This window comes from Zeus faber (genome assembly GCF_960531495.2).
Source record: "Zeus faber genome assembly, chromosome: 6".
NCBI lineage: Eukaryota > Metazoa > Chordata > Actinopteri > Zeiformes > Zeidae > Zeus > Zeus faber.
The window spans coordinates 19752038-19874337 of NC_137201.1; the positions used below are offsets into that span (position 1 = coordinate 19752038).

General features: G+C 44.9%; 13 protein-coding genes across 15 annotated transcripts; 5 read left to right on the forward strand and 8 right to left on the reverse strand.

The window, feature by feature from the left end:
- Positions 1–4615: 4615 nt before the first annotated feature.
- fancf (FA complementation group F) lies at positions 4616–5635 on the reverse strand (the record flags this gene model as incomplete). The annotated part of the gene is made up of 1 exon (XM_080002853.1): positions 4616–5635. One exon carries the CDS (start codon positions 5633–5635, stop codon positions 4616–4618), a length of 1020 nt encoding a protein of 339 aa, XP_079858979.1.
- A 1686-nt stretch (positions 5636–7321) lies between these two features.
- Positions 7322–23404, forward strand: gas2a (growth arrest-specific 2a). The gene is made up of 8 exons (XM_080002636.1): positions 7322–7379; positions 11417–11576; positions 13795–13925; positions 16443–16584; positions 18279–18342; positions 18482–18680; positions 18879–18986; positions 22072–23404. Exons 2-8 carry the CDS (start codon positions 11432–11434, stop codon positions 22294–22296), a joined length of 1014 nt encoding a protein of 337 aa, XP_079858762.1. The 5' UTR covers positions 7322–7379; positions 11417–11431; the 3' UTR covers positions 22297–23404.
- A 528-nt stretch (positions 23405–23932) lies between these two features.
- svip (small VCP interacting protein) lies at positions 23933–27472 on the reverse strand. The gene is made up of 4 exons (XM_080002637.1): positions 26944–27472; positions 26571–26621; positions 25800–25913; positions 23933–25021 (listed from the first exon to the last, which is right to left on the reverse strand). Exons 1-4 carry the CDS (start codon positions 27007–27009, stop codon positions 25007–25009), a joined length of 246 nt encoding a protein of 81 aa, XP_079858763.1. The 5' UTR covers positions 27010–27472; the 3' UTR covers positions 23933–25006.
- An 8504-nt stretch (positions 27473–35976) lies between these two features.
- ano3 (anoctamin 3) lies at positions 35977–67166 on the forward strand (the record flags this gene model as incomplete). Its single annotated transcript, XM_080002478.1, has 25 exons — positions 35977–36022; positions 44431–44637; positions 47905–48035; positions 48145–48300; positions 48436–48536; positions 48625–48669; positions 49704–49838; positions 50516–50622; positions 55453–55508; positions 55607–55728; positions 57155–57289; positions 57393–57489; positions 57601–57661; positions 61239–61321; positions 61486–61626; positions 62234–62398; positions 62566–62602; positions 62698–62809; positions 63048–63105; positions 63351–63448; positions 63688–63860; positions 64441–64593; positions 65219–65366; positions 65840–66035; positions 66984–67166. The coding sequence occupies 25 exons, from the start codon at positions 35977–35979 to the stop codon at positions 67164–67166; spliced, it is 2946 nt and encodes a 981-aa protein (XP_079858604.1).
- Positions 67167–71360: 4194 nt separating this feature from the next.
- Positions 71361–76657, reverse strand: slc5a12 (solute carrier family 5 member 12; the record flags this gene model as incomplete). Its single annotated transcript, XM_080002854.1, has 13 exons — positions 71361–71571; positions 71909–72099; positions 72232–72318; positions 72406–72473; positions 72566–72678; positions 72782–72870; positions 72994–73123; positions 73217–73357; positions 74239–74393; positions 74821–74888; positions 75038–75089; positions 75880–75945; positions 76307–76657. 13 exons carry the CDS (start codon positions 76655–76657, stop codon positions 71361–71363), a joined length of 1722 nt encoding a protein of 573 aa, XP_079858980.1.
- Positions 76658–78201: 1544 nt separating this feature from the next.
- Positions 78202–80470, forward strand: fibina (fin bud initiation factor a). Its single transcript, XM_080003021.1, has one exon. It carries the CDS (start codon positions 78215–78217, stop codon positions 78842–78844), a length of 630 nt encoding a protein of 209 aa, XP_079859147.1. The 5' UTR covers positions 78202–78214; the 3' UTR covers positions 78845–80470.
- Positions 80471–82527: 2057 nt separating this feature from the next.
- tmem276a (transmembrane protein 276a) lies at positions 82528–85021 on the reverse strand. Its single transcript, XM_080003109.1, has 4 exons — positions 84346–85021; positions 83731–83844; positions 83507–83644; positions 82528–83340 (listed from the first exon to the last, which is right to left on the reverse strand). Exons 1-4 carry the CDS (start codon positions 84845–84847, stop codon positions 83093–83095), a joined length of 1002 nt encoding a protein of 333 aa, XP_079859235.1. The 5' UTR covers positions 84848–85021; the 3' UTR covers positions 82528–83092.
- Positions 85022–85992: 971 nt separating this feature from the next.
- On the forward strand, positions 85993–87407 carry spi1a (Spi-1 proto-oncogene a; the record flags this gene model as incomplete). The annotated part of the gene is made up of 4 exons (XM_080002855.1): positions 85993–85996; positions 86143–86327; positions 86883–86976; positions 87085–87407. 4 exons carry the CDS (start codon positions 85993–85995, stop codon positions 87405–87407), a joined length of 606 nt encoding a protein of 201 aa, XP_079858981.1.
- Positions 87408–88156: 749 nt separating this feature from the next.
- LOC307231150 (protein regulator of cytokinesis 1-like) lies at positions 88157–97106 on the forward strand. Of its 2 annotated transcripts, none has more exons than XM_080001737.1 (14): positions 88157–88298; positions 88470–88602; positions 89202–89324; positions 89621–89854; positions 90174–90344; positions 90903–91052; positions 92079–92226; positions 92316–92452; positions 94055–94150; positions 95412–95558; positions 95635–95739; positions 96082–96174; positions 96260–96415; positions 96841–97106. In XM_080001737.1, the coding sequence occupies exons 1-14, from the start codon at positions 88288–88290 to the stop codon at positions 96898–96900; spliced, it is 1764 nt and encodes a 587-aa protein (XP_079857863.1). In that variant the 5' UTR covers positions 88157–88287; the 3' UTR covers positions 96901–97106. The 2 variants fall into 2 exon arrangements, with proteins under 2 accessions (XP_079857863.1, XP_079857864.1); XM_080001738.1 differs by having other exon boundaries at positions 96275–96415.
- Positions 97107–98035: 929 nt separating this feature from the next.
- On the reverse strand, positions 98036–100116 carry LOC307231975 (uncharacterized protein; the record flags this gene model as incomplete). The annotated part of the gene is made up of 5 exons (XM_080002856.1): positions 98036–98170; positions 98273–98374; positions 98471–98632; positions 98709–99341; positions 100000–100116. 5 exons carry the CDS (start codon positions 100114–100116, stop codon positions 98036–98038), a joined length of 1149 nt encoding a protein of 382 aa, XP_079858982.1.
- A 683-nt stretch (positions 100117–100799) lies between these two features.
- On the reverse strand, positions 100800–113962 carry clpxb (caseinolytic mitochondrial matrix peptidase chaperone subunit Xb). Of its 2 annotated transcripts, XM_080002655.1 has the most exons (15): positions 113674–113962; positions 111683–111758; positions 110063–110235; positions 109254–109368; positions 108827–108981; positions 108562–108721; positions 107776–107817; positions 106461–106637; positions 105972–106136; positions 105174–105262; positions 104504–104668; positions 103324–103623; positions 103011–103103; positions 102135–102241; positions 100800–102043 (listed from the first exon to the last, which is right to left on the reverse strand). In XM_080002655.1, the coding sequence occupies exons 2-15, from the start codon at positions 111735–111737 to the stop codon at positions 101953–101955; spliced, it is 1887 nt and encodes a 628-aa protein (XP_079858781.1). In that variant the 5' UTR covers positions 111738–111758; positions 113674–113962; the 3' UTR covers positions 100800–101952. The 2 variants fall into 2 exon arrangements, with proteins under 2 accessions (XP_079858781.1, XP_079858782.1); XM_080002656.1 differs by lacking the exon at positions 107776–107817.
- Positions 113963–115381: 1419 nt separating this feature from the next.
- On the reverse strand, positions 115382–120396 carry LOC307231726 (gliomedin-like). The gene is made up of 10 exons (XM_080002515.1): positions 120299–120396; positions 120057–120119; positions 119746–119865; positions 119366–119452; positions 119174–119260; positions 118929–119027; positions 117898–117972; positions 117652–117777; positions 117375–117525; positions 115382–117245 (listed from the first exon to the last, which is right to left on the reverse strand). The coding sequence occupies exons 4-10, from the start codon at positions 119373–119375 to the stop codon at positions 116762–116764; spliced, it is 1032 nt and encodes a 343-aa protein (XP_079858641.1). The 5' UTR covers positions 119376–119452; positions 119746–119865; positions 120057–120119; positions 120299–120396; the 3' UTR covers positions 115382–116761.
- Positions 120397–120399: 3 nt separating this feature from the next.
- LOC307231728 (gliomedin-like) lies at positions 120400–121695 on the reverse strand. The gene is made up of 3 exons (XM_080002517.1): positions 121305–121695; positions 120591–120642; positions 120400–120493 (listed from the first exon to the last, which is right to left on the reverse strand). Exons 1-3 carry the CDS (start codon positions 121617–121619, stop codon positions 120459–120461), a joined length of 402 nt encoding a protein of 133 aa, XP_079858643.1. The 5' UTR covers positions 121620–121695; the 3' UTR covers positions 120400–120458.
- Positions 121696–122300: the final 605 nt, after the last annotated feature.

The following is a 122300-nucleotide window of genomic DNA, read 5'->3' on the forward strand; positions in this document are numbered from 1 at the left end:
GGTACAGGTATGGTTGTCCACACAGCACGTCTCGTGCACTGTGTCCTTATCTACAGAACATGCCTGAATATTACATTTCACTGCATATATGTATGAAAGTATGTATATGTATGTGACAAATAAAAATCTTGAATCTTGAATCTTGAAGATCAATAGTTTTCAGTGTAAGATGTTTAACTATTGATCGGGTCACAGCAGGCCAAATAACCCAATACCAAATCTATACCTTTTAAGAGATTTCAAGAGTGACTTGTTGTGTTAATGTTTAATGAACTTGATTTGAAATAGCTTAATTTCAGTAAAAATGAATTTCATTGATTTCAATAGCCTGACTGATAACCAAAGCCTATTCAAGCCCACTCACAGACAATGAGAACAAAATTAAAATACATCTCGGTTCCAGGATCCAACGTTCAGCACCCTTCACCACTTAATACACGTATGTGCACTGAAAATATCACTGTGTGTCTTGGATGGTCATGTAAAAAGGGGCAGAGGATAGAAATAAGATGGAATATAACTGTATTGTCTGGTAGTAGTGGGGTTTGCTTCATTTTTGAGTTTCATGGACGTTTTTTAGGCTCACATGAGGCTTTTTCCTGGCTGAAACAGCTCTGGCTGTAGGAACACTCTTATCTCCCCCGGAGCGTCAGTGATGCCAGCAATCAATCTCCATTCCCTCAGATAATATGCCTAACCGAGACAAGACATCATTCACGCCTGCACCGCCCGCTTCCCGCCGCACTTGTTAATTTGACAGCAAACACAATGGTGTCCGCAGCCACGTGGAACATGTTTCCTCATGCCTAACCAGCTGGAATGGTCATGGCTGTTGCCCCGGTGACACGCCTGTTAGGGGTGTAATTGGACAACGCGGCTCCAAGCGGCCCGGAAGTGAGATCCTGCACCGTTCACCTGGCTGTAAGTTGTATTTATAGTACGCTGCACTCTGTACTGTAGTAAGATTCTGCCTGTGCATTTCATTCGCTGTTAAATTGCCGTGTCTGTCACTGTCGGTGATGCTTCTGGGGAGGGGCGGGGTTGGCGGGGGGGGGGCAGGTGTGGCCGGGCGTCCTTGGGGAGCGTAATGGGATCAGGTCTAGCCAGAATGAGTGTTTGATGACAGGGGTTGCACTCGTCCCCCGGGACGCCGCCCGCATGCAATTATCCCTCTGATCCCGGTTTCCATCTCCACAATGGAGCTCGTGTTGTGGAGTGGACTGACACGCACGATGCTACTGAAAAGGCCATGAACCTGCAATTTCAAGACCTATTTCTAAAATATCGGGCCATAGTTGTAATTATGGCCCGGTGTTTGAGTGGAGCAATGGAATAATTACTGTTTGTGAAACCCTCTGGCAATCTGCCGTCCAGCCGCGGGATAATTAAATATACTCACGCCTCCTGTTCCTCCCTTCCTAACCGCTGCATTAATGGAGATCTTTTAGGAGACTCGTGGCATGCCGAGCTTCCATATTGATTTACATGGCAGCTGAGGCGCTTTGGCGACGCTGATGTGTCGCTCCTGGTGCGGCCCAGGCTGGGCCACAAACGCCGCGACGTCGATTTTCATGACTCAACGCGGAAACACGTGGAAACTGCACCAATGAATAGAAAATAAGCGCATGGCTCATTTTTATGGTGTGGAAAATATCTCTTTCATAAAAGGACCCACAATTTTAGAACCGCTCGCTAAATATTGCATCTTCCACGGTCAGCGGGGGAGGAGATGGGCGACGCCTCATTGTTTATCTTTTTGGATCTATGTTCTCGTGCCGTTTAACGTGAGGTGATTTATCAGAGCTTTCTCTCGCTCCCCCCTCCCCCATCTCACAGCTCGACACTCCTCTTCACACACACGTTCACTCTGATAAGATTTTATAGGATCATTTGCTCTCGAGGGTGAGCAGGATTTAACGTATCTTTTGCTACCCCTGTTTGGTGAATCTGATAACACAATCTTCAAGTAGCACAGATAACATGTTCATATGGGTGTGGCTCTTTCTATTGCTTCACAATTAACAAACAGGGACAATTATTTCCTTTTCTTTTTCGACCAAACACCCATTCCCTTATTTATCCATTGAAATTTAAATTATGCAACAACAGTGTTAAAATGTATTATATAATAATTTTTCAGATCATACATAACCATTTTTTATACCACTACTACTACTACTATTCCTTTCCAGCTTGATTTTAAATGCATGGGCACAATATCAGTGCTCATTCTTTTGTCTGAGAATCCTAGCGGTGACGATGAGGAGGCTCGGCCTTCATCTGGCTGAGCGAGGGGTCTCAGGTGTGAAGCAGGAAACCTCCAGGACCCTCCAGGACCCTGCCGCCTCCGTGATCCGTCACTGATCCCTGCAGCTTAGCCACGTGCCGAGGGAGGGCACCCCCCCCCCCCCTGTGCGGGCGCCCCATTCAGCCCACCAGATGGGGGCCGGCCCTGAGATTTAATGAATACTCCCCACCACCACCCACTGGAACGCCGCGAACAACAGGCTCCGTCAGCACGTCTCACACAAAACTGGTTCATGGCCGACGAGAAGCAGCCCTCGTATGAAAGACAAAAGCACGGAGCCATAATGCTTCGGGGAAGATATTGAGGGGATGACATTGTAAAATCAGGACATTCCAATATGCGCTGGCAGCAAACACCTCACAAAGCAAAATCACTGTTAAATATGGGCATACATTATTGCCAGAAGAATATATTTACATATTTTAGAACCAGCAGTATTGGTTTTCCCCTGTAAGGAGGGAGGGATCAACCATTTAGATGTGTGGATACTGAAGCAGTCTGACTCTTGTTCATATTTATGAATAATGATAAAGGATTGAAAGCTACTGTTTTAACAAACAGAGAACACAACCGTTACTGCATTTCCTCCACTCGTAAATTGGCCTCATTTTCGATTGTGACAGGAGTGAAAAGTGATTTCGGCAAATTCACCCAAGTTCCTGCCAAGATTTGAAACCCAACGTGTTGCCTCACCTAATAAGAGCCACAGAAGGGATCGGCTTCGGCCGCCACGTGTTCTAGCGTTCGTGTACACAGCGACATCGCGTTCTTTAAAACCCCAGGGATGAGGGATGATGGTGCAGGGTGGTCCGACTGTGATTCCACACTGGCAGAAAATTTCCTTTTGGTGGATGTGAAGTCAGACATGTGACTCATTCCCACAGTTCCTGCTCTGCCAGCAATGTGGAGTGGTGTGAAAGGAGGGTGTGAAGGAAAAATATCTGTCCACGTCCGTCAGGAAACACTTAAATTCAACATGTCAAGCAGTCAAGACTAACAGCACTGGGATCGTGTAGGTTACGCTTTAAATCAGTTATTTCAACGAATGTGCAATCTACAATAAATTGCATCATTCAAAAAAAAAATTTCGTAAAATGCCCGGTAGAAAAATAAATAATACAAAGAAATGTAATGAATCTGAATTGAATGGAGAATAGGTGATATTGGTGTTTCTATGCATATGTTCTTCATTGGTTGAAAATAAATTGCTTCTGTAAACGTCGCCCCGTACTCAGTGACCCGTGTCTGCCTGTGTATGTTTCTTTTGGGTGTGTGTGCGGGTGTGTGTGTGTGTGTTAAACGAGCCATGGCCACGTTATCCTGCTTCCCACAGTGTCTGGTGCTGTAGCCCTGCGACTGGCGGTGTGACGTCCTACGCTGGTCATTAAGCAGGGTTTGATTGGAGATGCCCGATCTGCCTAATTGATCCCTGAGCAGCAGAGGTGAAGCGGGGAGGGGGATGTGTGAATTGGAGCCAAGTCACATGACTGGCACGCGGCCGACCAAATGTTTGAATTTGAGGCCAGAGAAGAGGCGATGCTGACAGATGGCGCGAGAAAATCAAAAGTTGAATGGGACTCTCTGTACCTGAACCCCTTTGTTATCCTTCCTGGAAAATAGCCTGGATAGAAAACCTGTCCTACCACAAGCAGAATCAATTAAATACTTCCTGTGGTTTGAAAAAAAAGGAGGCTTAAATATGTTTACTAGGGGGCTTTGCCATTGTGTTAATACTTTAATGCCAAGCTGTTTAGAGATATTGGTATAATTTTAGTGGGTGTGAATAGGACAACACAAATCAGCAAATGCATGGAGATTTTTAAAATGTCTTTGTAACACGTATACTAATTTGATAGTAAGATGTATGATGTTGCGTGAGGCCCTCTGTCTCCAGGGACACGTTAGCAGGGTGTAAACTATTCAATGCATGACATTTAGTTTCAATTTAACCAAATGCAGGCACAGGCAACCAATGACTACAGGGAACATACAATGCTACCATCTGTGCAACCCTGCAAGCTGTATAAACAAATAAATGATGTAAGAGGGTTGTACTGCAGTCTAAATTGTGATATAACTCCTGTTGACCCATACAAAGTATGCGTTTATCACAGTTTGAAGCAAGTCTATTTTTAATTATATTCTATTTTCAAATATGAAGAGTTCATTGTAGGAAAATGACGTAAATTAGTGCATAACAGTCCCATGTTGGTGTCCTAGAGACATTCTAAAAACTCGTATGAGTGTAAAAAAAATAGTGTTTTTTTATTGCATGTCAAATATCCTTGGACCACAAGCTGAACAGAATTAGGAGCTGTCCTTTCTCAGCTCCAACAGCAGATCCCCCCAGACGCTCAGACCCCTCACATCGAAGTCTCCGTCCGACACCTTCAGGACATTTAACTCCTGTTCAACATCCTCTCTCAGTGACGGGCAGACCCCCAACAGCAACAGGAACCCGTCGCTCAGCGTCTTGAAGCTGACTCCCACGGCGGCCCCTGCCCGCACCCATTCCCCTCCGCCCACGTCGAACACCATCTGCGAAGCCCACCCCCTGAGCACCCCGCGGTACACGGTCCGGAACGCCACGTTGTCCCTGAGGAGGCCCGCCAGGTGCCCGCTGGGCAGCGTGGAGCACATCGTTTGCAGGAGGGTCTCGTTTATCTGCGACCAGTCGAGGAGAAGGTCCCGGGACCCACCTTCCGCGGGGCCGTGGTTCGGGCCTCTCCTCCTCAGAGCCGCTGCTATAACCGGGCAGACGGTGCTCGGTTCTTCGCAGCTTTGGAGCCAGGAGTCTAAAAACGTCCCCGTCGCCCCAGCCTCCCCGAGGGCTCCCAGCCTCTCCATCAGCATCTCTCCCTGGACCTCAGCTTCGGGACCAGGGGCCGAGTCGGGTCCCGTTGCCATGGCTGCGAGAACCTTGCACGCGGACTTGCGCGCTACGAGCTGGTTGCCGTGGCAACCGCCTCCGCCCGCGTCCGTGGGGCCGGAGCCGCAGAAGAGTCGCTTCAGGACGGGCCCGGGCACCGCGGGGTTCCCCAGCAACCCGGCGAGCAACAGCTGCTGACACCGGGACAGGTCGGCGAACCGGAGGTCGGTGTGGCCCGGAAACGCCGCCCGTAAAACCCCGTTCGTGGCCCGCAGCTGCTTTTCCATCGACTCACGTATCGCGGCGTTCGCCTGGAAGCGCGCGTGGAGGTGCTCGCAGTAGAGGGCCCACTGGAAGGCCCTGTCCACGGTGTGGGGGTCCCACCGGCCCACGGCCTCCGTCCGGACCACGGAGAGCAGCTCCGCCGTGCTCCGCAGGTTCTGCAGAACCGCCTCCATGGGGCGCCCTCCGCCCGGGCTAGGGAGCTACAGCGCGGCGTCCCCGGAGTGTGGCGAGACGTGCTTTAACGGGGGCGGGGGATCCCAACGCACCACGTGGGAAACACTGAAACAACAACAACAACAACAACAACAACAACAACAAAGTCCAAACCGCCGGACACAAACAGGAAGAGGCAAAGCGCGCGCCGCGCTCGCTCTCCGCCCTGCGCCTGCGCAGCAGGCCGCCTCAACTCTGCCGTTATTTCAAAGTAAAAGCCGCCGCAGAACAAGTGAAAGAACGGTGTTATTTATACTCAGAGGTGTAAGGAACGGAGTAAGAGTATTTCGTTACTGTACTGGAGTACATTTTTTTTCAGGTATCTGTATTTACTGAAGCATGTTCGGTTTGGGAGACTTTGGGCGTTTAATCCACCACATTCCACAGCTTGATTTCAGTACCTTTGGTGAATTCCACATAGAAACAGTATTATTTGCATTTAGTCCTTAATTTCCCGCACATGAAGATTTTATTTGGGTTGTTTTACCATTGTTCACCAATGAGTGCTTATTGTCCTTTTTTATTTTATTTGATTTTATTTTTTATGTTGTCCTTGCTTGTAACCTTGTGTATCTTGTTTTGTGCTGCCTTCTTGGCCAGGTCTCTCTTGCAAAATAGATTGTAATCTCAGTTCTCATCTAGTTAAATAAAGGTTGAATAAATCATAATAATAAAAACGTTAATGTCCGTTTCGTACTTTTTTATGCCTGGTAAACCAAATGCTAAGCCAATGTTTAAATCATTTTATATTGCTTAAAGCAAATGTATTTTACATAAATGTAAATATATAAACAAGAAACTCTTGAAACTCTCAAGAGATAGAGAAACACAATAAACTCGACCACTACTATATAATATGTATTTTGTGATCATATTTTGTCTTCAGTCCCACAAATACAATGTCTATGCGGTAAACAGTCCACAAATATAAATTCAATAACAAATATTAATATCAAATAACAAAATGAATGGAAGCTCACTGCTCGCCCCCCAGGCGTGCGCCTGCGCAGTAGCGAATACCCAATCTGCCAATCGATATATTTTACTTCAGAGTAAAAGTCGCCGAAAACAAACTGAAAACGGTTTATTTCCTGGGGCGCAGCTTCAAGAAACACGAAGTCAAACAGCGCAGCCAACACAAATAACACCTACTGTGAAAATACTATTTTGTTTTAATTCTTACTGTGTACATACATACACACCCTTTTGCATTCATCATAGTTCACGTTAATATTTTATGCTAATTTTTTTGCCTTCCTGTTTTATTTGTAAACATCTGTTTTACTAATTTGGAATTCTTTTACATTTTTCGCAGTTTGTTTTGCGCAGGTCTTGGACTTTTCCCTTTACGCTGCCGCGTACGCACATGGAAAATGCATCATCCCAAATCTACAAATACATGAGCTAAATGGGCTTGAATCTTGAATAAATCGTGCAAAAAATTCCAATTACCCCAAAACTGTGACTGGGGAATATAAATCCCCCACAGAAAGTTGAGAAAGTAGCGCGGAATAAAAACAAGTGACACTGGGGCGTGTGCGGGAGGAGGAGGCACGGCCCTCAGACCTCCATCCCTCCATCCCTCCATCCCTCCCATCTCCCTGGGTGTGTGCGCGCGGTATAAGCAGCCTCTCCCTCCGAGCCGCTCACAGGGCAGCATGCACGGAGGGTCCGCGGGACAGTCTGCAGCCTCCTGACCTGCAGGTGAGTTCCACGGTGCATTGCATTGCATCGCATTAACTCACCGCTTTCCCCTTTGAAATGTCTGGTCGGTGTTGATGTCCAAATGTTAAATCCCCACATTGTGTTTGAAGGAAGATATTTCATTATTATTATTATTATTATTATTATTATTATGGAGCTTATCGGAACTTTTGCTCGCTCCTAAAAGGGGTGTGTCGGTGTGTGAAGCAATGATTCTTTAGAACTCTTTATTCTGACTTTTTATTTCGGTTTTAAAGTCCCTCTGCCCCACTTTAATTAGAATCATGCTTCTGTTATTTGGGTTAAAGTCATTTTACGGGAGTTGAAGTGGGCGTTTAACTGGCTTTCAGAGAGTCGTGTATTTAAAAGTATTCTAGTATTTTAAAATTAGTGTTTTATGACTTTTTGTTAAATATAGTTCCAATAACATAGTTCAGATTAAGTTGCAGCTGCTACTGAAGATAAATCTACAATAACAACAGCCTTCAAACAAATTTCCAACAATAAAAGCCATAACGGGGAAGAATGTGAGGGCATTGTAATGTGTAATATGATATCTGCACAGTCATTTCTGCTTGTTATCACACTGGGTCCGTTTTTATTACCAATGCCAATGTGCAGCTCTTCAGTCCAAGGGATGAATAACAGGCTGTCATCGCTGTGTAATCTGATTAGACTGTAGTGAATTAGCACAGAATGACTTAGAGCTCCATGGCATTCCATCTGTTACACCAATAAACAACGTTCTAGTCTTATGAAAATAGGTATGGACCAGATGTGAGCTGCTGCCTAGATAAGAATAACAAAAAAAACAACCCTTTTTTCATTAAATTCAACTTTGTTTTATATTTTACTGGCACTGGACATTTCCTATCAGTCTGACACCTGAATATACAACTCACACAGTTGTTGTTTTTTTTTAAGTCATTGCCCAGATCGGTTTTCTGCTGGGAAGTCAGAGTGAACTGAGCTGTAGTGAAAGTTACGGACACAAAGTGGTGCGTGTGTTTGTTGATTTTTAATTGATGTGACTCAGCATTTGAGATTCCCATATTCTCCTCATCCGGAGCCAACTGCGGTGTGTTATGACGGCGCGGTGCAGGGTCACCAGCAGACCTTGGCGTGCTTTTACGCCAAATAAATGTGCGTCTGAAAAAAGCTTATCGCTGAGACTGGGTTAGTAAGAGAATAACAAATGGGAAGCCCGTAGAGGCATATAATAGCAGAGTGTTGAATATTTGTTTTTGGCCCCGAGCTGAAGAGGTCAACGCGCAGCACGGTGAGAGGATCCAGGTATGTTTGGTCACAGCTGGTTGCTTCTTTAGGACCATGTCATTGGGGAAATAAGGAAGATTCCACGAGGACAGGACGGAGGCTTATCCTTAGTTATATTGAGAAAGAATCAGTTGTGGAAATTCATGTTGAAATCAAGATGAAATTAACTGACCACATCAGAGGGATTGGGTTTTTACATTAACAAAGAACGGGATATAAAGGCCAATTAAACGTAATCTACGGTTGAAGATACAGCCATAATGTCCTATTTTAACAGATAGTGCATGGTGGGAATCTAACGCCTGCGTGCCAGTGCCGAGCTGCTGTGTGTAGGATGTGTAGACAAGGACACATAAGACCTGGTCTGGACGTCAAGGTCCTTGTGTGCGGCGTAGCACCGAGGTGCGACGGAAGCTCGGCTCCTCCCGCCAGATCGGAAAAGATCTCCTATTGTTCAGCGCCCTTGATGGGTTCTGAAGTTGTGGAGGTCAGATTCCTCGCATTTGTGTCACAGTCCCTCGGTTTCCAGGGTGAAAGAAAAACCTTGATTGTTTGCCATCCGTTGAGTCTAAATTGCTTTCCAGTGGAGGAAGGAAAATTGTTGGAATTTGTTTTATATTAGAGAGGGTTGGCTCCATAGCGGTGCCTCGTCGCTCCAGAGAGCTCTGTTGCGGGTCCTTCACCACACGTTTGCATGAAGCAAAGTCATGCAGATCGGGTTCATTGGAGAGCAAAGGATCCCCTAGGTGTGAATGTGCGTGACCTTGCGATGGACTGATGTCCCATTCAGGGTGTTAGGCCAGGTGTGTTTCGACTCCAAACCCTCTGACCACGAAATCAAGGTGGAGAAAATGGAAGGATAAGATTGCACAACTTGCACATCCTCAATACTCGCTAAATACCAACTAACTGTGTGTGAACTTGTTGGATTTGATTGGTTTTTGCTTGCACCAGTCACTGGTGTTGTGGCCCGTGTTTTCGATTGCATTGTATGTCAATGGGCCCTTAAGTTTGTTGGAAGATACAACATTAAACCAATCCTGCCAGATGTTTTCCATCCTCGTTTGAATTTGCATCCACTACCCTGTTGCCGTTTTGACTACGAGGAAAAAAAAAAAAATCAAGTACAGCTCAAAATACAGATGAGGAGGTTGGCGGGCGAGAGGCGAAATCTAGTGTTTATCAATATGAAAACCTAGTAGGTTGAACCGTGTCCCGTACTGCGTTGGTGCCATTTTGGATCTCCTCTCAGAAGAACTCTCCGCTGCCGCTTTCTGACACTGAAGTGGTCTACTGTTTAAACGGTATCCAAAGTCGATTTGGCCACCAGAGTAATCTGACCCGAGGGAGCCATCAGAAAACGTCCTGATGATGTCACCATCCCCTGCCTCCAGGCTGTCTCCAGCATGTCTGCCGAGCCGATTAGAGTCCGCTTCAATCCTAACCATGTTATGGTATACTTTGGGAGCCGAGCCCAACACCCCAGTTTTAACATAAAAATAAACCGTGCAGTTGTTGATGTTTTTTTCAGCCCGCTCGGGTCTCAGATCTAGTGCCCAGTCCTTTTTATAAGTCACTCACTCTTCCTAGCAGCACAGCTATTAATGTTATTCATCTGGAGTAAAAATCTTAAAGTTTAAAGTTTATAGCTCATACAAAGAATGTCACAAAGAAAGACTGGGCAACACCTCATTAATTGTATCCCTTCACTTTTTAAGCAGATAGCTTTGTATTGCATCCACTGATCCTTGAAGGGGAGGGGAAGGCAATAACACAGCTTAATAAAATATTATTTCAGGATACTTGATACTTGAGTCAGATTGCTATGAATAATAGACAGTGCAATCGTTTCTTGGACCGTGGAGTGGAGCGTTATCAATTTTTTTCGGCTGAGGGCCGTCAAAAGCCATCAAATATTCATTTAAAGACTGATAAAAATTGTCGTCTGGATGCCGTGTTCTGATGTGTAGATTAAACTCTACTGAGTGTTTTAGATTATTACATGTCATCGTAGCAGACCCGCCGTTCTGCACAAGGGAGCCACCTGAAAAAGAGACTGTGCAGTTCCGTCTGCTATGAATGAGCCTGTTGTCAGTGAGTGGTGGGATTAGAACTGAGGTCAGGGGCGGTTCTAGGCGTGGGCACAGGGGGGCAATGCCACACCAAATTCTCAGACTGCCCCCCTCCCGGGTGGATTAGAAAGCGCTCCGAGTTTGTAACGGATTGAGAGACGGGGGGAAGTGACGCTGCGTTCCACAGGAACTCGGAAAGCTAATTCATATCGGCAGTCCCCATGCTACTGTAACATAACCCTTGGCGTCAGGTTTGTTATCTTGGTAAATTTGGGCGCGAGCGATCAGCTCCAACTTAAATGGCAACTGAAATAGACCCCCCCCCCCCCACCGCCATCATGTGAATATGCCAATAAACATTTCTTACTGCCCCCAATCAAAGCAGTCGAGAACCGGGCCTGACCAAGGCTATTAGGCTTCCTGGGAATGTTCCATGTCATTAGGTGCACTGTAACCCACACCGAGGCAAGGCCAGGATTTTGCCAAAAGGATGACGGTACTCTCGGTGCTCTCCTCTCGTGGCGGCCCACCATCCCCTTCCCCGCTCGTATAGAATAAAGGATCCCGACGGCGGCAGTCCTTCTCGGATTAAATCCCTCTCTCCCTCCCTCTCTCTCTCTCTCTCTCTCTCTCTCTCTCTCTCTCTCTCTCTCTCTCTCTCTCTCTCTCTCTCTCTCTCTCTCCTCGCAGGCCTTGGACGGCACCATGTGCAGCTCCCTGAGCCCCAAGCAGCACAGCGGGCCCGGCCTCACCGACATGCAGCGCTACCAGCAGTGGCTGGAGAGTCGACACGAGGCCAGTCTGCTGCCCATGAAGGAGGACCTGGCGCTGTGGCTCACTAGCATGCTTGGTGAGACAGGCACGCACGGCATTTATCTCACTGCACATAGATACACACACACACACACACACACACACACACACACACACACACACACACACACACACACACACACACACACACACACACACACACACACACACACACACACACACACAGGTGCATACACACATGTGCATGAATACATGACACACAGTTAAGGTTTCACTCACTTGTAAGTGGGAGGAACTTGAGTGAACTCTAAAGGAACAACACATCTTATCAGATATTTTTACGAGTCATTATTCCAACCTATAGCAGTAAACCGAAAGTCAGACACACAGTTTTATAGAATTTTCTTTTTTTTTTTTTTTTTTTTTTTTTAACAGTTTTTGCTTTTCACTAACATGGCTAATAAAATCTGTTGGTGCTCATTATTGAATTATTTGAGAGAAGTTCAAAAGTCCTAAGAAGGAAGTGATTACAAATGACCACAATAGAAAGAACCATTCACATATTTTCACCCTTAGCTCAGCTGGTGTGGCTGATTTGGAGGCACCTTGGGGATGCTGGAATTGATCCGAAAGCTCATTCCAAACTGACCAGAATGCACGGAGCACCCTCCATCTCCGCGTGCACTCCAATATATTCATTGAATAATGGGTTTCATTAAATAGTGCAGCGTCCATGGAAGTGGAGCCACCATCAGCAGAGACTTCATTAAGCATTACACCGTGTAATGCATCATGCAGACTGGTAGATCCTTCCATGGAGCTGACCTGAACCTAGATCCAAAACCTCTCCGTTCCTCTCCGGTTCTTCTGTCTCTCTGTCTCTCTCTCTCTCCCTCCCCCCCCCCCCCCCCCCCCCCCCCCCCCTCTCTCTCTCTCTCTCTCTCTCTCTCTCTCTCTCTCTGTCTCTCTCTCTCTCTCTCTCTCTCTCTCTCTCTCTCTCTCTCTCTCTCTCTCTGTCTATCTGTTTGTCTTGGAGCCAGCTGAGGCACGAATCCCTGCGGTTTGCCAAGAGAGGTGGATAGGGATCCCTTAAGAAAATAGAAGCTGGTTACTATCCGTTTGTTTAAGCTGTTTGTCCTTCTGCCTTTGTTCAACGTCTTGGCTGATAAAAAAATAATCTACTTTTGAAAGCACTTAAGCACTGTTTTTTACAGAGGTGTGTTTGACTTGTTACGCCGGGAGATTAGAGTGTCATTAAGTGCAAACAGGTGAGGCGTGGTCGTGTTGTTGCAGTAGGATGCCGGTAATATTAACCATAGGTGTGTAGAAAACTCAGAAATCACACCCAAGCCAAAGAGCATCGTCACTTTAAACAGAGCTCAACTCAAGCATAAGCAAAAGTAGTTCTCCAATTATGAACTTATTGGATCAAAATTTTGGCCAAAGCGCCAGTTACTTCCAGTAAATTCAAGCCAAGTACCATCAAGTCTGAAAATGCGCTGCTTCAGTATGGAAGGATGCCGCCATTTACCAGGGGGACCCAATTTTTCTACAACATTCATATCAAGGGAATATATGAGTCGGATTTCGGACGGACGCTGGCGTTGTGCTGGTGAGCCAACAGGGAGCGGCCCACGTTTGAGGCTGATTATCGGAGGTTCGAATCCCCTCCCAGAGTTTCAGGAATAGGTTTCCTTCTCCAGCCAGGAGGACTGGAGGTTGCACGGGAATCAGACGGCAGCTTATTTCTCAAGCCTTCAATCTTCTCTTTTTTTTGCCTGAATTGCAAACATTTGGAACTCATTAAACCCCCGTGCCCCGAGCCCCCTCCTCCAATAAGACACAGGAAAAAAAAAAAAAAAAAAAAGCCTCCCCCCGTTTCTTTCCACAGACACCCCCTGCCACCACCTCCTATTTCAGCATGATCTAACGGAGCAGGAATGGTCGTCTGGAAGTCAGTCAACTGGACACCACATGTTGATCACCGATCTATCTGAGCGAGGGGGGGGGGGAGGGAGGGGGAGAGAGCGGGGGAGGGATAAGTCGCGCAAATTAAAACGTCCGCTCGGCTTCTGAATTTGTCACCGTGTCTCCGCGCTGCGTAATCGCATGATCCGCAGCGTTAGGCTCCGCAGCCCGAGCCAGGGGTTCCCCCGGAAAAGGGGGGCTTCCTGCGGGTCCAAGGTCAAACTGACAGAATTCAAATGATGTCATCGTTCAGGTTGGCCGTTCAGAGTCGTCACGTGTGTGTGTGTGTGTGTGTGTGTGTGTTTTTTCTTTACCCCCCCGCTCAGGTGAGGAAATCACGGCCGAGAGCTTCATGGACCGCCTGGACAACGGCTCCCTGCTGTGCCAGCTCGCGGAGACGCTGCAGGAGAAGTTCGGGCCGAGCCACGCCGAGCCGCCGTCCCCCGGAAACAACAAGGTGCTGGGGTCGGCTCCGGAACGCGGCGGTGTTACTGGTTCACAAACCGCACGCGGTTCCGTCCGGCGTCGCTCCCTAGTGTGTCATGGATGTGATTCTCGCCAAGCTGGATTGTCAGGAAATTGTCCGGAGACTCTATAGAGAAAGCACAGTTTGAAATATATTTGGACAGAATCCCTCCCTGGTTTTGGGAGTCTTCAGCTGAAAAATCGGATATACAGCTCCACTCCGCAATCCACGTAGCGAGATATTTTATTCTTTGAGGAATCTGGTGCACATCTTATCATCTCTTATTACATGTTTCCTGTAAAAATAACACATTAAACTGAGTTATGGTCCTCCACCCTCCTCCAAGCGTCAGAGTAATATCTGGTTATGTAGTACCGATGGTATCGTGTTTAGACTCAGCAGTATAGACTGAGCGTCTACAGCGTACGCATCCAGACTCCACCATTTGCATCCATAGGGAGACTCAAGTCACAATACATATAATAAATTAATGTAATAGTAGGCAAAATACAGTGTAAAATAGTTGACTTCCTAGATAACACAAGCCGCACAAAGCGACGTGATTGTGTTGATTTAAGCCGGAGCTCGACGTTTCATGAATCATTTCTTGATTCCCGAACGAGTAAAGGAAGCAACAGAAGGTTTCTGTTATCGATCCTTGTCCGCGTCGGAGCTGCGGCTCCGCCGATGACGTGGGACTCCTGATCCCAGTGCGAGCAAAGCAGCGCAGATGTGGGGAAGTGCTCGAGGTCAATGGCCGTGGGAGTTTAGAGTCATCCACCGAAATAGAGAATCCCATTGATTGAGGCGGAGAGGGGGGAGGAAGCAGGGGAAAGCGGGCGGAGGTCCGCTCAGAGGACGGATCACGGATCTCCTGTGACCTAAATGGGAGGAATCCTTCCAGGAGAGAGAGAGAGAGAGAGAGAGAGAGAGAGAGAGAGAGAGAGAGAGAGAGAGAGAGAGAGAGTACCGGAGATGCGAGTCTGTGTTTTGTTTGCGACAAACCTCCCATATCGAGGAAATGTGCCCGACGCCGTTTACCAAAGCACGGCATGTTTCACTTCTCTGTGGTGCGATCCCTTAAAGACGGCGTTCTCTTTATTCTGTGCCTAGTCCAGTGCAAATGTCTTCTTTTCTATTTAATGTCCATCAGCATTCATCCCACCATCTTACTGTTGGTATTTCACAAACCCAAACACATGGTCACATGGCGCGCCGGAGACAGAATCCAACTCGTTATCACTTTGCGGATGCTGTGTCTCACATGTCCGCCCACGTGTTCACATCAGTCACGCTTGAACTCACACTGTGTGTGTGTGTGTACGTTCCCCCATCACGTTTTCACCACATGCCGACCCAGTCGCACCCACTGCTCCCGATCCATTCGATTTTAAGTTATCGACAGAAGATAGGGCGCTAATGAGGCCCGTCCCCTCCTTTGAAGGAGGTAATGGATGCGGTGGGTGAGGTTAAAATGCCAAATCCCAAAGGGATCGGGAGGCTTACTGACCATCGTAGTGTTTTTCAAGCAAAATATTCCCATATGTTTTCATTTTATAGCTGCCATTGTTGGACCCGGTCCAGCTCATTCCAATCTCCCAAAGTCACGATCAACTTTCTGCTATTGTTAGACGCACTGAAGGTGGCAGTGATTAGCCTCAGCAGCAACTCTAACGTAATTAAGGTAAATGTTTCAGCGGAACGTGCACGGCCATGTGGGCATCATTATTTAATCAGTAATTCGACATAATACAAAAAAAAAAAAAAAAAAAAAGGTTCCAGAAAAAGTCTGGAAAGAAAGGAATAATCCTCACAAAAAAAGCTGCATATTTTCAGCATGACCTCATTATACCTTTCCCATAGCACACTCACATATCCTGCATAAAAAAAACCCACAATGCCATAAATCTCCCTCAGAGCAGACTGCGTGGAGGGGGGAGGAGGAGGGTGGGGGCTGGTACAACAGCCCTGGTTTTTGGAACCCGCCATCTTGCATATTGATCTGCGCGGAGACGAGGTTCTTCATCCAGGGCTGAAAGCAGAGACTGAGCAGATGGAGAAGAAATCTGCGTGCCTCCCCAGTTCTGATGGAAACTTGGGGGTTGGGGCGGGACGACCACATGGCGATGTTGTGGACGTTCGCTGGTCGCTGTCGTTATTTCAGAATCAGAATCGGTGTTATTCGCCAGGTGCATTCACATGTACGAGTAATGTTGTTTCTGATGAGGTTTGGTGCGTGACATGACCATTAGTATAAAAAAATAAAAAAGCTTGACAGTCTGAATTTTTTTTATATAAAAATAATAATAAAATAGAATAAAAAAAAAAAAAAAGGAAAAATAAAAGATTAAATAAATATTATATATATATAAATAGTCAAAACATACAAAAAAGAAACCAGATATTTAAGATATACAAATCTACAAAATGCAGTATTTTACATGTTAGCAGAATATACATTATATAGAGTATATATGACGTTAATCATTCCCTCTCTGTCTCCTGCAGACGACGCCCCGTCGCAGGATCCCGTGTCGTCGCAGCGCGCCTTCAGGATCCTTCTTCGCCCGCGACAACACGGCAAACTTTCTGGCCTGGTGCCGGGCAGTTGGGGTGGGGGACACCTGCCTGTTTGAGTCCGAGGGATTAGGTGAGTGAGGGGCAGTGCGACTGTTGATATGTTTGGGTCGGTACTTATTGTCGAATTTGCTGGATTTTCACCCGGGATCGATGACTTTTTATCGTGTGTTATCTTATTTTATCTGATCTTATTGTTAGATTAACATATTTGACATTGTGTTGGCTTCCTGGCGCTGAAGAGAAGTACCGAAATTTGGCTCCCTACGCCACGCATTCAATCCTCCATGTAATCTGGTCGTCATATACCATAATATACATCATAGTCATGATGTATATCCTGTTCCAGATGATCTGTGTGACTTTATTTCAATGAGAGAGAATCAGAATCAGGCCATGTGTCAGCGTTCTGGACGTGATCTGGTGTTTTTGTCGCCACTGCTTCGGATCCCCCATCTTCTCTGTGTGATCGGTCTGATTCTACGTGATCCCGCCTCTCCCCGTCCCCTCTCCAAGCTCTGAGCTCTGATCCGACCCCTGTGACATCGACACAAAACCCAGGGGGACCCACTCTGGGAATATAGATCTGATGCATATAAGCAAAGTAGCACTTTAGAATCAAAACAAACTTCCCCGCAACACCCTCTCACAAAGACCACATCGGATTTACCCCGTCTGCCGAAACCCCCATTTTATTGGCATCCGCGGCTTTACAAATGTTCTCTCTAATCTACTTGTTATTGCTGTCGGTGGTTAGTCGGAGAAAATGTTTTTTGGAAGGCTTTGGAGGTGCCTCGCGGAGGACTTTCAGAAACCAGGAACCCAGTCGGGTTATCGTGCAGGAAAATGGCTCCTGAGCGGCACCGCGATCGGAAAATAAACACGAGACCTGACGCCGTTCGGGGAAGCCTTCGCCCCGTCTTCACGGCGTTCTGCGGCAGTCGGCATCTCAACCCCGGCGTGCGAAGGAGGTGGAGTCGCGAGACCTTTTCAAACTGACGTGGTTCCTCCGAGGAACAAAGGCTGACGACCATCTTCTTCTCTTTCCCTGTTTCCCGTACCTGCTTGGGATGGATTTGTCCGTTGGGCGGCAGGTGTAACTCCAGCAGGTTTGCTATGAGTGGACGTGTTCGCTGTTGCATGGTGTGCACCATCATCTGTGTCCTCCACCCTCCACCCACTGCCTCACCGTCCACTCTGACGCCCGAGCAGGTCGGACGAAGCCCGACTTTGGTTTCGGTTAATGCGGCGCTGCGGTCGATGGCTCTTCGGACGCATGAACCTCATTCACTGTATTTGATCACGTGGTCGTTTCCACCTCATGTGTTCGTATCAGTGTTCGTGCATCAAAGAGGCTCATCGTCACCATAACCCTTCAGTTCAGCTGAGATCTACAACACCCGTGTGGGAAGCCATTTTTAAGACACCCCCCCCCCCACTCTCTCCCCCTCTCTCTCTCTGTCTCCCTCTCCCCCACCCTCTGTCTGTCTGTCCACCCCCCCTCTGTCTCCCACCTGTCTGTCTGTCTGTCTGACTGTCCATCTGCCCCCCCTCCCCTCCCCTCCCCCTCCCTTTCCCCCTCTCTCCCCTGTCTGTCTGTCCCCCCCCCCCCGTCTCTGTCTCTCCCCACCGCTCTCTCTCTCTCTCTCTCTCTCTCTCTCTCTCTCTCTTCTCCCCCCTCTGTATCTGTCTGTCCGCCCCCCGTCTCTCTCTCTCGCTCTCTCTCTCTGTCTCTCTCTCTAACACCCTCTCTCTCCCTCCCTCCAGTGCTTCACAAGCAACCTCGGGAAGTGTGCCTCTGTCTACTAGAATTGGGAAGAATAGCATTGCGGTAAGCTCTTATTCATATTTCATATTATTATTGCACAATGCTGTTTTGTTTTTTTGGGGTTTTTTTTAATAGCGACTGTGATTGTGTTTTTTTGTGCTGAGCCACTGGGAGCAGATCCTGTTTTATTTTCTCATTACAGGTACAAAGTGGAGCCTCCGGGTCTTATTAAACTAGAGAAGGAGATTGAGCTGGAAGAGAAAGCGCCTCCACCTCCTCCATCACCTGTATCCCCGGCTCCACCCCTCTCCTCATCTCCGCCCTCCTCTCCGTCCCCATCCCCCTCTCCCACCAAATTCACATCCAGCAAGAAGAGCACGGGGAAGCTGCTGGACGACGCTGTGAGTCGGCCGCTCCCAGATGGAGTTGTTTGCATTTCTATGCACTCCAATGGAAGATATAACAAGAGAATGTACATCTAGATCGATATACATATTATGAATTAAACAGGCCGGGCAGATGTTTTTTCTGCGTACGGTGTAACCAAGCATCTTTCCTCGAAATAAACTAAATATGCAGTGTGTCCGTGTGTGTTTCAGGTGAAACATATTTCGGAGGATCCTCCGTGCGGATGTCAAAATAAATTCTGCGTAGAGAGACAGTCCCAGGGCCGGTACCGTGTTGGGGAGAAGATGCTCTTCATTCGGGTGCGTACATAATGAAGATGGAGTAAGGAGTAACTCAACTGTTCAGTCATGAATTTGTTAGAATTGTGGTTGAACGTGAAGAATTTCGCAAACACTGTCGCTTTTTCACCCGTAAGTCCCATCGAAAAAAACTGAATCTGTGTTTTTTTTCAAGATTCAATAAGCACAATGTTTGTGCTCTCAGTGCAGACCCCTCCCTGCGTCTGGCAGTATGTTGGCATGTGGCTGCCCTATGAGATGAAAGTCGTCCATTGTTTCTGCAATGCAGGAAATAGCCCTGAGGTCTCATTCACCAGAAATGCTATTCCAGCGATGCCTATCTCCAAAGAGAGAATGCGGTCTCACTGTTACAAAGGCAAACAAAAGGTGTCTTCAGAAGGTTTGAAGACCAAGTCATTACACCGCGGAGAGAAAAGATCATTTTTCCATATGACACAGCACAAGGTGTGGCACGATTCCCAGCCCGGCATTGCACAGCGTCTATTAGTGGGGGAAATGTTTCCCTGAATGGAGGCAGAAAGAGGTACCAGGGGGGGTCTGGGGTAAATGGGGACTAATTCAGATTAGTGAAGTAGCATCGGTGCCCCTGGGATCCTGGTTACTTGGCAACCCACAACGATTCACACCTCTGGGAGTGAGAGTCATGTGTTCAGGATGTGAAGGCTTGGAACCAGAACACACTCTGTGGTGCCCTGCGGTGGCAGCAGACGGTATTACAGTTTTTGGGAGTGTGCCGTGTGGGGAAACAAGCCCCTTTTCACGGACCGTGCAGAGAAAAATTTGATGGGGCAGGGGCGACCATGGCAGAATTATCATTGCGAGGGGAATGTTGGCATGAGGTATTTTTTAATTTGGATAAAGAAATGGTTCTCATTCCTGAGTGCTTGTTAAAAGGTGGGTTTTTTTCAGTTGTCTGTTTGTTGCTGGGCAACCAAGGACAAATGATGGGAAATGAATGGTCCCGGTTTGCTGGTTTCTGCAGTGCATTCTACGCTCCTTAGTGTGTAGATTTAGTCTGCAACGAACACATGGAGGGATCTTTTAGACCCGTGTCTGCTCTCTGTGCCACTCAGTCATCGCTTTTCAGTGGAAACAAGACTTTCATTAACATTCCCCAAATGGTTGCACCTCCATCAGCTGGCTCCCCTGAAAAAAGAAAGTGTACAGGGAAGGGGGGGGTCACAGTCTTTCTGCCCTCCCTGGAACGCTGCAGACCGAGCGTAGCGGCTGACCCTGACTCTGCCGACAATAATGAGATATTTGTACTTGGACAGAGGGGGAGCGACCAACACGGCAGCGTTTGTGTGGAATCCCGGCCCAGCGCAGCCCCGGTGCCTCTCCGGGGTCCCCGCCGCCCGAGGCTCCTCTCTCAGGGCCCTTGTCCATGGCGGCATGATTGAAACCCTCTTCCACCACACAGTCCCATTATGTCCCAGTAACAGAGCCCGGGGGTCTGGCGCTGGTGATTGGAAACACTGCCCTGCCAACGCCCTCCGAATTGATTCATTTAAGAGGCTTATAAATGTTTGATGTCATGCTGCTGACGGCAAGAATGCTCCGTGCATTGTTTGGCCAGGGTTAGGGGAAATTCTGAGGAGTTAGTGTTCCCTGCTTCTTATCACAAATCATTTACTGTGAAGTGCAGGAGGACGACCTTCTTTCAACATCTCTCTCACTGAACTAGTGTCGCTTTCCACCATTTTCCCATAGCCTGTACAATGTAAAAACAAAATGTGTATGTCCTTGTTTTATTGCTGTGACCTCTAATTTGACGTTAAAATCAAGATTGTTTTGATTTAATTCCAGTAAGGTTTTGGTGAAGATGCTTCTCTGATCAGGCTCTGGCAGACTTGGCACGCGGAAGCTCCGAAACCCTGAAATTTTTGAATTAAATGTTTTCAAGGTTTTGTTAATAAATTAATGAAAGACCGAAAAATAGCATTACACCCTACTGCTCTCCACTCCACTCCACGGCCCAGTGCTGGGACGCAGACCAGTGTTCGCGCACTGCCGCTCTCAAGGATGAAAGCCAAGATTTGGCAGCATGGCTGCCAAATCCTGCAAATCTAATATCGCAATCGAATAACCTTAGAACATCTGATCCTTGAACTCCAAACAGGATATCAGCTTAATACTCAGGAGTCAGTAGCTAATTAAGCCTTTTCCATAAATAATAAAAAACCTTAAAGGACCAATTAAAAGATGTTTTGCGGTGGTGGTGTCAGTGGGTTTTATTCTGAAACATGTCTTGAGAAGCATGGATTAAGCTGTGACACGTATCAGTCTGTCGCCTGGCGGTAGGATTCATCTGCGAGGAGATGGGGAGGAGACTCTACAGGGACATCAGCCAGTCGCAGGTCTTCCACATCCATCAAGCAGCTTCGACGTGTGAGGGGAAAGTGCAGATGATCAACGCTTTGAATGATGTTTCATATGTTCTATATAAGACAAGAGCCATCTTTTTGTATGTTACGTAGCTTTTAAAGCAGAATGTCTTGGGTTTTAATGAGTCATTTAGAGCTCACATTGAAGATAATTTTTCAGCAACAATACTGTATAGTCACAAGACCAGGCCACATTCCATCTTCACTAAACATTGTTTGGAGATAAGGATAACCTCCAGGGGGATTGACAGAGCTTTGCGGTTTGTTTTATAGCATAGTAAGCTTGTATCTGTTACTGGAGTTTGACTGTTAAATCATTGTATGAGAGAAACCCCCGGGGATATGATTGGGGTGGGGGCATAATCTTGTGAATGACATCTGACCAATGTCACACATATCTCAGTGTAAAACCCTCTTCGGTAGGCGCAAGGGCAGACTGATCAGTTCACTGTTTTGAAGTGCATCTGTATCTTTCTCTTTATTCTGCAGACTAAATATCCATATTACTCAGTTTGTTTCCTATAGCGAACAGGTTAACTTCGTCGACCACGCAGTGAGAATTCTCCAACAGACAGAAAAGCCGACCTGAACTGCTCATCCATCGAGCTCCGCCTCAGATTCAAAGCCTCAATCAAGGTGTCAATCCGTGCAGCCCCATCAGAGCATCACCATTTTTTCCTCTGTCCCGGCTCCCTTTTCAGATGCTCCACAACAAGCACGTGATGGTGCGCGTGGGCGGAGGCTGGGAGACCTTCGAGAGCTACCTGCTGAAGCACGACCCGTGCCGCATGCTGCAGATCTCGCGGGTTGAGGGCAAGGTGTGGCCCGTCGGCGGCGGCGGCAGCAGCAAGATGCCCGACATCAAGGAGCTGACGCCGGACGGCTACCTGGTGGTGGCCGCCCACTGTGGCCGCGGCAAGAAGTGACCGCAGAGACCACACAAAAAGGCTGGCAAGGAAAGGAGGATTTCTGTGCCGTAGACCTCTCCGAGCGCGCTACGGAAGCAGCCGCGCCCACGCAGAGGTGTCCATGCGACACCAAGCGTGGGAAGGCGAGACCTTTTCCAGAGAGGCCATCCCAACAAAGTTCCTGCAAATGAATGTTTGTGATGGTGTTTGAACCTGAAATTCCAAAATCAAACGGGACTAGAAAAGAACATTGACTTCTGCTTCCCGTCATGGTCAATGGTATACTCTATTTTGTTTAAAACTACGCCTTTATGACCTGTAAGGTAGGAGCGGAGCGGCCAAGTGAGGTCGTACTTTTCTACAGATTGTTCTGTAATTAAAGCAATATGTGTCCTGTGTGCCGAGGGGGTAGAGTACTCCAAAATATACTCAATTAAAAATGCCATTACTCTGATATTAATTTAACCCAAGAATAAGTCAAAGTGATTCTCCAATGAACAACTTGAGGAGGTGGGAAGGTATAACTCAAATCAAAGCGTGTTTTCGTTCAAAGCGTGAAGTTTCAAGATCTGCAGCTTCACTAAAATGACTTTACTGATTTCTACATTCATGTTTCTATGTTTTGGAAGGTGGAATTGATCAGCTGTTATTAGTTAAAAGTTTTAATCTGCTGGAGGAAGGAGGGATGTGACCAAGCAAAATCAACATTTTTTAGATGTAACAACAGACTAAGCCAATGTAACTCAGTAAATGTACAAATATACGCTAAAATCCACAAAGTAGAGATTGTTGAAGTACGTGTATCTGAGTACATGTTACCACGACCCACCTCTGCTTGTGAGAAACAGTTCCACTTTTGGGAGAACAAACCTCAATAGGAGAATATGATTAACAGTTGTAGTTTAATATTCTTTAAGTAATGCCTTAGCCCTGTTGAGTGTGACCGGGTGTGAGTTAAAAAAAAAGACTTACAAAAAAATGTTTTTTATGCTTTTGGTGAGGTGTCAAACCCAGTGACTGCTGGACGTGTTCTGAGCCTTTGGACTTCACCTTGAAAAGTTGTTCTACTTATAATAACTTGATTATTGAACTGAGAAAAGGGACCAAATAAACATAGTATTACAGAGCTTTCGTCTTGCTTTTAGACTGTACTGAACTGAGCTGCAGACTTCTGATTTCTCTGTGAGATACCGCCTTTCAAGAGAAATGACTCATTGGAGAAAACATCCTTTTATTTAGATTGGTTAAAATATCTGCTTGTTGTCAGTTGTCACTTCAAATTAACTTCAGAGATTGGTGATTTGCTTTAATTACTAACCTCTACAGGTTGGAAAATGTCCTCATGTTGAATTAAGCCCATAAAGTCCCATTGTACGCTCACATGAACATTTACTTTTTTTGGGGGGGGGTTAATATAGTCATATTTTCAGGGGCATCATGGAGGCTTAACCAGATAAGCATGCAAACCAAATAGGCAAAATGCCTTCTGTTGAAACCAATGAACACAATACTGTACATAGTAAGACAGCAGACCTCTGGAAGATCAAATGTGATTCAGGGCTTTTGACAAAATAATTGACAAGACCGGGATTTTCAATCAACATAAAACACCCCCACTCATGTCACTGCAAATACACTCAGAAAAAAAAGCAGATGTAGTGGAAATGTAATTTAATGCAGCAAGTAACTACATTTCCTGTACCACAAAATGGCAAAGCACCTTTAAGGACCAAGGGAGGGTTGTGAGGAACCGCATGAAGCAAGGCCGCTAAGTCAACACAGACCAGAAACAATTCCTGCCTCCCTGTCCATTTTCATGCTTGCACTAAAGGAAACTCATCTCAGTCTCAAAACATCACCTTCCAAACAACATTACCTGCCTAATATTCTTAGACAAATGTTGATCGCAATTCAATAGCAACAAACTATATGTGCAACTTCTGCTCATAACTATTCTCTTGATAAATAAATTCACATACTACTTTTTTTCTTCTCAAATCAAGCAGGAATTACAAAGTCGTTTTGCAAATATTACAATCCAAACACGCATCAAGTGAAATTGCACAGTGGCCTTAAGTGGGTGAAAAAGTGAGCTCTTCAACACGAATTCCAAAATAAGCACAAAGATGCATTTGTAAACATAAATTGTGATTTACTTGAAATGTGAGATATGAATAATGAATGATGCCAGGCCTCTAATAGCAAACTAAAATATGTGTGTATGTGAACCAGGCGAGGGATTCCGAAATACCCCTTCAAAAATTGACACATTCCGTTGGAGTACAAAAGGACAACTCTCAATATAAAGTGAGCTGCCAGAATAACTGCATTACTTCAATATCAAAACACACACACACACACACACACACACACACACACACACACACACACACACACACACACACACACACACACACACACACACACACACACACACACACACACACACACACACCTTTTCTTATGTGTCTAGAAGTGACTGTGAGTTCTTCATTTTGTCCAAAGGGGTGTGTGTGCCTTGGCATCGACTACAGCTGCAACATCTGTGATCACTTCAAATTGTTCATGAAATGAATACTACCGCAGGCGCTTAGCCCCCCCCCACCTCACCACAAGAAGGGAACAAGCACGACAAATAAACAAAATAAATAAAAGGTTGGATAGCAGGTGGAGTATTGTTAAAGTCATCTTGCAGTCGTACGCGATGTGGGTTGTCGGCGTTGGATCTTCAACCCATCTGCCACTAGAAAAACAATACGGGGAAAATAACAAGAGAAGAGCTTTAAGGTGTCTAAACGCAAAGAAACAAATACAACCTCACTGTTGATGTAAAACACCCAAAGTCGAAATGTTATATTCAACTGCCCCCAATTCAGAATCTGAAACGTGGTTTTCCTTTGATCTAAAAATAGCCTCATCAGTAATTAACCAGGAACTGAATGAATAAAGCTTCGACCGACTTTGGAAAGAGGGTAAAGGTGATTGGTGTGTTTGAGTTTTATTATGCAAACACAGTGTTATTTATCCACAGGCTTGTCGGATGAGGGCTGGCTGATACAGCATTATAATAATAATAATAATAATATTGTGATATGCGACAAGATATTGTCTCGGATTGGGAAATGGATCAATGATCAGAAAAATGTGATGTAGTTCAATGTTGTCTTTAATGCTTAGTTACAGTTAAGTAGTGCAATGTTATGAACTTCAGACACTGTTCTAATCAATGGTCATAATATCCACACAACTAATGATTTGTTTCTCAAATATTGCTTGCGTGTAAATATTCTATGAAAGCACAAACAGTCATCCCCAAAATATCCTCAACCTACCGATAGAGGTGCCAAACAAATATTGTCCCATTTGATCTTGTCAATATCGCCCCAACGTACTATGATTATTGTTTCAGAAGATCCAGATTATTTCCTGCCATAACCGATTTGGCTTCCCAACACAATGTCAATAACAACGGGTTATTATAGCTGTTATATTATCATTTGTCGTTATTACAGGAGACTAACCTTCAGCCCACCGCCTCCAGAAGTCGAGGTGGTCATCGCCTGTTTCTCCATGTCCTCCTGTTTTTTTCTTTTCCTTTCCACTGCCTCTGGGTTTTTGACACCCCTGTACGCTGTCTGAGAAGTAGAGGGGCCAAGAAAGATGAATAAACGGGAAAACATTTGTACACGGCTTGGCTACAACGCCATGCAAATATTCAGTAAATGTGTGCGCATGCAAAAAAGCATTTAAAATACTGAGGCGCTTCCATACTAGCAAGGGAGCAGCCAACTGCCAACATACGGCAATCAGGGAAAAGACGGAGTATTTTTATTTTTATTTATTTTTTAATAGTGTGTTACGGAACGATGCATCAGCGTGGAACATCACGAGTGGGGAACGGTTTCACTTCCCGGTGTGCAAGTTGGAAGAGCGAGGGACAGTGTTGGCGGAAGGAAAAACAAAAACAGGTATAAACGGGTGACTCGATGCAAAGGGGTGCATTTGGAGGAAGCGGCCAAATCCCAAGTGTGTGATCGACAACCAAGAGGGAACCTCTAACTTGATCCGTGTTCAAGGGGACTTACCTCGCTGCAACTTTCGAATATTTCTTACGGGTTTTCAAAAGGACTTTCTGTGTAATGAAAGATTGCCCCCACCACCCGATGAGGTTCATCTGAGCTCCTCACGACATTTCAGCAGAAACAACAACAACAACAACAACAACAACAACAAAAACAACACACCACACCCACACGTCCCTTCCACCCCAGTGTGTAAACAAGCAGCTTTACCTCCTTTTGCCTCTTCTCGGCCGCCTCCGCCAGCTGCCGTCTCCTTGCGTCCTGCAACGGAGTCATATTTAAACGTTACGGAACTCGAGGCAGAGCGGGGACGGGGACTGGGACGCGGACGGGGAGCGGCGCGGGGCCTGCTCCGTCGGCCCCTACTTTACATTCCAGCATCGACAACAGACTTTCGAAATGGAGAAAGCGGCCCCGGCGCGAGGGTCCGCGGTCTCCCGGGATTCAAACCACACGGCCGGTCCGGTGGACTCGACGTGACAACGGGGTTTTGAAACTCGGGGTGAGTTCGGGGAAAGCTGGGCGGAGGTGGGGGGGGGGGGAGGTGGGGGGGGGGGGGGGGGGTGGGGGCAGGGCAACCTACCGGATCTGGAGTCGCCGGCACCACGTCATCCGCAGCTCCACCGAAGCACGGCAAGCACATCCCCATCCTGGATGAACCCAGCACAGAAAACAGCCCAGCGAGTGGTTTAACGGCGTCCGGACTCGGCTAGTCGGCCATCCCGGTCCGGGTTCGGGTATTTCAACGTACGTGGAGCGGGAGCGGCGCGTTCCGGCTCCGTCCGCTGGTCGCCGCCTTCACATGGCAGCGAGCTGACGGCAAACCGGAAGTCCGCTGTTTCGCAGGAAGGGTTGCCACTTCCGGTGTTGTGCCAAAAACCGATCGCCAGCGAGTGATTGCAGCGGTTATTGATACCTCAACATGACTTGGTTTCATCCGTGAGGGTTCAATTCGACGGATTATAGCCCACCGGTCCTTTTTTTTTTTTTTTTTTTTACCGGTTGAAATACATTTAAAAGGGGGCATAAAAAGTCATAAAATGCAGTTTTGCACTTGTCAAACCACAAGGTGCCGTTTTGCACTTACCAAACCGTGAAATGCAAAATTGAATGATCGCAGCTCCCACCTCGTGGCCGAAAGGTTGTCTGTGCCTCAAAATGACTTGGTTTCATTCCCGGGGGTTATATTTGAGATAATATAGCTCACCCTGCGGACGGCAGTTTTTGGCGGACGATCAATTCTTCGTACGACACCGGGGAATAACCCGCCCCCCCCCAAAAAAAAACAGGACAATTTGTGGGATTCAACGTGTTTAAAAAACAAAACAACCCAAATCTTCCACCTAAAACCACATGGATTTCCTCCCGCAAACGCGACGAGACTCCACAGGAGAAAGTTGACAAATTTCCGCCAATCGCGGAGAGACAAACTGGATGTTATTTTCAGGAAGCGATATTTGATTAAAGTTCCTTTTTCGTTTGTTTCTTTGTTTTAGAAAGACCCAGAGAAGCGCCGCGTTTTATCGCGTCGCGTGATAAACATAACGTCTTTAAGAGAGAGAGAGACAAAAGCAACGACGGGTCGAGAAGCTTTCCCGTCGAAGTTAATCTCCCGAACAGCTGACACGGCGAACAGCGGGGCAGCCCGTCCGGTCGCCATAGCAACGTTTACACGTCATTTATCGTCATTTTGAGTCGCTCGTCGATGCTGTTATTTCCCGAAAACACGAACGCAGCAGAAACCGTTTTTTTTTTGTTTTTTTTTACCGTGAAAACTTGAACGCATCATTCGACTTGGACGTCCTAGCGCCGGTAGCTAGCTAGCAAGCGTTCATCTACAACTACAGCAACTACAGAAAGCCCAATAGAGATACGCAGCGAGCTATTTTATGTCAAACCTGTTGTTGAATCGCTTCGGCATTTTTTAAACGTCCGCAAAAAAAACTGACGTTTCACATTTAAACCTGTTTCCGCTGTGGAGCGTTCAGGTGTCGCTCCAAATAGGGCTACGATCCCATTGAGTTGTGTTCAAGGTCCGTCAGACCCTGCTGATTTAACCGTTAACAAACTGTGCGTCGCACGTATTTTTATCATCGAACTTAACAACGGCTACAGCCGTCGAAACATTAATTCCCAAAACGAATGTCCTCCAAAAACGTACACATATCCATAGGGCTGTTGACAAACCCCACACTAAAAATCGGCTTTGAACGGTTCCAAAATGGTTAACAAAGGTAGGGCGGCGAACACGGCTCAACGTTCGCTAGCCTTTCTTTATCTGGTGGAACACCGCCCCCCTGTGGTGGGAAGGTATAGCGCGTGTTACCTGCTGTAGGAGGAGCCCCATCACTCCACAACAGGTGGTATTGCTCGGAATAAGATTTCACTATCATTTTGCATGTACATAACCAGTAGATAAACACAACAGCCTTGTAAATTTAAACATGTAGCACAAGTTACCCTCCAACCCCCCGCCCCAGTCTTTGTCCGGGACGGTAGACAGACCCCCGCGCGTCACCGTCCGACAGGTGGAACGTTTAAGAGAGGTGAACTAATTGAGCGGAAGGTGAAGCCCCACATCGCTCCCCGTCACCAGACTGTCATCGATAAGTCAGTGTTTAATGTTGTTCCTCGTCTCCATCGATAACAAACTCCACCTCCGTCCATCACCACCGCGGTGTGGGTCCAGTGAGTATGAGTCGTAGGAGGAGGAGAGCCTCTGTTTCCAGCAGCAGTTGAAGGCTTTGTAGTAGATTTGTCCTTCATTTATTCATTCTGATGGAAGTCAATGTCTCGCACCCTGACTGCTCATCAGGTAAGATGCAGGTTGTTACAGCTTCTAATGTCATATTACTAAAAACTAAATTTCTCATTGCAAGTGTCCATTGGTGACCTGGTGCTTGCATTAGCAGATGTTATTTATATTAAAAAAAGCGATGTTTATTATTATTATTATTATTATAATTATTATTATTATTATTATTACTATTATTACTATTATTATTATTATACTTGATTAATTACAATAAATTTTACATTATTATTGTTATTACATTTACATTTAATTAAAATATTAATGTGGTTTCATGTTCAGTTTGGACGTTAAGGCTCTTTTTATGGTTAAAAAGAAGATGAAAACTGTCGAGCTGTTTGCAATAGATCTCAGTATCTCATTTGTTTTCTCTTTTTTTTTTTTTGCACGTCTTACTCTAATATATGTGTCCTTAATGTGAAGGGTCACTCTCTAGCAGCTCTCCGCGTTTCCATGTTGCCATTCTGCAGAGATGGCAATTAAAAATTGATGGCATTTTAACAAAAGCATGTCCCCATCCGCTCATAATGGTCCAGGATGTAACAGAAGTAATTCAATATGATAACAGTCGTCTTCGTTCGGTGCTATAGCGGAAACTTCTTTTGTTGGGTAAAAACTTTTACTTAACTCCAAGGGATGCTTTTGGGAGAATTGATCTAATCAAAAATATTAAGATATATTAATCCAGGATATTCAGATGTTATTCTTCTACTTAAGTGAAAGCTGCTTTCTCTACCTCCTGAATCTGTCATTTCCTGGGTGTTGTTTTTTTAATAGATATGATATTATTGAATTTTTTTCTGTCAATATCGATAAGCTCGGGCTATATTAAAACTAGAGCACACAGATTATGAAAATAAATACGTTTTGCCAAAATGCCGTAGATCTTTTAGTGAAAATATAAATGAACATTTTCTTTGGTAAAAAAAAGATTTATTTGGGGTGTTATAGTTCACTGATTTCCCAGTAAAGTCCCAGTTTCCACATTGTCTCCGCACAATGTAAATGGCTCCTGACGTAAAGTAAAGGGATTTTTTTTTGTTTAAATGATTAGTCAACGTTCTGGGAAGACGCGTAAGGAAGCATCTGCTCATCAATCGATCTGGACTAATGTATCGTTTTGCTACTTCCAAAATGTTTGGAGTGCCACGACTCCATCGCTGCATTAGCCTTAAGGCTGAAAGGGGAGGACACATTTTGGAGAGAAAGTCGTGGAGGAGCGTTGTGTAGCTGAGTACAAAGTATAAAATAAGTTATTAGTGTGATCTACTGAGATAAATATCCACTTCATTGGAACGGTTGTGGTTTTTTTTACATCTAAATATAGAACAATGGTCTGTCATGTTTGTCTCTGAATCGTTGTGAGAATCACTTTGAGTCAGTTCAGAATTTTAAACAGCTGATATTTTCTGACACAATGCTCCACACGAACAGACATCAGTTTGTTTTGATTGTAGTTTATCGTCGTCATGCCATTTTGAGTCGCCAGTCCGTCTGGTATATGTGCATTTGTCCTTTTTGCTTCCGTCGGCCGTCATAAGGGGCGTTTCAGGGGTCGGTTTTATGCTCGGCCCTGGAGGGCGAACCTCTCAGGCCTTCACAGCGACAGGCTCCTTCTGAGGGGCCAATGTGCCTCATGGACCCGCGGACGAGAGAAAAAGATGATGAATGACCTTAGCCAATTTTATATCTAAGAGCATCGAAAACAAAACCATTTCAGGACTCCCCAGACGCCCTCGTCGTGGTCCCTGGACCTCTATTTGAGAAACGCCGCTGTGTACAAACAATAGCGCTGAACCGTGGTGAGTCATGTTGTTTGGCCCCCGGGGGCCGCTCCACGGTCTCTTAATGAGGCAGAGAGATGGAGGCACGATAGACACGTCAGCACACGCAGGATAACCTCATAAACTCTTCATTTGTACATTCCGAGTGTCCACTGTAAACAAATCACAGATGCATTATGGTCTGCGAGCACCACGAGCCTTGGGGGGGAGTTCTTGTTTAGGTTATCGGCGATCATCTTGATCTTATGTAATAAAGCAATTACTGCAACATAAGTGGCTGAATGCAAAGATAAAAAAAATATATATATGTAGATACTCTATATAGGAATTTGCGTGTTTAGAAATTATGTTTCTGTTCATAAATAGGACTTTCCATACAATAGTTATACTTTACTTACTGCCTGTTATATGAGGCAGTCCACTTGTTTTCCTTTCATTAGACAGTATATTCTGCTTTGTGTGAATTGTTTTTCACCTATTTTTATCCTTGAAAACACTTAATGGGGCGCAATGAGAAATATTTACATTTAATACATTACAACTTAAATATTGAACTTGCTGAAAAGTCACACTTCTATTCATTCCTAGTCGATTCAAAGGTATTGTTTTCTTTAAGGTGTGTTAAGTCAACCCCAGACTGTAAAACGACCAAAGTAAGACGTTGCTTTTGTAAATCCATTTCCATTCAGCGGGCCGTGAGTGTCAAATATCAGAGGCCAAAGGGAATTTCGAACTGCGGTTAAAAATGTATGAGCGCAGCAACATGAGAGGAGTGAGGAGGCCTCGCAGCGCTGTGATGTCCTGACGCCCTCAATCATCTGGAGGTGAAGCTCCGCGATGGAGCGGCAGGTGGAGATTAAAGCGAGCGCCCAGAGCCCTGACATTCGTAAGAGAACAGTGTCGTCGTGCAGTTTGGCAAGCGGCTGCTCTGATGTTCACACCGTTCCAGCTACGGAAGCAGAAAGTGTTCGCCTGTGTCGCATCCTCGCACGTTTTGGGTTTGCTCTCAGGTGGTCCTATATGTATTGCGTGTGTGTGTGTGTGTGTGTGTGCGTGTGCGTGTGCGTGTGCGCGCGCGCGCCTGTGTGTGTGTGTGTGTGTTTACAGGACGATGTGCATCCCAGCCCCTGTTGGAGCATCACCCGCTGGGCCTCTCCGGGGCAGGTGGGCACGCCGCCACCGGACCCTCCATCAGCCGCTCTGGGGAAGGTTTCAGATCCTCCATCAGTGGCTCTGCGTCCTACAGCTCCGCCCTCGCCTCCAGCTCTCAGTCTGGAGACCGAGAGACCGAGAGCGAACACATCTCCAGTAAGTTTACCCAGCGACTCCATACACTCACCATGCGAAATATCCGTGTCCAAATAAACCACCGCCCAATGATGTGAGTGGCAGTGGGATCGTCACTATAGACCTTTCGCTTGGCCTGCCGTGGTACACGGGGTCAACGCTCGCCGCTGACGCTCCCTGGCGCGCCCCGTCGTGCCCCTGAACCCCGTCGTGCACCACTCTGTAGCGTCAAAGATGGACCGGCACGGAGCTGGAGCGTCCCCTGGGCGCCCCGCGGCGGACGATCTCTGTTTCAAAACGGCTGCGTCGCTCATCTCACTCAACCTGGAAAGCAACACATCAGCAACTTCCAAAGCACTCCAGGAAGGGCATCGACTGCAATTGAGTTAGAAGCCTCGGTGGGCTCACTGGATCCACTCAGGAGGGAAATGTTGTGCCACACACTTACTGTAAGTACAGCACGAGTGAAACGCTGCGAGGAGTGATGTCCAGATAATGTTATGGGTAGAGCATGACCTCACTGTCTCAACATCTAATCAGCCAGGTACAGTATCATGGCGGTCTTCGGTACATACTGTTTGTCCTGCCTTTCAGGAGGATTTAGGGATGGCGGCACCGAAACTCTCGAACGGAATAAAAGGAGGTTACAGCAGGACGTTGACATGGGTTTCCCCCCAGGACACGACTAACCCTGTTTGTTCATCTGTATTTCACACGATTCCCATAAATGACATCCGCAAGCGTAACAGTCCTTTATCGGTCATCCCATAGCCCTCCCTGCCTTTTTTTTTTAATATTTCTGTTCTGAACGAGGGTTTTTAGTGGACATTTCATTGTTTTTATCGTCATAACAGCTGCAACGGCAGAGTTCTTAGTACATCTTCTCCCTGATATCTGGAAACCAGGAAGTTATTTAGTTCAGAACAAAAGAAAAAAAACAAACAAATCAAGGAATGGTTATATCAAGGGGGATGGAAAAGATTAATAAAAAAAACAAAGGACGGGCCAGTAAATCAACAAAACAAGCAGAAAAACTAGAAAGTATTCTTTCCCTTCTGTGAATTTACACTGAGAATCTGTTGATCCAGATGTCTCATCTGTTTGTGTCATGTTATGTCAACAATTTATTTTGGCCTTGGCGTGGCCTGTTCCAATACGAACAGCTGTTAAATATTAACATTTTACTGCTGAAAATTCTCACATTAGGCTTTAAGTGTGAATCTTTGGCCTGTTGAATGGTTGCATAATAATAAACCCCCCCCATGCATACCCTGGAATAGATGTGTTTGAATGGATTTTTGAATTAATTACATTTTTGCCCATAAAATACATGAAATTTAAATTGTATGATTAATATCTAAATGATGTTAAAGATATTATGGATTTTCATTTGTATTTGGGAGATGCAAACATTGTTTTCTTTTTCCATTCATTCTTTTTTTTTTTTTTGATTGAATAATTTTTTTATTTACCTGCCTTCAATCTACATTTTCTTATCGTTATTTATAAAGAACGTTTCTGTAAAATAATTTCTTGAAAGGATCTTTAAAATTGCACCATCCAAGAACACAGAATGACTGCAGTGTGACCCAGGGATGAGTAATTACAGTGTCGGCCACCAGGTGGAGGTGTTGAGCTTGATGAGAACTCTCTTGCTGCGCTGTCCACAATCTGACCTACATCTGCAAATTAACTGGCAGCAATGGAGCAAATCAAACATTTAAATGGAGCTTCTCTTTCAAGACACTGGTTATTCATTTATTTATCTCCAGCAGTGGAAATAGATCCGCCAATGGGTCACCAAGCTGCGTTCCTGCTCCAGAAATACCAAAGCAGTGGGAGTGGGGAGGCGTGCTGAGCTGCAGGGAAGCAGATGGCACAAAGCTCCTCATGGAGGCCAGAAAATTCCTCAATACATTTACACAGATAAGGATCGATACTCAAACACAGACAGAATCACGGACCAATCTCTGAAATTAATATTACTGTCGCTAATATTTTCTATTATCTGCTGGTACAGAGGCAGTGACTATACATAGTTTAGTATTGTATACTGTACATCCTTGACCAGCGGGAGGTATACACTTTTTAAGACACACACACACACACACACACACACACACACACACACACACACACACACACACACACACACGTATACACAAATATGCACACACACACACACACACGCCTAGCACGGCAAGTGTGTCTGTGTGTGTGTGTGTGTGTGTACATATGTGTGTGTGTTTTTATGTGCTGATGGGCCTGGGGGACAGTTCTGCGCAGTTGACACTGCGACAGAACCAATGACCTTGCAGGCCATTAGTTGATCAGATCCCTACTCTTAAACTGCGTATTTCATATGCTCAGACCTATGAAAGATGCTGAAACGCGGGTGACGAGATGACACAATAAACAGAGCATCAGCATTTTATTTTTTTATTTTACCAGCACCACTAAAATGTCAGCTCCCTGTCTTGTTAATCGTATACCTGTATTACTGTTTATTATTTATTATTATTATTAGGAGTCTGTGGATTTTTTTTAAATGATTGAGTAGATAGTCTGATTTGTTTTTTGCATATGTTTGTAGTTTAAAAAACTACATTTCAATCCATTTAATGATGCAACACATATAAGTATAAAGTCTAAACAATATTGAACATAAAATGAAGGATACAAATTAAATCAATATATTTTTTTCCATTAAGAAAAAAATGCTAGATGTTATTAAACTACAATGGAAAGGAATTCCATTGTAGTTTAATAACATCTAACATTTCTTTCTTGTTGTGTTGGTCCAAAAACTATTGCAGTATGAAACTTCATTGCAGCCGATTTGGGCTCTGCAGTCTGGTTGGTGTCTCACAGTTTGTCTGTTGAATCTCCAGTCAAAGCATCGTTTGACCTGAAACGCCCCGCAGCCTTTTAGGACGGCGCAGCTTTATTTTAGCTCTTATTTTTCAGCACGGAGTGCGTTTAAACCTCTAACCTCGCAGCCCAAAAGCGCCTCTGATGGGTGCTTCTCAGATCCTTGCAGTTTAAAGTTGTCATTCGTGTTGAGGTCCTACTCGGCATCGTTGATGGACCTGGTTGACGATGGAACCTTTCAAGTTCATAATCATGAAAAAGACATTTTCAGAAGTGGGGGGCCACTTCATGAAGTATTATAGGCCCTGTAACACCAAATATGACAAGCATTTTGAGTTTCACTACAGTCATTTTATGTCAGAGCATCTTTTTCATGGGGGTTCAGCTTCCAGTTTGGTGAAGCAGCATCTGCTCCACCTCTCATCAGCAGCACCTCATCACAGGGAGGATGATGAAGATGATGATGATGACGATGATGATGATGATGATGAAGATGACGATGGGATCCTCATGCCCTTGTCGCCGTGGTCCAATGTGAATCAACTCACGACACGACCGGTTCATCATCCTCCGTCCCCCAGTGCAGGTTATCCGCGCACGCAGAGATGGATGCAGGACCTCCCCCTACAGTGCGTTGCCATGACAACAGCCACGGCTCGGGCACCGTGCGGAGCTTAGGCAGCCAGGTGTCGGGGGCTCTGCAGGAGGATGGGAGCAGGGACACCCACGCAGCCCCAGCACGGCTTCACATGGTCCCCGCTGCAAACCCTGTCCTCCGAACGCGCACCACCATCCAGCCGGGGATACTGACGAATCATCCGGGGGAGAGAGGGCGCCCGCGCCCGCACCCGCAGCCGCAGCCATGGTGCACCACTCCGGATCCATCCAGTCCTTCAAGCAGCAGAAAGGTGGGTCTGTGACTGGACTGTAGTTGGCTGTGCGCTCCCATGATGCAGAGCTGGGGGGTCTGTGGCCCCTGGACCTGCTGAGGACAAGTCCACTCCATCATGTGCTGTCTGGGTCATGTCGTGTATCAAAGTGAGGGATAGTGAGATGGGGAGAAATAAGGGACCACCGGGGTGCATTGACTTTTTAACGATCATTAAAGGCATTCAAGGTCTTTCGGGCTTAATACTCTTTTAGTGAACTGCACTGGACCAGAGCAAGTTTCCTCTGAAGCCTGTTCTTCATTATGCAAAATAACATCTGAAAGTATCAGTAACTGATTATATACCTAAACCAATGACATTTATATAAGTATTAGATGTGACTGACTGGATAGTAGAATTATTATTGCACTTTGCAAATATAATAGTATTTTAGTCTATATATTATATAGATATTACAAGTTGGTAGTAATATTTTCTCATTTCCTAGTAAAGCAGCTGTTACTTCCAACAGTGTTATGTGATTAATCACAGATTTTCTGATGTTATTTACCATCTAATTTTGTAATTTATTTAATCCCTACAAATGCTAAATAACTGGTGAAATGTCCTGCTGTTGCTGGTATTTCACTGGGTGATTATCAGTTCAATACTCTATAAAGAAATTCATATTTTCATACTTTCATATTTTCTTGATTACACATGACCTGTAATTTAAAGGTTGCCTTCACAGGTACCCTTTCTTCACACTACCTTTTCCCCAAAATGTTGAAAAAAATACATTTTATTTCTGTAATCAGAAATGAATTCTCTTCTTATAATTTTTAGGAATCTGCACCTGAAATTAATTTCAAAACTAAAAATAAAAGGAAAGCATGCATGGCTCTTCCAGTGTCACATGCTATTGCATTAATGCAAACTGCTGCATAAGGTGCATTTCTCCCTCGCAGAAATTTGCAACACACATTAAATATTGACTCTGCATGTGATATTTATTTTATTTGGAAATGTATTTGAATAAGTCATGACTGTGTTTCCAGGCTGATTTAAAAGCTCTTTATTGATTTCAGAGCCTTTCGGAGGCTTTTTAAGAACATTAGTGCGACAGTCACACTTGCAGTAGTTCGTTTTTTTATTTTCCAGCTGACTATCGTCTGAATTCTGTTTGTTGTTGGTGAAGCTGTTCCTCGTACGGACACCAAAGACTTTCTCTACAGAAACACTCATGACCTCTGTGTGTTTTTTCAGCTGATGATGTGGATTTGGAATCTGGAAAATGTTGATGCGGACTTCCAGTCATGCGAAGCAGGGAAAACCTCTGTCCAAATGTTACTTTATCAGCACTAATAATCATTATACATCAGTGTCATTTCGCCACGTACTATCATAAATTATTAGATTTCCACAAACCACAGATGTTGATCAATCGATAGGTTATCTGGGGCAGATCAGTATTTGGCATCTCTACCCATAAGTCCTGTTGTTGTCGTAGACCCAACTGATGTCATAAAATGTGGCCTTGTGCTATGATTTGCAATAAAAATAACCAATAAAATCTTACAATTCATTGTAAAATCAATCAAAGAGTCAACCCAACCCAAGGCCTCTGGTTGAATGTAATGGTTTAGGCAAAGAATGCAGCACAAGATGAATAAGAATATACTATATCATCCATATCTATATTATAGAAGGTCTACAACAAACACACTAATAGTTTTATCCAAGTTAGTATCCAACTTTTCGGATTTTATATATTGTGTCCATTATAAATGTTTGTTTTATTGTACCATCATGCACCAGTAAACTGTCCACAGCCCTGATGAGACTGTAACACACCAGTAGTGTTTAACAAAGGTCCATAGTGAGATAATAAATCAATCAGCCTGGATAAAAATACCCATTAGCGAAGAGCTGTGTGTGTGTGTGTGTGTGTGTGTGTGTGTGTATGTGTGTGTGTGTGTGTATGTGTGTGTGTGTATGTGTGTGTGTGTGTGTGTGTGTGTGTGTGTGTGTGTGTCTGTGTGCGTGCGCGCATGCGTATGTGTGCGCGTGCGCGCGTGTGTGTGTGTGAGAAAAACTCTGATCCGGTCTAATTTTACCTTTATCCTGTCCTCAAAAGAGAGAGAGAGAGAGAGAGAGATTGTGTGCGTGTGTGTGTGTGTGTTTGAGGTCACAGGAGTGTGTCCGTGCAATTGTGTGTGTTTCTATTCGGGGTGGAAAAATGCTTAAACCTTTGATTGCACAAGCAGGCCACCTGTCCTGTTATGCAAGGAGGCAGATGGTTTTATAGATATTTAGACATCAATTGGGAGGCAGATTTGGCAAAGTAACAATATCACCAGCAATAAGCTATGCTTCCCAAATCAATTGTTGATTAAAATTTTTTTTTGTAGAAACCGGAAAGTTGTGTATGCAATGTGTCCTCTGTCAGAGCGGGCAATGTTCCATACACCGGTGACTGTTAAAAATGGCAAATCCAATCTGGATGTGGAACTTTACACTTTGAAGCTCTTCAACATCCACCGTTTTTAAATGGCGTCAAAATGTCTTTTTTGGTTTACGGTTCACACCACTTTACAAATCCTAGTTCTCTGCGGCTGGATGTCGCGGCAGCGGACGCGCGTCGTCCTTCGGCTGTTTGCTTGAAAAGCGGCTCCCCGCAGACCTCCCAGTGAGTCGTGAGCACATCCACGCAGCAGCGTCTTTGCAGAAAATCCCGTGACGTAGTGGGAATTACAAGCGATCCAGAACGCATTGGGAAGGTTGTGTGTGTGGCAAACGTACAGATCGACAACAGTTGCGGGGCAATACAGATGTTTAATCTGCTCAAACGATGCAATGCAGAGGCATGTGCCAGGGCTGTGTTACAGGGTCCTGGAACCCTGTAGAACCGTGATGAATCTGCCCATCTGCTCCGAGGTGTGTGCACGTCTGAGGTGTGTGCATGTCTCAGCGCGGAAGCGGCGGACGGGCGTCACCGCCGCCGCCTCGACACGCCGCGTCTTCATCTGCTTTCAAAACGGCGTTGTCGTTGTGTCGGTTTGGCTTGTATCTTGCTTGTTGGTTCCGTGAAATATACATATTTTTTAGCCTTACTTTGTATCAAGTAACCCCCTCAACACTTCACTCCTGGACAGTGGCATCATTGTGGTCCAACAAATCACTATTTCAGACTAGAATCAATACCGACAAGTCAATACTAGGATATTCCCCCTCAGATAAGTCTCGAAGCACCTCATGATTGAATGACTGAGCAGCACTTTAGGCGTGCACACGTCAATACAGTTCAAATGAATCAGAAAACCCATAAGAATAATTGCATAGCTTCCACAATATCAATTATTACTATTTTTGACTACGGGCACCAAGCTGTTATAGAGCTGTGGTCGCTGTGTTGATACTGGGATGTGAATTTCTAAGCTTTGTGAAAAATATGATTACAATAATGATATACGTATAATGCTATATACAGTATGTGATGATTTTAAATCCCCCAGTTAATCCAACTGAGGGGAATCCATTTGAATTATAAGGTAATATGCAGTTTAACAGCGGATTAAAACTTTTAAAACAAAGCTCCCTTAAGACCTATGACCTCATGAGAAATAAAATAAAAAATTCTATCCTTGTTAATTCAGTCTATACAAAATTGGGTTTATTATTCCTCCACGATGACAAAGATGACAAACGATAATATCTTGTTTTCGGTAAGCCTCAAAAGCGTTTAACAGGCAGTTAGAACAAAAGAGTATCATTTGATAATGCTTAAACAGTGCTTCACATTTTAGAGTGCATTCCACGTCAGGGCGAATGGAGTTTGATTGAAGTGTGATAAGTCATAAAAATGTTTGAAGAATTTCTTGTAAAAAAAAAAAAGACTCATTACACAGGGAATTATATTATGATACTGGCACGCTGTATCAGCGAATACGCCTACCTTCTATTAATTCCTGCAGATGGTCTGTACCAAACTGTTCTGCTGTTGCCGCTCAGCACTTATGCACTTATAATCTTCCATTTCCTTTCACATCACTCATTCTTTTTCTGGGGCTCACGGGGATCATGGAGCCCGTCCCAGCAAACTGCAGGGCAGTGAGACACACCTTATGGGATGTCAGACTGTCACAGAGGCACACGCACACGCCCGCACACACACAATCACACAAACACTATGGGTAATTTGGGGTCTCCATTCAGCCGCAGCTGTGTGTCATTTGATGTGTTTATTGGAGGGTCATTACAATTCATTCTAATAGTTTTCCACACGTTGATTGCTCGGAGAACATTAGTGCGGCGTCCATGCGCTAACCTGATAAAAGATGAGCACAACGGACTTTTCTGGACTTGCGTGTGCGTGTGTGTGTTGTCTCATGGCTCCACTTCCTCGCCCTTCCTCTCCTTTCCTGCGTCGGGTCAATGTTGCCACCAGCGAGCAGCGTCTGCCTCCCCCTAAAACATTCCTGTGCAGAGTGTCCCTCAGTTGAGAGAGGGCCACCGGCTGAAAGATGAATAATTGACGTTATGGAATGAGGGAACATGGAGGCATGACGGGAAAGAGCCCACTGACCTCAATTCTCGACGATCCAGCAGCGAGCATCCTGCCCGCAAAGTTTATTTTGACTCAGCTGAAGTTTGGAGAAGAGCAACGAGGAGCCATCTCCAGAAAAACCCAAGTTACCGTTCATTTATGTGTGGTATCTATGGTATCCAGCTTTCAGACCTTTTTTTATTTTATTATTATTATTTTTTTTAGCTATTTGGGTTAGAATCTTGACTTTTTGAGCACAGGTGATAAAATGATGTTCATAAATACAACGGGTTTTGATCAGATGTCGCCGTCATTTTTACGGAAATTGTGCGCGGGTTCAAAGCGCAACAAAGAGCAACTCTGTCCCATGTGCGCGCTCTCTTTTTTTACGACAGACAACAAAGACCGACAACAAGAAATTGTCTCTGTGGAATGCCTGATAATCCCACATCACAGGGCCCTTCCCGGCAAAGATCCAAATCCTGGATCACAACCTGCCACGGAGCTTGGCCCCCACTCCCTTTCTGATGAGCAGGCAGCTCCGGGGGGGCCTCTGCGAGCGTGCATGTGGGATGACTGTCACACTGATGCGGGAGACGCCTCGGGGGCGTCTCCCCTTCATCCCCGAAAAGCAGCGTCTGCTTTCCGAAAACAAACCTTTTCCCAAACTCTTCATTTTTCTTTTTTGATCCTGTGTCTGCAGTGCTATCCGGCTGACCCAGAGAATCATACATGTGCCTACTGGTTTATACAGGGAGACGCACGCATGCACACACACACACACACACACACACACACACACACACACACACACACACACACACACACACACACACACACACACACACACACACACACACACACACACACACACACACACAGGATTAACTTTCTCCTGATAAACCAGTTTAAGCCAGCCATCCAGCCAGCAGCCAGATTAAAGACAGGATTGGGCATCAGTTTAACGCTATATAATCTATACATAATTTTCAATACACTGTCCTCCAATTATAATGCACACCAGCCCTTGGAGTTAAGAGAAAAACAAATTACGTGAGGGTTTCAAGTGAACGATTTGGAATATGGTGGAAGTTTGAGAGCCAGCGAGGTTCTTTCCTTATCTGTGTCGTGGAAAAACAATTTTCTCCCAACAGCCGCCCGTTCCTATTTGTGGGACTATTTTAAACCCGGGTGCCATGTGGGACCTCGAAGACGAGCCGAGCCAGGCCCATTAGTCGGCTGCGCCCTGATATTCCAGACACGGTGCGGAGCGCCGCCGTCTGCTGGAATCACTTACAGCCCGGGCAGTGAACTCACCGGAGACATTCCAAACGAATCGATTGTTCTAATGGAGAGAACGTGAGAAGTACCCCGCAACAGAACATTTTTATATAATAAAACTGCATGTGGAGAGACCGGGGAATTATGGCGCTCGGGCATCCCACTCCGTGGCCAGAGGCTTGCAGCTGCTTTTACCGGCCGGTCGAGAAAAAAAAATCTCGTCGCTGCCTGCGTCGTGGACAGAATCAAGCCTTCCCGTAGATTAGACCGTAAAGAAACACAGCTTTCCGAAATGCCAATGCAAATGTAATCGGCAGAATGAAGCTCCTTATACAACGATAGCAGACCCTTGGCTCAGTGTTTTTAATGATTGGGACTGAGGGGCAGAGAAGCAATATTGAGCGTTCACGAACATTAAGATGTAATTATGGCACCGGGAAGGGAGGCTTGTTATTGCCGGACGTCATATTTCAAGCCAAGCAATTAAGATAATGATTTTCAGTCTTCCTGTTCAGAAATCTCCCCGTCGCCAAGTGCAGAACTTCTCTTCTAGAGAAGAGTGGGCTCACAGGGGCTCACAGGCATCCTCCAAAATTGTTCATGCTCTACCCTTCAGCCGTGGCTCACTAGTTTTGTTCATTTTATATCGAGGATGAGACGCAGCGTGAATAAACAACATGATTAGTGGTTCCCCTGGGCCCACAGGCTCGTATCTTGAAATGACTCCCCGTCTCACCCACCAGCGCAGGGAAATCCCATTCAGAGCCGCGTCTGGACGCTGCGCTGACTTATAGCTCCGCTCGCAGCGCGGACCCTCAGGATAAACATTGCTGAGAGAAATCCTCGTCGGAGGTGAACGGGAGTCACTTTCTCCCGGTTGTGTGAGAAGCTTGTTGTTGTTTTTTGAAACATATTTTTGGGCATTTTTCATCCTTTATTAGACAGTGATAGTGTGTGAAGAAAGGGGACAGAGCGAGAGGATGACATGCAGCAAATGGCCACGTGCCGGAATGGAACCCGGGCGGCTGCGGTAAGGACTGAGCCCTCGTATATGGTGCGCGCTGCCGGGGGCGCCCCCCATGAGAAGCTTGTTTTGAGCTGAGAATGAAAGTGACTGTTGTCAAGGGATGTCAAAGGTCAGGTGGAAGTGAAGGGGCTTCTAGATCTGCACGCTCATTATTAGTACTGAATATTCACAACTACATTAATCACAGGGACAATGTAGACTGGGAGAAGGTGGGGAAATCATGGCTGACCGCTCACACCCTGCCCACACTGTCAGAGATGGGAGTCAGCAGGGCACTGAAAATTAGAACTACCTACCTCAACCCGCCACCTGCAAACCCTTCCCTTCGCTGTGACACGCCTCACCCGCACATAGCAACATCATCATCAAATACATATTTTTACATTCCTGCATTGTTGTACATCAGCAATCCTCTTTGTATATCTGTTTATTTTATTCCATTTGTTGATGTGATTCTTTTTTATCTTGTTGTTGTTTGTATATTTGTATTTTATCTATACCGGCACCTGCTCCGAGGGAAATTCAACATTGTGATTCTGATTCTGCAGTTGGAGGGAAATAACAAAAAGCTCAGTCTCTGAGAATGAATCGATCGGGGAACTCTCGCTGCAGGAGCGAAACCCATTCATGACACATGAAAAGGGGAAAGATTTTCATATTTGTTGTTAGACTTCGTCAGTGAGATGAGAGGCGTGCAGGTTATCTGCATGGTAAGATAAGATAGGAGTCCTAAAATGTACAGTCTTAAACTCTGAACAGACAAAACGCCTTCAATGTAAATAGCCTGTCACTGCTTACATCCCATTCATACTAAAAGTCAAAAGGCCGAGATGCAGGGCCCCTGTACTGTGGGGCCCCTTCAGCCTGCGTCCTCTCCTTGGCTCAAGGAGACGGGCGGTGTTAATGTGATGGAAGGTGGAGGTGAGGGTGAAGTATGAAGTATGACACCATTACCAACGCGGCTCGCCAGCACCATGAGCGATTGGAGTGATTTCTCCCTCCTCCCTCTCTTCTTTCCATCCATTGATTTAGTCTCTCCAGCGTCTATTTTAGTCATATCTCAAATATTGCTTCTTGTTGTTGAGACTTTTTCTTTCGTTTTCTTTTCCCCTTGACTCTGTACGAAGGAGAACAAATTAAGCCCACACGTCCCTTCTGTGGCTGTAGAAACGCATTTATCAAAACTAAGGGAATAACAGTCTCAGTGCTTTTCTCTGATCTTTTTTGGGTTTCATTTCAAGGGTACAGAAGCTGCCGAGAAGGTTTTTGGATGTGAGGAATGACCGTTTGTCATTCCACACAGGTCCAGATCGAGGTTGAGGAAAACTAGTCAGCCGTCTGGGGTTATGACTCCCAACTGTACCCACTTTAAATAATCCATAAATATTTAAATATCATTGTGTGCAATAAAATAAACAATCAATCCAAAGTTAGTTTTTTTGTTTTTCATTTTCAACAAATTGAAATGTGTGTGGCAAGGTATAAATACGGATAAAGAAGTATAAATTTGGGTATAAACACCCAATGTGTACTTTCTCATATTCCCAGGTGAAGTGTCACTGCCTGACTCGCCCCGCCCTCCCTCTCCTCCAGGCATGCACACCAGCATCAGCGAGATCCTGAAGGAGAAGACGCTGAAGCCGTCCCGCCGCAGCCTGCCCTGCCTGGCGCAGAGCCAGACGCACCCGCTCAACCTCAACCACTTCCTGTCCGTGCCTCTGACCCCCGAGCCCAAAGCCGAGGTCCAGGTCCTGAAGCAGAACATCAGCACCTCCTGCAGCCTCCTCCCGCCCCAGACAGGTGGGTCCGTCCTCGGGGGTCTAGTCTCCGAAAAAGTCTCTCCAAGATGCTGAGGCTTTAGTTTGACGTTCTCAGCGATCGTGCCTAAAATCCCATCTGTGTTCAAGGCCATGCTCCAAACGTGGTAAGAGTCACATTGTATAGCCGGCTGGACGCACAGTGCAATCCAGGAATCTAAAAAATGACTGTGATTATGGCAAATGGCAGCATCCGCCCAGCTGTGACTGCGGCATGAGAACCCCTCGGGTTTATTTCTGCACTTTATCGCCGTGAATGCACTTCGTGTCGAGTCGGCTTTAATGGCAAAGATGTTCAGGGACCTGTTCACCGGCTGTTTCTTTTCATCAAATTCTTATCTCAGTTTTTTGGAATACTGCGTTCTTAATGCTTTCCTATTGCTGATGCGGGTTCTGCGTTCAGAAGTTTACCTTCCGTTCCGGTCCATTACGTTTACTGTGGAGTTTAGAGTTTGACTGTTGAGTTTGGCTTCTTTATCATAATGAATGATATAATATATAGTTTTTCTCCACTAGAAACATCCAGTATTCTCTGTGCCAAAAAAATAAAACACTCCACTTTTCTTTTTTAATCTGAGGTTATGTGTGTTTGATTGTGTGTGCATTGAAATCTGATTTTTGTTTTGTGGACACTCTGCGATACAAAGAGCCTATTTTCCCAGGTATCTAAGCCATACCTGATACCTGTATAAATTGTTGCTTCACTTGTGAAGATCATTTGGACTCACAGATATGACTGACTGAACGGGTGTCAATCATGCTTTCAGGACATAAAAAAAAAACAAAAAACCTGAAACAATCTCCTGGAAAATACCAGAGCCAAAGTGAACCACACGACCGCAGCACGGACTTGATTAGACAGAAGACATCGAGAGCAGGAGGCGATCCAGAAGGACCGTCGCATGGAGCTTTCACATTAGCATGACAGAACGGTCTTTGTCCAAGCTCAATTTGGAGATGCAAATTCGGAATTCATTGCAACCCTCTTCATTATAGCCAGATTCTCATTTGAGCACGCTGCAGGTGCACAGTGACAAGGAGTAGTGGCCCTTTTATTCTGGATCAAGTTAATGTTTTATCTTCCTGCCCAACAAATTCCATGGTTTTCTCGACTTTTCAGATGGGTATTGATATTTCTGAAGAGACATTAAAGCAATGTCTCTAGGTTGATTGTGGAATCACTTTTCTGCAAAGAGCACGTCATGGATGGCGATGCGTTCTGCACAGCTTGTGTTCTTGGTCCCTCATGGAAAAGTCACATTGACACCACTTACATTGATGTTTTTTTATAGGATAGATTCTCCATTTTCAGCCTAGTCCCTATTAAAACCTCCATCATTTATAACTTCATAGCAACAACCTTTACTGTTGAGAAACGTACCACTCTGCTGCAGCCTCTCAGTGCGCCTAAATGCAGTCCAATGGGGCAAATGATTAAGCCTTAAAAAATAGATCGATTTTTTCCGATAACAGAAAACTCACAATATATTCAATCTTAATAGGCTGAAGAGAAAAACAATCCATACTATATCCATCTATAGTCATGCCAAGAGTCTAGAAAAAAACAAATTCACTAAGACATCTGGTGTGACAATTATTTGAGTGTTGAGTTTTCAAGCGTTCTCAAAAAGGAGATGCAAAGATGAGTTTGCCCCGCGCTGCATTTAAGCACAGTGAGAAGCTGCAGCGGAGTGGTAAGATTGTCAACCGCAGAGCGTTCGTGAACACTTGTAAATGATGAGAACCAACATTTTAATAAGGTCTGGGTTGAAAAACAGCAAAGCCATCCTTTAAGTAGTGAGCCTGCCCCAACGGAGGGTTAGAAATGCTGGGGCTTCTCCAAAGATAATATTATGAGCCATTTCCCTGTTCCCCTTACGTGAACCAGTACACCAGTGTCAAGCAGCTCTACAGTGTCCACATGATGCTGTGGTACCCACATCTAAACGGAACAGACCATAATTAACCTAACGAGCTCCGCCAGGGTTTAGCCCGCGATGACCCCTCTGCGGGCAGAGTCCATTAGGTCTCCGTCAGCGGTCCTCAGGGATGAAACCCGAATCAATAACTGGCTGTAATCACATGATGTGGTCATCCCTCAGCGTTCAGGGGGTCAGCGAGCTCCCTGCTCAGTGAGAACATCGGTAATGAAATCCAGACTTTGGCTTTGACCTCATGAAACGTTATGATTAGGTTTTAACTGTTAAACCGGAGTGGCTTACATAGAATCAATTTGGGGAAAGAAGACATGATGTATTTACAAGCAGCACTGTGTTTGACCTGATGGTTTGAAAGAAAAGTTCCTAAATCCTTGATGCTCGATACAGTACGAAAAACAGTACAAACACACAATGATAAACAGCTTCATTTTTTTTCAGTCCTCTGTGAATTTAGTATTGTATCCTAATAACTACTTCCAAAAATGTCAGTATTCTTTTTTTCTTTTTCTTTTTTTTTACTGTTTTAGGTTTGGTTTTAATGACCGGATTATAATATGACGGGGTTTAATCCCAAAATGCAGAGATGCGGCGCCAGTCTGGAACTTCAGCGCTTTCACTGGCAAACTGTTTCACCCTGCTGTTCTGTCTCACAGCTTATGTTTGATATTTTCTTATTTTTCACGATATGTTAAGGTTTTTTTTGACGAATACTAAAGTCCTACGTCCTTTGAAAGGGAATAGTGTGAGTTTGATATTCAACAATCCATATATTTTGGCTCATGTCTCATGCTCTGATGAGTCAACAGGCGTGCAGCCACCCCTGATGCCGGGCCCAATTTACTAGACCCAAGACAGGTGTGGCTGCCAAAATCACACCACCCCCACACCACCATTTTAGCTAAAGAAAAAAAAAAATAAAGGTAATTCCATGACTAAACAGAAACAATCTGAAGGAAACTTCACTGCCGCCAGGAAATGTGTTTAGCTGGAGGTGGCGTTTAAATTAAATTGTAACTTTAAATAAACAGTTCGGAGTCTATTAAAGCATGGATCTTGTTTATTCCACTATCTCAGTCAACACCAATCCCTGTGTACTTCGACAATGAATTCCCATGAATAAGCGTTTATCTAAATAAAATTTGACGCCTTTAACTTCAGGGCATTGTTCTGTTTATCTCAATACTTTTGTTCTGTTTCCGAAACCGCATTGTTTGAACAACTACACCGAAGCCTCAAGGGCCCTAATGCAAATGGCCGTGTTCTCTGGTTCCTCGTGCTATTATTAACTGTATTTGATCATGTCTCCGCAGCGGAGGAGGCCAAGGATCGCTTCGTGGAGGAATCAGAAGCCAGCACGTATCCGGCAAGGGCAGACGAGTCCTTTCTGATACAGAAACCCGTCATCCGCGCTAAATCAGAAGTCCGGGCCGACTCGCTTCGGGTGACCGCAATCCCAAATACCTACTTTGATTTAGAAAAGCGATACAAATCCCCAACAATTTCTTTCTCGGTTGTTGGTTTTGAAAATGCTGCTGGTATCCTTTCCGAAGGGGAAAACCCCGGTGGGCTCGTCCGGTCTCCTCTTCCGGGACGGGAAGAAGCGCATCGACTACATCCTGGTCTATAAGAAGTCCAGTCCGCAGGTGGAGAAGAGATGCACCTTCGAGAAGAACCTGCGCGCAGAAGGCCTGATGCTGGAGAAGGAGGTAGGGATTCGCCCGAGGCAAGACCCACGATGGTTGAACAATATTGACTCCTTGTCTCCCGTGTCTGTCTGGAGGGTCTGCGCTGTGTTTTACTGTCACAGAGATTATAACTCAGATTGAATCTTTCATTTAAAGCCCTCGTTGACCAACAATGACATCATGTTTGTGAAGATTCACGCTCCGTGGGACACACTTTGTAAATACGCCGAGCAGATGAACATCCGGATGCCGTTCAGGTAACGGTTACAGATGCAGGACTTTTGGATAATTCCCCTGCAGAGGTTTACTGTGATTGCCTCTAATCGCTTTGTTTTTTGTTTCAAGGAAAAAATGCTATTTCACCGACTGGAAAAGCAAGACCTTGGGCAGGTAGGTAGATTATCTTTTATTATGATGTTATGTGAAACGATCCCCCCCCCCCCTGCTCACTTGAGACGTGCTGATCACCTAAATTGGATTCATATGATTTATATGCAGTGCAGTGCAGGCGGCGGCACTGCCTCACTGCGGGCAACTTCGCAAATCAGTTAAGTCGGAAAAACAAATAAGTTATAAAAGAGTTTTCGGGCTAATCCGTTGGAAAGGCTGAACTGTGAAAGCCTGTTACACAAACAAGCAAAAGCCTAGTCAGAATTCCATGTACACACTATGGGTAGAGTCATTAAGAACTCACTGGAAACGCCGTACAACATGTATGTGCACGCTGACACGCCTTCGCGGAACGGGACGATTTAATTCACAACATTTTGCAACCCGTTGGAAAAACGCTGTCGGTTCTAGTCCGGCAGTAACCTGGTGCTCCGTGTCGAGGTGTGGAGTTAGATTTCTGTCAAACCAAGCCCCGCGGCCTATTTGCATTCTTCTATTTTTAGGGAACGCTCTCCCGCTTTGATGTTACGTTGGAGAGTTTGTCCAGAACTGGCACTCACAGCGTCTAGCCCTTGTTTCCCCCGCATTGCGACGGGAAAAAGGCACTCGAGAAAACTGAAAAATAAAACATTCCAGCGCTCCGCCGCCGTTTGTTTGGAGGGCGCAGGTTGTTCAGTGCGTCGAGGGACTTTGTTTATACTTCATAAAAACGTAATTCGATTTCCAAAGCCACTGAAGCAGCCAGGTTTACCGAGGAAACTCTATCTATCTATCTATCTATCTATCTATCTATCTCTCTGTCTGTCTGTCTGTCTGTCTGTCTGTCTGTCTGTCTATCTATCTATCTATCTATCTATCTATCTATCTATCTATCTATCTATCTATCTATCTGTCTGTCTGTCTGTCTGTCTGTCTGTCTGTCTGTCTGTCTGTCTGTCTGTCTCTATCTATCTACTTATCTATCCATCTCAAACAGAGGTTAGGAAGTGTTTCAGTCAACAATCTGCTAATCCCCGTTAATCTGCCGCTTCAAGCAGATTCCATCTGAGATGCCGGCAGATTAAGAGCTGGCTTCCCCGAAATCCCATGAAACTGGACAAGGAGGCACTGCCGGATCTGGAGGAGACGGACTGCTACACGGCGCCGTTCAGCAGAGCACGCATGCACCAGTAAGACAAGCGAGACGCGCACATGCACACACACGAACACATATGCAAACGCACATAAACACACACACCCATGCGTATATACACAAACAGACTCTGATTCACACAGACACACATGCACACACAAAAATTTGTTGTGCACATGTACGCACGCACATACTCACCCATGCATATGCACGCACACATCTTGTGAGTTATTTATCCCGCTTATATGAATTTATTTGAGCTCCCTAGTTTGCTCCTTAGAACATTAGAAGGAAAAGGAAACGGTGAGAGGACCTGGTGCTCGGTGGGGTCTTGAAAAGGCAGAAGCAGTGAAAAAAAGCTGCCGTCACTCAGTTTAATGAGGAAGAGTGTGTAGGAAGTGTGAAGAAACGTATGTGATTTTGGTGGTTTTATAGTAAGTGGGCGTGCCAGCTTGGATAACCACACACCGACTTCTGAAACTTTTCTTTCCAGAATGACTTGCACGTCCCATATGTTGGGTGGGGACTGTGGAATCGATGTATTTCAGCAGGGAGTGCCACAGGAAAACCATGTTAGTGACTCGAAAAGTACTGGAGGTGTCCTTCAATGAACCTCTCCTGAGCTGATTAAAGTCGTTAAAGACCTTGACCTACTGATATTGATTTGCTCCGACCTAATGAGTCTAATGGGCGTGTTGCTGTGTCTCCCTCCAGCTTCACCATCAACAACAGACAGACTTTCTTCTCCAATTCCACCAGGAGCAGAATAGTTCACCATGTCCTACAACGCACCAAGTACGAGGACGGGAAGTCCAAAATGGGTATGCTGTGATAGAGGCATTTCTTCACATGATGAAGTATTTAATAACGTTTAAATACACGTTATTATGATCTATTTAGAACAGTCACTGTTCTGTGAACAAAATGCTGATACAGAAACCTCATTTATCTGAACCCCGCAAACCAAAATCAATCCAGGTGGTTTTCTTTGAACACCGCCGGAAACAAACATAAATATTTAATAAATATAAAATCCCAGCTTATTTACTCACCGTATGATAGCTGGACGTGAAATCAATACAGGCCTGTATTTTCTCAACATTTCAACTTTTTAACTGCAGCCGCTGCCAATAAACAATTAACTTTGCTGCAGAGTTCTGTCAGACCAATGTAGGGCTCTGGAGCAGAGACACGAATGATTTAAACTCCACCACAAAGAAACATCCTAATGTCTGACACTGTTTACTCAGAGTATGATCCGTAAACTACAATCAATAACTCAAACATCTGAACCTCCAGTAAATCTGTAACTGCATCTTTAACTGAAGCTAAAGAAGATAAGAGGCCTGTCAACCGCCAGCCAAAGAAAGGTTCAATGTGGATTTGAAAATGTAGAAAAACAACATATAGAACATCAAGATTTGGGAAATGGGAAAAAGGACAAACATAGAAAATGAGCATATAGAAATGTTACATATGGAACATTTACATATAGAAAATTAACATATAACATTTAACATATTGTATAGAAAATCAACATAAAGAAAATGAGCATATAGTAAATGAGCATATAGAAAATTAACATATTGAAAATTAACATATGGAAAATTAACATACTGTATAGAAAATCAACATATAGAAAATGAGCATCTAGTAAATTAGCATATAGAAAATGAACATACTGTATAGAACATCAACATACAGAAAATTAACATATTCCTTCGCACTCAGCGGCTAATATTTAATCAAGGTTGCCGGTGACAAAGGGTAAAAGATGCCTTTTGGTTGAGCAGTAAGTTTGGATAGAGGAGGTTCAGATAAACGGGGTTCCACTGCATGATGCGATGTCACAAACTGAAAAAAATCACATTATGTTTAGCTTCACGATAAACAGTAATTACATTTCTGGGGGATCGCAGCTCCACTGCAGTGATAACAACTCAGTTAAACCTTAAACACAGAATGAGATATCCCGTCCTGTTTGTCTGCCTTTTTTTTTTTGTTGTTGTTTCCTTTTTTTGTTCTAACACTCTTATTTGTCCTCTAACTGCTGTCTCACACCCTCACACTGTGTCATCACTAAACCCATCAGGCTGCAGTGAGCGCTCTGGATGTGCTGTTATTTACACTTGAGAGGATGAGAGTAGATGTGGAAACTGCTGTGGTTGTTTGTCTGTTGGCTGATTAAAATGTGAGCTGATTGGGTGCCGCTGCCGTCCAACTGCCCCCCGCCCCCTCCATCTTCCCCTCTCTCTCTCTCTCTCTCTTGCGCTCTCTCTCCCTCTCCCTCCCTCCCTCTCTTTCTGTCCCCCCTCTCCCTCTGTCTCTATCTCTGTCTCTCTCTCTCTCTCTCTCTCTCTCTCTGGCTCTTGTCTTCGGTCCTGGCAGATTGAGGCTTTCCCCCTTTTTCTTTAAACTGTCCGTCACGGCGTGCTCTACTATTGCCTCCGCCCGCCCGCCCGCCGCCGCCGCCATGTTTTGCTGATTACAGTTCGGCCTTGAAGGGACGGCTGGGTTTGACATTAATATTTTAATACTTTCGACCACTCTACTTTGTCACAAAACAAGATCGGCTGTGCCAAAAGAGGGGCAAATCCTCCGTTAAACCCCTCTCCCTCCCTCTGCCCGCGCCCGCGCCCTCGCCGCCGACCGTCGCAGTCAGGGGGATGACGTTGCCTGGCACGCCCTCACGTTCCGTGGGAAGCGGCAGCGACGGATCGCCCCCGTGTTTCCCTGCTCTGTCGGTCGGAACGGCGCACGCTGCCACCACTCCTCCACCCAGAGCCGTGTGTTAAAGGAGCTCTGGACGTATAATCGAACATGTCTATATTGCCGATGTGTTTGCTCCTCTAGGCTAGTCTAAATACAGTGGCTTTTAAGGATAGGTTTGCTGTTTTTCAACCCAGGTCTCATTAAAGTGTTGGCTACCGTCATTTGTTAACTGTCCACGGGGCGCATCCGTGCTGAACTCTTTGCTGATGAGAACCGTAGCCCTCTGCTGCAGTAACTCTCTGCGCTGCAGTGATATATATTTTTTTCAATCTCCTTTTTCGGATAACTTTTTGTCACAGTTTTAATGTGTTACACCAAAAAGGAAACCGGTCGCAAACCATGCGATCAGCTCTTTTCGCTGCACCGTGCTAACTTAACACAGGAAGTTGCACCGCTTCCGGCTGGCAACCTGCTGAAGCCATTACTCTCTGGATGCACTGCGGCAATTCAAAGGAGGGGTATTAAGTAACATGTGATGAAGCTGTTATTCAAAAGGTGTTCAACAAATACTCTAAGACATGAACGACTTTTATGCCAGTTTCTCCTTTTAGATTCCTTTTTTTTTTTTTTTTTGTATTTTTTGTTTAAGGCTTGAACCCATTGAACTGCATTCAAGCCCAGAGAGAGGCTGCAGCAGAGCGGCACGTTTCTTAATAGTGAAGTGATCTGCGAGGTTTTTGCCGCGGACGGTTATGAAGGACGGGAACCGACATTTTAACAAGGCCCGGGATGAAAAACCGGCAAACCTTTCCTTTAAAATGCCAACCAAACTCACGGCTGCCTCCGGCTTCTCGCTTGCCCTGGTCGTATTAAACCTGGTGATGAATGCTTTCCTATATACTGTCGCACCAGCCACCTTCCTGTATCCCCCCTTCCCCCCTCTTGTGTTTAGCATTTCTCTGTTGCGAGCATCTTTGCTGGTTACATGTCCTCCATTTTTCAACAGCTCCACCACTTTGTTGTCTGTCTCTGCTTAATTATTATGGTCGCCATGACCGGATCTTGCTTGCCCAGTCTGTGAGCTCCTGGGAAGGTGCGTATGTGTCTGTGTGGTGCCGCTGCAAAGGGAACAGGCGCTGTAGACGCTGTAGTGTTGACTGACAAGGGTTTGGTCAGTGAGGATATTGTTCTTACCATCCGGGCGCCAAATTGGCAAATCCAGTCCAGTCAAATTTATTCTTTAAACCCTAACCCTTTTTTTTAAAGACACCAAACGCTGACCAAAGTGCTGTACAGTCGAGTCTAATCAATATGAACTAATTGGAAGGGAAGGTAGATTTAGTACATTAAATTAAAACACATTCAACCATTGAAGGCACATCGCATGACATCCCTAAACATCGAGACGCCTGCAGATCGCGGTATCAGGGTCGAGGAAAACAGATGGGGACGGATCCTAAGACGGGATTTGAAAGTGTCAGTACAGGGCAGGACTAACACAAAGGGATAAACCGTTCCGCGAGATTGAGGCGGCCGCAGGGAAGCCCCTGATCACCGTTACGCTCCAGCCAGAGCCGCGGAAGAGGGAAAAACATTTGGTAGGAGGATCTTAGAGGCATGGGGCTGGAACTAGGGCAGGGGAGGTGGGAAATATAATGCGCCGCGGGAATCACACACATGATGCACACGAGGGGCGCATGCTCTGAGATGTCAGGCACATTTTAAGAGCGAATTAAATTTTGGACTCGCTGCTGCATTTAGGTGGTGGCCAGTTGGGGGGGGGGGGGGTTCAGTACAGAGGAAAACCACATCCCCTGATCCCTACACGGGAGGAAGGATTTTTTTTTTAATTTAGCGGTCGCTCTCAGCTGAACAAACTGTAACAACGGAGTTTGTTTGTTTGTTGAATTTTCCAGCCGAGAGAGAGAGAGAGAGAGAGAGAGAGAGAGACAGAGACAGAGACAGAGAGACAGAGAAATAGGGGATATCACGCCGGAAGCGCCGCTCGTTTTTGGTCACACAGACCTTGATCAGGCATCGAGACTGGACTGGGGCGGACACAACACATAGGGCTTGTTTCAGGCTCCTTCACCCACATGTGTTGTCACACCTCTGCTATGATCAATCTACGGATAGATCCGTCCCGAGAGTCCGATCGCCACATTAGGAGTCATTCTATGGCCTTGGAATCAAATGCGACGCCGAGATTGTTAGAGAGATTGGAGGCCCTCTGATTTAGCGGCAGGAAGTATTTTGCCACTAAAAACAGCCTAAAAGACTGATCCAAGCGCCAACTGCGAGGGGATTATCAGAACTTGGGCACAATAACATCATAACACAATACAAGGCATGAATCCCATCCAGGGAGGTTTGTCGTTGTCTTTATTTGTCTAAACTGTGTTTTCTGTGCTGTTGGTTATTTGTCTTCCACCCTGATCTCTTGATGTTTTTATTTGGCATTTCATTCACTAATACTCCACAAATATGTACATTTTGTGACTAAGTGAACCCAGATTACAGCAGTTTATACTGAATAAACCATTTATTGGACTATAATCGTGCCTTTTAATAATGAGATACCGCTTGCTTCTCTGCACCAATACTTTCAAACAATCAGCCATCGCAGAAATAACAGAATATATTATCTAGTGCAAAGCAACAATTTAAGTTCTCATTTGGGGGGGTTGTGCTATTAAATAACAATTTTCTATTAAATATTAGATGAAGATGTCTTATGCAGTTAGTTATCACTATAAAATACTCACGAAGGAATACTGGGATTTATTAAGCTTTTAAATCTACCTGATGTTAAATTGATTTTAACATATTTTATTTGTATATATGTATGTATCTGAATATTAATATTTTCAAATTTTATTCTAGTACAATGTCTCCACTTTTAGTTACAAGCTAAAACGTTTCTTTTCTTTTCTTTTTAGGTATTAATCGTTTATTGGGAAATGGAACGTATGAAGCCGCATTTCCTCCACATGAGGTGAGAGAAGAGGATTTTCTCTGGGTGTTAAAAACCTTTACCTTTACAAAAAACTGACCTTTACGTCTCTGTCAGTAATGAGCCTCTGTGTCTCGCAGGGCGGCTACAAGAGCCGACATCCCATAAAGACCCACGGGGCCCAGAACCACCGGCACCTGCTGTATGAGAGGTGGGCGCGCTGGGGGATCTGGTACAAGTACCAGCCGCTGGACCTCATCAGGTAGCACCCCACTCAGCGTGAGAGACGGACACACCCATCCGTCAGTTCAGCTGCTCTCCTGCTCTGGGTCTGGGCGGCCGTAGGGTCACACTGCGGGTGCACATGGCCGCTATTCATTACAAATGGAGCTCGGCTTCATCTGGCTGAAGGGGGCGGAGTTCCGACCGGCAACAAGGGTCGGAGGGTAGATAGGAGGGTATATAAGCACATATAAGCATATATGTGGCGCACCCACAACAGCCAGTCGATTTTGAGCTGACACACTCACAAGAGCCAGGTCTCACAGTGGCTCAATTTCGCGGCCGCTGTCGCCAGCGGTGTAGCTCTAAGCAGAGACACCCTGAATGGAATGGGCGGCACATTACAGGGTCACACATACCCTCACACAAGGGAAATTTGAGAGTCTTGGATTTGCCGAGGCCAGTAACCTGCATGTGTTTGGAGGTTGGAGGAAACACACACAAACACGGGGAGAACATTCAAACTCCGCACAGACAGATGATACTAAGCCAGGTTTCTGGAGCTGCGAGCCAACAGGAACCTGGGTTTGTGTGTTGCCTGTGGCACCCTGTTACCGGCGTTCAGCCCCTATATACACTTACAATATACAACACAACAATAAACACAACACTTATTTTTCAAACCTGTATTTTCCAACATAACATAAAATAAGCGTGCATGCTCTTTATTATACAACTGGAAATTGCACAACTGGACTGCTGGGAGGCTGTTTCCTCCCGGCACTGGTACTTTAGTGTGTTTGTATCTTAACTCTAATGTTTTTTTGGGGAAAAGAGTGCATTGATATTACATTCACCCATTTAATATGTTCTCTCTGGGATCCAGGGTTTTTAAATGGCAGCTTGCTCATTTTTTCTCTCTTATATTTCTGATCTATTTCGCTGGAATATTCAGTTCACAGTGGACAATTCCAGATTCAGAAAATAATAGTCATCCCATATTCTTGCTCTACCCCTTCACTGGTCCATCAGTTGGACCTTCTGAGTTGATGCTATTAACAAATGCACATGGTTGGAGTGGAACTGTACTTTCTGAACCACCTATAAAGTCAAAATATATACGAAAACATGTATGTTGTGTATGTTTCAATATATCTGCACTCATTCCCAAAACACGGCAAGTAAGTGCAGATAGATTGAAAAGAATCGTCACAAATGCGAAATAAAATAAAATAATTTACATTACATTACATACAGTACAGTACTTACAATACATTTTCATTGTCACAGATGCTTTCGCATAAAGAGACTCCATCAACAAGAACCAGTTACATTCGTGGAGTCACAATTTTTATATTTCAGTTTTATTATCTTAATTTTATGTTTGAATGAATAAACATCAAAGTGCTGTGTTACCTCCAGATTAAAGCGCTGAATTGGCGATGTACGTCCTCTTCCATTCGCAGACGGTACTTTGGGGAGAAGATCGGTCTGTACTTTGCGTGGCTGGGCTGGTACACCGGCATGCTGATCCCCGCCGCCCTGGTCGGCCTTTTCGTCTTCCTCTACGGGCTCTTCACCATGGACTCCAGCCAAGTCAGGTCAGTGTGTGCTTCCATTGACCTTAGTGTTTGTTTTGGAAATTTTAATGTATTCAAACTTTATTGCTGCTAATATTTAGTTCTTGAATCGTTGCCCGGTCAGTAAAGAGATCTGCGAGGCCAACACCACCATCATGTGTCCCATGTGTGTGGAGAACTGTCAGCCCTGGACCCTGAGCGACAGCTGCGTCTTTGCAAAGGTCAATCCTGTCAACATTATCAAATAAAAATTAGTTATCCATATTTTTGTTTGATCTGTGATACTACTATACACTACTGCAAAATAATCATATGTCTGTTTGTGTTTCTAGGTGACCCATCTGTTTGACAATGGTGGCACTGTGTTTTTTGCTATCTTCATGGCCATATGGGGTAGGTAGACATTGTCTCTTTTGTCCATTTTAGTTTGCATAAATATGAAACTCAAAAGAGGGTTTTAATAGGTTTTTAGTGAGAGTCCCTGCTGGGTCCTCAGAGCGGCACAAGCTCGGGGAAGGAATCATTACTGGATGTACCAGGAGGATCCTGAAGGGCCTTGAGGAGCTGATCACCTGGGCTCTCATGAGCTTCAAGCCGGTGCAGTCCAGATGCTTGGTGCTGAAGAACGGAAACGCCATCAACAAATTCCGCTTCGCACTTGGCAGCATCTAGATACCATCCATCACCAAGAAACCAGTAAAAAGCCTGGGCAAGGTGTTTGACTGCAGCCTGAGAAACACAGCATCCATTCACCAACCAAGAGCTAGAAGTTTGGCTAGCAGTGGACAAGTCAGACCTACCTGGCAAGTTTAAGGCCTGGATATACCAACATGGCATCTTCCCATGGATTCTCTAGCCCCTCTTGGTCTATGAGGTCCAAATCTCCACAGTCGAGGGCTTTGAGAGGAGGCTCAGGCAGGTTCCTAGGGAAGGGGCTGGGACTACCTCGGAGCCGGAGTAGCATTGCCTTGTACAGGCAGAACACTAAGCTGAAGCTCCCTATCAGCAGCCTGAATGAAGAATTCATGGTGACCCATACTAGGGAGGTGCTGCAATACCAAGAGTCCTGTGATCCAAAAGTCTCTCAGGCTGGTATCGAGGTCAGAACTGAACGGAATTGGAGGGCGACAGAGGCTGTGGAAGTTGCTGAGTCGCGGCTAAGGCACAAGTTGCTGGCGGGCACAGTATCTCATGGAAGGGCTGGCCTGGGTAGCATTAAAACATCTCACAACGTCAAGGTGCAGGGAAAGGACAAGAGGTCGCTGATCCAGCATTAGGTAAGAGCGTCAGTCGAGGAGGAGTGAGCCAGCAGGGTGATTGAAATGCGGCAGCAGGGATCCTGGACGAGATGGAAGCAAGCGGTGGAGCACAAAGTCTCATGGGCCGAGCTTTGGAAAACTGATACCCATCAAGTTAAATTCTTAATGCAGTCTGTCTATGACGTTAAACCAAGCCCATCCAACTTGTTTTGCTGGGGGGATGTGGAATCACCAGATTTCCCTCTGTGCCTGAAGAGAGGGACCCTGGAGCACATCCACAGTAACTGTTTGAAAGCCCTGGGTGAGGGGCACTATTTCTGGCGCCAAGTCCTGAAGGCCATAGCGGACACCATCCGCAGTGGGATAAGCCACTGCAAGTGCCCAGTCAAGACGACAGTCGCTTTTGTCAGGGCTGAGGAGTAGCCAACATCAGCTGCCAGGACCACCTCTTCTGGCCTGCTAGCAATGGCACAAGAGTGGGAGCTGAAAGTCGACCTGGGGAAACAACTGAAGTTCCCAGAAACTGTTGCCACAACAACACTAAGGCCAGACATTGTGCTGATATAAGAAGCCTCCAAGCAGGTCATTCTCTTGGATCTCACTATTCCTTGGGAGGACCGCATTGAGGAGGCCAACGAGAGGTAGAGGGCAAAGTACGCTGAGCTTGTGGAAGTATACCGAAGCAATGGGTGCGAGCCCATTGATGTGGGATGCAGAGGGTTCGCAGGCCAGTCCCTTGGCAGGGCCTACAACATGCTGGGCATTACAGGGGCCAGTAGGTGAATGGCCATCAAGTTGACCACTGAGGCAGCAGAAGTTGCTTCAAGGTGGCTGTGGATCAGGAGAGGAGAGCCCAAGGACACTTGGTCGCCTGGGTGAGGGTGTCTGATTGTTGAAAGACCCAAAAGAACCGATCACTGATGATGTGTCCAGGTGCATCACAAGATGATGTACTGTATGTCACAAGTAGTGACAGATCAATTGTTCTTACTCAGCTTGGTATCAATTTGACTGTGATTCTAAATAATTGCATTATATTGTACATCTTAGATTGCTCCAAGATACTGATATCACATTTTTTCTCGACACAGTATTTACACATACAGTTATGCATCTGTTGGAAAATAGCTCGCACTGCGGTTGCTCTGAGCCATAGCTGTGTTTAAGCAGCCATCTCTGTGTACATGTAATTAGCTGGATAATTAACCAATTCCCCAGGAGGGAGATACCGCTAGCCACCAAATGGCTCCTGCTGCCAGGGCTGCAGCAATGCACCACGGGGTGTGTGCGATAGTTTTATCTCCAAACTCATGATATCCCTGCGTGGCAGACCAGCATGCAGTGCACGGCCCAGATATCAGCCTGCCTGGTAAATAGTGTGAGCCCGGAGGGACAAGCGGTCCACTGCGGTCTGGATTTGAACTAAATTAAGAGCCAGGGGAGGGCTGTTTGGACAGTAAATCCAACTTTCAGAATGTGGGCGGTGGGTGGTGTTGACCCAAGTGGCAACGCTGCAGCAAATTCATTCAAGATTCTGAGACAGAGACGAAAAATTAGTGTAGGCCCAAGGGACGGAGACATCTAAAAAGACTCTGTGTTCTCTCACACACTCTCTCTGCCTCTCACATTCTCTCTCTCTCTCTCTCTCTCTCTCTCTCTCTCTATCGTCTATTGCTCTCTCTATGTTTCTTTCCCTCTTTTTCAGAGCAAAGTGGGTCAAGCTATTTTAAACTTCAGAATCTTCAGAAAGCTGTTAAAGTTTCACAGACATATTTACTGATGCTGCTGAAAGCCACAGATGTGTTTATCCTACACTACCTGACGCTGAAACGCAGAGCTGAAATTAGACACCATTCCAGTCCTAACCTCGCCTTCGGCATTCTGTTGAGGTCCTTATAAATGATTTTGCACAAAACCCCAAAACACTGAAATGAAATTAATTAATCCTGACAGGGACGGCGTCTGCTTTCCTGCGAGTCTGCGGACCGTGCTTTCAGTCAAATCTGTCAAACCTCTTTCACGGTTCATTCCAAACAGGAGCTCCCAGCGTCCTTGTCTGTTGTACGCCGTATTCCGTAGACGATAAACTGATTTGTCGGAACGTCCTGACGCCTTATCTCTGGTGCAGCATGGAGCTCTAGTCGATATCTATCAAAAGAAGCAATTCCCCACTGAGCCACGGCCGAGCCCTTGAACTTCCCGGACAAAGACCCAGTAGAGGGTAAAACGCTGTATTAGTAGGAGGATTTATTATAATTAAATTGATTATTTTAGGATGTCCTTCATCTTGGTATTACATTATATACAATTTCTATTTTACTTTTATGCATTCTTATATCTTGTTATTGTTATTATGATAATTTCTCAGTTTCTCCCTTTTCCTTGTGACATAATTGAGCGGATGATGCGTGAAGTACAAGCATATCCTTGTACTATTACTGTGTATGTGACAAAGTAGGGGTTGATTTGACACTTATTGAATTTGCCTCCATACCACAAACCGGAGAGGTCTATCATGGGATGGAAAGAAATCAACTCTCACATTGAGCTACAGTCAACACTCCAGTCAATTACAAGCGCTGACATGATATCTAATTCAGTTCTTTCCCTGCCCACTAAATCACCCAACGCTATTAAATGGACATAAATAATATGCTCGTGTGGAACCAGATCAATGACGTGATTGATGTCTGTTCCCATCCCTTCTGCAGCCACGGTATTCCTGGAGTTCTGGAAGAGGAGGAGGGCAGAATTGACTTACGACTGGGATCTGATCGATTGGGAGGAGGAAGAGGTAAGTCAGCAGTAACCCGAGATGGACAACACGCCATTTTCATACCGAACGATGTGAGGCGCTTTTCATTTGTCTAATTCCTTCCACCATCACTCAGATGGCATGAGAGAGAGAGGGAGAGAGTCAGCCATAGATGTGTGGAAATGTTGTTTTCCGTGCACCAGGAGGAGCTCAGGCCCCAGTTTGAAGCCAAGTACTCGCGGCTGGAGAGAGTGAACCCCATCTCCGGGAAACCCGAGCCCTTCCAGCCCTTCACCGACAAACTGAGCCGGCTCATGGTGTCCGTGTCCGGAATCTTCTTCATGGTAAAGCCTTTGTTCTGGGAGTAATCTGCTTGTCAGGATCCAGGTTTAAGTGAGATCACCGTGTCCCGCCACAGGTTACAGGATGTGACTGAACATCGCCCCCTACTGGGCAGATTCGGCTATTGTTCTGCCCTTCTCGATTGATGAATTGTTACCGATTCATCCTATCAGAATTGAAATATTTTAAAAGGGCAGTTGCTCCCTTGCAACCTTAATGGCAGCATTAATGGAGCCTGGCGTGTCGTCTCGTTCAAATGTCGAAACTGAGAACAACCAAAGTGCAATAAAAACATTAACAACAACCAAACTGCAATAAAGTCCCTCAGAAAAAAAATGAAATTAGTGCAACAATGTGTTATACTTGGTTGCTGTAGTGCCGCACGGCCTTATGGGATATCCTATTGTAATAACAAAAAATGATATACATGTATACGTACATATATACTTAAAACTTCCAAAAGTTGCTGTCTACCTGGAAACAATCCGATCAAATAAAACATGAAAGTTAAAGAAACATTTCAAAGTGACATGTGCTTTTGACATATTGCAACTCTTTTCATTTCTCTTTTCGTTTCTCTCTTTCTGTTTCTTTCCTGTCTTTGCGCAGATTTCCCTCGTTCTGACGGCCGTGTTTGCCGTTGTGGTGTTCCGTCTCATCGCCATGGAGAAGTTTGCCTCGTTTGACTTTGAGTTTCTGAAGAAGAACCTGCAGTTCGCCACCTCCGGCACCGGCGTCTGCATCAACTTCATGATCATCATGTCTCTCAATGTGGTGCGTGTCTCACCAGACATTGACTTTACAAGGAACTGCCATTTCTGTCGTTAAAAAGACGTTTGCTTCGGTTCCTGAATGCCGCCACCCTATGTAAAGTCCCATTGAAGACGATCACAGCTGCATTTCTTCCTGAAGCTCATCAGAGTCCTTATCTCCCTCCTCAGGTCTATGAAAAGATTGCTTATCTGCTCACCAACTTAGGTGAGTGTTTTTTCCCCCCGTTCCGCATCTAGTCACATTATCTAACGCTTTGAGGACGGTTGTCAAGCGTTTTCCTCCACTTCCTCCCCCTGTAGAACACCCACGGACGGAGTCGGAGTGGGAGAACAGCTTTGCTCTCAAGATGTTCCTGTTCCAGTTCGTCAATTTGAACAGTTCCACGTTTTACATCGCTTTTTTCCTCGGAAGGTTCGGAAACCTTTTTTGCACGGAAATTTCCATTTAAAATCCTTCTCCTTCAAGTTCCTTCCTGATTCAGCATCCTATTCAAGCCTATTCACATTTCATCACGTACAAATATGTCGCCGTGCCAAGATAAAGTACCAAGATGAGGTCCACCCAGTATTATTAGCGCTTCGGATCACACTTTATATCTTTTGCTGTAATTGAATTTCCCTGCTAATGTTGTCGATATTAATTTGTTTAGGTTTGCCGGCAGGCCTGGAAAATACAATAAATTGTTTAATCGGTGGAGACTGGAGGAGGTGAGTTCCATTAGGATTGGCTGAGTGGCTTATTGTTTTACTACCCTGCATTTGAGAGGAAATTAGCGAAATAATTTTCTTGGATGATTACAAAAATATGTTGAAACAGTAATCTCCTTAAGCATTAATGAGGTTTTCAATAATTCTTCGAATTGAAAACATTAAATGAGTCATTGAGAATTAAAATGAAAGACAGACAGCATGGTTATTTGTTTATGAATTTGTGGATTTATTTATGATGCCAGTGTCACCCCAGCGGCTGTTTGATTGATCTGTGTCTGCAAATGGGAGTGATCATGTTCTTCAAACAGATCTGGAACAACTTCATGGAGCTCGGTTACCCGTGAGTTACAGCAATGAAAACAATATATTGCATTCATTCATGAATGTATAAATCCAAGTGATTGACCTGCAGCTACTTCCAAATAATTTGGTGTGGTTCATGTAATCTAGTTACCAGATGAAAAGGCTTTTCTTCCTTGCAAAAACACGTCAAATCCCCTTTAGCAAGGCTTAGTCGGAGTTCCCACGGTGCTTTTCCAGAAATAAGTGTTTTAAGTTGACACTTTGCTGTCATGTCAGTTTGCTGCAGAACTGGTGGTCTCGCAGGAAGATGAAGAAAGGAGGAGGGGGAGGAGGAGGCGGAGGAGGCGGACAGAACGTAGAGAATAAAGCCCAGCTTCCACAGTGGGACAAAGACTGGAACCTGCAGCCCATGAACGCCCACGGACTGGTGGATGAATACCTCGAAATGGGTGAAGCATCTTCTGAAAATGTTGCTACGGGAGAACAAAATTAAATGTTTTTTTGCTCTGCTGCGCATTTTTTAATTAGGATAAAAAAATGTGTCATCAATGTTTTATTTAGAAAATTCTGCCTGCAAACTCTTGTATACTGTAAGTAATAATAAAAACAATAATAAAAATAACAATAATAGTAATAATTAAAATAAATAATATTTACATATAGCCTTTCAAAACATAGATTTAAGGTGGACCAAAGGAAATAAAAATAAAAACATGTTAAAAAAGAAATAGTATTAGAATTGCCAAAGAATTTCAATTCAATTATTAGAACTCTACGGTATTGACATTATTCAATTATGGGTCATGAAAATTTAGGGCCTTTACTGTATATCGGGTGTGTAAGAGTTGGAGGTAGAACGTGCGGTATTCGGGTTCTGGAGCTCTGAGTTCAGTTTAAGTTTTCTTTTCCTATTGGACGCTGTTGCTTAAGTGTCACAGTTAATCTTTCCAAACGAGAGCAGCTGCTGCCTGATTGTTCACTGTGTTTACGTCGGTGTTCAGACTTCCTAACGCACGCTTTTCTCTCCAGTTCTGCAGTTCGGCTTCACCACCATCTTCGTGGCAGCGTTCCCTCTGGCCCCGCTGCTCGCGCTGCTCAACAACATCATTGAGATCCGTCTGGACGCCTACAAGTTCGTCACCCAGTGGAGGAGACCCATGCCGGCCCGGGCCACAGACATAGGTCAGCCGGCGCCCTTGGCTGCCGTTATGTTATCTAACTGCTATCATCAGAGAGAGAGAGAGACAGAGAGAAAGAGGGAGAGGAAGAAAGAGGGTGGAGAGGTCGAGAGGTGGAGAGATGTCTCTCTCTCTCTCTCTCTCTCTCTCTCTCTCTCTCTCTCTCTCTCTCTCTCTCTCTCTCTCTCTCCAAGTTTAAAACGGTGAATTCTTCTTCCCACATTCTACAGCTTGGGTCTGAAGTAGGCCTCGCCCCTTTCCCTGCCCAATCACCGACTCCCAGTGCAGAGGTGGGAAATCTTGGTTAACAAAAGTAAAATTGCGCTCCTGGATTTTGACTCAAGCATGTGGATTTGCTCATTTTCAACCTCGAGGTCCAACTGATGAGTGAAATCAGATGGATTAGCGCAAAAAACCCTTTCTCACATCTCTCCCAATGTTACCAAGCCCGGCTTCCAGCTACTATACAGCTGGGGGCTATGCTGCCCCGTCCTGGGCTATTATTGCCCAGAAAGTGAGTTGCAACGCCCTCTATCTCCTGGAGATACTCAGCAGCTACTGAGGTGTGTGTGTGTGTGTGCGCGCGTCTGAGCCATGTTTTCCCTATGACCCCTCTGTCCGGTTGCCAGGTATCTGGCACGGCATTCTGGAAGGCATCGGTGTACTGGCAGTCATCACCAATGCCTTTGTCATCGCCATCACGTCGGACTACATCCCGCGCTTTGTCTACGCCTTCAAATACGGCCCCTGCGTGGACAAGGGATATCACCACGAGAAGTATGCACACTATGGAATATCAACGATTGGATCAACATATATAGAAAAATGTGGTGTATATATATTATTAAATACATTTGAGTAAATTGACTCTTTGACAATACATTCCATTATACTGCCAATGTAGTTTTTCTTCAGGAATATATCACAACATATAATGATTGTGCTTCATATTTTTGTATTATATCACTATATCTAAAACATACAAATAATACTAATACTGATGTATAAGCGTCAAGCACCAGTGATTTACATACAGTATAATTACATATAGTTTTTTTTCACTTCTTTCAAATATATACGTCTGGCATCTCTTGATATTAGAGTTTTATGTAATTGCCTGCTGAAGAATATTCTGAGAATATGTGTTTAATTGATAGGAATAATACAACATCTAGAATGTCAGTATGTTTGGTCTCCATACATGTAAAACATGTTTTCTGCACAAGGCCTCAGTGATCCCTCTCCCTTAGGTGTTTGCAAGGCTACATGAACAGCAGCCTCTCTGTGTTCGACATGGGGGAGCCCAGGAACGGCAGCCACGTCCAGTCCATATACTGCAGGTACCGGGACTACCGCGCGCCGCCCTGGAGCCCCATGCCCTACGACTTCACGCTGCAGTTCTGGCACGTCCTGGCCGCCCGGCTGGCCTTCATCATCGTCTTCGAGGTGTGTTCCTCTCTGATTCACTCTCACATTAGCATTCACTTCCACAGAAAGATTTATTTTCAGATTTATTTTATTCACCAGATTGTGTGAACCTACACGGTCTTATTAATCAGTATGTGTCATATGCAGCATATTGATGAGTACAAAAAACAGGGATAGACATCAAATACTGAAGGAAATTATTTATCGTATTACATCTTGATGCATGTCGATAAATTAAACAATGAAATCATATCACATATTTTGGTTATGAGCCTGAAAGCGCCTGAATCTGTAGAACAGCGTAGGAAGCGTCAAGGCATCGCTGCAGCTGCCAGAGAAATATATCTTGCGGGGGTTGGGTGCAAGATGTGCCCCATCTGGGTCACAGGGTAAGGCAAAAATCAGGGACTGGAGCTATCAAATCTATCATCACCCACCTATACGATCTTGTGGCAGTTCTGCCTGCCACGCGGCATCCAAGTGGCATTCCCAGGGCCCTCGGACACAGAGACACTGTGTTGAAAAGTACCCATTTTATTGTAGAGAGAGGGCAAGGTGGAACAAGCCCGGAGCAGATTGACAACATGTCATGACAAGGGCTCCTCTCCTGCGTGTGTGGAGTTGGGGTTTTTACCTGCTGCTCGGTCATTGGTCTAACGAGCAACAGGTGTACAGCCACCCTGATCCTGGCCCAATTACCTAGACCCAAGACAAGTGTGGCTGCTTAAACCACACCACCATGTAATCATAATCTGCATGAGCATCATCTGCGAGGAAAAAAGCGTCAGGAGCACATTATGACGTATTATAGGTTATGTTATAACGGGACATTGATATGAGTACTTTGACTTTTAATACTTTAAGTACATTTATTAAAGTACAAATGTCAATCTGGTACTTTCACTTTTTACTGGAGTCATTTTGTGTCAGGGTATTTGGTCAGTGCTTCTTGGTCGCCCTCCTCAGCACCTGGTGTACGGCATCAAGTCCTTCATTGCGTACCTGATCCCCGACATGCCCAAAGGCCTGTGCGACCGCATGCGGCGCGAGAAGTACCTGATGCAGGAGATGATGTACGAGGCCGAGCTGGAGCACCTGCAGAAGGAGAGGAAGAAGAACGGGAGGCGCTATCACCATGAGTGGCCTTAGCTTCCACGCTGCGTTTTCACCACGAAACCCACAGACCCCGCCCCCCAAGCCCACACCCCCACCCACACCCACTGCTGTAACGTACGTCAGCTTGGAGAGTTTGACTTCCCCCTCGGCTGCTCCACACACCAAAGACACCTCCTCCTCCTTCTCCTCCTCTCACCGTCCCTCAGAGCTTCTCCCCGGCTGGCGGAGCTCCGTGGCCACGCCCGGAGTTTCTCGCCCGCACTCCGCGCTTGCCGTTGTTTTTGTTGTCTTTTCTTTCGACCCCGCCTGCCCCCACCCACTTTTCCGCTCCAGGCCACGTCTCGCAGATCGCCCTAGCTGTGCTGTGTCTTGGTTCCACTGGACAAACCTGTGCAATTGTAATGTTTACTATGCAGATGAAGGGCTGCAGACCACTGGGGGTCACTTTGGGCTCATCCCATGGAGTCCCGCTGTGACGGTCCGGTCCGTGTGGCTTGCAGCATGGCTGTGTTTGTCTCCCATCGACCTCCAGGTTAGGCGACCGCGGAAAGCCTCACTCGGTGATTTTCGTCGCAAAAAGTGATTCTGGTGATGTGGCTACAAAATGTAATGGACCATGTTTATGCAAAAGTGACTGTATATTGCCCTCGAAGCATGCTGATTGATATTTTGCATCAGTCAATTCATGAAACAGCTGAAAATAGAAAACAACACAAATCGTTGAAGATGTGAACATTCATACGTCTCAAAGAGGATTTTCCTCTGAATCATGTAACATGCATGGTACAGTGGTGTTGTTTTTTAAAATCTTTTGATAGACAGAGCTGTCTCTCTGTTAGTCTATACATCGTCTCAGTCCGACTTTCCCGAGTCGGGAAAATGGAATTTGATGTGATTTGATTGTGCCTACAGTTTTGCACACCACAGTTGTGTCACGGACATCACGTGTGCCTGTTTGTGCATTTTAAGTGCAATAACTCCCCCGTCTCCTCATACCATGGTACGATCCGCTGTAAACCTACTGACCTGTGCGCTAATGATTTGTCTGAAAGGCAAGTGGCTCCACACTTCCTGTTCTATTCTCGGCCCACCGGCCTCCGTCCTGACGCGGCTCCAGCCGTAAAAACAATGTGTTCATTGACATTCAGGCGCCATAAATTAGCACTTCCGCTCTGCACCGCGGATCTGTTCTTCATTTCCTAGTGGAAGGCCAGGAGTGCGGTTAGGACTTCAGACATACCTGCGGTCTGAGCGTTCGGCTGCTGGAGATTAGCCGCTGCACTGATTCATACTCGAAGCAATGCATGCTCATTCTACTCTTCCATTGATTACACTAGGACTTTTTTTTTTTCATTTACCAATGTATGCATGAGTTTAACGTGTTGGCCTGGTGTGGAGCACGAGGTAGGATTAGCATCGGGCCCCAAGGAAAACTCAGGAAAAGTAAAGCAGCGTGAGAGATTCCTCCAAAGCGCACGGCGCGGGTATGGCTGCTCAAAGAAAAGGGTCTGTTAAATTAATTTAGAGTATGTAGATCTTTTTAATATATCATATTTATTTCTCTTTTTCTAACCAGTCGAGATCTTTAAATTTGGCCAAAGTGTTTGGTTGTGTTGGACGATAAAGGACGAGTTTGGCCCTCATGGTGACAGCAGCGGCGGTGAACGCCATGTGGCTCCAGACGTTTTCCCCATTTTTTGCACCCCGTTACCACCACTGTATATTATTTCACTTCACACTCTAATTATCTGATTTTGTCTTGTGTTTTATTTTTTTCATGTATGACTTTTCAGCGTTACCATGACGTGCGCACTGGTTTTTTACTGGTTAGTTTGAGTGCAACCAGCATGCATTACCTCTCTCCGCCCTTAAACAACGCAATGTAACCTTGGCATTCCTCAGGTGTCAGAACACAATAACAGAGTGATTTTCTTTGAAATACATTTAAATGCATCATGGTATATCAGGATTCTTCCCAAAATAATCATCCTCACGCACGTTGCAATGTGACGAGATATCACAAATTATTATTTAACGGCGCTTGAAAATGATTCCACAGTCACGCCATCCAACACACAGATTCACTTTATTTGCTTTATTAGTCATTTTTCACCTTTAATTTTCAACATAATTCTTTCTTAAAACAATCTTCTATTAAGTGCAGGTTTCGACAGTATCTTCCCTGGTATGTGAATATTGAAAATCTATGCATGTTGTAATCCTTGAGTGCTGAATCACCAACGGCTTCAATTGATCTTGTACACTTGTACTGTGGAGTATGCATGACTTCCATCTGATTTGGACGCAGTTTCGACGGCATCATAAAAAATATATCACATGCTTTGCTCCTTATTGATCTTTTTTTTTTTAAGATAATACTAGAATCTTACTGTGCTGCATTTGAGTTTCTTCATATCGAAAATATCGGCTCACAATACTTTTGTCCATTTCACATGAGTGCATTCAACAATACTTTCAGCTCAAATTAAGTTTAAGATTAAGTAAAATTAAAGTACGGCCTGGAATACATTCAGAGTGGGTGACACATAATACAACATATCTGAAACCTCAGACCCATGGGGATTCCTGTAATATCTACCACAATGCTCTCCACATGCTCAACCAATCAAATTGTTGCACATTTATCGGGGGTTGCCAACTTCTGCTAAATTTTCAGCCGGACTGATGACACGTCTGCACAGTCCGAGCTGTGTTTTTGATTAACAGGCACTTTCTCCCATTGAATTTTCTGTTTTTTTTCGCCTCGACGTCCGAGGTTGAGAGTGACAGTTTGAGTTCTTTGGTGAAATCTACGCCTTCAACGTTTCCAAGCCGTCAAGAACTCAAGCGACTGATTTGGGCAGAGTTCATCTCTTTTTCAAGAGATCGAGATTCAAGAGGTTATTTGTCGAGATCTTATTAATGAGAATACCTGATAAAATAATGAAAAATAAAATAAAGTTTCTTATTAGTAGTTATGAAATATATACGGACAGTTTCGCCTTTCTTTACAGATTAATAGAAACGACCAAACATATACACTTTTTGTTGACTGTAAACTAATGGACGGTTGGCAGCGCTGGCCTTGATGGAAGCGTGTTTAATGTCTTTTACTGTTGGCAATAGCAGAATATTGTATACTAAGTAATAATCGCTTCCTGCCCTTGCACATCTGAAAATATATATCGGTCTGGAGGAGGATTTGCTCTCCTCTGTTCCTCCGACTCCGGATAGGAAGCACATCGTTGTTATTCCATAGAATTAACTGTATAATAGGACGCTTTGAGTTGTGACATGAAGTGTATTGACTACATTGTTTACTTTGGTACTGTTTACATGTAAAAACATACGGTATGTATAAAAAGGTTGTAACGAATAACAGGATATTGGCTATCACTCTTTTCTGTAATAAATCATGGAACGTTTCTTTTCAATTGAATCCGAGCACCCTGATCATTCTTGTCGCTCGTCAAATGCAACGGCAACAGAACCCAAATGTTTCTGCTTGATTTTATCTTCACGCGTCAGGATACGTTATTCTACGTCTGCTGCGGATACGGATTGCTTATTTTTTTCTTTTGTTGTTGTCGTCAGCGTTGTTAATTGTGCTGAGGGATGTTTATGGGGTTTAAAGTGGTATTGTTTCCATGACAAACCCTGCATTTCTGTAGGCGGACTCCTCCAGGCTGAGGCTCATCTGTAGCCTTGCTCTTCTTACTCCGTTTTCGCTTGCGTCTGGATCGCGGGACTGACCGCCCTGTTTTACAGCCGAGCCCGAAGCCTCCACCGCCTGGGAAATTGCGAAGCGGCGCAGTTTATTTTACAGTCCAATAACAAAAGTGTACGTTGTCCTCATTTATTATTAACTGGTTGTCATCCCACCTGCTCTTCCCGATCATGATGGACGCCGCACCAGCAGGTTTCTTTCCACCTTCTGGACCAGAAGCAACACGGATTGCACAACGGCCGGATCAGCGATGGCTGCACGTCCTCACCCCTGTTGAATCCTGGGGAAATAAACAGCGGAGGGGTAATCAATTCTATACCACCTCTGCTACGACGGAAAACATGCAGGCAGAAATTATTTTCCAACTCAGCTGCTCATAAACTCAGTAGTTCCACTTATTGTAGGCTATACCAAAGAAAAATGTAGTGGAACAAGATAGCCTGTGGTTCTACCAGTGGCGTGGTTAAACAGATAGAACGCTTTGACCACAGCCTCATAATTCACTGGTTTCCACTTTCCCTCTGACTCAGACAGGAGCCATTGACCCTCTGATCTCTAAGTGTGTCCTGCTGGCGGAGGTGGCGCCTGTCCCTCAGATATACAGTACCAGTTAGGAAGGTTATCAGCAGACCGGCCGTAACGGTGGCGATAAATCCAACGGCGCTGATGTATAAATAGGACAGGGAGTACCAGGAGTCAGCCAAGGGCGGCCTGTCGGGGGACAAAAGAGGCACAGTCCTAAAGTTCCACAGGACACAAACCGTCTGGCCTCCAAGGGTTCATCCGCCCGCCGACAAAACCCAGCTTTCTGGGTCAGGAGTTACAGAGCAGTGCTGCAGCTTCATGATCTGAATAGGATGAATAATTCTAATAAAGAAAATAGTTGCTAAATAATAAATATTAATATATATGTAATAATATATATAATAATAATGTATATGGTTAATAATTATCTTGTGAAGAAGGCATTTTTAAGCACATTTCAAAGGAGGTTTTGGCCTATATATTCCCAGCACCGCTGTGCCAGTGTGGTGGTCAACCTTCGTACCTGGCTGAAGCACCCATGAGGCCCAGATGGGAGTCGTCTGCAGTCGGACAGACGGATGAGTTGGTCCACCAGCACGCCTCTGTGCTGAGAGGCAGCGGCCTGGAGTTGCTCGCTGGCGCCGGATACATGAAGGATCCAATAGCCACCCAGAAGGCCAAGGCGATGCCCGTCACTAAACCTCCTGTGGCGCCCTGCCGCCGCAAGGAAAACAAGTTTGAGGTTTCCCAGCACCGTGATGACAAGTAGCAAAAAAATAATAATATGATAATTGACATTACTTTTAGTAGAAGTAATAGAAGGCCATTGCGGTTTATTAAACATACCTTAGAGTTGGAGCAGGGAAAGATTATGCCTAATGTAAATATACCTAACATGGGCCCACCACACATTCCATGGATGCTCAAGGCGGCCTTGCCATTGGAGATAAAATAAAACAAAGGTAGTGTAAATGCAATGTAAGTAGCCTGTTGAATTAATAGAACGGAGGAGTGACTTACCTGGACAATTCCTCCCATGTGGGATGCCGCTACTGCCATTGCAGTGCAGGCGACTCCGAATATAATACCTTTGACAGAGTAGATATGTAGGACTCATCACAACTAATGTAAACGTCAGTATATATTTATATATGTGACAGTAAACATGTGCTTTATTTACAAAGTCCTTTGACGGTCCACGAGCTGGCTCTGTCAGAGAGATTCCCGCACGACTGCTTGACAAAGTCCTCGTAGGTCACCGTGGCCAGGGCGTTGATGCTGGCAGCCACCGTGCTGGAGGAGACGGTAAGTTGATCATTCCAACATTGCACATCAAAACCATTTATTCTAACCCCAAGGGAGAAACCTCCCCTATCGAAACTCATGCTTTCACAACCTCAGAGTTCCACTGAAGGCACAGGCCACGAACAGTCCTGGAAGACCTGGGTATTGCCCAAGGATTTCCATGACAAAGTACGGCATGAGCTGTTGGGGGAAGATTTGGAATGATGCAGATGATTAAACTGTTAGGTAGTGACACCATCGTAGTGACATTAGGTGATTATGACCAAGGACTGGAAAATATTAGGAACTTTAATGGTGACGGACCTGATCCGGAGCTGAAACGAGCTGCGTGGTCCACGGGTCACAGCGGGCATAGTAGGAATACATGATGAGGCCACAGAAAACTGCACAAAACAGGATGACCCAGAGGCCCAGAAGGTTGAGGTACAAGGCCCTGGGGAGCACAACACAGACAGGTTCCCGAGGCATTACACAGGGTCGTCTTTTAGCACGCGGAGGTCCCTGTGCTCTGCAGATGGTGGCTCACAGGCGGGCGTGGCTCTTGGTCCTGCAGGAAATGCACCTCTGGATCACAGACTGGTTAACCCCGTAGATGCCGAGCCACGTGAAGGTTCCTCCGATGGTGAGGGTCCAGAACGTGTGTCTCCTGAGGGGGTTGGGGTCAAAGCTGAGGACGAAGAACATCTTGTAAATATCACGCCTCGCCGCCAGCACTGTCATTAACGGATAGGTTTGCCATTTCATTTGCCTTCTTGCTGCACTTAAATTGCAGCGAGAAGCTGCAGCAGAGTGGCAAGTTTCATAATAGTAAAGCGTTAGAATATACAGCATGCACTTGAATATTACTTTACATTTAACTAGACGGATCTTAGGGTTAAATTGGGTTCTAATGCATTTGAATAAACGCATAATTTATTGAAAGAGTTCTTATTTTTGATGAACCAATAACACTTGATAATTTTATTGGAAGTGAAATAGATAGATACGGTTACTTAAATAATTATACTGAAATATTGTAATAAGTAAGCAATATACTGTACAAACATATATAATATAATACAAACATTACACAGTATTATAGTAATATGAATACCTAAATTAGTCTGATACTGTGGAGACTATAGGATTATTATGAGTAAACAATAAATAATATAATATAACTAACAAACAAACATACTTAAAACCACTTATAAATTCTCACCATAAACTCTACATATAACCATTCTTATATGAATATTATTGTGAGTTATGACTTACCATAGGAAGTAATAATATATTATTATTATTATTATTATTATTATTATTATTAATAATAATAATAATAATAATAATAATAATAATAATACAATAATAATATTATTATATACAATAATTGGTACTGTTATTTAATAATTTATAATAATAATAATAATAATAATAATAATAATAATATAAAATAATGATTTTTGTTAACTATAGCCATAATGCCCCATATTCTTGTGAATTAATAGATTTAAATTACTGTGAATCCTCTGTGTTAACACGCCCCGTGCAACAGGCTGCACATACTCAAACACCCTCAGTCTGCCTCCCGTCCAGGCCGTCTCCCACATTCTCTGCAGCCCCCCGACCGCGCTGCCCCCCTTGATCATCACGGTGAGGAAGCCCACCACCATCACCACCATCTGAAAGGCATCTGTCCACACGACGGCTTTCAGGCCTCCCTGCACTCACGCACGCACGCACGCACGCACACACACACACATATACACACACACACACACACACACACATACACAGAAACACACACACACACACACACACAAACACACAATCACACACACACACACACACACACACACACACACACACACACACACACACACACACACACACAGGTTAACATCATGTCATTGTAGATGTTACCCCTACGCTCTGATCGTGTCAATGTACGTGTCTGGATCTGTTTCTCGTCTTCCTTTTGAAAGCCGCTTGGCTCTGAGCTGCTCTGTTTACTTCACAGTGTTTATGTGAACGCATCGACCCACTGGAGCGGAACGGTGGGGGGTGGGGGGTGGGGGGGGGGCTGGGGGGGAAACTGTGTGTCAGCATCTGGAGTTATGTTCACCTCGCTGTGTCCTCTCCACTTACCAGCGTGCAATAAAAGGTACACACGACGCCCGTGGCAGCTATAGAGCCCCAAAGATTGAATCCAGTCACTGCAGAGGGAATATTAAGGTTTTAGTGCAGGGTCGACAGTACAAAGACATGACTGCAGTGAGAGACAAGCGCACGCAGCCGAGCGTGAACGGTCTGCAAACGAGCGAGAAGTTGAATAATCCTGCGCGGATTGCGAAGGTGGATTTACCTTGGTTGAGGGCGAGGGCGGGTGCGTACACCACAGTTCCCGAATATAGAATCTGAAACATTTGCAAGGAGGAACACAATCAAAAAAGGGTTTCTTTATTCATTCTGTTTTCCTTTATCAGACGATCAGCTTCTTTATTTCTCAACCCGGGGAAACTTACCGCTCCGCTGCAGCTGCAATGGGGCAGACATTTCAACCTTTTTTTTTTATTTTATTTTTTTAAACACATTGAATCTTTTCAAAAACAGGACGCTCACATTAGTGTCGGTCTTTATATGTTTTACCGAAAAAACCGCAAGGCCCAAATCAGATGTTTTTGTTTTTTTTCATTTCTACATGAGTGTGACACAGATCTGTTTTTCTTTAGAACAATATGAGACAAAAATTTGGATTCAGAAGTGATGTGGCTTTTCCATCATTTGGTTATGATTCCGCACTGGCAGGACTGTTGAAGTAAAGACGGAGGACGGTGGAAGTCGATCCATCAAGTCTCTGCACAGATGTAGCAGCCCCGGCTGCACAAAAGGCAAAAGTTGAAACCTTGGCTATTTTTCGTCCTCTCACCCTTTTCCCTGTTAAATAATGAATTTGCAGCCGGCCTCCCCGGCGCTGGCTTCAAAATGAAAGTAGAAGCTGTAACTTCAGTGACTTCCATTTGGTTGTTTATTTCCCCTGAAGGTCATGCGGGTTAATGTGGTGTGACGGCACTTGTTATTGTTTATTTGCACAGGCCGCTAATTTCATTTCACACTGGAATCAGATTTGGGCCGCGAATTGTAAATTCTGGAAACCCGGCATTTTAATGAGGCCTGGGTGGAAAATAGCGTTGTTCATAAACTTACCGTCTGCACCATGTAAATAAGTGTCGCCATAACACGAACCGCCCGGCAGAACCGCAGCTCCAGATACTGTTTGGAACGCAACACGCCGTTCAATTAGAGAGGAGATCTGGAGACATTCACAGTCATATGGTTGTGATTTGTGCTATAGACTTGAAACTGTATCAGTGCTGCAAAGTGATATAAGAAACCCCCTCCCCATGGTGCGATTACTGAAAACAGGATGTGCAACCTAAAATATTCACTTTCTTCATGAAACAATGCGCTCAAATTACTTCAATCATTAACTATAGTTCCCGAGAGGCGGGGAGCTCTGATTGACCACTCGGGCCTCTAAGTAGTCATGAGCATATTATCATGGCATTCCCTACCACGTGAAATGGAACCCCCAAAGAGGCAAAATGCTCTCATCGGTACTGGTACTTCTCACCTCATAGGTACTGGTGATCCCCGATGTGTAAAACACGGGGACAAACAGCTCGGCGCTGGCCACCACCATGGCGGTGTAGGCGACTCCGAAGAGAATGTAGGACGCCCCAAAGCGGTAGACGTCCGAAGGGGCTCCGATCACCGTCACGGCCGACATGAAGCTCGCCGTTAGGGACAGGGACACGGGGCCGTAGGTCATCTGCCGGCCGCCCACCAGGAAGTCCTTCGACGAGGACGCCTTTCTCTCCTTCACGGCGAAAAACACCCCGATCCCGGCGGACACCACAAACAGAGCCGCAAACACCACGTAGTCCCAGGCCTTGAAGGTCTCCACCGCATTCATAACGGTCATGGTGTGGGCGGACGAGCGGACAGTGGGATTCCTCGCTCGGTCCCTGCGATGTGGCTTGTGTTTTGAGCCGCGTTAACCGATTAACTCACACGTTTTAACCATAAGTTGATGATTGAAGGAGATGCATGTTTAATTGACGGATAGAAGACCTGCTGATGTGACTTTGAAGTGGTAATGCATAACGGTGTCCCGTGAAAACAAATCCTATATTTTAAAGTTGTCCTATATGTTTTTAGCTGCCACTTCATGAGAATAAAAACATTCAGCGTATTTGTGTTCGGCGTGTGCTCCTCCAAATGCTGTTTCCGTCGTTGGTGGCGGGGTCCGCCTTTCCCGGCGAGAATGTAAAGATCGAACATTCGCCAAAAAAATGACAATAAATATCCCCGTCACCTCAAGTGATGGAGAAAGGCAAAATAGATCCCTGATCAGATTAATGGCTCCCACTTCAAGGTTTCTCTAAAGAAATACATCTATAAGTAAATTATTGAACATTACCTTGTGTAGGTTTCAAGGTTTTCGGTTAAATTAAACCCTATATAAAATCCATTTATACCTAATTAAGATTGTCTACATCACGTTTTACACCACTGTCCACAAAACTTCTCAGTGCAAACACTTTTTTTTTTTTTTACACCTTTTTCTTACAAAATAGAGTAATACAAAAACAAATAGGGATGTACATTTGTTGAACTAGGATTTATGGGTTTAAGTGCGTCGTGGTTAGTGGTATATTGAGACAAATTGGGAAGACAAATGACAAAGTGACACATTCCTACGGCCTGGGGAGACAATTTTATTCGGCCAGGATGGAGGAACCCACCTCCGCCTGAGCAACGAGCTGCATGGCGTTTCCCAGACAGGATACGCAGAAATTGATTGTGACATTTGAAATGCACCGTGTCCTCTCCGCATCAACACATTCTACGGTTGAAGTAAGCAGCAGACGGTGACAGGCTGTCGCAGACGGAGCTTTCGGGGTGGCCTGAGAAAACACTGTCGGATTAGGCCGGGGATCCCCCAAACACGACTGACCAGGGCCTTTGGCAGGCTGAGCTCTGGCTGGGGGACACCCCTTTGTAGCTATTAAGAGTATCGGAGGCCATTAAGTAAAGGGACGACATTCCGAGAATAAAGTCAAATAGGATCAGTTTTAACATCCCCACAACATACTTTACTGTATACAATATACTATTACACAGTTTCAAAAATGTTAACAACTTTAATCTTCATCTCTAAGTTTTTACTTTTTTTATTGTCTATTCTATCTTGATGAGTTTAATTCCTATGTTGACTTTAATCTCGTGATTTCACGATTTAATTCGATAGAAAAAACAAAACTATTTTATTGTTATTTTTGTTGTTTTTGCCGCCCATTTGCAACACTTTCACGAACCTCTAGAGGGCCGCGGACCCCCGTTTGGAAACCCCTGGGTCCGACTCCCAGTTCAGGGGGGAGAGGGGGAGGAGAGGAAGAGAGGGAGGAGAGGAAGAGAGGGAGGAGAGGAAGAGGGAGCGCAGGAAGCCCACTCCGCCCTGCGTGTGGGTGCCTGCAGCATGGATCCCGCCCCGCTGCTCCTGCTGCTCTTCGCCGCCCTGCCGCTTCTGCCGCTCCGCCCGGCGGTCTACACCGGGCCGCTGCAGGCGGAGATCTCCAACGGGACCTTCCACCACTTCTTCGTCCCGGACGGGGACTACGAGGAGACCGAGGACCCGGAGAAGTGCCAGATGCTCTTCAGGTTCGCGGACGCGCGTCCGTGCGGCGCGCAGCAGGACGAGGACGCGCTGGTGCGGGAGGAGCTGATGTTGACCAAGCAGCAGGTGGAGGACACCGCCCGGCTGCTGGAGAGCATCGTCACCACCATCTCCCACGACCTGGACGGGGAGGAGAGCTACGGCGGCTTCCTCCGCCGCGAGATCTCCCAGATCGGCGAGGCCTTCGGCGGCGTGGAGGAGTCTCTGTTGGAGCTGGAGGTGAAGTTCAAGCAGAGCCAGGACACGGAGCTCCGGGAGGAGCACCAGCTCCACGGCTCCGTGGCCAAGCCCTTGGGCGAGGTCAGGGACGCGGTGAGGCAGACCGGGGACAAGCACTTGGGGCTGAGGGACAAGCAGGAGCTGCTGTCCCTGATCATCCGGAGCCACGGGACCAGGCTGAGCAGGCTGAAGACTGAGTACCTCACTGTGTAGAGCGAGAGAGAGAGAGAGAGAGACTGTTTGGGTGTGTCAGTGGTGGTAGAAGTACTTAGAGCTCTTACTTCAGCAAAAATAGATATACCCTGACACAAAAGTACTCTCGTAAAAGTGAAAGTACCACATTGACATTTCCACTTCACTAAAAGTAAATATGTACTTGCTCTTAAATTAACTTAAAGTGTATCCAGTGTCTGGGTATAACAGAGCCTATAATATGGGACTGTAGTATCCGATGTGTTCCTCTTGTTTGGGTTTGCTTACGATAGACAACTATGAATCCTGATTTTATTTTCTTAAACTAAAAACTTACAAAGGGTACAGACATTTGCTTTGAAATGGAGTAAAAGTCATATCTCCCCAAAACTGAATATACAGTACTTATATACTTAGTAAATACAGAAAAGTGGATGTACTGCGTTATTTCCCACCCTGTGTGTGTGTGTGTGTGTGTGTGTGTGTGTGTGTGTGTGTGTGTGTGTGTGTGTGTGTGTGTGTGTGTGTGTGTGTGCGAGCGTGCGTGCGAGCGTGCGTGCGAGCGTGACAGACCCGCAGTCAAAAAGGAAAAACTGCAAAATCCAAAGTGTTTGCAGCATGTCCTCCTTAATAGCCTGACCTTCCCGTGATCTTCATTCCCACACTCCTCAGAGCTACAGAAGGGAAGTGAGACAAGATAACTTAAATACCATAAACACTTCAATTATCCCGAATCCACGCTGAGTTACGGCGACCCGGACTGCTTTACAAGCCAATGAACTCTGACCAACATGTTTCAAATGTCTTTCGATTCCTCCGGCGCGGAGACGTGAAGATCCTCCAAAGGGCAACGCCATGTAAAAACGCATAAATACGCTCAGTTGCGAACGCTTCTTCAACGCTCAACCCCCTCTGTTATTTAATGTTCTGATTGAGACGTGTGGTGATACGCGGAGCCAATGTGACATCAGAGCGGGTGGAAACTTGCCCCGTGCTCCTCCACGCATGACATTCAAACAGAGAAACCTTTGCGGTTGAAACATCCGTCAGTTTCCTTGGGTTTCACGCCGGGCGGAGACCCCCCCCAACCCCCCTCTGTTATTCCTTTGGCCGGTGACGTTAAATGTGTGAGGCGAAAAGAGTTGAAAGCAAAAATAAATATCCTCTGCACTCCACCGGGCCTGTTTAATTGGCATCTGAGGCCCCGTCCCATCCTCCGCCCGCTCCATCTGGAACTCATCAAGTGGAGTATGAAATGTTTCTGTTCAAAGGCAGCCCCTATTATCATTATATTCTGTTTTGGACGGTCGCACAAACTCCGGCTCCACTTTATTTGCCGCTGATGTTGGATGACGGCATCCTGCTCAAATTCAGTTTAGCTTGTTTGTGGCGTGTCTGAATGAAACTAAGACTTTTCTTCCAGGCTGAAACGTGACCTCTTCTGTCAGTTTGACCTATTTGTTGAGAAGAAAAACAAGCATTTCTCCGCAGCGTTATTTGTAAATCCAACCCTTGTTGGATCATAACCAATAAAAAAAAACGCCCGGCCTCACGGAATTAAACATTTTGTCTCCCTTTGATACCGCGATCTGTTTGACATGTTCAAGTCGACCGCTTCTTAAAATATAAAATAAAGGATAAAGAAAAAAACCCCAACAACTGTTATTTGCTCTCATTCCTTCCGACCACGACAACAACCACAAAGTAAGTGCTGAGCGTGGACGCTTTCTTTACAGACATCACGTCTCTGGCTGTGTGGCGGAGCCAGACGGCTGCCATGAGCGCGCAACTGGGTGTGATTTCCCCCTGTCTGGTTTACCTCACAGCCCAGCTTCCCCCAAGGGACCCCCTCTCCCCCAAAAACACAGCTCTATCTACAGCGGAGCGGGGCCCGCTTGACCCCCCGTCAGAAACCCAGAGTGCCAAGCGCCGTGAGCCCCCGACTCAGCCGTAACCCTAGACGCCCGGGGTCCTCTGTGTTGGAGGTACGGCGAGGGGCACGTTGGGATATTGCTGGAAAAAATATCCTATTACTTGTTGACCAAACTGACATTTTCAACTGGAAATTGTTGAGTTTGCCGAATCGTTGAAACACATTGAATTCATACAGGAGCTTTTTTTTTGTGGTTTTCTTTTCCCCCTGTGGAACAAATTCAGTATAGTATAAAATGGACCACATGGGTTTTCTGCACCTGGGTTCTATTCCTTTCGCATTTTTATTGATAATATTTCTAAAACAATCAGACCCGGGGGATCCGTCTAACTAGCAACAAGCCTCGTTCTAGTGGAGCGACGTCATCATTATTGAAAAGGAAGCAATTTAAAACGGACTTGCATGACGGCTACTTGCATAACAAAGGATTTGTTTAATGGATGCTACTGGATGGTTTACGAAAGCATTCGAAAGCTCTCGTCTTCAGCAATAAAATACAGTCATATTGAGGGAGAAAACTGAGCAAGTACCAGAGACCAGAGAAATTTCATGGGATCATTGACAGGTAAATAGTTGTAGTGCTAATGTTTGACAGAGAAATCGAGGTCGAGAGCCATATGTTGATACCAAGGAGTGGGGCTGCCGCCCTTTCCATTCAGAAAGGCTGCAGTCGTTTTTTGGAACGCCCTCAGTCCGATCCTGAACTGAAGAAAAGCCTCCAGTTGTTCGAGGGGTGGAGGAGGAAGAAGGTTCGGTGAAGTTCCGATGAGGTGTCGGGGAGGCCGGGGCAGGGGGGTGGCCCGCGTCCCGGTGTGTATGGGGCCATTGTCATCCCGGACCCAGTGTTTCCACCACCTGATCCCGGAAAATGGCCCCAGACTCCTTGGCCGTCATACGCACCGTATTTACCACGGGGAGCTGGAACCAGACTCGAAAAATGCATTTTTATTTGACTCGGTGGAAGAACAGCGATATAGCGTTTTGCCCACATGACTTTTTCCCCTCTGCTCAGGGATCCAGGCCGCGTGCTCCTGACGCCGGGTTTTCTGCTTCCGTGTGTTGGCCGCCGATTCAGGCGGTTTCCGAAAGGCCGCCCTGCCATACATTCCAGCTCCCTGAGGCCCATGGCGTGTAGTTTTTGTTGAGACTGGGTCACAGAGGTCGGATTAGATTCCGCGGGAATGTTTGAGGCTCGCACTTTTGTGGCATCCGTCCACTATCCTGTTAGGCGTCCGTCCGCACACGAGTCTTTCTGCTGATGCAGTTTGCCGCGTGCTGTCATGATTATCGAGACTGTTCCCCCGGCGGCACGTTAAATATCAGTCTGTTTGGCCTCACAGCTCATGTTTCTCTGAAAACTCACATATCAACGTACTGTTTGTCTGACCTCACTAATAACATACTGCTAATTGGCCGAATAAATCTTATGACTCACTATTGCAGCTGCAGTTGTAATTCTAACTGAAGTTTCTTCAAAGTTTACAGTAACTCCTTTTCCATTGGGTGTTTCTGTTATTTTGTCCTCCCTTGTAGGTGTTGTGACTTAAATACCAACATCAGACTCATATTCTAATCCAAAAACATTTTTAGAATTTAGCGCTCTTCGGTCATTGGGGTTTCTATGACGTTTTTTGTTTTTTTTTGGTTTTACGATCGTCATCATACTTATAAATGGGAACCCATTCAACTGAGTCTTCATAATGCCAACCAGAACACACTGCATTTGTGAAAGTAATAGTTCACAACCTGTTTCTTATCTAATATGTGCAGCATGTCCACCCTCCGAAATAAAAGAAATGGGTTTTACATGACCGTTTTATTTTTGAAAAATATTCTTTTTTTGGGGGGTGCACTAAGAACATCAAACATCTCCCTCAAATACAGTTTGGCCTTAGTGCTGTTTTCCTTGAATAAAGACAATTCCATGTGCATACATACAGTTCAAAAAGCACATTACATTTTTATTCAGAATGAGTACATAACGACACACATTTGCCCTTTGAACTGTGACAATAAACTTCCATAGTTGTGCTATTAATGTTCTGCTTGTGTTTAAATTTTTTCCCCCCAAAACAGCAGATTTATAGGAAGAAATTTTATAACGGCATAACTATTCTCTCCTTGAAGAGCAGGCAAAACACTGAACAGTTCATTCATAGAGGTGGGGGGGCAGAGGAAAAAAAGCACCGGTACAACCCAAAGGATCTTCGGTTAAATACGACCTTTTCATTCCCGTGTGCGCTCTGTTTGTGCAGAGCTGAGTGGGGGCTCTCGGAGTCCATGGCTCATGTACTCAGTGTTCATCAGACTGGTGTCTTCTGGGATGTGGCAGCATGTCACACACAGCCGTTCTCCTGTCTGGGCTTGTCCACCAGCGGGCTGTGAGGCGGGTAGAGGGACGGAGCCAGAGTACATAGAAATCCAGCCAGCAGCGTGAGGCCCAGTCCCCCCCAAGCACAGAACATGGACCAGCCGTAGCCGTGGCCAATGTCCTCCGGTATCCCATAAATGTAGCGCGGATAGCGAGACAGTTCGAAGTTGATGCCTGCCACACACGTGCACAGGGAGATGATGCAGCACGTCCCTGTGGGAGGGGAGAGAACACAACACAATTCTTCCGTTTCTTTGCCTACTCCTTAATGCAACATTTCACCGGCAGGTCCCACAAAATACTGTAGATATTGCTATGAAACTCCACTGCCCCCCTGTGGTACTTCAGAGTAATGCAGTGTATGTAAAGCAGTTCTCACCTCCCATGAGGAAGAGAAGTCCAGCAACATACTGCATCAGATCGTGCTCCTTACAGCAGCCCAGCACGCCTATGATCCAGCCAAACAGGATGATGGATACGGCCATTCCGATGAAACTTGCCGTCATCCTCTGCAGGTCTGTGAGGACACGGTGCCGAGTTTAACACAATGGAACGCTTCCACGTCAGTTCAAGCCGACGCGAGACGGGGTGGATGGGACTTACGGAGAGCATGCCACTCGTCCTGCCTTATGGTCTTGGTCAGGTTGACTGGCAGGTTCCTGGGCAGAGCTGAAGATGAATAGTAGTACTTTATCTGCGTGCAGCGCTGGACCAGCCCTGCACAGAGAGGATGAGTGGAAATGAGGTGATTGAAAGACATGTCACTGTGGACATCACAGAACTTGAGTGAGAATTACGATTAATCCAAATTACCTTGTGTGTATGTGTTGTGTTTATATTGTATATGTGTGTGTGTGTGTGTGTGTCTTGAATCACCACCTGCACAAAAATAAGTATCTAAAATACACACCAACCAAACTTTTAACATTTCGTATCAAATATTAAATCAGATGACCAGATAACAGCTCGGCATGTTTACATTCTCTCAAACCCCCCAGCACCCTTTCCACATACACACACGCACAACGTGCACGCAAAACGTGCACAATCGCGCGCGCACAACATTCACTCGCGCGCGCGCGCACACAATCTCGCGCGCACGCACACAGCATGCACGCAAAACATGCACAAAACGCACGCACACACATACACACACGGGCAATGTGAACGCTTCTTTTAAAGCGACAAAGAAATGATTATTTAGTGATTAGAATAGACCTTTAAAAATCAGATCCTCGCTCTCCAGGTCGAATCCCTCCCGGTGGCATTTCCTCCACAGCCCCGTGATGGTCGAGTTGAACTGCCGACTGCAGAGCGACTCCATGGCCAAAGCAGGAGGCAGGAGCTGCCGCTTGGCGCGCAGCAGAATTCCTCCGCTGTGGCCCGCCGGGTCTCCACCGTGGACCATCTGATCACCACCGGAGCCCCTCTGGCCCCCGCCGCGGACCTTCTGGTCCATCATGTGTCCCCTCTGCTCCACTCCGTGCCCCCCCTGGACCACCCCGTGGCCCTTGGGCAACATCCGGAGCGGGAGGTTGTTGCTGGAGATGTAGATGTACCCGGGGTCGTTCCTCTTGTTGGAATAGTTCTTGCAGCGCTCCCGGTGCCTCCTCGCATCGGTCTCGTACCAGTTGTCGGTGCTGATCGCTACGGTGATCAGCCCCAAAGCGCAAAACGCCAGAAACAGCCCCGCCACCGTCAGAGTTCTCATAGCAGCCATGTTCCATGCGGATCTCTCCTCTCTGCCGTGATGTTTCCACGGGACAGCAGCCCGCGTCGCCCCTTGGTGCTGTTATCAGATTGTGAGATGACCACGAAACAATTCATCGGCAATAGCTGACGTCCCGTGAGAAGCCCCGGAGGTCTCCATTTCTCCTCATGGCTCCAGCATCGTTGAGGGGACAGGCGGGAGCCCGTGCTCCAGTTGGATGTAACGGGCCTGGGTGAGCTGTTTTGGTCCTTTATGCCTGCCGACAGCCAGAGGGAGACCGTGGCTCTTGCTTCCACGAGATGGCGCCACAGCGAATATCTGAAAACAAAGGCTGCAGCTGTCAGGTCAAACATGTTTATTATAAGGAGTAGTGGCTGTATCTGGCAAGCACATTGCTCTTGCAGTATTGCTTCCACATACATCTCATTAGGATGAGAAATCCTGTCAATCCAAAGAGAAAAAAACAAACGGTTGGAATGAACTGTTTTCTAATTGTGGTCAGAAGAAGTGCAGCAGCAGGTTTTGTGTGTGTGTGTGTGTGTGTGTGTGTGTGTGTGTGTGTGTGTGTGTGTGTGTGTGTGTGTGTGTGCGCGTGTGTGTGTGTGCGTGTGTGTGTGCGTGTGTGTGTGTGTACGTGTGTGCATGCGTGTGTGCGTGCGGGTGTGTGTGTGTGTGTGTGTGTGTGTGTGTGTGTGTGTCATAATAAAAATCAAGGCAAAAGGAGCACGGAAGAAAACCATGAACTGTGATCATTGCTGTGAGGAACAAGCCGGTCATCAGTCACACACAGATCATATGGATGTGGCCTGTCTCATCTGGACACTTTCACTTCCCATTTATCTAAACTGTGCAGAAGTTTAAAACAAGCCATCGCACTAAGCACTGTGTCGCGGAGGGGGGTTTACACTATTCCAGCAAAATATGGATGGCTTAGTGACAGCCTCAGTAAGTGTTTTTATTTTATATACACCATCATTCTTTGTTCATTCAATATGCTCTCTGGAAGGTGAGATGAGATCACAGTGTGAGTGATTGCTTAAAGAAGATCATATTTTAATGTGGTTGTACTAACTGATTGTATTCTGTTTTTATTCTCCTCATTAATAAAAATGTTTTATGTTCTTCCCATAAGACATCGGAAGATATCCGACCATATGGGTCAGAGGTTTATCGGCTGCCACTGGAATTTAACCCCTACTTCATTCAAATGGGAGACAACCATGAAGGTGAGTCAACCGGATCTAAATGTTGAGTATTGGGTTACAAGTGGCTCGATCTCTTCTCTGTTTATTTATCTTTTTCAGACCTGAGATGGAACTACCAGTGTGAGCGCGGTCAGCACAGCAGCTCTGAGAACGTACTGGGAGCTCAGTTCACTGAGCTGCAGTGTGTGTCCCCTCAACACCTCTGGCAGCCTCACCTCCCCAGTGACGCCCCGCTCCCTGTTCCCCTGGACCCCTCGCTCGGAACCCTCTCTTTGTCCCAACACGTGAGTCAAGCCGGCTTTATTGATCCAGGGTTGTGGCGATCCGGTCCGGACCAGGGTCGCTGGACCGGGATCTCTAATTGAAATTGAAATTTGGTTTATAAAGTTTCGGTCTAGTCTCCACAAATGATTGTGTCTTTTGCAAGTGTTTTACATTGTGGGCTGTGATTGGATATGCAGGTTTCATTAAAACCAAACACTACTTTTCTGATTTTACTAATTAGTTAATATGACCCTCCCTGTGATTTGATTAGTGGGAATCACCTAGTTCAATATTTGGTTGCATGCTGTGGGGCCCAGAAGGTGCAGAACTGGAAGAAAGATCACATTGTCGCGCTGAGCATCGAAAATCTATTTTGGTACAACTTCCTCTTTTAATGCAAAAGCAAAGCTGGACTCATATGATACAGCAGAAAGGAGATGGTTTTTAATAAGCAACATATGCATATCGAAATGCAGTCACACATTTATTTTTCTCCACAGATACCCCATTACAGTACTCACGGCCTGTACTACCAACCCGCACACACTGCATCGCCTGTCACTTTCTACCCTCAGGTGAAGCAGGTGAGGGAGAGTCCCCCTCTGGAGGTGTCAGAAGGGGAGGAAGAATTTGAACAGCACCATCTCGCTTTCAACCCACAAGACACAAGTGAGCACAGATATTTAATATCCTCTACATTGGGAGGTTAAAAAAAAAAAAAAAATCAAAACCCCCTGCTAAATAAATCAAATACTCACAGGAGTCTTTTGACCCCAGGTAACAAGAGGAAGCTGCGCTTGTACCAATTCCTTCTGGAATTACTAAGAAATGGTGATATGAGCAACAGCATCTGGTGGGTGGACCAGGACAGTGGCATCTTTCAGTTTTCCACACAGCACAAGGAGGCCCTGGCCAGCCGCTGGGGCCTTCAGAAGGGCAATCGCAAACAAATGACTTATCAGAAAATGGCTCGTGCTCTGAGGAACTACAGCAGGACTGGAGAGATCCAAAAAATAAAGAAGAAACTAACCTACCAGTTCAGTGGGGAAGTGCTGAACCGAATCTCTGCACAGAGTCGACGTGAGGTTCCGCATTACTAACACCTTTATAATGAAGTCACTCAGTGAGGCGTGATGGGATGCAAAGCAGTTTGCAACAGCATTTTTATTTATGTCATACAATAAAAAAATTTTTAATGATATCATAAGACAATTATATTGTAACATGTGCCTTTCCAGAGATTTATCTTGAGCACAATGCTGCGTGTGTGCTGTGTGTGTGTGTGTGTGTGTGTGTGTGTGTGTGTGTGTGTGTGTGTGTGTGTGTGTGTGTCTGTTCTCTGTTTGTGTGTGTGTGTGTGAGAGAGAGAGAGAGACAGAGAGAGAGAGAGAGAGACAGAGAGAGACCTAATTGCCTTCCATAATTCCACTGTCAAATAACATCCTTTCCTTGCAGATATTTTCATGAATGTAATTACATTTCTACGAGTGAGTTGAATTGAACTCACCTCCCGTTTCCTTGTATTAAAATAACCTACAAATTCAAAGAAAAAAAATAAAACTACTGTGATTTGTTTTCGAGTTCGAAACGAATTTCTGTGCCTGTATTAAATATGCTTCAATAACTTTACGCTACACTAACCGTAAAATAATATTATAATATTTCATATATTTTTTGTTTTATTTTTACATCATCTACATTTTACAATAAAAAATGTGAATTTTTTTAGATATCTATATAAAAAAATAGATTTATATTATTTCCGCCCACCCGAGACGAGTTTTGATGACGTACTGGAATGGACCAATCAGAGCCCAGTTCACACATTTCAAATTAGTCGGCGCCCGGATGACCAGACCAACGGCGCTGTTACGGTTTAAGTTTAGTTTTTGTTTATTGCGTTAAGTTAAAAAAAAAAAATAAATCTTAGTATTAGTAATAACACATTGTTTTATAATCTGACTGGACTATAACCTTAAAATGCGGAGAAGGTGAGTCTGTATATGAAAACAATCCACAATATTCGGTGGTCTTTGTATTCTCGCTGGTTTTCGCTAGCGAGTGCACTGTCACGTTAGCCTGACACTATATTGTCCTGTACACTATGAGTAATGATTAATGTGTACACATGTGAACCCCAGAGTGACGGCTGTGTGTTTCAGCGAGGTCCACGCCGCGCAGGCCGTGTCTTATATCCAAAAAGCCCTCATGGAACTGCAGGACATCTGGGAAGACATCGGGATTTTGGAAGACGATCGTATGGAGAGAACCAACGTTGCCCACGAACACATCACGGTGAGCTTTAAATGACCGATATTCGTTTATTTTACACATACAAGGCCTTCGAAGTCGTTTAATGCATTTCCATTTATAGTGTCTTATATTCTACATTAATATCTTTTGTCATCCTCGTTTTTCCTTTTGTCAAAATAAGGCTAGTTCTTGTGCATCAGTCAACAATTCTAATTGTATAATCCCCAAATATAGCACCAAACCTAACACTTAGATTCATACATACCTGTTCCAGAGCCAACTTTCTTTATACTCACCTGTTCAGTTCAATCCAAGAACATCCTTTTTGCTTACTCGCATGAAGTTCGTGGGATAAACCAAACAATGTTTAGATTTATTCAAGTTCCTAATCACTTATTGTGCTAGATGGCCTAAAGAAAACTGTTGTGATGTAACCTAGTCCATTACCAGCTCATTACATGCTCACCCTTAACAAATAAACTGTACTTGCCTGCAATATGTTACAGAATAAGAGAGAGGTGATTCTTCCAAAGATCTGTCTAAAAATGAGTCTTAAAATGGTCAAATTGGACTCCTGCAGACACCCTGCTATCCACCTTGCATAATGTGTGAAACTAAAACTAAATCTCTCTCCGTTGAAGAGCTTGCTTAACGGGATGATCGCACAAGAGAAGGCCTTGAAGAATAAGCTGATAGCCAGCATAGCCTCCTGTCGTACGGAGCTCACAGAGCTGTGCGACGAGCTCCAGCTTCCTCCTTTTGAGGTACAAGTTCATTTCATAGGCTCATAGTTACTCACTTGTGTCCACATTTGGGTTCATGTGCAGGATTAAAAGATCGCCGCACGTTGTCGATGGTTTATTTCAACAAAGTTTTGATCTTCGGACCTTTTGTAAGATGAATGTCTATGTGACTGAAATATTGAAAAATAAGCCCTTGGGAGCTGATCATTCAATGTGCAGATATCCTCTTCTTAGAATGTTGTTTCAGAACATATTTATAAATTCTTTGTAAACTCCTCAAACTACTTCTAAAGCTGGATTTATTTCTTCCTCTGCAGGAAGAAGCCGGGCGGACCATGCTGCAGATGGAGAAGGATTTCCGCACACGCGTAGCGATCATGCGGAAGCACAGGGTGCAACGAATGGAAGACCTCCAGGCCCTCGTATCCAAGGATGGTGAGCTGTGCGACCTCATGTGCACAAGCCCCTTCGTCATCAACCAGACCACCGTCCCGTCTCTGGAGCAACTGGAGATCTATAGCTCTTACATCGTGAACCTGACCAAAGAGAAGGTGACGTCTAGCAGGCATTAATTTGACTGTCCTTGCTGTTCTGAGAGGTGGCACGTTTTGGGCAGATAAAGACTGAACGTGTCTAGTGAATATTTTTCACTCTACATTTTTTGGACTTTTTAAATCCAGCCTAGATTAGACTAGATAGCCTTTTAGATTTTTCATTAATTTTCATTGAACCCATTGTGAAGAAAACAGTTTTGTAAGATAATTAGAGATGCACAGGTGTCTTGCCTGACTGTTGATGTGCCTTTTTTTATTTTTATTTTTTATTATTATTACCCAAATTTCATGGTCCTTGGGCCCTTTGTCTTCACAGGAGCGTCGGTACGATGAGTTTTTGGCAATGAAGGAGCAGATCGCCATGCGTATGGATGACATCGAGAGAGTCCCGGAAAACAGCTTTGAGAAGGACGTGATGTCCGAGGATGTGGAGGCGTTCTGCCTCTCGAGCGACAACCTGGCTTCTCTCAAACTGCTGCTCACTTTGGTGTGAATCACTGTCTGACAACCAAGGCAACAGTTTTATGCTGCTTTCACACATGCAGTGCAACCCTGAAATTATCCGGACATTATCTGGAGGAGCTGTATGTGTGAATGCAATTTTTCGGGTCATCTGGACTGAACATTAACCAGACTTTAACCAGCTAGCACCCTCGTACAAAGTCCGCGTAATGTCCGATTGAGCGGTGTGTGTGAACAGAGCAGGTAATTGTCGGGAGCATTCACAGCAAGTGTGGGCGTGTTGATGATGTCTCTATCATGTGCCAGTTATTTACTTTGGTGCTGATCTTCAGGCATGGAGTGTAGCTGCTTCGTACTCCTTCCTGCTAGCCAGTCACCGCCCCTCGTCTTAGCCAAACAGTATTTCCGATAGTGTAAATGTGTCTGACAAGGACAGTCTCTGGTTGTTTGCTACATGTGTGAAAGTGCAACTCCGGACCTGATTATCCCGACATTGTCCGGAGTTCATGTGTGAAAGCAGCTTCAGTGATCCATGAATGTTGTGTATTCTAACCCAAATGTCCTTTCTCTCTTTTTGTTCCAGTTGGACGAACGCAAAGCAGAGAATGAGCGCTGCTGTGCTGGCTACCGCACCGAGATCCAGGAGCTGTGGGGGAGGCTAGAGATTCCCCAGGAGGCAAGGGACGCTCTCTCCGAACACATGATCAAGTCTAAGAAGAGGAACATGAAAGCAGTGAGATGCTTTATTTTTCTTGTCAGTAAACGGTATCAATGCAGCAAAAATGTTGGTCCACTTCTAATTAAACAGTTTGCTTGCATGTCTTGATTTGGAACGGGGACATTAAGCACGTTCTCTGTCCCCAGTAGGGCTGTCAACATTGGCCGAAAATCACGTTTGAATATTCCTTCTGGAAAAAAACACATACGTTTAAGTATCTATAACGGATTTAAAATGTTACTGTTTGACCAACTTTTGGGGTGTGTTATTGCGTGTTAGAAGACCTGCCAAACTGCACACATTTTGTGTACCAACTAGGAAATTCTTAGTCAAAATACACAGGTATTAAATCCCAGCTGAATCATTTTTGGGGGTGTGGGGATAGATAATAATTGAATTACAGAAAACAGTCAATACAAAACAATACCGTACATTTATTGGGTATTTAAATGACATCCCCCTGGTTGGACCAGATGATATGACCTTGTGGTTCTGTAACCCTTCCTTTTCTGTTCTCACTCACTCAACATCCACTGATACGCAGCGGTACTTTATTATCCGCCGAGGCATAACGCTGCATTGCTGAAGTGAAATGGGAAATGGGGGAGTAATAATCAAGCGCAAAAGTGTGACCGTAACATATAAAACGTGAGATGCACCGATCGACCGGCCGGTTTTCAGCTTGATTGCTCATGACTGGTGACCGGCCGATGAGTGTTAGACATGTTATCTGATTCGGTGCCAGTCAGATTTACACGCCCGATACAGTGCTCATGTACTTGTACTTGTAAAAATGCTCCGATACTCAAACCTGGTACCTGCGTAATGTAACATAGTTGACTCAAAAAGAGAGAGAGAAAGAAAATGTCTGCTGTTCTAATCTTCTTCAAGGTAAACAAAGAAGATTAGATCAATGATTTATCTATCGCTCTCATTCCATCGGGGCGTCTGCTCTGGTTCCTAGTGGCATTGACCCGTGTGTCATTTCACATTGTGTCTGTGATTTTTCATTTCCCTTACGTTGGTGTTTTGCATTTGCAGCTGCAGGCTGAGGTGAAGCGCCTCACCGTGCTGAAAATGAAAAGCATCGAGCGCTTTGTGCTGGCTGTTAGAGCAGAGATCGCGCAGCTATGGGAGAAATGTTTCTACAGCGAGGCGCAGCGCCGAGCATTCGCTCCGTATTACGACGGTAAGGCGCTCCTTCATGACCTCCATGCAGTTTGTTCCATCACAGAACTTGAAGGGTAGGTCTCTAATTGCGTGTTTGTTTACACAAAGAGGATTTCACCGAGGAGCTCCTGAGTCTGCATGAGGCCGAGCTCCGGACTCTGAAGACGTGTTTGGAGCATCACAGGGAGCTGTTTGAGGGCATTACAAAGTGGAGAGAGAACTGGACTCTGTTCTTAGAACTGGAGGTAAGCTACATTTAATGATGTCTGAATGGGCAATATCTGATGTCGGGCTGCCCCCGACTAAAGATTTTCCAATTTATTTTTATTTTTTTTTTTTTGTCAGTTCAAACCATCAGTCAACTAAGTGTTAATATATGTTTTTAGGGCATCAGAAATGGTTTGAGTTCTAGGGCTGAGAAAGAATGTTATAACTGACACTGTGCTACATTTCAGATAAATAGAAAAACCTAATGCGTGTGCCAGCCTCAAATATAAATTTAATTTACAAGCCCATGAGACAAGCCGCCTGTTAACACAGGTTAAATATCACATCGGTTAAACTTATGAGGCCCGGTTGTTATTTAATTAATTTTCACATTTAAATTACTCATTGATATAATTTGCACTAAAATGTAGCCAACGGAAGATTGTTTGCCCTGTGTCTTGAATTGTTTGCCCCTCGTCGGGCGCATTTCCTGCGGCTGCAGATCTCTGCCTGTTAATTCCCACTGTTCGCTGCGTGTTTCAGACACCGCCCCCTGGGGCTCGGGTACATTTAAGATACAATTTGGTTATTGAAGAATGTGATTAACGGTTTCAAATATCTCTTATAATATATTCAATATTTTATATAATGTACGCATTATTTATTCGGTCTTTCAGACTAGTCGACTTCATGCAGTACGCTCCCACCCCTATTAGGACATCCCTAATAGGGGTGGGAGATATGGCAAAAATATTATATCACAGTTCCTTTTCATGTTGGTTTTTAGGACTATTTTGTAAGTTACTGCTATTATTGGTGTGTCTCTTAAGAAGGAGGGTAAAATGGCTTAATTCGATGGCTCCTTTGTCACTTTTAAAATCTGTAAATAAATTTAGTTTATTATTATGGGGGTGGTAGCTCAGGCGGTAGAGCTGGTGGTCTAGTGATCCAAAGGTTGCTGGTTTGATCCCAGGCTCCTCCTGCTAGCATGCTGTAGTGTCCTTGAGCAAGACACTTAACCCCTAATTGCTCCTGATGGCTGCGTCCGTCGGTCTTTGAACAATTGTAAGTCGCTTTGGATAAAAGCGTCTGCTAAATGTAATGTAATTATATTGAAGTTACCCGTAAATTGCTTGTTTGCCTATTTTGGATGCATTTTAAATCTGATTTCGAAATAAATAAAAGGCTCGAGTGGCAGATTTTTATATTGGCGCTCCGAGAAGGGGGGTGACCAGTGTAACATACAGTCTCACTGTGCTTGGCTCTTAATCGCCTCTTTGACGGGAGCCGGCTCCCATCCTAAAAGTACTGCAGAGCCGACTTGTTTGCGACCGATGCATCACTACATATTTTCTCCGCTGCATGTCCGTATTCCCCGTTTCTCAAAACAACAAATGGAAATTCTGTTTTTGTTTTAGCTCATAATTTTTAACCAAAAAAGGAATTTGGTTAAAGTCATCTAGCTAAATGTTGTCTATGAGGAGCATTACAGAAAAGTTTCAGATATTTCTTGTGTGCAAATATCTTCCGAAAACACCAATTTTCCACCAAAAAATATACGTGCAGTTTTTCTTTTGATCTTGTATGAAGTTATTGGGGTTGCTGTAGTAACATCTGCAATGCTCCTACTCCCACTACAGCAAAAAGCCAACGATCCTTCCAGGCTTAACAACCGAGGTGGAAACCTTCTCAAGGAACAGAAGCAGAGAACTGACCTGCAGAGAAGTCTCCCTAAGGTGAGGAGATGTCTTCACTGCGAGCGTGTGTGTGCTTTGATTCATCCACAGAACCATTTCCCGGTGATGTAACGTGGCAGCGCCGTCAGAATTCCAGAACAGAACTGGGATGGGCGCACAATGGGGCTCATTCACAAAACCCACACACACTGTTTGTGTTGAGAAAAGAGGAAACGACCCCGGGTTCATAAAGCTCACAGGGCTTTCCGATTTCTGTGTGTAATATCAAGTAATGAATACCAACTGTTGGTAAACCGGCTGCGAGTGCCCGCTGACAAGGTGCACATGTAACAGACTGTAGGGTTGCGTGCAAAAAGACCTGAACACATCAGTGATCCAGTAAAAGCCCGTGCATTGTGTGTTAAACGCTGGGTTCAACACAATGCTCTCGGGCCCTTTTTGTTAATATCAGGAATCATTTTGATTATATTGCTCCATGAGTAGCTTATCCGATGTATAAACTGAAACATTTGATTGTCAATGAGGTTTGGCACGACTGGGACTGAGGCCAAAACATAAATGTCTGCCTGATGCACGAGCCACACTTGGACATCAGATGTTCGATTAAAAGTATTTCCAGCTCAAAAAAGCCTCAAACAATGGAATACTACAACTAGAAACAAGAACACGCCCATTGAACGTAAGGACTTTTAATTTATTAACATGGCATTGCAAGTGGTTGAAATTTAGTGCTGGTGATTTTCACAGTGAAGAACTTTATCGGCTACATTTTCCATCGGAGAGACTCGGAGAAAGTGCGCGCCTGTGTGTGCATGGCTGCACAGAGCGTCCCTGTAACCATAGCAACTCACTCTAGCACTCCAAAGAGCCTGCCTAGAGCCAGAGGCAGTAGACAACTTCCTAGAAAGTGAAAGGGATGTTATTTTAAGTATTTTTTTTATTATTAATTTTATTATAATGATGTATGCATTGTATTTCATATTTTGTTTTAGAGTTTTTTTTATTTTAAGGAATGCCCTACAGGAGACTTAAGGAATGGCTTACAAGAGACTTGAGACAGTTTGATCAAAAAAGAGACAACCAAGTGGTGCTATTTTTATAACTACTTAGTGTTCTCTTATTTTTATTATGTTTTTTTTGTTTTTTTTGTTTTTGTTTTTTTAAAAACAAAACAATCGATGTTCAAATGGAAAATTGTCCATTGGTTTGGGGGAAAAAATCTAGATTTTATTTTTAGACCAAATCGCCCAGCCCTAGCTGAAATGTTGGGCTGCATAATTTGATATCATGTATGTTGCAGTTGGAGAAAAGTCTGAAGGCCCAAATTGACCTTTGGGAGCAGGAGAACGCAGCAGAATTCCTGGTGAATGGACAGAAGTTCCTGGAGTACGTGCAGCAGCAGTGGGCTGTGTTCCACAGGGACAAGGAGAGGGAGAAACTGGAGCGGGTAACTGAACATCCTCACAACCGTCTCATGAAACCACGCTCGCCGCGGCTCAACTTTATTCTGTTTTGTGTGGCAGCAAATGAAGAAAACCAAACGGGCCGAGGAAGAAATGCTGTACGGAACGGCTGGGAGGACGCCTTCGAAGAGGCGGATGGCAACCACGCCGAGCAAAGTTCGAAAGGTACTGGATCACTTTTCTTCTCAGCGCCACCTTAGTGGCCGACCTGGTTTTAAATTAGTCTCTGTGCAAGTATCCCAAAGTGGCACAAAACCTTAATATTTAATGACTGTTTGACCAGTATAAATATATATTTTTCAATAAATTTTTAATTAAAGATATAGAGGAATTTTGAATAGATTTTTATATTTAAGAAAAAACGGCCCTTGGCGGGCCACACCACAAGGGTCTACGGTCCACATGCAACCCTTAGACCACAGGTTGACCTCTGCTGCAATATTTACTTTACATTACTTATGCTGAAATATGAACGCTCATATATTCCCTGTCCCCGTGGCCCCTCAGATGAACAGCGCCCCCGCCCTGTCCGTGGTCAACAGCACCATGGGGGGACAATTCAGCCAGACGATGGTCAACAAACCCCTTCCCGCGAAAAAGGTGAGCGCAGCCGCCCTCTGCTGGCCAGGCGAAATATCTGCATTAATAAAGCCACATAAATATATCACTCTGCCTTCATCTCCAGGGTCTTGGCCTTCAGATCCCCGTACAGGGCAAGCCCCCCCAGTCGCTGATCCGGAACAAGGAGAATGTACCGCTGAGTGCAAAGTCCAAGTCCCAGGACAGTCAGGACAGCGCCTTCAGCCTGAGTGCCGTCGCAGGCTCCTACTCAGAATTTGCGGTAATCAATAACTCCTGCAATACGCACAAAACAATTTGATGTTGATGCATGTACGTTTTTAAGAAAAAACAATTTAATTTGTTGCTTTTTCCATTAAGGGTGGTTTTTTTTTTTTTTTTTTTTTTTTTTTTTAAATGCCAATGAGTTGGTGGTCCACATGCAGTACCCTCTCAGATCACTGGGGGGTCATGCCCCACAGGTTCAAAACCCACTGTGCAAACTTGTATTCCACCATCAGGCAATGAAATCATGTGACTTAATTTAGGTACAGATGCCGTTTAACAATAAAGTTCCCACAGTATGAGAACTGATTCTGCTCTTTCTTTTCCTCAACTCAGAAACTGCCAAATTGTTTTGCTAAAATGTTTAATAATAAATTAGTAAATCTTGGGACCCATTGAAATAAAATCTGCTTGTGGTTTCAGCGCGAGCTCTCCAAGGCCAGCTTGGACTCCCTCCCCCTGAACTCCACAGTCAGTCAGTGAAGAGGCGGCACCAAGCTGCCCAGCGGCTCATTGTTGTATTCTTTATTTTGAATGTCACTTCCCTGTATACATGCTTTCAAATGTTTTTTGAGCCAAGTTCTTTTCCCCTCTGGGTTTTTCTCTCTGCTGTGACTCACACTTCCTTTTCCTTCAATTTGCCTTTTCATCTTATGAAATGCATCATTTCCTTTGCATTGCTTTGATGTGCAGACAAAGATGATAAGAAAAATGACAGCAATTACAGCCAATTGCTGTCATTTTTCTTATCATCTTTGTCTGCACATCAAGTTGTAAATAAGGGTTTTTATTTCACCCCTTTGTTTAAATTCAATAAAAGTATTGGCAATGCTTCTGTGGCATTGACCACAATTTGGTTGTGTAAGTTTTGTTTTCTCAGTGGTCAATGTCAGGTACTTGTGGGTTTGTTTTGTTTATTTCTAGTACATTAAATAGTTTCACTTTTGTAGAACAGTTGAAGTTATTTGTATTGTGGATAGATCACTGGAGTGGTTCCCCTCTATCTGGCAATTTACATCATTCACATACAGTGAAATGGCCATTCAAATTTTTAAAACTGTAAATTCCTCATTTATTTAATAATAAATCCATGTTATGAAATACCTTTTGGGAACATCAAACTATATTCAACCTTATTGGTTAGAATCAAGTTAAAATGAGTCAAACCAAGAAGATGGTCCCATTTGAACATGAGGCTGGAGTGTAGAGAATGTAACAGAAATTACAACACGAAAGGGTAAGAGCATTTTCTAGGGAAGGCTTCGTAGCAAGCAGATGTTTGTTCTAAAATCCAATAACACAACTTTCAAAGATGTAAAAATGTTTCTGCTTTACAAATATTTGTTAAAAAAAAAAAAAAAAAAATTCTTTAACTACTCAACTCAAGCACAAAAAGCACAATTTCTTCAGCAGATGACAGAAGTCATCCCTAAAGATATGTTTGGTTCACTCCTGCCAATGCCCATCAGCAAGGCACTGGTCAAGTGTTGGAGCTGGTGCCCACCGCTGGGATGGTAAGATGCAGAGGATGAATTTCCCTACTGTGTAAATAAAGTAGATGTTACAAGTACATGTTAAAACTACACCAATTATCTAGAACCTGACTTAACAGTGAGTATTAAGCCGTGCATGTCATGAGTTCCTCGAGAGCCCTCTCACGGTGGTTTTCGTGGACGAGCAGCACTTCTTTGATGGCGTTCTGCTGAAAACCCATCTCGTTAAACTGTGTCAGCAGACGCAAGAACTCTGCAGCCTGAAACAAGAAGAATCAGAGCCGGCGGTAACGGTTGGTCGACTTTAACGGGATTTCAGTTTTCAAAGAGGGCTAAGTGAGAAGAACAGAAAGGAGACTCACTTTGCTTTCACAGTTCTGGAACATCTCCAAGGCCTCCTCCACCTGCACTTCATCGTAGCCAAGCGCACAGAGATGGTTCGTGGCAACCAGGTAGCTCAGGATCTGCACAGGGATCAGGATTTTAGGACAATTCCTACTACACGGTCGTCAGTGTTTTCCCCTCGAGTTCCCGTTTGAGACGGCCGATCCAAGGTTTACCTTCTCCGGGTTCCGATATCCTGTCTTCTGCAGGGTCAGGATGGCCGTGCGCAGGGGGTAGCCCCGGTCGGTGACGGCGGCGATCAGCTCCCTCTCGTCCTGGCTGAGTGCCGACAGCAGCTCCGCAGAGAAGTCGGAGTGAGAGCCTTTGGTCCCTACAGTCTAAATAGAGGGAAGGACATACACATGAAGGTGATCAGCAAAGACTCAGCGGGCAAAGCAGGGCAACGCCCATCACCTTCTGCCTGTGGTTTGAGACGACAGGTCCGGCTGAGGAGGGCCGCGGTGAGAGGGAGGACTTCCTGCTCATGGAGCCCAGGGAGCGCTGCCTCTTCTTGGGGCCCAGGCTTCGGGGGCTGCTCTGCTGGGGCTGCTCCCAGCCACAGGGAGGCTTTCTGCTCTCGATGAAAGGGGACGAGCTCGTCTTGGGAGAGGCAGACTTAAAGCGCGGGGCCGGGGGGCCCTGGCGGAGGTCCTTGACTCTGGCCAGCGGGTTTTTAGGCACGTTGCTCCTGACCCGCTCCGTGCAGTGCGGAAGGTACGAGGAGTCCTCGGTGGAGGAGCCCTCGTCGTCCTCCGAGTACCCGGCTTCATCCGCCGAGTCGGAGATCTGGAGCTTGGCGGTGCGCTGGTGCAGGCGGCGGGTGTCCGCCGAGCTCAGGCTGTGGCTCCTGGGGCGAGGGGTCGGGGCCCACAGGTCGCTCCTCCTGCGGCTGGCCAAGCGGCTCTCCTGGGGGCTGCTGAACATCAGCCAGTACGGAGGGCAAGACGGAGCGCTTGCCCCTCTCTGGGGCTCGGCATCCGGCCACGCCCCTCTCTGGGAAGAAGCCGCCCGCCCGGTCAAGATCCAGTTCTCCAGGACAAAATTGTACTGTGAACAACAACAGCAGTTGAGCGACGTGAACACGTTTTGAAGGACCGATTTGCTGTTTTTCAACCTTTTTTCAGCCATTATAATAAAATTATTTAAATGTTGGTTCCATCATTTGTGATGGGCATAACCAGCTGAAACTTACCACTCTGCTGCAGCTTCTCACTGAGCTTAAATACACTCCAACGGGGCAAATGTAAACAGTAAAAAAGGTACAGTACTTTATGTACCTTACTATGAAGTTTATAATACCTCATAAAGTGCTACAGGACCTTTTTTTTTTTTTTTTTTTTTAACTACATATGATGCTCATGTAGATCCTGATTACAATATACAATAAAATACTATGGGGGATGTCATAGTAATTTAGAAGGATATGGACCGAAAGAGTCATTGAAGAGCAATATATATAATACAAAAAATCTCAAAAAAAAAAAAAAGAAGCATGACTGTGTTTGAAATGCAGTAGAATAAAAAGTAAAGACGTTTGCTTTGAAATGAAGTAGAACCAGAAATTCTCTGAAACAGAATATACGCACCTCAGTAAAATACTCACTTTCCACTACTGAATCTTTGGCTATCATCCTCCTTCCAAGACTTAAAACACACCTTTATCAACATGAACATGTAAAAGACATTCAGTGACACGACCTCTGACCTCTGTGTCTCTCAGGATCTGCAGGCAGTCTGGGACCCGGAGGTCCGGAGTTTTGACCAGCTGGAGCTCCAGGAGGCCCAGTGGCGTCTGGAGCGGGACGTCCTCCACGCCGATCATGGTGCCCAAAACGCAGTTTGGATGTAACGGCCAACAATCTGCAACGGCGAGGGAGATTCGGGTTTCTGTCTTCAGGGTCATCGCTGTCAACAGGCTACGCAGTTTACTTGTTACTGGGAGGACCCGGAACATGCTGTTTTTTGAATATACATATAATATTTCTTTATATATTGAGTATATAGGACTCTCACCCGCTCAGGTCCCCGTGTCGTGCAGCACTGGAGCGTGTGTGGCCAGTGACTCATGCATCTGTTCTGGATTATTCTCCCCATCACTAAGCCTCTGGCGTTACCTCAGCAGTTGTTAATCAATAACAACAAAGCCCAGCTATGACATTGCACTGCAATACATTATAGGGATCTATTAAAAAATATATATAAATTTGAATATTTGTGTTTTAAGGTGGACTACTTGGAAGACACTGCCGTATATTGAGGCCTCACTTGGCTTGGACTGCATCAGCATATTCATTTATTTATAGTTTCCGGCGTCCGGGTAAGAAGAAATCCAAAAGAATTAAACGGGATTAAGGAAATGCTGAGGGGAAAAAAAGAAGCACGTAACATCTCCAGAGATTAGCTGCTTATGTGTCATCCGTCTGCTGTGTTGATCACGGAGCCATCGCTGTCTTCATCTGGTCATAAGACAAACAGGTCCAGCAGCACAGTACAATGACGCCAATGTTCTGTACATAGATATACATTTTATTCAGATCTTTTTTTTAATCTTTTTTTAAACAACCACAATCAGTTAATTTAAGATTCACAACTTTGGGGGCTTACAGCTTCTGTAAGTGACCTCTGACAACTGAGAAAACAAAGGTTTAGATACTGTGCCAAAAGCAAAGGGAACTGAAAGTAAAAGGGAAAACAAAGCCAGCTTCATTTCAGAGCATGGTTGGATGGTTAAGATTCAGTGGAGGCTTGATTACAGACGTGTGTATAGAAGTATCATTTAGTATCATGGCAATACAGCACTATGGTGAATTTTATGGAGAAGACAAAAGAAACAAAAGAGAAAAGTCAAATTCCTCGGTCCAGTCCCGGGTCTGTGGGTGAACACACACGCGCTGGGTGCGGAGACAGACTGACAACAGAGCGGGAGCGGCCCTCCTGCCATCCAAAAGGTCACCGTTTGGTTTATTGTGCTGGTGCGGTTCTACGCGGCGCAGTCTGCGCTCCTAGTTACAGGTCGTCGTGCGAAACTAAACGCTAAGATGTTCGCTAACATTACAGCCCAATTGTCAGTCACGAACACCATTAGCAAAAATGGTGGCCATAAAGGAGAATCATCAAAATATTGATGTGCTCATGGAATGTGATGCGCCACGAGGCATCACCTGCATGTAACATGAAAACACGACACGTTTTCAAGCGTACAATATGATCCCATAACGTCCATTGGTTTCCCTTGCCATTTCAACCTATCACCACAAAGAGAGAAAAGAGGTCATCTAAATACTAATCCTTTACAAGAATAAAATCGTGTCATCTCCAGATAGATAAAATGTTAGCAATCGGCCAAAGATCGAAAATATACTATAAAAGGTCCACCTTTATTAGTGCACCTCTAATAAAAAAAGAAAAAAAAAAGAAAAAAAAGAAAAACATGTGCAGTGCTGGACTGAAGGTTGTTACACTCGTAATCTTGTTCGTCAGGAAATCCTCAGAAGGGGTTTTTTTTTTTTTGTTGTTGTTTTTTTCTTTTTTTCCTTTTGGCTTCGTGTCCTACGCAGCTGGTTTGTCAGGGGGTGGGGGCGTCTGAAACCAGAGGAAGAATCCGCCGAGAACCTTCTGGTTAATGAAATGATTGATCTAAAATGAGCGGAAGGTCGGCTCAGTTGTTGGCGGCGTCCGCCTGGCGAGGCCAGTTCTCCTCCTCGATGCCGGAGTCGTACTCCTCCTCCGACGACTCCTTGGCCGGGGCCCTGGAAGCCAAAGAGAAAACCCGGGGGTTTTAGGTTCCGCAGCGGATGACCCACAACACCTGATCTGGAGGCGGAGCGGCGCGGCGCTGACCTGATGTATCGCGGCTCCAGTTTGCCCTGGACCACATCTTTGTTCAACTCCACGGCCATGATGTCGGAGTGAGGCACCTCGAACATGGGCTCCAGGAGCAGCTTTTCCTGCGAGGGTCAGTACAGACAAAATGTGAGTCGGCGCTTTCGCAAACCCGAGTACCGATTTACGTAAAATGAATCGGGCGGCAGCGCATCCGGGTGAGAGAATAGAGAGAAAGAGAGAGAGAGCGCGGCTACGTCACCCCTGCAGCTCGTTCAACACGGTCGCGGGCGACGAGGAGCCGAAAGCGGTCGCCAAGGTCTGTTTCTACGCTTTTTAAAAACTCGACGCGGACTACGCTCGCCGCAATATTTGTGATGCGAAACGCAAAACACAAAACATTTCTCAAAAGCCGAGGATCGCTCCGTATCCGAGCCCGGAAGCCCAGGGCCCCGGCAGCAGCCGCGGATAACGGGAAGTTCAACCCATCCACGGACGACGAAACTTGAAGTGAGGCGTGGACGACTTCACAGACATGTTCAGGTCATTAATCAGCTAGTTGGATAAGTTGTTTTGGAGGATAACCATTGTCTCGGCTGACGTCAGCGTAGCATTTAGCATTTTTACCAGCGTTCTGATTCGCGTCAGCCCGCGAGACGTGTTGTTTACCCTCGTACTTTGACTGACAGGTTGGATTTAGTGAGCTGTGTAAAATGTTCTAAATAAGAACGTCAAAACTTTTTTTTTTTTTTTTACAACTGAAATTACATTTTTGTTATTAGAGAGAGAGTTAAGTGCAGAGAAAAACGGTACCGGTACCGGATTCCAGGTACCGGTTTAAACGTGAACGGTAGCCCCACGCAGAGCCCGAGAGGCTGCGTGGAGGTGACCCACCATGATGGACCGGAGCCCACGTGCTCCCGTCTTCCGCTCCAGAGCCAGCCTGGCGATGGCTTTCAGGGCGCCCGCAGTCACATTGAGGTCACACTGAAACCAAACACAACCATCACAAGGGGAACGTTTCACAGAGCACGACTTTCTAAACAGTCGGTGTACTGGCCGGTTGCGTATTTAATAACGGGTGTAAATGATTTGCAGAATACTAAAATGTCGCCACTCCAGTGTTTCTCCCTCCAGGCTGCAGCATCCACGAGAGCGGCGAGAAAGTTTTCCAAGTACACTTGTGTATTACGACATATATACGTACTTTGTCCATGCTGAAGAGGGCCTGGTACTGCGGCACCACAGCATTTCGGGGTTCAGTGAGGATCTGGACGAGTGTTTCCTCGTCCAGGCTGTGCAGCGGCACCACGACGGGCAGGCGGCCGACAAACTCCGGGATCATCCCAAACTCGATGAGGTCCCGGGCCTCGACGTGCCGGAGCAGCCGGTCCTTCTCCTCGATCTCGGCCACCGTGTCCGTCTCGCCGCTGCTGTTGGCCAGGTCCGCCGCCGCCGCCGCACGCCGCCCCTTCCCCATGTTGGAGGGAGTCCCGAAGCCCAAATACTGAAAAGTGTTATGTAGTGAGACCGCCAGTCAAAAGACAAGTCCGATTTGGCCCATGTTGTGCGATGCTGCCCCAGCGACAAACACCCATAACAATCTGTTCAACTCAACACGGAGGCAAAGTGAAAAATATTTAAAAATAACTTGAAGCGACTGTTTCAGATAATGGAACAAAAAAGGAAAATATGAACATGTTTGCTCGACAGGGAATGGGGAATAACCTCTAAAACTGGGGGACCTTTAAGAGGTGTGGTTGTGGACGGTGCCCTCTGCAGGACCTGAAGGAAACAGCAGTCCAAGCTGCCAGGCTGACGCTAGAACTGTGGTTCCCAAAGTGTGGGGCCTGCCCCCTGCTGTGGAGCCGAAGGGCGGCCGAAGGGATTGACTTTAAATGATAACGACACTAAAATAGATTCCTCTATTACACATTTCTATCTATATCAAATGACATCATACACCTATTTTTACTATACATTGTTACGCCCAAATTTTTTTTCCCCCCATTTTTTAAGAAAAACATTTTTGCAATGAGCAGAGTTTATGACACGAAGCTGAATGAAAATAATGTTCTGTGTTTTTTAATGAAGTTCACGACAACTTCCTTTTTGTCTTTTTTGCTTTTACTAATGGCAGAAATAAATAGGAATGTTGGGATTGCAAAGGTTTTTCCAACTCCTAAAGGGGGCTTGACAAAAAGTTTGGAAACCACTGTGCTTGACGATGATGAATATGAGAGTCCCTTTAATTATGGCAATGGAAAATTCTTCCAGCCCTCCTGTGCTTTACGCAAACTGTAATGAAAATAAAACCTCAATTCACGTAAAAAAAATAAATAAATAAAGATTTAATGTACAAACACCTTATTAGAGTTGACGCTAACCTTTTCGTTTTTCCTTCTGCTAATGATTCTGTCGAGTCCGTTGAAGGCACCGGATGCAACAAAGAGGATATTCGTTGTGTCCACCTGCACGGTTTCTCCTCTCAGCTTCCTGGAGTTCTTCTCGGGAACGTTTACGATAGTGCCCTCAAGGAGCTTCAGCAGGCCCTGAAAAACGAAAAATATTTGTTTCAAAAGTCAGAAAACCGGTTAGGTGTCTTTTGGCAACAGCTAAGGAACGGCCAAATCATGTCCAATTTAATTTACCACAGGTGGACTCTAATAAAGTTGTGGAAATATCTCAAGGAGATATTCAGAGTGTTATAGCAAAGGGTTTGAATACTTATTTCAATGTAATATTTCAGGTTTTTTTTTTTATTATTAAATTTTAAAATAACTGGAAAATCCGTTTTTGCTTTGTCATTGAGGGGTATTGTGTGAAGAATGATGAAGGGAAAACATTTTTAGACTGTAACATACCAGGCCCATGCCTCTTAACCAACCAAATTCTTAAACACAAAGGAGGCCATGCTTTCCAGCAGGATTCTTTTGTCGTGTTTAGGTGGCGGGAATGGGAAACGTTAGGCGAACACCCAACCTAACCGCATGAGGGTTTAGAGGGTCATTTCTGGTTACAGGCTCCGCGTTTCCTCGTGGGCGTCACAACACCGACCTGCTGGACACCCTCTCCTCCCACGTCCCTCAGCTGGTGGATTCCAGGAACGCTGCCGATCTTATCCACCTCATCCAGAAACACGATACCTGCATGTGGGACGCTCACGTTAGTAAACCAAGCAAAGGTCAACTATTCCCGAGCTTTCGACATTGTAAGGACAAACCTTGAAAGGAGGCTTTATGTTAGAATATAATGAACAATAGACATCTGTATTTTTTATTTTTAAATAGCAGACTAGTTAATGTTTAGCCTGAAAAACATTAAGTAAATAATTCTTAAAACCAACTATTTAGCTTGTGAGGCACTGGAGAACATTCAGAAGGAGGAAATCTCATTCCCACAGACTCGATAAGTCGCATTCAAGCTCTGTGAAAATTCCAACCTTAATACCGTTTGTTTTGGGTGTTAGGTTTTTTTTAACTGTCAACAAATCAGATGTGGCAATGATAACAGCCCTTTAAATCGTAACCGTTACAGCAGCAGTAGCCAAGTACTGCAAGTAAATGACTATTCTCCTATCAGAGTACCACCAGTTCCAACACAACAGCGTTTAGACATTGACACTGTAAGAAGGATAAGGACTCGAGCTCATCCTGGACTTCGGTTTCGTAATATCACGATATAGATAACTGTCGTCCTTAAGTCTGCGCTACAGTAAGGTAATGCAATTTTCTGAACGTTATAAACTGTTGCATCTCTTATAAGAAACACCTCTACCTGCTTGGTTATAATTACACATTCCTAACAATTGTTTCTGAAATATTGAAGCTTTCCAGTCTCTCTGCTGCTACCCACCCTGCTGCGCCTTCTCTACTGAGTAGTTGGCATCTTGCAGCAGTTTGGCGATAACCGACTCAATGTCTTCTCCCACGTATCCGGCTTGGGTTAGTGTTGTGCAGTCACAGATCGCAAAGGGAACATCCAGACACTTGGCCAGTGTTTGAGCCAGCAATGTCTTTCCTGCAGCAAAAAAAACAAAACATAATTTGAATAAAATGTTGTTCGTTTGCTCAGACACATAAGGCTGACTCGTGTTTGCCATCAAATGCAAACTGCTAGCATGTGAATGAGACATCGGTTTGTTATTTCCTGTACATTTCGAAAAAATATGTTAAAATGTTTGTTTAAAAGTAGAAGTTTTTACAGAATTGAAACCGGGCGCCGTGGCAAGGACTCAGCCTTGAAAATAGTGAGCTCTACCAGGTGAGCCAACTTAGTATTTCAGGTGGAACAACAATATTACCATGGATCAAGTACATACATTTTTTTAAACATCACACCGACCTGATCCAGTCGGGCCCAAAAGCACGATGTTGCTCTTCTCCAGTTTGATGTCGGTGTGGGTGGAGTCCAGCACCTCCCCTCCTCTACGCTCCTGAGGGGCCTGCTGGCTGGCCTGCTGCTGCATGGACGCTCCCAGGGCGTTGCCATGGGGACTGATCCCTGCAATCTGCAGCAGCTCTACATTCACAAATCAGTCAAGAGTATCAGTCCTGTGTGTGAATAACACCAAAGTCCATGCGGTGTATTTTTTTGTTGACCAAACTAAACTAAATAGTACAACACAGGGTCGATGGTAGCTCAGGCGGTAGAGCTGGTGGTCTAGTGATCTAAAGGTTGCTGGTTCGATCCCAGGCTCCTCCTGCTAGCATACTGTAGTGTCCTTGAGCAAGACACTTAACCCCTAATTGCTCCTGATGGCTGCGTCTGTCGGTGATTGAACAATTGTAAGTCGCTTTGGATAAAAGCGTCTGCTAAATGTAATGTAATGTAATGTAGTACTATGTACTAAGCTCTCTCACGCCCCCCTAATTGTGAGGTGTTCCAAACCACACTGGAACCCAATGGCTTCAGCGTGTTAAGTTTGTCATATCTTCTTGGATATGAAAAACTCCAGATATTTGTTGATGCCATTGTTGCCTCCCACCCTTACTAACCTCAGACAGATTGTTCAGAAGTAGGGAAGAATATTTTAATCTTTCATCTTTATCCTAGTACACTTTGAGGACGAAGTGGTATGCGTTGAAACCTACATTGATTTCATCGAATGAAGAATTGTATTCATTCAAATGGCGATTAAAGAACATTCACAAAAAAGATCAGCACCCTCGGAGGGAAATGGTTGGAAAAGCAAACAAAACACAAAGAAACGTCTGAATTGAATTCAGGGACTTGCAGTGCAAGGACTTGACAGAATTCAGTTCTCTGAGCACACTAGCTCCCTTTTCAAACCACTGGATGTGTTTGCAAGTTATGAAATGTAGTGTACATGTATCAAAATGCAGGCGAAAATAGTATGGCTATAAATACATGTACAGCAGTCGGTTAGTGTGGAGTTACTCAGGGAGGTGAACCGGAGTGGAATAGGACCCGAAATTTTGCATTGTAAACAAGCCAGAACTAACTTGTTATCAACACACTGCACAGGCAGCTCAATATAAAAGACTGTTCAGTTTGGCATTTGTGCAACATTAAAATAATAATAATAAAAATAATAATAATAATAATAAAAAAAACAAAAATAAAAAAAACACTGCTTAAGGGATGAGACTTTAAACAGCCAATAATGTCAAGACAACAAGAAGGTCCAAGGACTTACTTGTGAATCTGTACTCATCCTCTCGTCTTCTCATCTCTAGTTCTACGGGGAGAGGATCAAAGATCTCAAATCAATGTGATCACCGTTATTTTACCGATGCAATAATAATTAATTAAATAAATAAATAGATAATGCTTTCCCCACATTGTATTTCATGATTGAACAAATGCCAAATTATACAGTTCTATTTGGCTTCTCGACTGCAAAGTAAACACGATATGATTATATATTTTTTTAACCACAAGTTAGTATTTGTACTAAATTGCAAACAATTCCTATTATGAGCTTTTTAAAACGGCTACACAGCCATTTAGTCATTTGTCCTGGAGTTTCACCTCGATGATCAACTACTAAACAATTACCTGCACTTTTCAAAATAAAGTCAAAAATCTTCAGTGTGTCAAACTAGAAAAGAAACACACCAAATACAAAACATTTAGTCGGCCAAAAACAACAAACACATATTCCAAATCATAACTGGCATAATTTCTCCTGAATTAAAGAGGTTGTACGCCTTTTCCCCATCTTGATGGCCCTGATATAGAATTGAAATCATTCCAGAACGAGGGAAATGTATCCATTCAATCCAAATCATTTTAGTCTGGATTGAACATATAAACAAAACAAAAGTCCATGTTTGCATTTATACAGATATTTTAAGTTCTACCCCGAGGAGGAAAAAAGGGTTTCAGTGGTTTGGGAAAACAGGGACACGCTTTCCATTGTCGGAGCAGTTTGGATTATACGATCGAGAAGAAAAGTCGGCAGAGCTGCAGCGGTACTGACCGCGGGGCGTTAGAGACGCCTGCTTCTCCACCTCCACCTGCTGCCGGCTCCCAGCTGGGATGTTGTTGTAGATGCGCTTGTAGTGATTGTACACGGCAACCGCCAGCACCTTCTTGGCGTAGGATTGGCCAACAACATATTTGTCAAGGTACGCGTAGATCTGAAAAAATAAATGTTTTGGATTAAAATAACTTGTGAATCGTGTGTTTGGGGAAACTCCTTTGAGATTAAGCAGCATGTCACAGCGCCGGGTTGTCGTGGTTACCTTCTTAGGAGGAGGCGGAGGCTTCTGAGAGAACGCCAGTTTCACGGCCTCGGCTGCGGATTCGGGCTCTTTGTTTAGGCCCTTCTTGGAGTCCGTTTCAGACAGAACCACAAAGAAGTGGTGACACTTTTCACATTTCACAAATCGTGTTGATGCTACAAAAAGAAAAACCAAAACATAAATGCCAAATTGCTTTGACAAAGGATGGAGTTGGCAATCCCAATGGCTGGGAATCAAAATGTGATATGTGCATTTAGGAAATAGTATCAAAGTCAAGGTCATGGAAATGGAATTAAGAACCTTCCAATAAATCCAGCCTAGATGGTAAGACATGCTATTATAGTGAAGTCAAAAAAGAAGCAGACAAGATTTGGACACCGATGGAACCCGGTGAGAACAGGTCGTAATCCAGTATCTAGCTACTTACAGACAAAGGTCTCGACGTGTGTGCAGGGATCTCCACATTTGGGGCAGCGGAGCTGGCTTCCTCCCTTGCCTGTTCCTCCAGAGCCAGACAGCCTCTTTGCATCGCTGATGCTTTTCTGTGTGGGAAAGAAAATGAACACACATTATCAGCAAACTGAGCATCTTGCTAGTACTTGTATAAAACAAAAGTAATAATGGAAATCAAAACTATGATTATGGCCCTTGCATCAGTGTGGCAGACTGAAATTGATCACAGTCACGCACAAAAAAAACAAAAAACACAGCAAGGTGAGATTGAGCCAAGACCAATTCTTTGGGGGAGGGCTCAAGTCAAGTTAGACTTGAATCTTATCAAATCAAATCCAAACTTAAAGGTGACTCCAGACCAACAGGGTTGATACTCCAGTACAGGCCAACGCCACTGAATATCAAACTGTAAAACCCAATTCTAGTCGTCGGCCACCACCGGAAGGGTTAAAATCTGACTTCACTGTTAACACCTATAAACTTGTCCGCAGCCAACCGCTGCCAAGGAGTTTATTTTTAGCTCAACTTTGTAAACAAGATGTTTGAGGCCACTGATTCACCATGACACACTGAAATGTCATCAAAAAGTAGATTAGATTGCAGATTGCATCTCCATCAAATTGAGTCAATCATTATACATTTTAAAACAACTTGTTGAGCTTTGAATAGGGGTGTGAGGATGAGTCAAATCCAAGTCAATACTGTTAAGTCTGAGACTAGACTTATAAAATGCAGACATGAGGCCAGACTGGAATACTACAACGCTGCCTGGCTGAGAAGTACCTTTCCTCCATCGCTGCCACCGTCCTTAGTAGCACCATCTTTGGAAGCATAGCAGATGACCGTCTCAGAGAAGGACCTGACCCTGACCTCGCTCACCTGCCTGAGAGGCAGGTGAGTTTCACGGGAGCCATGCTTACTCAGGGAGAACAATTGGATCCGGGAACAAGACAAACCTGCAACAGGGACAACAGTTTTACTTTGAGTGTCCCTTGATATATATCAAAACAAAAATTTGAATGGAGATAACGCACTGAGAGGGAGACAAGTCCTAGACTAGACTAAGATCTAAGACTAAGACTAAGACTAAGATCTAGACTTGATCTAAGGTCTTCAATCTTCTTTCTCGCCTCTCTTACCGTGATAAGTGAAATGTGACTCTACTGTGCGCGCAGAAGCAGCAGACATTTGATGAATGTAGACGCAATAAATCAATAAATACACGGTGGGGGCAGTGGGCAAGGAATGTAATCGTATATGCCCCAAGACTGGGTAACACCGGTAACCGTGGCGACACCAATAAGCATCTGCATTTCTTTGCAACCATATTGCAATTTATTCCTACTGGGAATGAGTGTTTAAATAGGACCAAGTTTCCATTACCTGTTTCTAACATTTCAACTGGATTCGACTACTCAAGGGCAACAACTGCAAAAAGGTCAGAATTACAAGACAGGTAGGCTCACACACACCTGTTACAGCGTGTCTGCAGGTATCAAGAGAGTCCAATTCAATACTTAATTAGGACAGTAATCTGTTATTTATTATATATAGTTATTGAATACAATACTGCAGATTATAGTGCTGTCAAAAGAGAGTTTGATATTCAAATTGTAATAATAAAAATACACCCCCCCCCCCCCCGCCGTTCAAACAGCGATTACAGATAAATTGACCCGTTTTATCTGCAAAGTTAAGCGGCCGATTAACATCTCACAGGGGTCTGGATTTCAAGATTTCATCTGCTTGAGCCCAGGTTCACGGTCCCACGCTGCCCGACCATCACTGACAGAGTTAGAATGTTCTCTAGTGCAGAGGTTACCAACCACAGGGCCGCGGATCGTGCCGGGCCACCGTACATGTGCCACCGGCCCGTGAGAACGCGAGCGGGAATTCTTTCAGAAGCAATCTGCTATACAGCGGAGAAGCAGCAGGAAACTGAGTAAATTCAATACAACTAGAATAAAAGCAAACTGTTTTTATTTGTTTTGTTTTGTGAAAAGACCACTCTGATCAGAGCTGCAGAGCTGTACCACAGCAGAACTGTGTGTAACCCCTCCTCCCCTGGAAAATATTCAAACATGATTTTTGGCCAATGTTGACAGTAGCGGCTAAATACGATATATTTGATGCAAGGCAGAGGTAAGTATTAGGTAGATGTAGGGGCAGTCGTGAACAGGACGATTATAAGAACTTCTCAAAAGCTTGATCACATAAGGTTAACAATCAACACCAAAATGTGTTGTACTGTGTTTTCTACCATGTCAATGATGTAAACGCTCTGTAGAAAACAGGAGGAAGCTAGGTTTTCATAAGACATGCCAGGAAGCTGCTCAGGGTACAGTGTCACAGTGTTACATCATAAAACAGATGGAAAACAGTACTTTAATCACAGTCCTTTACCTCTTTGAGCAGAATTGAAGAATAATCTCGCTGCCGAAGTGCACGGACAGGACATCCCGCAACTAGACTGGGTATCCTGGAGAAAAACACAGAACAAGAATTGTCATTGCATCAGCCCAAAAAAGCTTGAATTTGGTGTTATTGTATACAAATTAAAAGGCGATATGTTTTTACCAATAAAAGCCTTTTAGGGAAGTCTTGTGCAAATTGTGTAAAATTCCACAGAGTACCCCAATTCACACTAAACGCATCATGTCAGCGGTCTCGCGGTTTGTCAATTCACACAAGTCCGTCTTCATTCCGTCTACGACATGCTACCGAAAGCAGCACTCTCCAGACTTTCTACTGAAACTACAAATTGTGGAATGTATCTACCTTTAATGGGTAAGTGAATCCTTGCTTTCGTTTTAAACCCTTTGCTTTTCATTTCATTCACATTTGGAGTCTGTTAACATCGTTGGATTAGTTCCTGTGTTTAGCGCTCATCGTTCATATTCCAAACAGCAGCTTCTGGCTTGACTACAACACATTTTATTGCCGTAATGAGTAATCTATAGAAACACATCATCATATCGACAGGAGGAAGGCGGTGCCGGTTCTTCTGCGGTCCGAAGGAGGAGGCAGGGCGGCAGATTCATCCCATTAACCAGAGGAGGATGCAGGAGATGTTGACTAATATATATATATATGCATGCATGTGTGTGAATTTATTGAGCCATTTCTGGAATAAAGTATTTTCTGATTATTTTAGTTATTTGTGGTTTGATTATCAAATGAAGAACAACATGCAATGGATATATTCTTGTACTTTTGATAAAAACACAAAAGTTTAATAATACCTTGTAAATAAATTAGCAGATTTCTCTAAGTCCAAGCCCTTTACTGTCCATGCCCCCGTGGTGCTGAAAGGTACAGTATACCAGACCAATAAAGCTTGTACAACTACTTCCCAGGTATGAAGTAAAATCTTAAGTCTATTCCTGGGTCTGATTTGTTTCCTGCTGGAATGATAATATTTACTTTATATAGAGGTTTAATTTGATGCGTGTGTGTGTATAGGGGGGGGGGGGGGGTATAGGCCGAGGCGTAATAAAAACAACCCCCCCCCCCCCCCCCCAAAAAAAAAAAAAAACAACGCGAGGGGTAGGCTCGTAGTCGCGCGCCTGACGGAGCCGGTGCGGACGGCAACGTCGATTAACACGGCAGCGTATCTGAAGCGTCGACGCGCCGCTCCTGGTGTGCGTCGGCGGTTATGAAGGTCTCGCCCCCTTTCGGACGCGCTTCTACACGAGTCGCTCAGTAAAAACAGTCGAATCACTTGATTCTGTCGGGATTATTTATTTGCGTGGAGGGACGCGAGCCGCGGATCCCGGACAACATCCGCCTCAGCTTGGTCGTCTCGAAATAGTTTATTTTGGCCGCGAACGCAACGTGTGAATTAGAGCGATTCATTTTGTGTCGACACTATTTATTCTAGTGGCACGTTTGAAGCCTAAGTCGTTCACATTCAATAAGAATCAGACTGGACTTTTTTTTTTTTTTTTGCCTTGGACTTTAATGTTCCCCTCAATAATAATTTCACTCCAGGTGCCCGAGTCATTTGAAACGTTCGTTCCTTCCCAACGAATCGTTCTCGAGTCTTGCGTCACTATTTCAGGTATTTATCAAGTGACTTGGTGAAAATGGGTTTTTATCGACGTAAACGGCAAATAAATCGTTGTTCAAACGATCTCTATGACACCGGGTGAAGTCTCTCTCCCAAAACAACTGACAGGGCGAAACATCGCAGGAAGGCTCGTAGGCCGAGGCCAGGGCAGGCTGGTGTTTTCAGGGGGAAAGGCAGCGTTAATCCAGCTGCATCCACCCGTGACGGAGACAGCGCCAGGCAGGAATCACCACGTTAACGAGCAAGTCAAACCACGCGGGCAGAGGCGACCAGCCAGGGGCACAAACTGACGAGAAACGGCCGCTGTCGCTGCGTCGTTACTTACGGGAGCAGACGAAAGCACGCACACGCCCCGGCAGCCTCCAGCGAACAACAGACCCGAACGTCACCGCTTCTGGCCCTGGCTGTTCGTCGCTCGGTGAGGCCGGATCGGAGTGCCGCGCTGTGTGTTCCCCCCCCGCCACACGGAGCAGGGCCGAGCTACAGAGGTGGAACTGGACCCTGCGTGATGTAACGCCGCTGTTATGAAGTAGGTCAGCCGAACAAGCTAGGCTAGCGTTAGCTCGGCGCCGCATTCACGTCACACGGGGGCGGTGGGAACTTCCGTGTGTCCATCCCGGGAATAACTGTTCGCGTCCGTTTACCAGCGGTACCCGTGTAAAGTGGCGAGTACTGACTGCCCCAATTTCAGTCATGGCTAACACAACACATCACATATTCCTTAAATTAGGCAAATAATTTTTGCTCGTTTTTTTTACGTTGTTTGTTTATATATCATTTGGATTATTTTCCCTTTGCTGCTTTGTTTTGAACAGTCTTCGGAGTTTGACCTTTAACATTTCACCACACGTGCTTGTATGACTGCATGTTAAAAAATAGAAATGAACGTATTATTCAAACAATTTGAAGGCTATTAACCGGCCTCGTTTCAGTTGTTCTGGTATCGTCAGTAGATTGCGTAGTGTAAAAAACTATTTTTTTCAGTCGATCCTCCGGTTTGGTGAAACGGCACCAAAGCTTTGAAGTTGTTGTTTCCGCGCAAAACAGGTTTTCAAACGTAATCTCCACTGTGACTTGAATGCATCATTTGCATCTGGCCCTGTACGCAAGGAGAGACGCGCATGCCCAGTTCTAAAAAAAAAACAAGCCGGGACAATTTGCAGACTATGATTTAATCGTCCAAAGTGTAAATCTTAAAACTGATTATATTTGTATGGTTGTTTTATTTTTGTATGTGTTTATGCATTTACCTATAGAGAGAATTATATTGAAGTCTCTTGGGATGCGTTCAGGTAGCCCTCGTAATCTACAAATATCCACTTTTACCTCAACGGAGCCATGGTGCATTCGCGTACCACCCATGAGGTGGTTAACTTTCCCCAAAGCCAACCATAACGGCTTTGACTGATGAAAAAAGCTAATAGTTTGGAATAACATTATACCTCTGTTAATACCTTTATTGTTTGTGCACGGCCAGGTTGTTCTGTCGGCCCTTAGCAGGCAGTGAATCCCAGTACTTTGACGTCACAATTGGGTGGCGGTTTACGATGAACTTAGCGTTCGTTTTTATTTGAAAACACGTCTTAACTTCGACCTATAAAACACCCTAAACTTTTCACGTCAGGTTAAATGCATTTTATCCTCTTATAGAATGCACACTCTTACCAAAACAAACACGCATTTACTGCGGCCGTCCATGTCTTCCCGCACAAAATCGATGGGAATTATGGGACAAACATTTAGCTCGGGACGGGGAGTGTGAAATGGAATTTCCGAGTTTCAATTTGCTGAACGCAGCATAAGTACATTTGCCCCTAAACTACTCGATACAGTAAATCTCAAAACGGATTTGTTTTCCAAAATGAACAAGCTTCTAAAATAACTGTGGGGCAAAAACTATGATAAAAGTGTCAGGATACAAAATAGTCCAACATTCAAACAATAACTTTATAGAAAATGATGTATAGTAATTTGCAAAGTGAACTCAAGTTACATCAGATTTTTTTTCATATATTTTCAAATAAAAAAAATACAATTACAACAAAAAATGAAATGAAAACAGATATGTTTACATAAAAAAGAATAATCTGCAGTTACAAAATAGTATACGCACGGTTAAAAAGGTTTGTGATGACAGAGGAACAGATTCCTTTTGCAAAATGATATTTAATTATTACAAAATTAGATACGTGCACACACACTCACGCTTCTTTATACAGAGGTTCATTTATGATTCGTCATATGAACAGCTTATGTATCTACGTAGGGAGTGAGAAATGTGGACATTCCTGACACGGGGAGGTCGCTCTTTATTACTCCTATTTAATAATAGTATTTATTAATACTTATTTATTAATACTTTCAGTATAACCAAGTGCGGACTAACTGACCATGTATACAGAGTATATCTACCCTTCTGCTCTTCCGCTGCTGCAGGATTTTCCTCTCGTTCCAGTTTTATTTAATTGTATTTGTTTAGAAAGTTTTCCCACCCGTGTTCCCGCATTCGCCGGGATCCCCTGAAAGTGTGTTTCCCTCATTATTTCCTTTTCTTTTCCACTTTCCAACCCCCACGTCCTGGTGCAGATGTGTCTACGGCGGTTGGGAGTCAGCTCGCGTAGGGCCGAGGCTGGATTCCACTTCCGCCGCCTACCGGTGCGCGCCCGGCGCTCTATCGGTCGACGGCGACCCACTGACCTTCGCGTCCGCGTCGGGGCTTTTCTTTTTCCGTTTCACCGGGCTGCTGGCCTTGCCGCCGTGCTTCTTCATGACGCACGCGTTCGGAGGAGCTTTGCGTTAATTCCTCAAGGTCATCGTGTCTGGTCTACGCGGTGTCAATGTCCCGTGGAGCCGGCGCGGGGCTTGTTTTCCCGCGAGGTGGTCGTCGTGTTACCGCTCCGCTGTTGTCCCGGGTGGAAGCGCGCTGCGAGATTTAGATCCTGCCGCATGTCACAAAGCATCGTCGTCCCCAGCTGGTTCCACCGACACGACGATGGGTTCCACGGTCTCCAGACCCCCGGTCCCGTGGAGACCTTTGGGGTGTGCTGGGGCGGGAGACTGGGCGAATCTGCGGCAACTGCGAGATGCATGATGTCAATATGGAGCAGAACCTCCAATGAACGTTCCCAGCACCTTGTTGAATCCAGACTTTTGAATATGGAATCCAGGCTTTTCTGGGGGCGCGGGGGTCCTGCATACAGTAGGACTAGAAAGGTGGACCTAATAAAATGGCCACTGAGTGTGTGTGTATGTGTATACTGTACATTATATTTATTGTATTTTATTTATTTATATATATATATATATATATTGTATTTTTGCACTGTATATACTGTCTATTATTGTACTGTATATTATATATATTGTTCTCCGAAATCCCAAAACACAAACACAAATCTAATATACTCTACTAATTACTCATTCTGCAACTCTTTTTCATTCGGTGTGAAATAAACGTTGCAAATTTTCACACTTCTGTTGTCCCACATATACAGAAGCTGTTCTTTAGGATAGTAAGACAGCATGGCCAAGATGCCATCCGCTGGCCTCAAATCCAAACTTGCGTCCACGGCGATCCCTTTTTCTAAATCAAAGGCATATGTGATTTTTTTGTCTTTGGCGTCAGTGATATACAATGCACCATGTGCAATGAATCCGTTTCCGGCTTTCGCAGCGGGGTATCCAGTGTGGATGATAGCCTCCACAGAAAATGGGTCTCGGTTGAGTCTGGCGACCACCAACGTGTGATTGACGCTCGATGCGGCAATGACCCACAGTCCCTTTTCATCCACGGCAAACTTGAAATATGTCTTGGAATTGTGGAACAGATACCTCAAGTTTTTGTATCCTGTGTTTTCCATCGTGAGAATGTTTGTTCTCGTGGTCTCCAGATGAAGCCTGTTTCAATTAACCCCCCCCCCCAAAAAGAAAAAAAAAAAAACAACAAACAAAAAAAACAACTGGTTAAAATATAGAAAAGTGGTTATTAAAAGTTTTTTGTTTTATTGCTGTAACATTGCCACTAACTTGTGCAGTCGGTTTGATCCCGCCTTGTGAAAGTACAGTGACCCATCGTAGATCAAATGTCCACAGCCCTGGTAAAACCTCTCGATGTCGATGAGCTTCCTGCCACCGTCCTGAAATGATGAAACGTTCTGGTATTCCACAATAACCCGACCTAGACCAGGAAAAATATATTTTTTTTCAATAAACAGCAGGTGTAGATGTGGAATGCACAAATGTCCTAAAATGCAGCGGAAGAGTAAATGAAGAAGAGTCGCTGTGGAGGTGAAGCTCCAGGCACCTGAGAAGTGATCAGCCAGCCAGCGGCGGGCGTCGTCCGGACGCGCCGCGTCCCCCATCCAGGCTCCATATGTACTTTGCATTTTGGTGACGTTCTCTAAACAACTTATATTTTTGACAATGTTTCCTAGGAAGAATGGGAACGTTGTACTGCATGAGCGAGTTCGACGGAGACACACACACACACACACACACTCACACACAGACACACACACAGATAGTTGATGCTTCATTTCAAGTGTCCGACCTGTTTGGATCCGGTTTTCGACGCCCACCACATGTGACACGTCGTTATTCTGGAGTGAGAGAGGTAAGGCTAAGGCTGCGAAAAGGAAAAGGGACATTTATTTAGTAAAATTTTTTTTTTTATAGTTAGAAATTGAAAAATGGTAAGGAGATGAAAGCACATTAAGCTCAAGTCCTGTGTTAGTATTAGTAGGTATTACAGGTTACAACCTGTTTATCTTGTACCCTCTTGATGGTGAATGCAGATGTGTATTATTGTCATTAAATGTATTGATCTGTACTCATGGGACATCAAACTCAATCATTGGGTGAATGCTAACATTAATAATGATGAGCGAGTATATTGTATTTGTGAAGGGGGGGGGGGGGGGGAGTGATTTTTCAAACTGGTTTCCCGACCACATGTGTCCTTCATGTTTCCCCTGTCACTTCCACTCAACTTGTCGTTTTGTTGAACGGGCTTTCAAGATATTTCAAATAAGCCCCCAAAATAATTTCAACGTGATTGTTACTCTTCTGTACCCATTCTCTGTTATTTTAAATACAATATCGGTCACCTGTGAAATTAATAGGTTTTGTAACCTCATCCACACTGATTTTCTTTTTTTCATCCAACGTGTTCTATGTTAAATCCTTCATTATAATCAAGTAACAAAGATGAAAGTTATTCCTTCACGGGATTCAACTGATTTGTAGCTTAATTTCCCTTATAATTTCAACGTGAAAGTGGAAACAACACGCTGTGTATTTGATAATATAACTGTGTGTCTCTGATTCATTTATCAAAACTCAGCAATCCAATCATGGAGAGCACTTTGATGGAAAAAAAGAGAAATGGTTGAGGTGCTGCTATGATCGGTCGTCGACAGCGCCCTAAAACGGCGATGGACAGAGACTCCTTCTGCATTTATTGAACAATTGTCGTTAAATTAATTGATTCACTTGTGTACCTGTGACGACCACTTTGCTAGTTTAGTTTCTAATAGTCCAATCATCTATTTCACAGTACGGAGCAGAAGGGGGAGAACCTACTGGGCTCCGTGCTGCGGTCGTGACCAGATCCACTCAGGGCACCGTGGGTTGGAACCGGGAGAGCAGAGGGTGAGGCTGTCAATGGGTCCAGGACCATAACTGAACAAGGTTTGATTTTTAGAACAGGTTTTATCGCTTTCATCAATTTTACAGTTTTGAATACAGAATCAAAGATTGGAGGGTTGTTTTTTTTTTGTAATGAGTGATGTAAGTTTGGTCTATTTTTTTCGAATGACAGTTTTCACCTGTTGAGTTAAAGAGTTCTGCAACATTCTCTGAAGTGACTCCATCCAACGTGTGGTTATTTTGGTCCGAATACAGGGACCTTAATTCTGAAAAAAATAAAAATACAACAAATCTGGACTTGTGTTCTCCGTGTTCTTCTAGTTATGTTATCAAGATACAGTGCACAACCCTCCCCCAGTGTCTGGACTTACTAGGTTCCATATTTGTGCCTCTCACTTGCTGAGAGTACGTGGCGTTCCATGTGTCATTTTTCAGAGATGGATACGGTGACGATGACTCTTGAGAGTAAAAAAAAAAAAAAAAAAAGTGAAATCAATGACTTTGTTCCATCTTCTTTACCCACTTTTCCTGCTCAGGGTCCTCTAAGGCAGGCTCACATGAAACAGATCTTTTGTCTTTTTCCCCCACAGGAAAACACCCAATTAATGAGCAACCAATAGTTACCGTAGGTAGAGTGAGATTGGATGACATAAAGCCAAATTCAGACGGACAGCACCGAAATGAAATGTCAGAAGTTAATTACATTGCAGCGACTACCGGCGAAGTGCGGACACTCGCAGGCTGTTCTTACCCAGAGATGTATTGTCCTGATTGCTTGGAACTCCAGTGGTTCTGTGTCTTCTGGTCTCTGACGGGTCACATGGAGAGGTTTGGCCTGGAGCACCCTGTGGACCCCTTGGACCAGGAGGACCTTAACATAAAGCTATAACTCAAACACGCGTGGTCTTGGACTACTGATCAATACAGTTGTGTGATCACGAGGTCCAAAGGAATCAGTAAGTCAGTTTTCATAAAAAGAGACAAACTGGAGTTATGCATGGAGCAAGATATGTACATTAATCATAACAAAAAAAAATCCATTGCCATCACTCTCGGGGTCACCTGTCTCTCCTGGTGGCCCAGTATCTCCCTGAGGTCCCGTTTCTCCTCTTCCACCAGGCGGTCCTGGACAATAAGGTGAGAAATCCAATCCTGTTCTGCTCCGATTACGAGTGTTGTAGTTCAAAACAACTGAAGTCGAGCTGAGTTGATTTAAATTACACAATGGCACACCGTATAAAGAAGAAGGAAAAACCTGTTTGCATCTGTTATTTCTTTGTTAAATTCACCCCCGACAGTCTCACCTCTTCTTCCTCTTCGGCCCTCCAACCCGGGCCTTCCCGGCGGTCCCGGCAAGCCGTCCTGTCCAGGCAGGCCTGAAGAAATTATGAAATTATGTTGGTATTAAAGTGTTGATAACTTCTATTATATATCTATTAAAGCAGATTATAAGGTCTACTAGAATTAGAATCTCTTTTTGCCTGGTGGTCCAGGGGGGCCTGTGGTAACAAAACAAACAAACAAAAAAATATATTAATAAATACCTAGACAGACATGATTGGTTTGGAATAGAGTGAATTTTTTTGTCATTTGTACCTGTCAAACAAATCCCTCTGGAGCTGTTACAAAGATCCAATATGATTTGGACCTGAAATGAATCAAACGAGAGGTGCAAGGTCCGATTAACTACATTTAATATATTTTGGTATTTAATATTAGGCAACAAACACCATGAAAGCAATAATTCAGATCCTAACTACTGTTTTATGTAAATATTGCAGTTCTGCTTTACTTGTTCTAAGTTAAATTCCAAATTCCTTGTATGTGCAAGTGTACTTTGCCATTTAAGCCTGATTCTGATTCAGTTAAATAAATTAGAAGTTAAAAGTAAAACTTTTAACCAAGTTTAAAAACACAATATATGTATTTGTGCATCGATGTTGTTTAACTGTCACGTTCATAGTGAATAAGGACTTGAATGTCAAATCACAAGAGTCGAGCAGATCTGGCTCCATCTATCTTTACTTCCATCTGTAAAAACACACGTTTTATTCCATGATCACTGTACCAGATTCCTGGAATGCAGAGTATTTTTCTTTGCATCGAGCTGACATATTTCCAACCACAGAAGGGAAGAGAGGAAATGATACGAGGTGTCAAGAGGAATCTCAACATCAGAGAGTCATCACTTACAAAATAACTCATACATGAAATCCACTTTAGACAGATGCCCATGTATCTACGATGTACATTCACCAATTCCAAACAAAAACAGCTCAAGCCTATTTAAGGGACAAATCCGAGCCTTACTGGAACCATGGAATATGTCATCATCAGCAGCATGTCCTCCTCTTTGCGTCCGAGCGTCTGATCCTCGTCCTGGCTCCTTCTGCTGCGGCGGAGCTCCATGGGCAGCTCTCCCCCCGCGGGGTCCGCGGCGTGGAGACCCCCGTTCCTCAGGGCCCCGCGCAGCCTGGCATCCAGCGTGTCCACATGCTCCGCCAGGTCCCGGTAGCGGAGCAGCAGGAGCAGCAGGCCTGCCGAGCTGAGGGCGAGTAGCACACACATGCCCAGCAGCAGCAGCCACAGGGTCCGTGGGAGTGCGGCGTCCACCCTGTCCTTCATACTCGCTTTCCTGGCCCAGTTCTTCCAGGCGCGGAGATCCAGGCGTCGACTTTCACATGAATGAATCCAAACGCACACCAGCACATGAGACAGATGTCCGACACAAGCTGCACTGCAGCAGTTAAAAAAAAAAGTCTATCTACAGACATTATGTATTGCGCAACTACAAGCATCTGGAAAACAGTTGACAGTCACAGGCCTTCAATCAAAAGGGGATAAACATGCAGCAATGTGCTGGGATGCAGATGAAGGCAAGACAACATATGGAAAATAATATTGCAAACTTCAAAATAGAAAAATGATAAGTTAATGCTAGATAATACCACACACATCAAAGTCGTTCCAAGAGGATTTTTTCTCTTCATTAAGCTGCTTTGAAGTGTCTTGTATTTTTACTCTAATAAACCCTACATATACCCTACATAATTAATTTATTAAATCAATAAGTAACTGAGTAAAGTTAATTTATACAGCACCTTTCACAGGCACCAATCAGGAGTGCTTCACAATCAAATAAAATCAACGATAAAAACAGATAAAACACACAAGGGGAGACAGACACATGTTGAAACATAAGAAACCTCATGCTGCCTAAATGCCTGTGTGAACATATGGGTTTTTAACTACTTTTTTAAAAAGTCCCCAGAGTTCAGAGACCTCTGATTCACTGGGAGACTGTTC

What these genes read in the sequence shown, in the direction of transcription:
- gas2a (XM_080002636.1), top strand. Translation starts at nt 11,432, where the DNA reads ATGTGCAGCTCCCTGAGCCCCAAGCAGCACAGCGGGCCCGGCCTCACC. An exon ending in GTGGCTCACTAGCATGCTTG is followed by an intron (nt 11,577 to 13,794) that starts GTGAGACAGGCA and finishes CCCCCCGCTCAG; the next exon opens with GTGAGGAAATCACGGCCGAG. An exon ending in AGAAGATGCTCTTCATTCGG is followed by an intron (nt 18,987 to 22,071) that starts GTGCGTACATAA and finishes CTCCCTTTTCAG; the next exon opens with ATGCTCCACAACAAGCACGT.
- svip (XM_080002637.1), bottom strand. Translation starts at nt 27,009, where the DNA reads ATGGGGATGTGCTTGCCGTGCTTCGGTGGAGCTGCGGATGACGTGGTG. An exon ending in TGCCGGCGACTCCAGATCCG is followed by an intron (nt 26,622 to 26,943) that starts GTAGGTTGCCCT and finishes ACTCCGTTGCAG; the next exon opens with GACGCAAGGAGACGGCAGCT. An exon ending in CCGAGAAGAGGCAAAAGGAG is followed by an intron (nt 25,914 to 26,570) that starts GTAAAGCTGCTT and finishes TCTACTTCTCAG; the next exon opens with ACAGCGTACAGGGGTGTCAA.
- fibina (XM_080003021.1), top strand. Translation starts at nt 78,215, where the DNA reads ATGGATCCCGCCCCGCTGCTCCTGCTGCTCTTCGCCGCCCTGCCGCTT.
- tmem276a (XM_080003109.1), bottom strand. Translation starts at nt 84,847, where the DNA reads ATGGCTGCTATGAGAACTCTGACGGTGGCGGGGCTGTTTCTGGCGTTT. An exon ending in CGAGGATCTGATTTTTAAAG is followed by an intron (nt 83,845 to 84,345) that starts GTCTATTCTAAT and finishes CTCTCTGTGCAG; the next exon opens with GGCTGGTCCAGCGCTGCACG. An exon ending in ACTTCTCTTCCTCATGGGAG is followed by an intron (nt 83,341 to 83,506) that starts GTGAGAACTGCT and finishes CCCCTCCCACAG; the next exon opens with GGACGTGCTGCATCATCTCC.
- LOC307231150 (XM_080001737.1), top strand. An exon ending in TTGCCCACGAACACATCACG is followed by an intron (nt 88,603 to 89,201) that starts GTGAGCTTTAAA and finishes TCTCCGTTGAAG; the next exon opens with AGCTTGCTTAACGGGATGAT. An exon ending in CTCTGTTCTTAGAACTGGAG is followed by an intron (nt 92,453 to 94,054) that starts GTAAGCTACATT and finishes CTCCCACTACAG; the next exon opens with CAAAAAGCCAACGATCCTTC.
- clpxb (XM_080002655.1), bottom strand. Translation starts at nt 111,737, where the DNA reads ATGTCCTGTCCGTGCACTTCGGCAGCGAGATTATTCTTCAATTCTGCT. An exon ending in CTCCGCCTCCTCCTAAGAAG is followed by an intron (nt 108,722 to 108,826) that starts GTAACCACGACA and finishes TTATTTTTTCAG; the next exon opens with ATCTACGCGTACCTTGACAA. An exon ending in GGCGTCTCTAACGCCCCGCG is followed by an intron (nt 107,818 to 108,561) that starts GTCAGTACCGCT and finishes CTCTCCCCGTAG; the next exon opens with AACTAGAGATGAGAAGACGA.
- LOC307231726 (XM_080002515.1), bottom strand. An exon ending in CGACCGCAGCACGGAGCCCA is followed by an intron (nt 117,973 to 118,928) that starts GTAGGTTCTCCC and finishes TCCTTTTCGCAG; the next exon opens with CCTTAGCCTTACCTCTCTCA. An exon ending in GCTGGCTGATCACTTCTCAG is followed by an intron (nt 117,526 to 117,651) that starts GTGCCTGGAGCT and finishes TTCCTGGTCTAG; the next exon opens with GTCGGGTTATTGTGGAATAC.
- LOC307231728 (XM_080002517.1), bottom strand. Translation starts at nt 121,619, where the DNA reads ATGAAGGACAGGGTGGACGCCGCACTCCCACGGACCCTGTGGCTGCTG. An exon ending in TGACATATTCCATGGTTCCA is followed by an intron (nt 120,643 to 121,304) that starts GTAAGGCTCGGA and finishes GATTCATTTCAG; the next exon opens with GTCCAAATCATATTGGATCT. An exon ending in CAGAGGGATTTGTTTGACAG is followed by an intron (nt 120,494 to 120,590) that starts GTACAAATGACA and finishes TTGTTACCACAG; the next exon opens with GCCCCCCTGGACCACCAGGC.